Source organism: Equus przewalskii, chromosome 25 (genome assembly GCF_037783145.1).
Source record: "Equus przewalskii isolate Varuska chromosome 25, EquPr2, whole genome shotgun sequence".
Classification (NCBI taxonomy): Eukaryota; Metazoa; Chordata; class Mammalia; order Perissodactyla; family Equidae; genus Equus; species Equus przewalskii.
The window spans coordinates 19,520,899-19,652,520 of NC_091855.1; the positions used below are offsets into that span (position 1 = coordinate 19,520,899).

The 131,622-nt window shown below is 52.0% G+C and overlaps 3 protein-coding genes and 1 long non-coding RNA gene across 14 annotated transcripts; 2 read left to right on the forward strand and 2 right to left on the reverse strand.

Annotated features, from left to right (window-relative positions):
* Positions 1-335: 335 nt before the first annotated feature.
* NPC2 (NPC intracellular cholesterol transporter 2) lies at positions 336-8,428 on the reverse strand. 2 transcript variants are annotated; one of them, XM_070593923.1, is made up of 5 exons: positions 8,034-8,428; positions 4,766-4,873; positions 2,449-2,621; positions 974-1,074; positions 336-597 (listed from the first exon to the last, which is right to left on the reverse strand). In XM_070593923.1, exons 1-4 carry the CDS (start codon positions 8,113-8,115, stop codon positions 988-990), a joined length of 450 nt encoding a protein of 149 aa, XP_070450024.1. In that variant the 5' UTR covers positions 8,116-8,428; the 3' UTR covers positions 336-597; positions 974-987. The 2 variants fall into 2 exon arrangements, with proteins under 2 accessions (XP_070450024.1, XP_070450025.1); XM_070593924.1 differs by having other exon boundaries at positions 958-1,074; positions 8,034-8,328.
* A 111-nt stretch (positions 8,429-8,539) lies between these two features.
* ISCA2 (iron-sulfur cluster assembly 2) lies at positions 8,540-13,264 on the forward strand. 5 transcript variants are annotated; one of them, XM_070593919.1, is made up of 5 exons: positions 8,560-8,656; positions 8,855-8,960; positions 9,081-9,196; positions 9,624-9,769; positions 10,732-13,264. In XM_070593919.1, the coding sequence occupies exons 1-5, from the start codon at positions 8,586-8,588 to the stop codon at positions 10,740-10,742; spliced, it is 450 nt and encodes a 149-aa protein (XP_070450020.1). In that variant the 5' UTR covers positions 8,560-8,585; the 3' UTR covers positions 10,743-13,264. The 5 variants fall into 5 exon arrangements, with proteins under 5 accessions (XP_008514656.1, XP_070450020.1, XP_070450022.1 ...); XM_070593920.1 differs by having other exon boundaries at positions 8,565-8,656; positions 8,858-8,960; XM_008516434.2 differs by lacking the exon at positions 10,732-13,264 and having other exon boundaries at positions 8,540-8,656; positions 9,624-10,714.
* LTBP2 (latent transforming growth factor beta binding protein 2) lies at positions 11,683-112,519 on the reverse strand. 6 transcript variants are annotated; one of them, XR_011532946.1, is made up of 36 exons: positions 111,206-112,519; positions 104,640-104,710; positions 89,673-89,919; positions 64,580-64,770; positions 61,698-61,868; positions 60,959-61,165; positions 59,803-60,089; positions 58,637-58,739; positions 47,993-48,067; positions 44,819-44,941; positions 41,683-41,847; positions 41,215-41,430; positions 40,072-40,091; positions 38,835-38,874; positions 37,825-37,938; positions 35,458-35,586; positions 34,609-34,737; positions 30,261-30,380; positions 25,283-25,402; positions 24,073-24,195; positions 23,726-23,851; positions 23,267-23,392; positions 22,281-22,403; positions 22,056-22,181; positions 21,520-21,642; positions 20,766-20,897; positions 20,360-20,485; positions 19,644-19,787; positions 18,566-18,757; positions 18,361-18,444; positions 17,522-17,650; positions 17,025-17,162; positions 16,772-16,939; positions 16,131-16,441; positions 15,051-15,200; positions 11,683-14,592 (listed from the first exon to the last, which is right to left on the reverse strand). XR_011532946.1 is itself a non-coding variant. In XM_070593914.1 (36 exons), exons 1-36 carry the CDS (start codon positions 111,697-111,699, stop codon positions 14,447-14,449), a joined length of 5,460 nt encoding a protein of 1,819 aa, XP_070450015.1. In that variant the 5' UTR covers positions 111,700-112,519; the 3' UTR covers positions 11,683-14,446. The 6 variants fall into 6 exon arrangements, 5 of the variants coding, with proteins under 5 accessions (XP_070450015.1, XP_070450014.1, XP_070450019.1 ...); XM_070593914.1 differs by having other exon boundaries at positions 16,160-16,441; XM_070593913.1 differs by having other exon boundaries at positions 16,073-16,441.
* LOC139079363 (uncharacterized) lies at positions 28,165-29,112 on the forward strand. Its single transcript, XR_011532947.1, has 2 exons — positions 28,165-28,306; positions 28,949-29,112. It is a non-coding gene; the product is annotated as an uncharacterized lncRNA (long non-coding RNA).
* Positions 112,520-131,622: the final 19,103 nt, after the last annotated feature.

Sequence of the window (131,622 nt, forward strand, 5' to 3'; positions counted from 1 at the left end):
GCTTCTTTCAAGCACTCTTGGGGGCATAAAATTGTGCAAAATAAAGGGAAACAAGAAGGTCCTTTTATGTAAAATAGATAGGTAATGTCTAACTGGGCAGAAAGACGAGAAAAGGCAGTTTCTGAAAGAGCCACGTCTCTACTGCACTCCGGGCCCATAGGACTGGGGTCGGCCTTCCACGGGTCTGAGAGAGCACTCTGTCTGCAAGAAGCAGGTGACCACAGCCTACACGCAGAAGACAACACTGCCAAGTGTTTATTTATTCGAAGGGACATTTCTAGGTGCATAAAGAGACGACAAGTTAACGTTGTTAAAAAAAAAAAAAATCAAACATCTGCTAATCAAGTGCTGAGTTTAATGAAAACCATCTAAGACAGAAAAGGAGACATGAGATAACCACAGCGAACCAGGCAGCCAGAGTTGAGTTTCTGCCACAGAACACCGCCCCTCGACTGAAACGCTGGATACCTCCGGAGGGCGTCACCACGGCTGAAGCAGGGAGCTGGAGGTGCTGTCCAGTCAGCAGGACCGTTGGCCAGATGCACTGAACTCAAGGAGGCACGTGGAGATGACGGACTTACAGGTGCAACATCCCAGCTAGAAGGACACGGTTTGGGATCTGTTCTCTGCCGCAAGGGCCAATAACCCTCGGGCAAGTTATCCACTATCCCTAAGCAGCCTCATTTGGGTCCTGTCTGGCTGGACCCTTCTTATTCCAACAGCAAAAAACACTGAAGACAATGAAAACAAGCCCTACAGTCTCACTCTCTCCTTTCCTTCAACCCTTTTGCAAAGGTATCACAAGGGCGACAGTTCTGAGCTCTCAGGAGACAGGGTCATAGATGCTTTTGGAGTTTGAGAGGCATAAAACAGTATCTAGAAATTCCTTTCATCTTATGGCACTGACTTAGTTTGGACCTGATTCCTCCTCGCGTCCCTCCACCCGTGCTCTCTCACCCCCAGAGGGACATACTGCAGCAAACAGCTCTAGCCTTCAATCTGCACTGGGATTTCCCAGCAGAAGAGACTTTGGCCTTTGTCATCCTGAAGTTCCCACTTCACCACCAGTTTTATCTGGAGAAAGAGAAAAACAATAGGGAAAAACTCTTGACATCCTTTAAGCACAGACGCCCAACATTAAAGTCTCTTTAGAATGTTCTTTAATTACTTGGTATTTCTAGAAAATAAACGGCCAGACTGCTCCTGGGTTCTATTTGATTTCCTTTCAAGAATGCAGCTTTTTCTTCATGGAAAAAAGTAATCCCTTTACTTACCCCATTCTTATCAAGATTCATATCTTTTTGTATTTTTGGGTTTTTTGGTGAGGAAGATTGGCCCCGAGTTAACATCCGTGCCAGTCTTCCTCTGTTTTGTATGTGGGTGGTGCCATGGCATGGCTCAGGCGTGGAGTAGGTCCGCACCCAGGATCTGAACCCGCGAAACCGGGCTGCTGAAGCCGAGCACATGGAATTTTAACCACTCGGCCACAGGGCTGGCCCCCAAGATTCATATCTTTAATATAGGCCCATTCCAGCAGGCTCTATCTCACAAGTGTTTGTAGAAAAAGAAGTAGGTATAGCAGGGTCAGTGAGAGGTGAAGGAGGAGGGGTGTGGAGGGGAGAAAGAATGGAAAAAGCTACCTCCCAGCTGTGGAGCTAACAAACTACCGCTCTCTTATCAAGAGATTATTGGAGAAACCAGGATTTTCTGATGACAACGCTATGACAACTTGAAATCTTGAACTCTTGCTAAAATCTTTTAACATTGCACAAGTTTTGGAGTCACAAGACCCGGCTCTAAATCTAGGCTGTAGTAGTTCTTAGTGGCGTGGACTCTGTTCATATTGCATGACATGAAGGCTCAAATTTCTTCATCTGTAAAATAGGGATGACATCACCTCTACAAAGAGATTCGTGAGAATCCAGTAGCATACTGTATATAAAAATGGCACCATTAGAAACAGGCTAACCATTAGGCTACAGACAAGAACAAAGGGGCACAATGGAAAACATCTGCCCTACCTCATGATTCCCACACTCAAACTTATCTCCTTTCCCTTAGGCTTTTGCTGCTTCATCACAGAGATGAAGGACTCCTACTCCAATCTTTTCCTCCTGCTCCCTCTCCTCAGATTTCCCTTTTTTTCCCAAGGAAGATTGGCCCTGAGCTAACATCTGTTGCCGAGCTTCCTCTTTTCTTCTTTTTTTCTCCCCAATGCCCCAGTATGTAGTTGTATACCCTAGTTGTAAGTCCTTCTAGTTTTTCTATGTGGGATGCCGCCACAGCATGGCTTGATGAGCAGTGTGTCGGTCTGCACCCAGGATGCGAACTGGCGAACCCTGGGCCGCTGAAGTGGAGCATGCGAATGCAACCACTATGCCACCAGGCCAGCCCCCAGATTTCTAATCTAGTCACAAGGCCTCCAGTGTCCTTGATAATGTCACTTACAGAGGGGTATTCACTCTTTACTGGCAGTTTATTCACGTAGTTATAGGACTTGTCTTTTTGGATGGGGCAGCTGATTCCACTCTTACAACCATCAGGCTCAGGGATGGGAAAAGGAACGGGGACACCCAACACGATGCCATGCACCACAGCTTTGCTACTTTGAGACTGAGTATCTGCGAGAAAAAACAGAGAGTCAGAGAGTAAAGGAAACAGCCTATTTCCCAACTCTTAAACACAAAATTCAGATATATTCTTAAGCAACAGCACTGCTATGACAGCAGATCATAAAGTCTCTACCCTTTAATTCCTAGGGTCTGTGTCTGTTTGTAGTTATGCTTAGCACCTCTGTGAATGTTACAGAGCAAGCATTCACTCCAAAACTTGAAAAATTACTGAATTATGCAAATAAGAAGTAATCAGTGGGGGTTTCTTCTTCGCTCTTCACACCACCTTGCTCTTCATTGCCTTTCACAGTTTCTCAAGAGAATCAGAGACACCTGGATAAATAACCTTATCCAACAAGGCAACTCATCTTTGGCAGTAAACTTTCTGTTTACTATTTACATCAGCTCTGTCAAAGTGTATTGTACATCTTAAAGAGTTTTAGGAGACTGGCCTCTGAATTCTCAAATAACCCGCCCAAAGTATTCTATTAGCAATCAAGAATAAAATGCAAGGCTATGTGAAAAGAGGGAATAAGGCATCTCCACAGAAATGCCATGGGCTGTAACAGTAGTGAAAGAGGTAACCCTTTAGAAACTGGGTAAGATTAGACAGAGCTACAGTCCCCGCTAACCTCCACTCTCCATCTCACAAGATGGGCAGAAAGAATAAATATAATAAAATGAAGGCAACCAGAGTCACAAGCTGTTAGCTTATTCTGGAGATTCAGAGTATTGACTGTTTCTTTCTGGCTAGGTGCCGGCCAGGTGGCGCAGCGGTTAAGTTCGCACATTCCACTCCAGCAGCCCAGGGTTTGCTGGTTCGGATCCCGGGTGCGGACCTCTGTACCACTTGTCAAGCCGTGCTGTGGCAGGCGTCCCACATATAAAAAAAAAGTAGAGGAAGATAGGCACGGATGTTAGCTAAGGGCCAGGCTTCCTCAGCAAAAAGAGGAGGATTGGTGACAGATGTTAGCTCAGGGCTAATCTTCCAAAAAAAAAAAAACAAAAACAAATCCAAGTGTTTCTGTCTGGGTTGGGGGTTATTTTTGCTTAGAAGGTGCTTTTTTGTTTGGAACAATAGGGGAGTCAGGGTATCATCCAGGAGAAAAACAACTCTAGTACTTAGAGCTGTCTTTAGGCTTAAGAAAAAGAGATGACAGAAACTCTGAGATTTCTTTTTTTTTTAATTGATTAATTTTTTTTTGAGAAAGATTAGCCCTAAGCTAACATCTGCTGCCAATCTTCCTCTTTTTGTTGAGGAAGACTGGCCCTGAGCTAATATCCGTGCCTATCTTCCTCTACTTTATATGTGGGACGCCTGCCACAGTATGGCTTGCCAAGCGGTGCCATGTCTGCACCTGGGATCCGAACTGGCGAACCCCAGGCCACCGAAGCGGAACACGTGAACTTAACCACTGCACCACCGGGCCAGCCCTGAGATTTCTTATTGGATTGCCTAATCTAGTTCCATGGGATAGAAAATGAGGGAAAGATTCAAGGTAGATGCCCTTTCTAGAAATAAAGACTTTGCATTTGTCTAGATCCTGGGGAATCTGAAGGTGATGAACGTAGTATGAGAAAGCAAGAAGTTCCAATAATATTTCTTCAAGTTGAGGAAGATAGCTCAGATTTCTTGAGTGTTTCATGGGTCCCCAATGGGTTCCCTAGAGCTTACAGAAACTAAGTATTAATTGCTCCTGTATTTTCAGGCAAAACACAGACTTAATAGCTGGAAAGCAAATTAAATAACATTTTAGAGGAGTTCCAAAGTCTATAGAATTGGGGTCTGTACTAACACCCTGCAGTCCGTAGCGAAACAGAGTTGACATTCCCATAAAAGCCTGCTGTGTAAAATGGACCAAAATAGGACAGAGGGAAATCAACTTGTCTTCTCTAGCCTGTGAACACATGGAAATCTCCCTGTTTGCTTAAAGGGAGTCTGGCAGCTATGGACTCAGGGGAATAGACATATGTGCACCCAGCATGAGAAAGGTGTCTAAGGGCGTAGCGAATCCTAGCTTTGCACAAGGTGGAAGGGAGGTCACAGATTTCCTGACTGCAATTCCCTCCTCCGCATTCCCATGCTCATGCCAATACTTGGGACTGATGTTATGCTTTAAGATGAATTTGAAGGTAAAGCCACATTTACTCACTACTGGTGAAGGTGACATTGACACTGTAAGACTGTCCTTTGTGCAACTGGCAGGGCTGGGTGCTGCATGGGTTCACATTCACTTCCTTTACAACTCCGACCTGAGAACCTACAAAAGAAAAAGGAATTGGAACAGGAGGGAAAATAAACCACCTCGGCTGCCTCCTACCTAATGGGAAGGTGCTCTGCTCTCCCAATGAGGGTGAGCTCATTCTCCTCTAGCTGTGTCTCCAGGACACTGTTCATGTTTGATAGGTGAAGGGAAATTAAGGAAATTATTAAGTACACATACATAGCCAACCCTCCCTGTTCTACATCCTGGGAGGGCAATGCCCAGGAAAACCATCCCCGTCCCTCCTTCCAGGATTTTAAAGCAGCACATATACTGCTCAAGTCTCTGTGCTACTGTTGCCATTTGGAATCTTGAGACTGGCTGCTCCCAAACTGCTCTCCCCCTCCATCTTTCACTTCTGCCCTGGTGTCTCTCCAAATCAGTGGTCTCCACACTTCGCATACTCCTACTGATGAGAACAATTTTAAGCATGCATCTGCGATATACAGATGTACAGTGTGCTTTGGAAACCTGTGTTCTTCAAAATAAGTGTCTTTAAGGCAGGGTGTGTGTCTTTTTTAAAAAAAATTCAGTCTAAACAAGGATAAAAGTGCCGTTTGTTCACAAAAGAGATGCTTGACCAAAAAAAAGTTAAGTACAAATCTTTTAAAATCCCATTACCTCATCCAGGCCCCTGAAAGCGGACAGGTGAATGGGAGAGGATGCAAGCAAACCGCCTGCTGACACTGCCTTTAACAGGGGAAGCTAAGCTCTGCCATTTGGCCAACATTGCTGCAAGGGAGACGCTGGGACCTGATGCCCGGGCTTGAAATCTCACTGACTCTGTTACTTACTGTGTAACCTCAAGGCAAGATACTTCACCTCTCTGGGGCTAATGAGAGTACCTCCTTCAGAGGGTAGGTGAGCTAACACACACAGAGCTCTTAGATAAGTGTTTGGAACAGACTAATGCTATGTAAGTGTTCACTATTATCATCACGTTGGGATTCAGTCCATGAATTTAATCTAGAATAGCTGCCCTTGGGTGGGTTAGCAAGTTCCCTTTTGACACAAAAGGTGGGCCTCTCACTCCAAATATACTCTGTGGGTAGAAATTATGGATCCAGCGGATACAATGGACTCTTTCTGTCTCAAAAGTCGAATGCACGAAGACAGCAAACTGCAGGGTGAGAGCGCATTATCTGCTTCGCAGTCAGCAGGCAGCTCAGTCCGGCAGGAAATGCACTGAGAAGCTCACGTAGAGGCACGTTGCTTTCTCAGCCCGGGCCTGCTCCTGGGTGGAACAGTTTCATTATATTGACAAACGCTGCTCCAGCTAGGTCTGTAAATAATACCCTGCAGTCCCTTATCCCCCGGCTTGCTTCTCCACCATAGCAAAGTCCTCAAACTATACGCGCAAGAACCTCTTCTCTAAGCACTCTCTTCTACTCCGTCCTATCTTCTGTGGACATCTGGGACTTCAATCAACAACCTGTTGGAAATTAGTGCTTATGCTAAAGCTTTCAACGTCCAGCCTCTGCCTGCTTCTTGCAAGGCTGGGTCACATGACTGAGCAGGAACTCAGTAAACGGTAGTACTTGTAGCTCCTTCATCCAGTTTTTTGCTGACAAGAGGTTCTTGGACTTTCAACGTCGATGGAACAAACCCCTCAGTTCTAACTTGAAAAATTACAAAACTAGTTTGCTTGCCCCATTTCTCACTTGAGGAAATGCCACTCCAGGGGAAAGGAGGCATAAGTGGAACTCAAAAGCCTTTTGATGTGGGTCCCAGGCTTTTACCTTGTATTGCCCAATTCAAAAGTGAAGTGACAATCTGTAACTGAAACCTTCCCTTAAGAAGTTCTTGCCATAAAGTGTATACCGCCTTTTTTCCAAATGAGTAGAACAGTGTCTGGATTTAGTTTCCTTAGTTGTTTTTTTTTTTAAATGTTAATGTTACAGTTGAAACCCAAAGTGGCTCACCAACACCCACTAGCTTCCTACCGTTTGCTAGCTGTGAAAACTTGGGCAAGTTACTCTGTGCCTGCTTCCTCATCTGTAAAATGGACTGTGAGGATTGAATGAGTCATTAAGATTAACACAGTGTGTTCATCCAAGTGTTGGCCACTAAGTTCAATGGAGAAAAAGGTAGTAATTTGAGGTGATGATAGCTCCTTTCAAGTGCCAGTCTCCTGGTTCAGTGGAACAGCATTCGTTACATATTAACAGGCCAAGAGTCTTTATTCCTGAACCAGTCCTGTCCCATAGCCCCCAACTTTGCTTTTGCCTCAAGATGAATTTTGATGACATAGCAGAGAGAGCATTTATTCCCTCATTTACTTTTTCCAACAAATATTTATTGAGCAGTTACTATTACCTGGGCACTGGATATAAAAGAGCAAACTTATTCTGGTTCCTATTCTGCTGTATGACTTTGGGTAAGTTACCTAATATCTCTGGAATTCCATGATTGACTATATGCTCCAAGTTTCCTTCCAGCTCACAAATTTTATAAACTCAGTTTCACGCCCCTTTCATTTATCATTACACCTCTCCACCTTAGAAAAGTTCTGCTCGAACAATTAATTCTATAGACTTGACTAATGGAATTCACAGTTTCTACCCTTCCCCCCACCCCTTGTATTTCCCAACAAAGATTCTAATCACAGCGACAAGAGTGGGTTATGTGTCACAAACTGTGACTAGGAACACGAGTTTTGTAGGCAGGAAAAACTAAGAACCACAAAATTCCATAGCCCAAAGAAAGCGCTAACGGAATAAATCATGAAAAGGGGAATTTAGTTTTGACTTGTCAGCAATGGGAAATGAAAAGGAAACGCAAACGGAGTGGGGAGTGAAAAGTCACCCAAGATAGAAGGCAGAAACAAAAAGAAGTTCTGCTTCCCACCGCTCACCCCCAGCGCTGCACAAGGACCCTCGGCTGTCTGCCTTACAAACTTCAGGAAACTTCAGCAAAAGCCCCACCTCGAGGACAGTCCACGGACCCCAAACACGCATTCCAAGGAAAGACAAAGTTGTGAGGGGTCGGGTTTCACCGAGTCCCCCACCCTAGCCCACTCCAGCCCACTCCACCACGGGTCCGAAGCTGAACCCGGCCCCCCGCGGGATCCGCCCGACCCAGCCCGCGTGTCTCAGCGCGCGGTGCCGGCGGGGGCTGCCGCCGAGGGCGCGGGAACTTGGGCTGGCCCGAGACTCACCGCAGTCCTTGAAATGCACCGGGTTGGCCAGGGCGGAGGCGCCCAGCGCCAGGAGCAGGAACGCGGCGGCCAAGGAACGCATCGCAGCTGAGCAGGCTCCAAACGCGAGGAAGGAAGCCGCGGCCGCCGCGGTCACAAGATAGACTAGCTGGGGCGGGCTCGGGGAGGAGCCCGGTCAGCCGACCCGGCAGCAGCGACCAAGGCCGAGGCCCGCCCGCGCCCCGCCCCTCCCCTCCCCCGGCTCCAGGGAGCCGAGCTCGGCTCGGCCCGGCCCAGACGCCCACTATCCCCGCCCATCTTCTCCGCTCGGCTACCCGCTGGGCTGGGATCCAACTCCGCCCCGCCCCGCCCCTGTCGCCAGCGCTCCGCCTGGGCTTCGTTGGTGCGTCCCTGCTGCCGCAATGGGGGGCACTTCTAGCCAATCAAATCTCTTCTCCTCCAGCGCCACCCAATAGGCGCGCTCGAAGGCGGGGTCTCCGTGGGTCCCGCCTCCCGGGGCCCTGGTGGAGAAGGGGATTGGGGCGACGCGAGGGGCGGGGCTTGGGGAGGAAAATGGCGGCCACCTGGCGGTTATCGCTAACGGCCGCGGCGCTGAGAGCGGTCGCCCCCTGGCCAAGGGGCAGGTACCAAGCCTAGAAAGGCTTCTGGGAGGGGTGTTAGGTTCTGCGCCGCGAGGAGTAAGGGGAAACTAAGGCCGGCGGGGGAGGTGGGGCTTTGGTGTGAGGCTGTCCAGGTGGAGGTCGTCAGGTCAGGCAAGGCTGTCCGGCTGGAGGTCGCCAGGCAACCCTCTGCTCCCGGGCTCATTCTCGTCCCTTGCTCAGCAGGCTCCTCGCGGCCTCCCGCGGACCTCAGGCGCTTCGGGAAGCGTCGTCCTCCAGCCCCGAGGCGGACGAAGGGCAGATCCACCTCACCGAGAGCTGCGTCCAGGTAGGAGGTCGGACGCGGGGGGGCGGTGCCCTGGAGAGGGCCGGGAGTGCGGGGCCTCCCCCGGCCCACCCTTCTTCCTCCCCTTTCCCAGCATTCTTGATCCCCTTTCCTGCATTTCAGAGGCTTCTGGAAATCACCGAAGGGTCAGAATTCCTCAGGCTGGAGGTGGAGGGAGGTGGATGTTCCGGATTCCAATACAAATTTTCACTGGATACAGTTATCAACCCCGACGACAGGCAAGAAGGAAGGGGTGGGTCGTCAGAAAATGTGTGGGAAGTGTCTCCAGTGTAAGGTGCACTTTTATTCCAGATTTAAAAGGTCTGCTAAGGATGCTTACCACATCTTCTTCCACAGTGGGGTACTGTGAAGATTTGTTGTCGTGATTCAAAATAACTAAGTTATAGGAGGAAATTTGGCCTGTCTAAGTCCGTAGGGTAGTTGGTGGAGAGCCAGGCTGGACTAGATTCCAGACCTAAATGTCGAGATTTCCCAGTATTCATTCGGTTGACTCTTTTGCATAAAAGAAAATCAGCACCTGTTAGCGGTAATAAGAGATGCTTCCTCTGTATTTCAGAAAACAGAGAATGTGCATCTCTGGGCTCAGAGGATGTCATATTTTTGGCGTCTGTGATATTCATTAATGCCTTCCTCCTGTCGTTTCAGGGTATTTGAACAGGGTGGGGCAAGAGTGGTGGTGGACTCTGATAGCTTGGCCTTCGTGAAGGGGGCCCAGGTGGACTTCAGCCAAGAACTGATCCGAAGCTCATTTCAAGTGTTGAACAATCCTCAAGCGCAGCAAGGCTGCTCCTGTGGGTCATCCTTCTCTGTCAAACTTTGATGCGATGACTAGGGACCCAGAGCCTGCTACCGTTTGTACCAGTTTGAGGAAACTGGGATTAGTACAATTCTAGAGGTTTTCTTCCAATCATGTTCCTCTCTCAAGGTTATGTCCCTCAATCCAGGAGTGTTTTACCACTGTTGTTTTCAGAATATGAAGCTTTTACTCTTAATTTCTCCTACACAAGTCTAAGGCCAAGCCTCTAGATGCTGTTACCTAAGATTTAATAATTGGTTGAAACCCAGTATATTCTGTCAAGCCTCCAAGGTTCCAAAATTTGGAATTACTTCTCTGACCTTCAGAGCTGGTTGTACATATGTGTAAAGCTATGGATAAAAGCTTCATTTTAGAGAAAGTCATTATGTACTTCTGTTTTGCATCAGGATCACAGATTGGGTAACTTAAACACTGGCTAGTAGGCCAGAGAGGATGAGAAAGGCCAATGAAATGTTCTCTTCTTCACCTTACTCTTCCTGAATGTGCTAGTTGACTTATCCTTATTTTCTATGCAGACTAAGTCCTTTTACCCTCCTTAAAAAGAGATTTTGCTACATTTTAACTGTTAGAACCTATTCTTCATGAATATTTTTGTGGGTTATATATTGATTTGGTGATTTTAAAACTCATACTGAGCACAAGCATAATAGCTTTAGTTGCTCAATAAACCATAACATTGCAGAGTCCCTTCGAATGCGTATATGTAAGTACCTACTGTTAATAGAATTGGAATTTTGTGTTTAGAAAGGGTGGATTTGAGAAAAATCACCTTACTTCGTGGGGAAACCTGAAATGGTAAAAAGAAGTCTCTGTTGGAGGGAGCTGATGTAGAAATTTTAAGACTGCAGGACATAGGGAAATGATAGCATCCAGGGAACAGTGGGTGGTTTGCTTGGAATAAACAGAATAGTAAAACGGGTTTCTGATCTTTTGCAGACCCTTTCTGACCAGATGCCTTCTTCCTGGCAGGCCATAAAAGCCAGCAGATGTTTTCACAAATTTTGCTCACTGCAAATTCATTTAGGAAAACTACACTCTTCCAGTATCAATTGGGAGATTTTTTTGCCTCTCCATTACTTTCGAGGGGAGGTTATCAAGGCCCTGTTTGCTGCAGAATTGGTTTTATCTAACATGTGCAAGCTAGTGAGTACCTGGGGCAGCATGCCCCACCTCTGCTTTAGCAAAACATGAGCATGCAAGAACCAAAGGCAAGGGAGCCCTGAATCTGCTGTATGTTGTTGGTCAAGGCCAGATCTTGTGGAATCACACTCTTCAGCTTTGTGATTGATGGTGACTAGTGACATATAAACTATCTGTGGCCCACCCACCCTGAGTTTCTCTGTGTGGGCGTGTTGACTGATTACAAGGGATTAGGAGAAAACAGGTTCATAAGTAAGAGATTAGGAAGGACTACTAAAGTGGTTGTCCAAGAAGATAGTCTTCCTTCTCTAGCTTTCTTCTGAGAGTTGAGTTCTATTTTGGTCTTTTGTTACAAAGCACCCGAGTGCAGGTTGACATTTGGCAGGAGCATCCTATACAGAGAAGTGGGCAGCACTGGTCGTTATGGTGTAGCCCTCACTTGAACTCTGGACCTGAGCTGATGTCACGCAATAAGCAGGGCCTGACACTGTCCGCTGCAACATTATTATGGTTTTGCATGTTCGTCTCAAAGGCAGGCACCTCCTCTGCTTTCCTGGGTATCTGGCATTGATGTTTATGATTGCTCTTTTAAAATCCCTGTTTGCCATTTCTCCACAGAAGTGCCCCAGGGCTGCTTAAGGGAAGTTTGCTTTAGAAGTTTTAAAATAATTATTGTCTGGCTTTCATTGTAAAATATAGTCAAATATATAAAGAGAGGGAACATTTAAGTAGTCTATGGCCAGCAGCTGTATTTAAAAATATTTTATTTTTTTGAATAGGTAATACATATGGTACAAAACACAGAGACACAAAAGGGGATACAGTGAAAAGTCTCCCAATCCTCTACCCATCCACCCTGTCACCTTCCCCACAAACCACCATTGTTTAAGAATTTACCCCACAGGCATAATCCCGTAGATATAATGTGAAATAACATATGCACAAGAATATTCATTATAGCGTTATTTATAATAGCAAAAGATAGGAAACCACGGAAATGTCCATTAACAGGGGGACTGATTAAATAAGTTATGATTTATCCATTGGATGGAATGGTATACAGTTATAAAATAGAATGAGACAGCTCTCGATGTGCCAGTATGTATTAAGTGAAAAAAGCAAAGTGCAGAACAGCATGGATCATATGCTATTTGTGTTTTTAATACAAGGAACTATGTGTATATACATGAAATGTTTCTGGAAGGGTGGGCAGGAAGGCGAGGGTTGGGAGGAGGGGCAGTGCCAGCAGGGTATATGGAGGAATGGTAAGTTCTCTGCAATAAGGGTGTAAGGTGGAGTGGCAAGGATGAGGTTAGCGGATATCCAATTCTCCTTTCTTGAGACAAATAGCAGCATATGTTGCACTTTGTTATACAGCCTTCCTTTGTACCTCAATCTGTTTTGGCTATCTTATCAAGGCATTTAGAGCCGCTGTTTTTTTCCTTCTTTTTAGGGCTCCATAGCAATTAATTGTTTCTAATCTTTTGCTATTACAGATAACACTATAATAAATAACCTCATACATATGTCATTTCACACTTAGTGAGAATATATCTGAAGGTTAAATTCCTAGAAGTGGAATTACTGATTCAAAGAGTAAGTGCTTTTGTGATTTTGAAAGACATTGTTATATTATCCTCTTCAGAAGTTGTATCAATTTATACTCCTGTCAGCCTATGTATGAGTGCCTTTCTCCAGAAGCTTGCCAACTAGGAGCCTTAACAAACTTTTTGATCTTTGCCAATCTGACAATTTTTTAAAAGTGTCTCAGTGTGGTTTTAACTTGCATTTCTTTTTATTATGAATGAAGTCAGAATATTTTCCTGTGTTCAAGAAGTATATATTTTTGTCTGCTGAAAACACCTCAACTTGTATAGTGACCTAGAGCAAATTATTTAAGCTTTGTCAATTTCTTCATCTGTAAATTAGGAATAAACATAGTAAGTAGGATTGTTGGATGATTAAATGAAATTTGTGTACAGCACTCAACATGGTGCCTGGCACGTAGCAAGCATTCAATAAGTTATGATGTGACGGCTGACAATCAGAGCAGCAGTAGAACAGGACTGATTAAGTTAAGAAAATAGCATTCATCTGCATGTCTTCTGGCACAGAGCCGTGTTCATTTACATTGCCATTCCTCAGAGAAATGCAAAGTCAGAGCTTCCCTTCTCTCAGCAGAGTAAAGAACCTTTTCCCATTTGGACCCAATCATAGGCTATTGGCAGAGCTGGCAAGGGGGTGGGCACGGCCTCATCTCTAATATTTAGACTTAGGCAACATGGTAAGAAATTTGGTTTAAGATGAAATAAAAACAAAAACAGAAGAACCCAGATGTACATTTCTTTATTCCACCGTGGTTCTAAACTCCCAGCTAGCCCAGGTTGGAGAGGGTCTCTACTTGTAAACTCAGAGGGATGCCAGCCATCCTTTTTATGAAGGGGGAGAAGGCAGAGGCTTCTGAGTAGAGAGAAGAAACAACGTGGGCAATCTGGCTTCCCCTAAACAAGACTACACTGTATTTCACAAGCTAGAAAATAGACCTCTTTATTTTTAGCACATCAAACTGGTGTCCACAAAAGGAGAGCCCAGGAGAGATTTGTTTCCTGTAAGAAGCAGTATGTGTTTAACACAGGTCTTCGGAGATGGGCGCCTTGCCTTGTGGCAGCCCATGCTGTGGTGCACAGGAGCTATCGCTGAGTGGATTTTGAATGGTTATTTACCTGAAGCTACTGAATATTTTCTTCAGACTTGCATAAAACCCTGGCTCCCCTTTCTTATCAACTCCCCGTATTTTTCATATTGCCCTCTTGCTGCTTTCTCAGGCTCCTTGCCCCCCTTCATTTGTGTCTCTTACACTCAGCAAGCTAGTAGCAGTCTTGCTTCTCTGAGATGAGGGGATCTTCTGCCTCTCCCTGGGGCCACAGAACTGGCTACAGGATGGGCAAAATCTGGCTCAGACCAGAATGGCTGAGTGGCGGTGATGGTTCTTGGGAGGTGGCATTGGAGTCACTGCCCAAACTTCCTCCAATCCTTTTTCACTCCATAGATTCTGAAGGACCATCCAAGGGCAGATGTAGCCTCTAACCCAGTTGTGGAATCATCAGGATGACACGTGGATCATGGCTGGAAAAGGGTGTCTGCAATGTGAGGCTGGAGGACCTTGCATGTTTGCATAGCTTGAGGGGGTGGATGAGGGCCATCCTTTGGTAAGCATCCCATGGCAAGGCCAGGAGAGATGGCAGACTGGGCCTCATGGCCAGTGGCTGAAGCATTAAAGCATTTGGTGGTGTTTGAGCCAAGCAAGGGCATGGCAGCGTGGTGGCAATGACAGAAGCTCACAGCCAGAGGCTAAGCTGGAAGATGAATAGCAGGCAAGGCTGGCCAGGAGCTGGCTGCAGGGGCCTGCCTGATGTCTTCATGGTGACTTCCCAGCTAGGAAAGCTTCCTCAAGGGCCCCGCCTGTGGCTAGGGCCATTTCCAGGTAGCTGCCCACAGTGATCCCTCACTGCTACTCCTTGGCGATGCAGTGTGGGGGGCCTGCCTCAGCCACATAACCTGGGGAGCAGTGGCAGCGGTAGGAGCCCTCCGTGTTCTCACAGTGACCATGGACACAGAGCGCAGCAGGCCCGTTCAAGTCATCACACTCATTCACATCTAAGAGGAAGGGAAGGAGGAGAGAGCTGTAGGAACATAAGTGCCTCTTGCCTGCTACCTCTGCCCCTCTGTTCACGAAGCCCTGGCCCCCACCCTGCAGTGGAATCCTAGTTATAAGTGCTAGAGGCAGAGGTCACAGCCCCCAAATAAGCAACTCAAGAACACAAAGCAGGTGGTAGTGAGCCCACACTGTGCCCAGGAGAGTGAGCATGCTCTCTTGTCCCTGCTTCTAAGAACCTCCATGGAAAGGGCTATCTAAATACAGCCTTAGACCTTTGGAGCTTTCTTACCACCCAGCCTGGCACCAGACAGCCCCACTAGGGGGCAGCAGTGGATTTTCCAGTTATCCTTAGTTCAGTGGGTATCCCTAAGTGAGCAGTGGGCCAGTCTGACTTTTCCACATGGAGCCATCAGGGCCATCCTGCCCCTCTGCATTGCCACTCTGATTCTAAACTTACCCACACAGGCCATGTGGGCCGTGTCCAGTTGGAAGCCTTCAAAGCAGTCACAGGTGTAGCCCTCCCGCACGCGCACACAGCGGCCGTTCTCACAGCCATTCAGGATGCCGCACTCCTCTGCTTGAAGCCCTTCGAAGCCAGCCTGGTGCTCTGGTGGGAGGGGGTCAGAGAGAGAAGGAAGCTGAGGCTTTGTACCCAACCCTGGGAGCCTCACCCTCTGCTGCAAAGGGCAGCTCCTATTGAACTCTGGGGTGGGAGTGGGGAGAGTCAAAAAACTCTCACAGAAAGATGCTAAAACAAAAGGCAATACTCTTTTAAAAAACTGTGTGTCACTATAGGTGGGGGAGGCCTTTAAATGAAGCCTCCAGCAGGCTGGTATTCACTGCTTCCACAATGTTGGGTTGGGTGTCTCTCTAGTTTTGGTTTTGTTGTGGTTGGTGGTAGGGTGTTTCCTTAAAATCTTTACATATTTTTTTTTTTGTGGGGAGGGGATTGGCAGCAAAAGGGGATTACCCTCATGACACACAGCAAAACTTCTGTGAGATATACCTAACCCTCTTCTCTCTCTAAGTGACCCCCCGCCCCTGGAAAAGACCCCCTCCCTAATCTCAGTGCAGTCTTAATCAGTTTGACACGGTGGCTATGGCTGTGGCAGGTACCACGTCCATCCATCCAAGTCCTGAGTGCTGGGCTCACTGCCACTTACAAACCGAGTCAGCACAGTGGGGCTTTAAAGGGATTAGAAGTCCGTCCTTCTCATTTCAGCTCACTTGGAGAGCAGGTTATTCTGCATACTCTCAGTGGCGTGGAGGGAGAACAACAGACTGGAGTGTACCCGCTGTCTCTTGCTCTCTCAATCCCACAGGGAAGCTTTTGAGGTTGGGACGGTGGCCTGCACTTCTTTGTGTCCCCTGTGCTGGTTTATCAGGGGGAGTTGTGAGGATCTGACTCAGGCATTTTGAGTTGTCCCTTGAGTGACCCGTGAGAGGGCTCAGTGGGTCTTTTCCCTTCCCCGTCCTCACCCTGCTGGCAGTGATCAGCAGGTGGAGGAGACGGAAGTGAAACAGCTTCGGTGCCCACCTCGTCCCCATTTTTGCAGCAACACAGACCTGGATGGCTGGCCACATAGTGGGGCTGGAGTTCTGAGGGCTGCAGGGGAGATTCAAGGACCAGTGTGTGGTCCCCTGGGCGGCTGGCTGTGTTGGGGAAGGGTGGCTCAGGGATGGTGTCCTCGGGGCCCAGGTAGTTGTAGAAGGGGGCCCCATCTGGGCTGTAGAGGCTGTAGTGCAGGTCCTCGGGCCCGGGGCCATACTCATAACCTGGCCGGAAGTGGACCCCGGCCTCCCGCTCTGCTTCAATCCGGGCCACGTTGCACAGCTGAGCATAGACCTCTGTCAGGGAAGAGGGAGAGAGGGAGCTGGGTACAACCCCTGCCAGCTAAAGCCTGCTGTGCTATTTCCCCCAGCTCACTGCCCCTAGGAGAAAGCAGCATGCTAGGACTGGTGACCTCTGAGAGTTCCTGGCAGTGCTTCTCTCCCAATCCCACCCTCTGCCCCACTTTGTCCCCAGATAGCAGGGGTGGAAGACAGGGCCACTACTCTGATGGGCCTACTCCTTTCTAAATCCGCCCTTCCGGGGTGAGGGCATCCCTACCCTTGGGCCCAGCGCAGCTCTGCAGGTGTCTCCCCCTCCCTCCAAGCAGGCACCGGCCGCCCCCTCACCAGAGCTCCTCGGGGGGCACAGAGCACACTGCTGACTCCAGGCCTCGCCATCCTGGCAGCAGCATTCTGTGTAGGTGGTGCGGCGCCCGTGCAGGGGTTGGCTGCACACATAATTGGTGACTTTTTTCCAGCAGATGTCCATGTGGATGTCGTGGTCAGGCAGGTCCTCTGGTGGCACAGGGCACAGAGGCACATGAGCACCCCCAGCCCAGGTCCACGCCCCGCACTGCCCTGCCGCCCCAGGCCCACTGACCTATGGCACTGGTGCTGTTCACACAGCGCTGCTGGCTGAGGTCCAGGGTGAGGGGGGGGCTGCAGAAGCAGTGGAAAGAGCCTTCCGTGTTCACACACTCGCCGTTCTCACAGGCCATGTCCTGGCACTCGTCGTGATCTGCAGTGGCAGGAAGACGGGAGGAACATGTGGGGCAGTGCCAAGGCACCTGCCCACAGACCACCTTTATGGAAGGGGGTTTTCCAGTAACTGATGATGAAGAGGTAGCACCCTGCCTCCCCCTCCCCTGCCCCAGGTCAGCCTGGGAGGCTCCTCCCCAGGGATGCCTTTCCAACAGGTCCCCTTGTGCAATCCCTGACAGCCCCCGAGCTCCCCTCACCTCAGACCTGCCTGCTGCAGTAGGCATCTTCCCCAGGACGGGGAGCTCACAGCAAGAATGGGGCTGGCTGGCAAGGGCTGGGGGAGCACTCAGCCAGGGGCCAGGGAGGTGGGTGGGGAGGGGTGGCGTGTGTCCTCACCCTCGCACTTCCTGTGGGCAGCATTGTAGTGGTAGCCAGGGCTGCACAGGCAGATGTAGCCAGGCACCGTATTGAGGCACCGGCCGTTCTGGCAGAGACCAGGCCCGAACATTGCACACTCGTCGGCATCTGTGGGGGGCAGAGCTGAGGTGAGGGGAAGGTGAGAAGCAGTCTGAGCGCTCCCTAAGGCTAGGGGCTCCAGAGCCAGACTTGCTGGGTTGAGTCCTGACCCTGCCACTTGCTAGTTGGGTGACCTTGGGCAAGTTGCTTCAGTTCTTGCCTCAGTTCCTACCTAACAAATGTGGACACTGCTGCTGAACCTCTTACAGTTGTTGTGAGGATTAAAGGTTAATACACGTAAGGTACCTCAAGTAGTGCTTGGCACACAGCAAGCACTCGAGAAGCTACTTCTGTTTTGCTTATTTCCTTCTCCAGCTTCAGGAGCAGGGCAATGAAGGGCTCGTACCTGAACTACCCACTTTGATATGGGTTCCCCCAAGTTTCTGGCTGTGTAAGCGAGGCCAGGGAGGTAAGCAGCTGTCTCTGGCCTCTGTACAGCAGTACTCCCAGCTCTGTCCCTCTGCCCGGGTTAGTCAAGGCATCATAGTTTGTTCCTGGAAGGTTTAGCCTCGGGGGAGCAGAGAAACTGAGGTGGGGTTGTGGGGACACTCCAGGAGGAGCTCAGGTCAGAACTTCCAGCTAAAAGTCTGCAGGTAGTCGGCCCTGCAGGACAGGAAGGGTGCAAGCGGCTTGGGAGGCTGAGGCTGCATGCAGAGCTTCCCCAGGAGGACCAGGCTGGGCCCACTCAGGTGAGTGGAGTTTGGGGAGGAGGGAGTTACCTGTGTACGTGGTCTGTCCAAACAACCAGGCTCCTTCCACAGGGATGTAGCCTTTACCACTAGGGCAGATCTCGCTGAATTCGACTGTGCAGGGAGGCATCCAAGCTCAGAGAGAGAAGGGCTCTGCCCCCTTCCTCTCTCCCCTTCTTTCAGTGTCACCCTGAAGAGCTGACCCTGAGAGGAGTTGGGACCCTTGGGGCCTTACCTGAGTCCTCAGCCGGGCAGGGGTCACAGGCGTCTCCCCAGCTGGCGCCCTGGGTGCAGCAGCACTCGGCCTGCGTGGTGTTCCGGCCCAGAAGGCTGGAGCAGTGTGGCTGGCTGTTCTGCCCGGAGTAGCATTCCATGCGGGTGGGGCCTGGGAGGTGGTCCCCTGGCGGGGCCTCGGGGATACTCTGACCTATGTGTGATAGATGCCCCTTTTATTGTCTGTTCCTCTCTGGGGCACCCTAGCCTTTGAATGTATTTTTAAAATTTAACATTTATATAGCACTTTGCAGTGTACAAAATGCTTTTACCTATATTGCCTCACTTGATGCTCTCAGCAACCTTATGATGTGGGTATTATTATCATCAGCTCCCTTTTACAGAGGTTAGAGAAGCCAGGTGACTTGCCACAGCCACCAGCTATTAAGTGGCATCACCGGGTGTTGACCCCAGTTCCTCTCTGCAGCATTCCACCCTGTCTTCCTCCACTCTAGTGGGGTGCCCACAGTCCCTGCATACCATGTGCGCAGCCCTCTGCCCATTTCTCTGTCCACACCGTACCCCAGCGCCTCCCACCCGGCCTCATCCTTGGTCCTGCTTTCTTTTCCCCAAGTCAGAGAAGGCCAGCTGAGTCCTAGTCCAGCCTGGGGTGAGAGGCTGAACCCGGCAGCTCTGGGGTGGAGTAGGGAGGGAGAGTCGAGCTTAGCTCAGCTTCAAGGCCTCCCTCAGCCCGAGGGCTCCCTGCCGTTGGACTGAGGGTCCTTCCAAGGTCAATCTGAGATCACTGGGGCTCCCCTAAGTGGCATCAGAGCTTCCTGACCCTCCTGTAGGGTCATCACAGCCCTGTAGCCTCTTGGCTGTTCCCTGGTTTAGAGCAGAGCCCCTTCCTGTCTTGACATTTGCCACACTCAGACTCCTTGCCTCTCCAGACTCCATTCCTAAGCTGCACCCCTGCCCACACTGCCCCGGCCCCCCCCCCCCCCCCCCCCCCAGGCTCCCTCTTGGGCTGGGGCAGTGGAAGCGCTTTGTCAGCCATAGAGTGGTCGTGCATAACAGGGTGGAGTATGGGCTGTGCTCACCTCCAGCAACCCGCGGGCGGCAGTGCCCCTCCTGAGCGTCGTACTCCTCCAGGTCGCTGGCGCAGAGGCACAGAAAGGAGCCCTCCACATTCTCACAGAGCGCCGCCCCACACACGGCCAGCATGAGCTCACACTCATTCACGTCTGCCAGGCAGGAGAACAGGCTCACGGGCAGAGAAGAGGCAGCCCAGGCCCCCTGGCCCTGCCTCCAGCCCAGCGGGCAGATCCTTATTAGATCCCCCAAAAGCAACAGGCTAGGCCTTGGGGGAAGAGCAGAGGTGGCCGAGTTAGCAGGAAGGAGGAACGGATGAACAGAGGACACGGGAAGGGAGAGAAGAAGGGTGGCAGATAAGAGTCACTAAATGGACAAAGAGGAAGGGTTCCTCCCTCTGTGCACATTCTGGAAACGTGCCTCTTGAGACCCTGAGGTCTGTGGAGAAGGGTGGTGCCCTCATTAGTGTGCTTGCTCCCCCTGCTGGTAGAATGTGGCCATGCTTCCTCTGCCGGCCTGGCCAAGGTGCCAGCTGTAGGGTGGAGCTGAATTCTCCCTTCCTCGCCCACTCTATGAGGACCTCTTACAGAGCCGTGTGACCATGAACATTTCAGGAGGAGGGCCCCAGGGCCTCTATCCAGGATGGCCAAGATCTGTGGAGATGGGATAAAGGGCCCAATGGCCTTCGCTGGCCCCGAGCCTGGCTACTCCGCAGGCTTCTCACCAACGCAGTCCCAGCCGGAGGACGAGGTCTCAAAGCCCTGGTCGCAGAGACAGCGGAAGGAGCCATCGGTGTTGTCGCAGAAGCCATGGCTCCCACACACAGTGTCGTTGGCACACTCGTCTATGTCTGTGGGACAGTGGGGACCAGAGTGTAAGGTGCGCTCTCGCTCTCTATTTACTGGCAATACTTATTAATACTTATTAATTTATGAACACCAAGATCTGTGGAAAGTAACTTCTAAACACAGGACAAGAAAACTCTAACATTAACATTCATCTTCAGTTTTTGTGTATAGAAAATATCCAAACTGCAAAAATAGTGTCCTCAGGAGAAAATAGTTTCTAGCTGGTCATGTGAAAAATAGGTGTCCTCAGCCTCTCACCTCCAACAACCCCTCCCTACTCACCAATACAGTCTCCATTCGGGGCCACGTGGAAGCCAGGCTGGCAGCCCAGGACACAGCGGTAGGAGCCAGGACTGTTCTCACACCTCCAGGCCCCACACACCGAGTCTCCGGAGTCCTCACACTCGTCAATATCTGTCCCCAGAGCCATGAGAGGGGACAGAAGTGGCCAGGTCACTGCTCTGGTCCCACCTCTCTGGCATTACAAGGTCATGCCCCACAACCTTTGGGGTCCTTAATCTGTTCCAAATAACTGTGCTCATCTCAACCCCAAAACCTCAAGTTCAGGATCATTTCCCCTGACCCAGGGGGATGAGTGACATTCCCCCTTTCTCCCTACAGCAGACTTTATATTTTATATAAAACCTTCACCACCGTGTATTACTACAGAGAGTAGTCTTCATATATCTCCTTTGCAATTTCAAGATTGTCCATAACTGTCTATTTGTCCTAGCAAAAGACATTGAACCCAGCAGCTGCTTAATAAATGTCTGTTGAATCAATTTGGCTTTAAAAACTAGATTGTGTGCTCTGCTAGCACAAGGATTATGATTGTCTTCATTTTGTCATCCTCAGACAGTCCCTGAGTCAGCAGAGGCTCAGTAATTGCATTATCCGTTGCATGATTAATCTGTGGAAAGAGTTCTGCTTCCCAGAAGCTGCAGTTCCTGGTCCCGGGGAGCTGAGGACCAGGCAGGGGTGGAGATGGGCAGGGGCAGGGCAGAGCCCTGTCTGCTCCCCCTGGCAGAGCCCTTACCCACACACTCCCCGCTCTCTGGGGAGGTCTGGAAGCCAGTATCACACAGACAGTTGAAGGAGCCCTCCGTGTTGACACAGTGCCCTCCCAGACACCGGTCTGTGACTGCACACTCGTCCACATCTAGAATAGAGACGTCTGTCAGCAGACCCAGCCATGAGTCCCCAGGGCTCTGTGCAGCTTCTTCTGGGCCCCGAGGAACCCACAGGAGGGCCAGGGAGTGGCTTGGAGTAGGAAAGGGCTGAAAGATCTGAGAGAGAGTCCAGAGCTGGAAGCCAGAGGCTAGGCTCGGAACTGGGCCTCTGTCAAAGGGTGACACTCAGAGAGTTCTGAGGGTGCATGCCTGCCGTAGACATCATTCAGAGGCCCTGGGGAAAGACTCTTGAGTCCCTCCCTGACACTTGGCTTTCTTTCGTCACTCTCAGCCTCCCATCTTCCCATCCTTGGGTTGGTGAGCATTGTATTTCAGTACTCTAGACATAGCCTCTAGCGCCCCCTGCTGCTGGCAAGTGGACATGGCCAAGCTGGCTTCTTACCTTGGCAGCTGGTGCCCCCGTCTGCGCTGGCAAAGCCGGGAGCGCAGAGACAGAAGAAGGACCCGTGGCTGTTGAGGCACTCGCCGCGGGGTGCACAGTACTCCTCTCGCATGCACTCGTCCACGTCTGCAGGGAGAAGATAGGCAGCGGTACCTTCTGGGGATGTTCCCACCTCCCCACACACTCACTGCCCTAGTCTCCAGTGGGGAGACCTGAGCCACTCACCCTCACACACGGTGCCATTGGCCAGTTGGAAGCCCTGGGGACAGAGGCACTGGTAGGAGCCAGCTGTGTTCTTGCACTCGCCTCCCAGGCAGCTGCTCTGGAGGTCTTCACACTCATCCACATCTGCAGGTCACACAGGGAGGAAGGCAGCCGATGGCAGTAACTCCCAAGGGCAAGAACCAATGCGGAGGTCTCCAGAGGGCCTGTCACCTGCCTGAGGAGACTGGACCCATGGGGCATCATCCCCTTACAAAGCCGCACAGCTGAGAGGAGCTGGTGAGGGAGACTCTGGGGAGCAGAGTGACTGCAGCTCCCTGCACTTCTGCCCCAGCCCAGCAGGCTCCCCCTGCCTCTGGCTGGGCTTCTGCAGCTGCCCGCACAATGCCCACCTTAGGGACACTCAGCCTCTCCCAGCAACCCTGGTCTAGAGTGGCCAAACTTTGCTTCCCTTGTCATGGCTGAGATGGCTTAGATTTTACTGAGAAGCAATGGGAAAACAAATGAGAAATAAACCAAGGAAACAGATTCAGAGAACCTGAGAAGGTAACAGAAATTAGATTCTTCAGATTGGTCTACAGGTTACCTGGTACAGGCCAATGCTTTTCAAACTACAGTCTCAGCACGCACATGTATGAGGAACCCTCGGGGAGTTTGTTAGAAAACAGATCTGTAGGCCCCCAGCAGAGCTGATTTAACAGGTCTGAGACAAGGCCCAGGACGCTGCACGTTGAACAAACTCCCCCAGCAATGCTGACACACACTGAAGCTTGTAAGCCAGTGGCTCACTGGCCCCCTAGACCCAGGTCTGCAGTCACCTTTCTGACTCCTGTTGGAGGAGGGATGAGAATAGGTATCCCCAGTGGGCCCGCCATCCGAGATGGACAGAAGGGCCCCCGGTCTAAAACAGCCCCTGGTGGGTCCTGGTCACTCCCTTTTCTGAGGGTGATGGGTTAGCCATGCTCTCCTCCCCCGTGGGGCGCTCTCACCTTCACAGGTATGGCCCAGGGGGCTGGGCTGGTAGCCCTCCTCGCAGTCCTTGCAGGAGAAGGAGCCAGCAGTGTTGGTACAGATTCCTGAGGGGCAGACTCCCGGAAAGGCACACTCGTCTAGGTCTGGGGCAGACAGCCAGCCAGTTACCCAGGGCCTGGGAGGGCTCCCTCCACGTGATGAGGCAGGAGCCTCCCCATACCTTTGGCCTCCCTCCCTGAGCTGGTAGGATTCTCTCTGGGCCCCTGGGGAAGGGCAGGCCCTGGCTCTGGGCCTTCGATAGGGCAACCCCAGCACCCTCTCCCTAGAATGCTCCTGGGCAGCTCTACCATCCGCTTCCCTCTGGGCTCTGTGACTCCCTTTTCCTCCTGTCCTCACCTCCAAACTTGAGGGTTCTTTGGGAAGTAAGAAGGCCTATATTCTCAGTTCCCCTCTGCCAACCCCCTTCCCAGTGTCACCTTCACAGGCAGTGCCGTCTTCATTCACCCAGTACCCGCTCTCGCAGGCTGAGCAGGAGAAGGAGCCCTCAGTGTTGAGGCAGAGGCCTGCAGGGCACGAGGCCCGGCTGGCACACTCGTCGACATCTGAAACAGGCCATTGAGTTCTGTGTGGGATTCTGCAGGACAGACATGGCAGGATAGCCAGAGACTGACAGGAGGGCAGGTAGGGGAAAGGACAGGTCTTGGCTGTGTTGGGTCAGTATGGTTAGGGATGCAGGACTACAGGTGGATTAGGAGTGTGTGTGCAGAGGGAAGGAGCTGTGGGCTGATTTGCTTGTGGAGGAAGGTGCTTCAGCATCTAGTACCTTGGCAGCCCTTCTCATCTGAGGTGACCTCGTAGCCCTGCTCACAAGAGCATCTAAAGGAGCCCTCCAGGTTGATGCACTTTCCATGGGTGCAGACCCCGGGGGTCAGACACTCATTCACATCTGTGGGAGAGAAGTCCAAGAGGGCAGGCTGGCCTCCTCTCCTTCATGCAGCCCCCATTGTCAGGCTTAGAGCATCTCAATTATGAGGCCAGGGAATCAGCATTCAGAGGAGCAATAGGCCACCTTGGGAAGGCCATGGGGTCATTCCTCCTCCTTGCCCCACCCACCTAAGCAGGCCAGGGTGCCTTTGCCCCCTACGCTCACTTCAGCTCTATCTAGTAACACAGAGCACCCTGCATATGTCCTAGAAAAGGGGGCCAGGTCCTCCAGCCCTGGGCTGGCTTGGCCCATCTGAGGACACCCAGAGTGAGGTGTCCAAGACCCGTGACTCACCTTACAGTGGGTCCAAATCTCTCTGGCTTCCTACCTGCCAACTGAACTGGTATGATCCCAGGTTCCAGCCCAACAACCAGCATCAGTAGGTGAGTGGGCAATGCAGAGGGAGGCCAAGCTATGCCTGGGTGGCCGAGTGGCAGTCTCAAAGGCCTGGGAAATGTCTGCCCTCTCCAGAGCCTCAAAGCATCTATTCACAACTCAGGCCCTGCTGGCATTCTGAACCCCAGGCCCTTCTTCCTGAGGGGGCTGAGGGAAAAGAACATTCCTCCTACAGCTGACACATAGCCCCCTCTGGAGGGAGAAGAGTACCCACAGCTCAGTTAGGCACTGCTATTTAGACATTGCTGTGGAGATGCCGAAGAGCAGAAGACGCTTCTTCTCTGGGAACCACAGCAGGGACTGGCTGCTGGCTCACACCACCCAAGTCAGCCTCTTCCTAAGATGCTCGGCACCTCTCTCTACCCAGCAGGATCCAGCCACAGAAGTTTCTGGGACCTTGGGCTGTTGCTTCTGAACGGATATGGCCAAGGAGCCAAAGGGCCCCCACCCTAGCTGATTCAGAGGGCAGAGCAGCAGTAACTGAAGCACACCCATCTCATGCCCGACGTCATCTGGGAACCCAGCTGGATCATGGGGGAGAATAGCCTCTAGGCCGTTTCCTCTGCCCACTTCTTTCCCTCCCTGTGTGAGAGCTTAACCAGAGGTCCCAAGGCCAAACAGCCCTCTCTGTGCCTTGGCAAGCAGCCCTTACCTATACAGCTCCCGCTCTGGCCCCTGTAGCCCTCCTCGCAGGCCAGGCAAGTGTAGGAGCCAGGGGAGTTGACGCATCTCCCATCAGGGCAGGTGCCAGGGTGACGGCATTCGTCGATATCTGCAAAATAACAGCCCCTCCCTTGGTCATCCCTGGGAACCACAGCACATGAGTAGTTCGGTGAGGAAGCAAATCCTTGACCCTGCCCTTGGCTGGGGAGAGGGAGGGACGTCAGTTTCTGTACAGATGGAAACTAGGAAAAAGTGAGTGTTGTCTTGTGTTCCCAACTCCACCCCCCACCCACTGTCCTGGACAAAAGAGAGAGATGGAAGAACTTTAGAAAGGGAGACTCCCTGGGTGGGTACAGGAGGCTGTGGTTACCACTAGGTATGGGAGGGTAGAGAGCTCTATTTGTGGACTGTTGGGAAGGGCCTCCGTATCTCCCTTGGTGACTCCTGTTCCATTACAGTGGTGACAATTACTGAGATCGGCTGTGCTTGGCACAGCAGAGGCCCCAGCATAGATCACCAACTGGGCAATGAAGGCAAAGGGGGCTTCCCTGCACTGGGAAGAGGGACTGAGGGTGAGTCCAATCTTGGATGCAGCCAAGACCAGCCCTGAGGCTGCTGCAGAGTTAAGGTGGAGGCTGGCAAGGCTTCTCTGCTAGAGAGGAGACTTTGCTTCCAGCCAAGAACCATGCAGGGCTACCAGTACCCACTCTGGTGAGATCCAGGAAAGTCAGCCAGAAAAGATGAGCCTGAGCACCCACTGGCCTAGCAAGGGAAGAGGGGACCCATGGAGGGAGAGGAGGAGCCCGACCAGGGAGTGACAACAAGGAGGAGGAGGGAGATGTTGCTCCCAGGAACTGCAGGCAGGGTTCTTCCCCATGTGACCTGACATATCAGGAAGTCCATCATCCAAGGCATCCGGGGACCTAGGGAGTTAGGGAGGTCATATCGCAGGGACAGAACTGTGGGTTGGGACCACAGGAGGACATTACGCTCCACTGGCCCAGTGTTGAGGCTCCCAGTCACTACTCATGACAGACAGTTCGACTGAGCTCCAGAGGAAACAGGAGGATTTACTCTTCCTAAATGAGTCATTGTCATTCTCCTGGAGGAAGTCCATCAGTTTACACAGATTCAGAGGCCCTACTGCCTGGGAGGAAGACCCACTCAGCATCCAGGAAGAAATGCAGGAGGCAGGGCCAAGGGTCAGAACACAGCCTTGCTGCAAAGGGACTAAAGTGGGCAGCTGTCGTTACAGAGCAGGACATGGGCCCTCAAGTTGAGGCTGAAAATGAGTCTGCCCTGAGGTTGTTTGGTCTGCAGAAGACAGGACACATAAAGGCCCTCTATCCCAGGGAACAGGGCCCTCTCAAGGCCAAAACTTCACCCTGAGGGTCCAGAAGAGTAAGACATACACAGGGCAGATGGTTATTCAGGTGAGTATCTGCAAGGAGTTACCCAGAACTCCTAGGTAATCTTGGGAACACTGAGATAAGGCTCATCTCTGGAAGACAGCAGCCAAGAGCCCCTAGCTGGGTTGTGGCAATACCAGCCTAAACTATTCTAAGGGTTTCTATAAAGACGGAGATGGAGAGAATGAGACAGAGATGGAGGGAATGAAGGATCCAGGACCACCAACTTTGGCCACCCAGGAGAGAACAGCCAGCACCATGGCCTGCTGGCCTTGCCTGAGGTACCAGAAGGAGGGTGGGCAAAGCCACTGGGAATGATAAGCAATCCCTGCTTCAGGGATGCAAGACTTCGGAAATGAAGAGAAAGAGAATGAGGCAAGGGTCCTCCTCTAAGACCATACTGAGAAAAAAAATGAAGTTCTTGGACCTTTCCCACAGGGATCAGGCAGTGTAGGACAGATCAGATTTACCAGAAGCAAAGAGCCCTGAGGTTTGTCCTGCCCCAGATGTTCTGGGTGCATCTGTGGAGGTGGTACATGAAGCGTCTTATGTTGGGCATTAGAAGACGTGTGGTGCTAATGCTGTTCACTAAATATCCCAGCTCTCCATTGTCTGGGCCAAGGTGGGCTTGTGCCTCCTGGTCCCTTGTGGTTGGGTGGGGTCAGGGGACTAGCGCTGGCCAAAGAGCTAAGAGTGGATATGATGTGTGTAATTTATGGACCAAAGCGTTTAATTGTGTGCAACCCTCAGAGTTCTCTCCCTTTCTTCCGTGGAGGCAGGTCACATTCAGGATGCTGGCTATTCCTTTAGCCTACTTCTTGAATGAGGAAACGTGGGACAGGACCCCCAGCTGACCCACGATGGACTTGTGACATTCATCGGAGAGAAACTTTGCTGTGTTCTGAGTTGCTAAGATTGGGATTGTTTCTTAATGCAGCATAACCTGGTCTATCCTGGCACACCCCTGCTGGCTTCCTTCCTCGGACCAGAGGCCCAGCCAGGGACTGTCATATGTGAGAGGTCTGTCAGCAAGTGGGAGATGGAGGGCAGATCAAAGCAGCCCTTAGTCTCCACCTGAGCCAGGGTGGAGTGCACTTCTTCATGGGAGTGGATATAACAGAGCCTTTAGCCAAACCAGACAAAAGGTGCCAGATGAAGGTTCTGGATGTGGATTCCGCTTCTAATCAGTCCGTGTTAAGGGCAGACGCTCTAATGTCACCAGATATCCTGAGGCTGTTCCACCAACCTCTTGGTGCCTGTACTGGAGCCAGATTTTTCTGCCTGGTCCAGGGTTTGAATTTTAACCTAAGATTATGGTATGTTCTGGTAGGTTTTACCCTCGTGGTCAGGGGCAGGAGCTGTTTTATTTATTGCTATATTCCTCGCCCATGGCTGGGACCAGCTGGCATTCAACAAGTGTTTGCTGACCAAGGAATGAGACCATGTGACAAAAACTTCACCCCCTCTTCGTAGGAGGCTGCTGAAGAAACCCCAGACGACCCATGGAAACAGCCACCCTGGGGACCACTGTGCCGCCCTGCTGTCTGGACATGGGAGGATCCTGGAGTTTCTCTGACCAGCGCCTCAGTCTTTGCTTGAGGAATGTAAGGGCACCCGCCTCTGGTCCGTGTGAGCTCACAGGGTGGGGAGGGTGCCCAGTCAGGGCCAGAAGCTCAGGTGACCTTGGATGTGGGAGGGGACAGCAAAGCCCTGGCAGTCTGCAGGGGAATCTAACCCCTTTCCGTGGGAACCCAGAGTCCTGGTACAACGGAAATGCCACTGAGCCTTTGGATGGGCCGCTGTCCAGACCACTCAGGCCTTTCACCAGAGACTTTGAGTTTAAGTGGAGAGAGTGGTTTCTTAGTTGGAGAAAGAAGAAAGAGGGAGAGGAAATTGACTGGGCTCCCAGGGAGATGGGCCGGGTCTGTGGTTACTGATGGAAACCTGGAGAAGTGTGCAGGCTACATCAGTCTTTCTTTCAACAGACTCAGAGCGTCTGCCCTGGGCCGGGAACTCGGCCTGACCTCCCAGCCGAGGTGTGTGTCTGGATCCTTTCCTCCGGAAGGGAAGGGGGCAATCCAGAGGTGTGGGCCAGGGCGTGGAGGAGTCTAGACGTGAAAAAGAACGGGGCCCTCAGATAGTAACACTGTCCCTATTCACTGAGGGCTGTACGCGTGCGGTGTGGGTGTTAAGTTATGCAGTCCTCACAAGAGCCTCTGAGATGGGCATTATGGTTTCCATTTCAGATGTCGAGACGAGAGCCAAACCCAAGCCTGTCTCCACCAGAGCCTGTGCCCTTTACACAGACAGTAGTTCGCGTAAGTCTGATCTTTTTAATGTCCTGGTATTCTCTTGGTCCATTTCCTTTCATGTTGCTTTTCTTTTTAATAAAGTCTAACGTCAAACTCCTCTTGTTGTTGTGATGCTTCGACGAGGTAATCTATCAAGTTCCTAGCACAGCACGTGGCACTGGAGGTGCCATCAAATGCGAACTCCCTCCCTCTCCCTTCTCCTGGAAAATGCTAGACTGCTGTCTCCATCATGCTCATGAGAACAAGGGAAGGGGCTCTCGCTTTGATCATGCGGAGGCCTGAGTTTTAAAGGGAGAGGCGTTGAGAGGGGAAGGTGACACTCTGGGAGTGCAGACAGATAGTTGTCTGTCCTAAACCCCCGCCACCTCTCCCCTTTGTAAGGGGAGACTTTTTAGGACTCTGGACTTTGCTTCTGTGGCAGTGGTATTGGGAAGGGGGGCTCTCCCTTCACGAGGCACACCAGCTCATGCCTCACCTCCAGGGCCCTCTGAATCCAAGCAAGTCCTGGCCAGGAAAAACCTGGAGGCTGGGAGGAGTCTGGCCTAATCTTGGGTCTGGGACAGGATTTCTTTCCAAAGAGAGCTTTAATTTGCCCTCATTTATTCCTGTCTTAGCCAGTCTTGGGAGAACATGACCCAGTCCTCTTTTAAGCATTTGACACCCAAACTGGCAGGGAGGTGATAGTGACACAGCTGCTGGGAGCTGGCATGATAGTGCCAAGCCAGTCTGCAAGGAGACCAGCTGTCAATGTCACAGCCACCTTTTGACTGGGCCTAGGAAAGGGGACAAGGATCAGGGTTCATTCACTCATTTATTCAACTAACATTTGCTGGGGTGTCCAACACATGGACATTTATCAGGCGTCCACACATGGGTCATCTAAGGATATGGTCCAGCCCTGAGGCACTCACACCCTAACAAGCTTTAGCAATAGGCCAAAGCCCAGGAGCATCCCAGATAGACCGACTCTTCCTCTGCCCCGTGAGGAGAGCACGTGACTCAAGGTAGAGAGGCAGAGAAGGGATGTTCCTAGGGTCTCATGTAGATAAAGTTGCTTGTGCTCCCCTGCTGCAGGGGCAGACAGGATGCCAAAATCTCACTGAGAGGACAGAAGGGCTCTGGAATTCCCAGACGGGCTCTGTCCCTAGGCGTGGGCTTAGCATCAAGGGGCCCAGGCTGGGATAAGCTGGAAGGGGAGAGGGTGGGGAGGGAGCAGGAGATGGCGGGGGGGCATCCCATTCCTTACCTTGGCAGTGTCCCTTCCTGACCATGATGTAGCCCTCGTCACACTTGCAGTGGTACGAACCCTCCGTGTTGGTGCACCGCCCCCCAGTACACACCTCTGGCTGCTCACACTCGTCTATATCTGTGAACACACAGAAAAGTCTTAAGTTGGGGTCAGCCCTGCAGGGGGTCCTGGAGCGTCCCTTCAGAGGCCGAGGACAAGGACGCCCATGCTGAGGCCCAGGCAAGGAAGGCATCCTTGCTGCAGCCATGATTGGCAGGGTGCTCCTATGCCGGGTCCGAGACTGATCTAGCTCAGGCCCCTGCAAACCCCTGAGTCCTTTCTCCCAGGGGATGCTACTTGTGGGGCCTGAGGCCCCTCACTGCTGTCTCCTTACCCTGATATAAGGGCTGGTCTTGAGGTCAGGTGGCAGTCCATATGGCATGATCTGAGGAGGCCAACAAAGTCCCCCTTCTGACCCCAATACATCCCCCAGAGCTCTGTTTCTGGAGTTCTTAGGGCCCTTCTTAAAGGTTAGAGATTAAGCAGCCAGTGAGAGACAGCATCTTAGGCAGCTGTGGATCTATCGATGTGGTTTATTCCATTGTCCCAAAGCATGCTGGTGCCCCACAATGACTCAAAAGCCCAACCCTGGTCATGGCACTGCCCTGCTTCACACCTACCAGGGTTCCCTGCTGCTCAGCCGGACTCACAAGGCCACTGCCACCTGACTCCAGCCTTGCTGGATTCGCTGATCCCCACTGGTCTAGCCTCCAAACCTTTGTTCACATAAACACCTCTGCTTGGTTTGATGGCCAGCAGAGTGCTACTCCCATTTCAAGGACTGGTTCAACTGATCAACTCTAGGTTGCTCTGGCCACTCCCCATTCCGTGCCCCCACAGTCAAACTGATGGAGGATTCACCTTTGCCCCTCACCCCCAGCACTGGTCCAAACACTATACAGAGTCCTTGTACAGATTAAATGAGATAATCTAGGTGAAGGGCTTGGCACAGCGCCCATCCGGCACAAAGTAAGCACTGAAGAAATGTTAGGTATTATTATTATTCTGGCATTAAACCTATCTCATAAAATCCAAGCCCCTCGGCCTGGCAGGTGAGATCTTTCATGATCTGGCCCCTGCCTACTTCTCTCAGCTTGGTTCCTGCCTCTCACCCACCTCCTAGCCTCAGCCACACAGGATCTGCTTCTGAGCTTCTGCATGTACAGTTCCCTTGCCTGGAGTGGCTTCCCATCGACCAGCTTGGCTGTCTCCTACTCATCTCTCAGGTGAGGTTGACCTCTCCCCTCTGATCCATATGCCCCTTTCCAGGGCCATAGGATCCAGCCCTTATAGTAACTGTTCATTTACTTGCTTTTTTCTCCCTTACTGCTGAGAATGTGCCTTATTATCCTAGTGTCCCCAGTGCCTAGCATAGAACCCCAAAGAATGCTTATTGCATGAATAGAATAACAATTTGTTTATGCACAGGGTTTTCAGCTGAGAAGTACTTCATAAAACTTTAGTGCACAGCGGAGTCGCTGGCAGAAGGTATAAGACGCACACTCTCAGGTCCACATCCAGGGACTCTGCCCTAGCAGTACCGGGCAGGCCCAGGCACCTGCATTTTAATAACTTGCCAGGCAATTCGGAAATAAGCGGCCCTCCCTTTGAGAAACTCTAATCCCAATGGAAGAGAAAAGGAAACTCAGAGGTGGAGCCATGTGCGGGAATATGATAAGGGACCCACAAACCAGTGGGGTCAGGACGACAGCCTAGTAGATGAGGCTGGGAAAACTGAGCTGCTTTACAGAGAAAAATGGAAGTGGACAGGGAAAAAAACGGGACCTTAACATCCATAAAAAGATGCACTCTGGATAGATTAAAGCATGCCATGAAAGGCGAACTATAACTTCAATAAAAGCAAGTATAGGAGAATATCTTTGTGACAGTGATGGGGAAGGACTTCTTAAATAAGGCCCTGAAAGCGTAAAAAAATAAGGCAAAAAGGTGAATTTCCATACATCAGAATTAAGGGTTTCTGTTAAAAGAAGGACGTGTGGATAAGGTTAATGGACAGAGGACAAACTGGGAGAGTTGCAATATCTAAACCCAGCCAAGTATCTGGAATAAATAAAGAACGTCTAAAAAGCCACAAGACAAAACAGCAACCACCACTGAAAAACTGAGCAAAAGACAGGAGTAAACTATTTCCAGATAAGGAAACCCAACGGCTAACATACAAAGAGATACCGTACTTATTAGTAAAGTAAATGTTAAATATTTAATATTCAAATAATTTATTTCAACCAAGTATTTACATTTATATTAATCTGAATTCTAGGAATCGTAATCATTTATTTTAACTAATTATATAAATTAATGAAATAATTCCTAAATAAAAATAAATGATTAAAATAATGAGATATTGTTTTACAAGACTGGGAAAATTTAGAGAGTGGAGGCTGTCCTGGAGAAGGTCTCATTAGATGGCAGCCAGGCCCCACTGGGAGAAGCACTGACAGCTGACCTTGAGCTGCCTCCTTCCTCCCCCAGCTGTTGGATCTGGCAGAGACATCCCAGACACCCAGGCTGGCACTTGTCGGAACCCCTTGTCTGGGCCAGTCCTGGCAACACCATTCCTTGCAGCAGCCACTGCTTGTCCTGGCCAGCACCCCGGGCTGGGCCTGCAGCAAACGGTACCTCTGGCCCAAACTTGCCAAGGCTGCAGAGCCCAGAGAAGCCCCTTGCCCCTAGCCTCTCCTCTCGTTAACTCCAGGCTGTTCGGAGCGCTGCTGCCTGAGTCACCTCTCCGAGAGCCAGCTGACCGCATTGCCATCCACTGCTTACAGACCTCTCCTGGCTGCCACTGCCTGCAGGCCAGTGTCCAACCACTTCAGTCTGGCACTCAAGACACTTCACAAACTGGCCTCAGCTCCTGCCACTTCCTCCACATACCCCACGCTCCAGTCACACTGGATTTATCATTATTCCCAGAGCCTGCCAGGCTTGTCCATTCCTCTGCTGTTTGCAAAAATGGTTCCTTTTCCCTGGCACACCCTCTGCCCCCTCCCTTCCTTCACTATGCATGTAAAGCAGTGTGTTGTTGGAAGCCAACCATGCTTGGGGCCAGAACGACTTTGATTCTGTTTCCAGCTCTGCCGCAACGAGGCGTGAGGTCCCTGAGTGTTTCAATGCACCTCTCTGAGCCTCAGTTTGCTAAACCATAAAATGGGGATAAGGATTTCCACCGTAGGGGGTTGGGATGATGAACTTCATCAAATAAAGTGCTAGGACAGTGCGGGCCTAGAAGAAGTGCTCATTAAATTGTAGCTATTATTACTCTGTCCCAGCCTGCACAGCCCCGCACATTCCTCCATATAGAACCAGTTGCTTCCTCATCCCCCAGAGGCGCCACTCACACCGCGCTCATCGCAGGATCCCCAGACCTTACACAGCGCCTGGTGCGTGGCTGCTCAAGACTTGAGTGCAGAATGAGCGATGCACGCACTTCTCCCACTCCTCAGTTAGGTGGTTTCTTTCCTTCACTGCCCTCCCCCCATAATCAGGTGAGGAGACCTGGGTGGCTTTGCTCTCTGCAGACCAGATCTCTGGGGGATGAGAACTTGAGGAGACCCTGGCAATGGCAGGATACACAGCTTCCCCCGCCTCCAGGAGGCGCCTGTGAATGACTCCCTCAGCTGCCCTGACCCAGTCCGAACCAGTAATGTGAGCCCCAAGAACAGCAGTGTCATTCTCCAGGTGAAGTGTTCCCAGGGGGCTACGGATCTTACAGAAGGCACTGCATCATGTTCTCTGTGAGCTCATTCACAAACATGTGTGTGGAGTGTTTTGTACAATAGAATAGATGCTGCATAATAAAGGGTTTGTGTTGGGAGCATCTTTACCCAGAGGCGCCATGAAGAGCTTCCCAGGGAAGCTCAAAGCCTCGCAGGCATCTCTGAGCTGCTGAGGACCCCTGCTCCTCTGCAAAGCCATGCCTGCTCCCCGGTCTGCCAGGAGTCCCATCCTTACCTAAATCATAGCAGCTCCTTGTCACTCAGAATTTGGGTCCTCATCTCCAGCCATGTTCCTGGACCCCCTCAGACTCTTGGCTCCCCCTCACAGTTCCTTGGAGCCTTTGTGAAGGTGGCTGCCTTTCAGATTCATACCTTTCCTTCTGGTCTCAGCGTAGGGTCGGCTTCCTCCCAGGTCCAGGTCAGAGCTGAGATCTCTGTTCCTGCGGCCCCCACACTCCCCACACTGCCGCACTGTGGCTGGGTGTTGTGAATGCCTGGATCCTCTTTCACCCCAACATTATCTGCAGGGTCCTGTGCCCATCCCAGGGGCAAGGGTGGGCTCGGCTTACCTTGACATTCCTGCGTGGAGCCTGAGGAAACCAGTGTGTAGCCAGGGTAGCAGAAACAGGAATAGGAGCCCACACGGTTGACACAGCGCCCTTTTCCTGCACAGGGGTCCCTCAGACACTCGTTGTCATCTGAGCAGAGAGAGGTGGGGAGGGAGGTCAGGGAAGCCAGCAGTGCGTTTCTTTGGGCACCTTCCAGCAATCCATCCATGCTAAGGGCTAGACAGAGGATGGTGCTAGGGTGCAAGGAAGGGATGAAGGAGAAGAGGAGGCCAGGGAAATGAAAAATCTCTAAAACTGGGAGCCACGAAGTCAGCCCATTGGGCCCACCCAGGTACTAAGGGCCTGGGGCAGCTGCCCAGCACCTCCCTCCTGCCCCATGACCCCCTCCTCCAGTGGCCCCGAGATCACTTCCTTTCTCCTTTAAGACCACAGTGGATGTATCTCCCTTGTATAAAAATATTGGAAGGGATCAGGTCCACACTTGTTGTCTTAGCCCCAAACTTCTCCCCAGGGTGGCCCCGGTGGAGCTGTGTACACCTAGGGCAGACCTGGGTCTGCTCTGCAGGCAGCAAGATGGCCCGTTTGAGGGGTGGGCTGATGTCAGAGCTGAGGGCTCCAGGCACCCGTCAGGGGCCCTGGGCTGACTTTCTACTCTCCTGGAGTCCTGGAGACTCATCAGATGGTGCTCCTAGAGAGTGGTCTCCTCAAGGTTAAGGTTAGCTTTGTTGACCGAGACTGTGTTCCTCCTCGACCTCCCAGCTCACACCACTGTCTGGACCTTCTGCTGCCTGGACTCTTGCCTCTGTCCCCCAGCCCTGCTCTCATCCGCCCCAACCCCTGAGTGAGTACCCGTGCAGTAGGCCTGGCTGGGGTGCAGTCGGTAGCCAGGGTTGCAGATGCATCTGTACCCATCTGGGAGGTTCACGCAGGTTCCTGGGCCACAGATGTTGGTGCCTCCAGCAGCACATCTGTCAATGCCTGTGGGAGACAGTGAAAAGCAGAGGTTATGGTGGGTAGGGGATGGGTGAAGACAATGGAATCAGGGGGCCAGGGCCCAGGGGCCTCAGAGGACCCACAGAAGCCTCACTCCAACCTTTGCTGGGCCCTCCCACATCCATGTATAGCATGGCCTGCATGAGACCCCATAGTACCTCCTTCCAGAGCCCTGAGCCCTACCAGGATGGAGCTCACAGTAGTGCATCCCTCTGACTGAGACCCATTGGGTTCCAGTAACCTATGTCCCATGTCCCAGCAAAGGGCCTCCCCTCTGAGGCCTCCAATCTGACCTCACCCTGAATATGGACACGGATCGCACCCACAGTGCCCAGTGCTTCCCTTCCCTGGCAACTCCTGCCAAGTTTCTCCTAGACAGATAGACAGATCTGGTGAGTAGGCTTGGGGAGAACTGTCAAGGGAAGAGAGAAGACGTCAGCTGGGCCCACCTGAGCAGGACCTTGAATGCCATGTAGCGACAGGCCTGTAAGCAAGGAAGTCATGCAAGGTGGGGTGTGATCATAGCCGTCTCAGAAACACCACTCATCTTGCTCAGAAAGGCAGCAAGATGGCAGATGGACTAGGAGGGGAAGCACAGGAGGCCCTGAGAAACTTGCTGGAATAATTTAAAGGAGGACTGTCTTGGGTGGTGGTAATGGGGTAAAAAATAGGGAGACAGATGCTGAATTCAGAATGAGTTTGGAGACTCACCAGGAGTCGGGGCTGGGGATGCATAGAGGGCAGACTCTAGCTTTTTTGAACTGTGTCCTTAATACTGGAAAAGAACCTGGCACTTAGAACATGCTGAATGAACAAATGACTGTATGAATGAGTGATGCTTTCTACCTCTGGGTCTGCCCTGAGGTCATAGCCAGAAGCCCACATACCCAGGGCTCCCTCGCCCAGCCCACAGCACTGACCAAGCCCTGGAGACCCAAGGGAATGAGTAGGGATGCAGCCTGTGTTTGCAGCCAGGGGAGCTTCACAGCATGTAACCGTTGGACTGAACTGAATGTGCACACTGGCCTACTTGCAAGGCTACCCAGTCCCTCGCCTGGGCTCTAAGTTTGTGTCAGCCTGGGGGCTTGTGGGGATCCCCAGCCAGGTTCTAAATATCCTCCTAAGGGGTGAGGTTGGGGACAGTAGGGGAGAAAGGGGATCAGGCAAAAGACTGTGGGTGGTGGTTGGGGGGGACTCTGTCCCCCCACATGGCTGAGAGCTGCTGCTGAGCCTGACCTGGGCTCAGCTCCTCCTCCTGCCCCCCCATCCCTGCTTCCAGGCCCCATTTCCTTGTCAGAGACTCAGAATTCCCAGCTGAGCCCCTTAACCCAGCTCATCTTGCCTGCTGAGGAGAGGAGGGACGAGGACCCTCCCTGGAGCAGTGTACCGAGCCAAGAGAGAGGTCCTGAGAGAGGACGCCGTGGTCCTGGCCTGGGAAAGCCAAACCCCCAACCCCACTCCACACTCTCTGGACTGTTCCACCAAGCTGCAGGGTCTCTCCTTTGCCAGAGGAAATCTGGAAATACCCCTCTCCCCCAAGGGGACCTCAGTCTGTGAGGTTCAGAGATCAGCAAGCCCCTGATGAAGACAGGCGTGAGGGTGCACGTGTGAGCCCACGTGAGCCCACACACATAAGCACACGTGAGTGCACACGTGCACAGGGAGCAGCAGCAGCTTCTTTTGAACCAAGTCACCAAACAATGAGCCTTTGAGGAGGGCACATTCCAGAACAAGGTGGATTTGCCAGGGATCTCCTCCATACCACACCCCCTCACCATTGGAGCTGGCCAGGGGCAGGGAACACGGGCTCCCAAGCGGTTAAACAACCTTGAGAACTAGAACTGTTTTTCTTCCCGAAAGTCGGCCCTCCCTGTGGGCAGGAGGCTGCCCACTGCCAGGGCACTCAGCCAACTCAGGGTCAACAGCCTGGAGGAGCCAAGCTCCCGGAGGCTCCACGTGCTTTCCTCAAGAGGGCCCCCTGGATTCTCCTGGGAGGCCTCTGAGTAAGACCCTCCACCAAGACATCCCTTCTCTTTCTCCTTCCTGGCTTCGCCAGGCCTCTGGACAGGACTCCTATGCTCACTAAGGGCACCCTGTGCTCTCTGTGAGATGAAGCCAGGGGTGGTGGGCCTGGCTAGGAGTTCACTAGAGATTGTTCACTGGTTGGAGAGGCCCTGGAGTCGGCTCTCACAAGCCACACCTCCTGGGGCTGGCTGCAGGTACCTGAGGGGGCCAGGGTCACCAGCACATCGGTGGGGGTGGTCACTTGCTCTTCTTGCCAGGTCTCTGGAGTCCCCTGTCCAGGCAGTGATGGCGTTGGTCTTCCTGTGGCATCTCCTGCAGAACAGCAGGGAGGAGGGAGCAGGTGGGCCACAGCCCCTTGGCCACCCGCCTCCCACCCCTAGGCAGTGTTCCCTCCAGAGATGCTGGCAGAAGCCCTTCCCTCGTCCTGCTGTTCCAGACTCTGAGAACCAGGGGTGGAGCCTAGGCCGGGTCACGCCTTCTGCTTCCTAGTCTCCTGAACTTAACCTGGCTCTGAAGAGAGTCAGAGAATCTGAGTGCTCTAACGGGTCTTAGCGCATCCAATCTCACTCTCCATTCACAGGCAGGAGGCTGAGGCCTGCAGAGATGGCCACTTGTGCAAGGCCAGCTAGCTTGTCAGAGACAGAGCCGAAGCCCAGTCTCCTGGTTCCCACTTCTGTCTGCAAAGCGCTTTACAGTTGACAGAGCTCTGCTGCCAACATCAACATCTCATCTGCCTCAAGAGGCAGCAGGGCAGGCGTTAGCGTCCATTTTACAGTAGACGAAGCGGAAGCTCAGCTGTCTGACTTCTGAACAGTGCCCTGGCCCCAACCCCAGTGACCAGCAAGTTGGGCTCTGCAGAGCCCTAACCATTTCCTGAGGGAAGACAGGCGCCTGCGGGCAGGGCTCTGGAGAGCTGAGCAGCCCCTGCTTCGGGCCTCGACCCTCTTTGGTCTCGCTTCTATGCTGAGGGCATCACGGAATGCAGACAGAGTGCTGTGGCCGGGGAAACGTTTGCACAGCATCAAGGGGTCTTTCGCTGACCTTACAGCACCTCAGGTGTATAGAACATTCACCTGTCATGTCATCCACGCCCTCATCTGACTTGAGCCCCGGGCATCGGGTCAAGAGCACTAACTCCACTACTAGGTCAAGGTCCCTCCTCCCCTCCCTTCTCTGCTTCCCGGGAGCCGCTAGGAGGAGGGACTCACCTGGGACCCAGGCAGGTACTTGGGTAACACTGGTAGTGACCTGCACAGAAATGGGAAAAGGTCACTCTTGGCTCCTTTGTCATCCCCATGACATGCTTCCTTCCACCGCACTCACCCCTGCCTCCAGGCTTCCCATCCAACTCGCTCATTCACTTCTTCATTTATTCCAGGTATTGATGAGTTCTTACCACATGCTGCTAGGCACTTTACATCCACTGTCCTAATTAATCTGCTTAACTATCCTATGACAGCAGGTTGCCATGATTAAATGAGCCAATGTATGTAATGTGCCCAGCTCAGTGTCATGCCAGCAAGTATTGTATCGATGTTATGACCTCAGATAAAGCAACAGACGCTCCAGAGGTTAATTAGCCTACCCAGGGTCCCAGGGCCAGTGGTGAAGCCGGGCCCCCAAGCCACTGCTGGTGTCCCTCACCACAGCCCAGGGGCAGAGGTAGATAAGTCATGGGGAACTTGGAGGAGAGTGGGCAGAGGATGACAGAGGGCTAGGAGCAGGGCTGGGCACTGTGAGGACACAGAAGTAGAACTTTGGCCTAGGAGGACAACCTGTCGTTCTCCAGGGAGAGAACAATCTCACTGCAGAAACAGAGCTTGGGGACAGTCAGCTGTGCAGGTTGGAGGCACAGGGGACAGGGTAGGGATGGGCAGACTGGTGAAGGAAGAAACAATTCACTCTTCTGGAATGTTTTTCTAGGAGTACACTCAGTTGTTTACGGGGGAATCCTGGGCACAGGGAAGGGAGTGGGATCCCCCTTTCTCAGTAAAGTGGTTTGAGGCTATTCACAGCTCTGCTACCTTCCCAGGAGCCACTCACAGAGGGGACATGGAGGTTTAAGCAAATCAGGCTCAGGAAGTGCTGAATCTGGAATTAATCTGGAACCACTTCTAGATTTCATCCACAGTGCTTGAGTGACAGCCAGGACCAACAAAACACACTCCTAGGTCCTTTCTGAAGGGGCCCAAGACCATCCCAAATGAGAGAACACTTGCACTGCAGCTGCTCAAGAAACAGGGGCTGTTGTTATTCCTTCCCTTAGGGTAAAGCGGGGTCTTTGCATCAACCCTCCCACTTCAGCATCTCTCCAAGTAAAGTCCTACACATACTCCATCCTTCTCTCTCTCCTCCCTCACAGGACATTGACCTGCAGCCTCAGTGGCTATCAGGTCCCGCTCTCTGCCACGCTTGCCCAGCTCACTCGTGGGAGGACTCACTCACCTGGCCGGTCTGAGAGTCACCTGGGAAGGAAAGGTGAGAGCATGAACTCCGGGCAGGAGAGTCTGGCTGCCTTCTCCCCTCCCGCCACGGCCAGGCCTGGTCCAGTCTGTGACCTCCTGACCTTGTCCCCAGAGCAGCGGTCAGCAGCAGAGGGAGCCTGGACTCTTCCTACCTGTCTCTGCCCTCCCGCCATGATGGGACTGCCCACCACAGATCCCAGAATCCCAGGTCTGGAGGGCCCATGAGGTGGCTCCCGTGGTGAGAGGAAACCTCCTGCTTTCCTTTAAGGCCTCCGGTGACAGGAGTCCCACCTCCTCCAGGGCCAGTCCACCCTACTGGTCATAGCTGTAACCCTCCTCCTTGCACTGCCACCTCCGTGCTCCCAACCTCCGGGCCACCCCAGTCACTCCACTCCCGCCCTGGGCTATGGGCCAGGGGAACAGTTCTAGGAAGGAGAGGAGTTGCTCCTGGCTTGGCCAGTGTCTGGTTTCCATGACGACTGGGGCTCTGTCCAGACTTCCCTTCTGTCTGCTCCAGATTCCTGGAGCAACTTTGGCCACCACATAGTTGTCCCGGTCCTAATACGTCCTTGGCCTCCTGCACTCCATGCTACCTGTAACCTGAGCGTGCCTTCTGCATGGTTTCCCAAGGCACCTGCCAGGAGTGCCCCAAGCCCAGAGTCTTTCCAGCCCCATGCCTCCTGGGTCCAAGGCAGCTGAGCTGGAGTTAGTGGTCTGACTCTAAGGCCAGGGCAGGGGATCTAAAGCACTCAGACTCCCCAGGATCCACCTGTCAGCTCTTCAGGCCTTGCAGCAAGCACCCCAGAAGTTGCATGGCCAGGGGCAGGGGATGGAAAGACCTGGTCTGTGGTTTGGGGGGGCTGCCGCTGACCTCTCCCACCTCCACAACTCCCTGGGATGTGGGCACATCTTGACCCCATATGAGAGAGGAAGGGGGTGAGGGCTTGCTGTCATGCCAAGCCAAGAGAGCCGGTTCCCAGGGCTGGGTGCTGCTGCCCCACATTCCCTTTCCTAATGCCCCACAGATAGGGTCCCACGGATCCAGGATAAACACCCAGTGGCCTATTGAGATGTAACCCGAGGAGGAAGAGGAATCCCTCAGGCACCCCCACAGCCCAGATACCCTTGTCAGGGATTGTCTCAGCCTCCAGCCAGGTGTCGGTGGCCGCCCGGAGTGGCTGCCTCTCTGCTGGCCCAGGCAGGGTCCGATTGCTCTTCTGCTCTTGCTCCCTCGAGGGCCTGGCCAGTTCCTCCTCCTCAGCCTTCCTCATGGACAGGCGGATGTCTGAGCTTGAGTAGGTGTAGCCATGGCCAGCAGGGCAGATCTCCTTGAAAGCCTCTGCAAGATCACAGCCAGAGGACAAGCTGAAAGACGCTGTTCTTGTAGGAACCCAGGACGCCCCCACCCCACTTTGGGGAATAAGGCAATTATGGCAGCAAGGAGAGGGGGACACCAGGGTGGGGTAAGTGTTGAGCAGGAAGGAAGATTAAGGGTCTTCCGGCCTGAGGTTAGGTCCAGGTGGGGGAAAATGGCCACCGGCTTGGAGGAAGCCCCTTGGTGTCCAGAAGCGACACGGGGACAGAGGGTTACCTGTGCCAAGCAGGGGGCATTTCTCACACTTGCTGCCCCATGCTTTGCCCACTCGGCTGCAGCAGCATATTTGCTTGGTGATCCTCTGGGCCAAAGGCAGGGCACAGGTGCCGGGCCCCACTGACCGGTAGCACAGCCCCTGCTGCATGGAGACGGCCTTGTCCGCTGCAACAGACACGGCAGGTGGGAATGGGCAGGGGGCCAGCGGGAGGGGAAAGCACAGGTGGGAGGCAATGAGTGGAGAAGCGGCCAGCCGCATGCATTCAAATTGGCCTGGCCTGTGCCTCAGTCTGGAAGTCTGGGGCCGTGAAAACGCTCACAAGAATGGCAGGAGGAATGGCTGCAGTGGAACACTTCAGCACTTCCTCATGTTACCTGTTTGAGGGGACCAATGACTCCCATGCCCACGTGGAGAACCCAAGAGCGGGAAATGGGGATGTAGCTGCTTGTGTCCAGGTGCCGAGTTTACAAGTGTTTAGAAAAGCCCAACATAGGCCTGGGGTGGAGTGTGGAGCAGTGTGCTCTGGGGACGACAGTCTCCTTGGGGAGATGAGATGAAGTGAGAACCAAAGGCCCGATGAGGAGCTTTGAGGACAGGGACCCTGTTTTGGTCATCTTTGTAACCCAGGCACCCAGCGCAGTGTCTGGTACATGCAGATGCTCAGTAAATGCTCGCTGGATCGATGGCTAGATCCACGAATCAAAACCATGTGGACCACAGTGAGTGTGAGCTATGCTGGGTTTAGAAAACACCACCACCACCGTTGTCCCCTTTCTTGTACTTTTGGAGTAAATACTAAAGACTATTCTCTCGTAAATTACCTCAGTGGAAGATGAGGAGGCCGTGCCACATTGGAAGAGACTGAAATCCTTAGAGGGCTGGATGAGGGGAAAAGGGGTAGGGGGAAGAGGACAACACTCGGAGATGAGAAATTGATGACCCTTGGGAAGTCCTGGTCAGGGCCCAGGACTCAGCAGACCAAGTTCAAATCCTGCTCACATGGCCTCCCTGGCCTTTATCTTCATGTGTAAAATAAGGATGTCGAGGATAATTCCACAGGTAGTGGACACTTATATTTCTGCCTGTCTGGCATCTACGCCCCTATATTCTGGTAACAGCACCCTGGTTTTCCTATGGGATCCATCCCTTCCTCCAGTCTAGGTCCATGTCATTGGAATGGAGACTGACTCCACTTCCTAGCTGAAGGAATGTAGGTCATACCCCTGGTTGCAGTGATTGGGTCAGGAATGGGCGATTGACCAAGTAGGCCCAATGATAATAATCAGCTTTTCCTGGATTACTAGAAAAGAGTTGCTTTTTATTTCTCCATTATTTTTTAAATTGAGTTTGCAAGGCTGGGAGAAGTAGGCCTGGAGTGTCTGGTGGCCACCTTTGAAGGAACTAGGAAACCAATACAGAAGAAACAGAGCAAGAGACATCTAAAGACACTGTGAGTGTCTGGATCCAGCCAAGCCTGAGGCTCACCTACCCCTGGACTTCCTGGTTGTGTGGACCAATTAATTATTTTTTGCTTACAGAGGTTTGAGTTGGGTTTCTGTCACTTGCAACCCAATGACTCCTGACTAATAAACCTCTTCACAGTGATTATGTGAAAATGCCTTGTCAAAGGTCATGTGTTATGCATTGGTCAATTATCGGCCAGTCTATGAATCTGGGTCTCCAGGTGTAATCTCTGCCTTCAGCGGCCACTTCCTTTGGGAGACTGTAGGGAATGGCTCCATCCCTTTGAGCCCCAGGGTGGAAGTGACCCAATTGAGAATATCAGGAGGCTGCCCCACCACAGAAGGGCCCTTGTAGGCTGCTCCACTGGCCCTGGTCATGTCGCAGGGAGAAGGGCAAAGGTCAGAAATGAAGGGGAGAGGAACTTCGTGCCTGCCCCCTCCCACCTACAGGGAGATGAATCGTCAGAGGAGGCTGGAGGGGTTAACACCAGGAAGGGAGCAAAAATAAAGAACACCCAAGGGCCATCTCTGCCTCCCTGTATTAAGGATCTCTTTTAGGCACTAATAAATAAAAGTCACCTCCGATGTAAACATGCCCCCTGATAAAGGAACTTTAAGTGAGGTGGGGTGGGGGCAGAAGGAAGCGCTATATGCCCCTCACGGCCTTGATTACGTGTCTCTGTCACCAAGAAGTCTTCCTGAGAACAGCCTGATGTTCCCTCACTCTCTGGGTGTCCCCTCTTAAGGCTCTTACTGTGTCCTCTCCCTGGAGACACTCACTGGGTCCAGTCTCTCCTGTTAAATGGGGTGCTCCCTCTGGGTGGCGCTGGAGTCTTGCTCATCCTGTGGCCTCCTCAGACCCAGTACCTGGCAGTTTGCAGACTGAGGGCTTGGCCGGCCACAGAGAGCTCTGTGGAGGCGGGGGTGGCGGGCCTGAACTGGGCTGGCGCTTTGCAGAGGCCAGATGGGACTGGTTTTATTCAGCTCTGGTCAGGCCTCCCTGCCCAAGGAAAGCCCTGTCTGGGCCGCGGCGCCAGCTTTGCCATCTGCTGGGACTGCCAGTCTGGGCTTCTCCCAGCTGGAAACAGCTGCCTGTGTGTATATGCATGCACACACACGGACAGAATGCTAATATGACTCACAATACATGTGTGGTCATGAACTCAGAGACACATTCAGAACCACAGGGACCAGAGGACTATGAAAAGGCCCTGGGGCCAGGCAGGAGTGCCATTAATGCTACAGACAGGGCCCTTAAGAAAGGTCTGCAGCTAAGTGACCCAGCTGCTAAGCTCAGGTGCTGGAAGAGGCAGCCACAGCTCAGCCAGACACTAGAGCAGAGACAAAACTGCACGCCCTCCAAAGTAAATGAGGCAACAGATGGGGCAGAAAGGGTCAGAGCAAAACAGAAGACTTAGATAATATTAATCCTTAACTTAGCAAAGCCCCCAAAGCAACGCCTAAAGCCAAAAGTGATGGAGTAACTGTCCCCATTCCAGCAGGAGGGCACAGATCAGGTTTTGTATGTTGGGCCCCATTCCAGGTTGAGTAGCAGACACTGGACCCTGGGTTGGGGCCTGGGCAAAATTTCTGCTCTGGGCCTAGCCCGTGGACCCTGGGGTCTCATCTGGCTTCCCAGTGTCCCCCACCCCTTGTCCCCACCAGCACTCACACACACAACGGCTCCTCGACGGGTCCAGCATGAGGCCAGGTCTGCAGGTGCACAGGTAGCTGCCCCTGGTGTTCACGCACTCCGAGTCCTTGCACAGGCCCAGGGTCAAGCACTCGTTGATATCTGCAGGGTTGGAGGAGATGACCAAGCGCCCGCCCCTCCGAGGCCTGATGGAGGGGAGGGGCTGGGCCAGAGAGCTCCAAATACTAACAGGACAACAATAAGAGAGTTGCCATTTATTAAGTGTGGCCCCTCTCAGTTTCCTCATTTGTAAAAAGAAGATAATGATAATAACTACCGGAGGTAGGAGGATAAAACGAGGTAAAGCTGTAAATCACTTGGTCCAATAACTAGCAGGTGATAATGATCACAATATTAAGAGCCAAAGATTATTGAGTGCCAGGCACCATGCCAAGTGCTTTACATACGATACCTCATTTAATTCTCACAAATAATTTTATCAAGTGGGTCCACATGTCCCCTTTTTATAGGTGAGGAAACTGAGGCTCCAGGAGGAACTTGCCTAAAGTCACTCAGCTACTAAGTGGTGTGCTGGGACACAAACAGGGGAAGCAGATGGGGCACAGTTTGGCTTGGAGTGAGGAGAACGGGCTGCCCAGTCCCTCCTAGTCAGCCTTCTTTGAGAGGCCCCGAAGCACCTCTGCAGGGCCCAAGATCTGGGGAACATGTCGGCACTGAGCTGCAGGATGGAGGCACCCTGGAAGGGAAAAAGAGGCAGGAGGCTGGAGGCAGGCCCTGGGGCAGAGGGTTAGGAGGCACGTGTCCAGGCAGGCCTCATCATCCCTCTAGACCAGCGGACGCTCAGGATGTTCTTCTAACAAGGGAGCTACCATAGCTTCCTTTGTGATCTCAAAAATTTTTCACGCTGGAAACTTCTTCCTGCTGAATGGAAATCCAAAGCCTCACACTCTAAGCTCCAAGAAGTCGGGGCCCTCTTGGTGATGGCACGTTTGATGATGATCACAGCGGCAGGAAGGATGGTGAGCGTGACAGATTTGTGAGGGCACCCACCCCCAGCGGCAGGAGATGACACACAGCATCTCAGTGTCCTCAGAGCCACCTGCTCCCCCGCAGGCTTTAGGGAAACTGGTGCTGAGCACAGGAATGAAGGGGCTCAAAGAAGACCCAAATACTCCCCTTGGCAGGACACCCTATAGGGAGGGAGGCACCTGGGGAAATGCTGCTGAAATCTGGGAAGAGGAACTGATCCATTTGCCTCTAGACTATGACCAGAGCTATATGTCTAAATACCAAGCGGACTGGCCTCCCTTCTTCTTGAGAAGCCTCCGGGCTCCCCATCACCTCTTAGAGGGAGCCCCTAAACCCTCACACAGTATCCAAGGCCCACTCCCATTTTCCCAAATGGTGAGCTGGTGGCTCTGATGAGACACCGGGATACCTGACTATACTCCAGCCAGCCCAAGCTGTTCCTTTGCTTATGCTGTTCCCTCCGCCTGGGATGCCCGCATCCCCTTTAGTGGGCCAACTCTACTCATTCTCTACGTCTGGGTCAGGTATCACCTGTTCTGGGAAGTGCCTCCACCATGGCATCCCATAGCATCAAGGGCACTTCTCTCATTGCGGGTAATCGTTCAGGTGTCTGTCTTCACCTAGGGCGGTGACTGTGTCTTACCCATCCCTGTGTGTTAGCACCTAACACAATGTATGCAGCTCATAGCAACACTCTAAAAATTACCCTGTGGACGTAGGAGAGAAGGATGGAGAGAGAGAGGAGGGACGGCACACATGGGTGCAGAGGTGAGCAGGTCCCTTCCCAGATATTGAGACCATGGCCACAGATATGGGAAGAGGGAGGTTTCAGCGGCAGGGACTCCTGGGGAGGGCCCCTTGGCATCCTGTATCCCAAGGGCTCAGCGGAGGGAGGGCACAGAGCTCATTTGAGGTCCTGGGAATAATTTTAGTGCTCCAGATTGGGAAACCTGCCAGGAGGAGAGGTCCCTGGGGACAGTTTAGATATGAACAGCCCTACTGCACCCTCCAAGGGCAAAACTATAGACTTCTCTCAATGGCCACTGTCCACTAGGCCCTTGGCCCATTGCCCTTGAGGGAGGCTGACCCCGGCTGGGTCAGAGGCCTACCCTTTTACCTAGTCCAAGCACCTTATCCATGGTGCCAAGCCACCTCAGGGCTTCCTCAGACTCCTCTTTCCTGAGGAAGCCTCCAGGGGGAGGGTACCTAGGCGGCCATCTGGGTCAATCCCCTGCCTCTAACCCAGCTTCACCCAAAGCATGCCATATGGATAGTGATTTGTCCAGTTCTCAAAGCTCTCCAAAGGGGAAGCTGCCTCAGCTCCCCACGGACCTCTGCCAGCCCCAGGAGCCTCCCACTGGCTGGAAGGCCCTGCTTATATCACACCTATTGCCAGGCCCACAAGCAACAGGGACCCCCTGCTCAGAGCCTGACTCTGCTCAGTGGCAGCAGCTTCCCCCTCAATGAAGGCTTCTGGCCCCCTCGGTCATCCTGGTCCTACTCCCCACCCCCACTGGAATCACCTGTAGTGACAAAGCCATAGCTGAGCACCTCCTCCCATGCCCCCGTCCCAAGGTGCCCCTAGGCCTTGCCCCTCTGGGAGCTCTTTAATGCAGAGCACCCCAGGCCTCAGAGCTCCCCTCTTCCCGTCCGCATATACCTTCCCCTTTATCCCTCCTGACCGTGGGAGGGAGGTCTGAGCAGCTGAAGGTGCTTTGTTGGGGAAAGTCCACAGAGGTCCCCATCAACTCACGTTGACTTGATCTCTCATCCTGGAGTCAAAAGTCCTCCCATTTCAGGGAGATTGGCCCAAGAGGTGAGTGGATGTGCGGGGACTTGCGGGGGGGATACCTTCAGACAGCCCACATAGCCCTAGAGAGGCATCTGGTCCAGGTGGGGGTGGGTGGAGATGGGGAGGAGGGGACAGGCTTAGCTCCCAGGTGCTTTCTTAGCTCAGTCAATCACTATCCTCTGACTTCCTTAGGCCCCTGGAACCAGCAGCTCCCACAGCCCCCACAAACTGGGGCTTAGAAGTGCCAAGCAGAGATCACTCAAGTCACAGCTGCTCTGTCTGTCTGGGGAGGGGGGGGAGGGTGTCGCTGCACCACCAGGACTCTGTCATTTCCCCTCCCCAGGCCCAGCCCTGGCCTTGGTCATCCTTACCTTGGCAGTGAGTGAGGTTCAGTCTCTTGTACCCCTTGGGACACTCCAGTTGGCCATTTTCAATCACTGGGGAGGCTGAAGAGGGAAGATATAGACAGGTCTCACTGGAGGGCCCTTGGGCTCCTCTGTCACCCATGCTGGGAGGTGGGGTGCAGTCTGGATGTCCAGCCCACTCCGCAGCTGTGAGGCCCCATTCCCCCAAGCCGTCACCCTGGGTAGCCATGCCTCCTTGGCCAAAATCCTGCCCTGGCTCTCACCAGGCTACTCTCAGTCCACCTGGCTCTTCCTAAAAATGACACTAAGTGACCACATATCTTGTGTATAATTTTATTATATACTGTAAATATTATATAATATCAATGTTATGTTATACAATAACACATGATTGTACAAGTTTTATTTATTTAACTTTTTGTTTTTGAAGTAATTATACATTGGCAGGAAGTTGCAAAAAATAGTACACAGAGGTCCCCTGCGTCTATCCCAGTTTCTCCTAATGGTTACATCTTACCTCACTATAGCTGTTTTATTAGTTTTTAAAGATCTGGATACAAGAATTCACAGTCTGGTTCTAAATTCAGTTTATTTTGATACTTGGTTTTAATGCTGCCATAGCTGACAAGGTATCTTCCATCAAGATGGAAAAAGCTCGTCATTAATTGACTTATAAAACCATGATATTCATTTTGCACTCACATTCACCAATCATGTGATGCTGTTGTTGAAGTTTGGCTAGTAAATTTCCGTCTTCCCTGAGGTTGGTTAGTTGTTCTTACCAATTTAAAATAAATTAGAAAATTCCAGTGTTTAAGTTTTTTAAGTGTGCAAATAGAGATGGCTTCCAGCAACAAATCATGCAATGATGGAACTGTTTCCGAACATCCATTTTCTCTCCGTGGCACAAGTGTCTTGAGAAGCAGCGCGGCTGGAAGTGTGTAGCAGACAAAACTGGGCAGATGTCTGAGTCCAGACTGACAATGAGGAAATAATTCTCAGTATTTTGGTGCTGACACACATCCTACCTTGATTTCACAACACTTCCTCTTACGTTAAAGAGGAAGAAAAATGTGCTTAAAAAAACCTATTTACATTAAATAAAAAGAGGAAAAACATCTCCATCACTTTGGAGGAACAAACTGGTACGCCAACTTCCAAATTAATGCTTTGAAGGGTTTTTTTTCTGAAGGTTTTTTTTTTTTCTTGAAAAGCTCTAGCAGGTAGCATACTACTGGCAGCCACCTGTCATCACAGAAAAAGGAAGTAAATGTGGAACGCTCAGTTTTTTTTAAAAAAAAGAATAACTTATCTTTAAGTTTGACAATTCCATGGCGAAGACATAGCCAGCAATTCTCAAGGGGTTCAAGGGATTTTTCACAGATGCTATTCCAATACAAAGTTCCATTAAGATACCATGTTACTTTAAAGGTCTTATTTTATAAAGTTAAGCACATGATAATTTCTATTAGCAACTTGTCTTCTTGCTTGACCTCTTTGTGGCAGTAGCTTGCTTGTGAATGCTGCGGTGAGGGAATTTTGCATGCTTTCTCTGTCTCCGTCACCTTACCAGCCACAGCATCAGCCGCTACACTTATATGGTTGTTTGGTAAAGTTTATTTTTATTCAAAAAGTCACTTATTGTCAAGAATATATGTCTTCTGGTTCATCCTTTCTTTAGTAGCTTACAAAGAGCTAGTTCATGTATTTTGTTGCTGAAATAGATTCTTGCAAATACCAAGAGATATGTTAGAAATATCAATACTTTCATCTAATTTTACAGCAAAGTTGGAGTGTCCTGGTGTTTTCCAAAGTTTTTCTAATTGAGATAGCTTTTACTCAATCATTAGCTACTATTTCTGGGCACATTATACACATAAGGCAAGGTTTGTTATTAAGGATAGTAGATACAAACTATTTAATATAGCTTTCCTGATCATTTCGATCCTGGGGTCCATTTGGGATCACTCTGAGAGGTCATTATTATTTTTACCTTGGAATACGGCTGATTATGTGTTAGAGGAGAAGTCTCAGCATTGCATTTTTTAATACAATTATGAAATTATGTTATTAGTATTATTTTGAATCCTGTTTCCTTGCGAGAATTTTTTAGAGTCACTTCTCCCCTTGGCAAGGCTTGCTTTCGTTAAAACTAGACAACATAATTGAAAAATCTCCTAAATCAAGTATTGTTTTATGCCGTATGTTGTGACATCCCGAAGACAAACATGAGGAGGTGCCACATTTTCTTGGAACTCCCACTCTTCCCTGAGGACACTTTGTGTGCCAAACACGACATGTGACAGTTTGACATACCGATCAAGTGAGGACATAAATTAGTAAGGCTTACATTTTTTAAGATTTAAAAAATTGTAAATTGAAGTTGTAATATTTTTTCCTGCCACGGACAGTCTTGCTAAGGATTGGCATGTTGTTCCACCGTGGGAACTAGTCTCCAGCCTAAAAGGCCGCTGTGTGGAGATAAATGAGGATTCTGCAGATGCTGACACAGAGGCAGAAGGATGGGAGTGAGGCTGGCAAATGTGAGCACCCTTGGCGTGGGGCCCGGGAGTATGAACTGAGGACAGGAAAGCGGAAAGAAAGAGGAGAAGTTGTTTGGAGAAACTCAGAAAGCAAGCTGATTAGATGCAACCCGGGAACATTACGAGGAGCAGAAGGCGGGAAAGAACGAGGCGAGGCTGCTGCCAGAGGGCAGAGGAACATTAACAACGGAACATCTGTGCCGTGCTGGGAGCTGCAAGGCCTTTGGTGCATGTTATCCTGTCTGCTTCTCACAACGATAACCCCGTAAGGCAGGGATCATTATCCCCATTTTACAGATTAGGAAAATGAAGCTCAGAGGGAGCCAAGTCAGAGTTGACCTCAAGCCTCTGGCTGCAAAGGCCACATCCCTTCCATCCACCCTGCTGCTGAGGGAGGGAGGGAGAGACCGGGAGACAGGAGCCAGGGCAGCATGGTGATGTCAGGAGGGAGAAGTTAGGCAGAAGGACCTTGCTTCTTTAATGAGCAGGAGCGGAGTGGCAGAGAGCTAGGATGTGAGCCGGGAGCAGGAACCAGCTGCTGGCACCTGCTTGTGAGAACCCGAGGAATGCGTAAACGGAGAGGAGCTGCGTTCATTCGTTAGTCTGGACACATGCTTTTTCTGTACAGTGATTCCCTCCTGAGAGGACTCAGCCCTCTCACGGGCCCAAAGAAAAACTGTCAGATGGGAAACCCTTTGTGAAGGCAGCTTCTAGAGAGAAATAAATTTCAAGGCCACTGTTCCTGGTGAAATTTCCTTTTGTGCCCACAAGTCCCACTCCCACCCCAAACCAGGGCCCTCAGAGCCCTTGCTCACGCCTCACTGAGGCTGTCTCTAAGGGGCTGGTTCCCAGTTTCTGTAAGAACAAGTGCAGCATCCAATCCAGAAAAATCAGCCTAAATCTCTTCGGGGAAAGAAAGCCCAAGTATAGATGGCCACGTGGAAGGGAGACGCCCTGGCTCGGGGTGAGAACTCAGCACCCACCCACAGCTCTGTGTGAGATTTGGGCAGCCAGTGAGCCGTGTGAGTCACGGTGATGGGGGAGGGCAGCTGGCACCACCCCTGCCACCCACACCAGGCATGCCTCTCAGGTGCTCCCAACACCCACAGGACTTCTCTTGTCATAGCACTTAACATGCTGGGCTGTGATTGCCCGTTGCTTGTCCATCTCCCCCGATAAAGTGTAAGCTCTGTGAGGACAGGGACCTTGTCTTCTTCATCGTTGCTACGGAATAGTACAGGCACTCAATGTAAATGAAATGAATGATAATAGCAAGCACTAAAAGTGCACTTACTATCGGCCAGGACCTATTATAAAGGCTTCACATGTAGTAACTTATTTAATCCTTATAACAGCCCTTGGAGATACTTACTAATATTATCCCCATTTTACAGATAAGCAAACTGAGGCACAGAGAAGTTAGGAAAGGTGCCCAAGGTCACCAGCTGGTGGATGGAGCTGGGACTATGAACCCAGGCAGTCTGCCTCCAGACGATAAATTCTGAACCATTCCTCTCTACTGCCTCCAAATAAATAAATGAATGAATTCACAATGAGCCTTAGGAGTTGTCTAGGCTAAGAATCCTCAAGTCTGGAGGCCACAGGGAGATGTCTGCCCAGCAGGAGGAGCATCACCCTACCTGGGAACCCTCTCCTCCCTTTTTTTTTTACAAGGGATCAGGAGAGTGAATGGGAGGAAAATAGGCAGGGATACCCAGAAGGAGGTCAGAAGAACCAGTCAGATGCTGGGTAAATGCTTCACAATGTATACAACGTATACAACCAAAGCGCCACACAGGATGGACGAACGAGACAGTGAAGGGCCCATGCCACCCCTCAGGGCCCTCAGCCAGATCAAGGGTAAAACGAGGGACCGGAGAGCAGAGAGAAGAGGATGTGAGAGATCTGGAGAGAGGGGGTGGCTAAGCTGTGACTCCCACAGGTGCCTCAAGGAGAGACTTGGGGAGCTGCCCGCCACCTTGCAGTTGGGACTCTTAGACCTGAGAAAGCTGAGGGTCAGCTGGGGTCAACCTGAACTCCAAGGAGTCTGAACATCACAAAATCGGCTAACACGCCTGACTTTCCTGGTGAGGAGACCCGGGGCTTGTGGGCCTGGAACTCAGGTCTTCTGCCCCTGACCTCGGCCCTGTCCACACACTGCTGCACCTCAGCCTGCTCACAGATGGTGAAGCAAGCAGGGGGCGCCTGGCTGCAGGCTACCCCCGCCCTGAGAACTCTCCCCTTTGGCTGCCGAGACTCCCAAAGAGGCCTCAACAAGGGCAAACTAATTGCTGGAGACAGTTTTGGCCCTGACTTCACGACAGAGCTCAGGGAGGAGATGGTGGAGACATATAGTTGGCCACTGGGCTGTTTACAAGCCATGCTGATCTCAGCCTGTGATGACAGATGGCCGCACCAGGGAGATGTGGAAGGTCCCCTGCCATACACCCCTCCGCCCAGAGAACAGACACACACAGACACCGGGATAAGGCTAAGCTCGACGCACAGGGGCACGTGAGCAGGCTGGAGCTGAACCCCCGATTTGCAAACCTCAGGCGGGTAAGCTGGAGAGAAACTTCCCCTCCCCCAGAGCAGTGGGAAGAGTGTGGGTGCTAGGGCAGCTAGCCCTGCATCTAATTCCTGGCTCCACTCTGACGAGCGGTGTGACCTGGGGCACATTTCTTATCCTCTTTCAGTGTTCCTTTTTTCATCTGTAGAAGTGGAGACAGAAACTCAGTTCATGGGTTGTTATGCGGATTAGCTTTCCTGAAATAATCAGTGTCAGACTGAAGCTAGCAGGCGGCCTGGCACAGACCCTGTAGATAGATGCTCCCCAGGGCTTAGTCCTCTGCTTCCTGCCTTCCTCCTTTTCTTCCTTATCTCCTTCCTCCCTCCCTCCCTCCTTCCTTCTCTCCTTCCTTCCTTCCCTCCTTTCTTCTTTCCTCCCTCCCTCCCTCGTTCCTTCTCTTCTTCCTTCCTCACTTCCTTCCCTTCCTCGCTCCTCTTTTTCTCCCTCCCTCCCTTCCTTCTCTCCTTCCTTCCCTCTTCCTTCCTGCCTCCCTCCCTCCCTTCCTTCCTTCCTTATCTTCTTCCTTCCTTCCTTCTAGCAACATAGTCTTGAGGACAGCAAGCTGGCCTGCTGCCCCTCACTGGCTGGAGAGACTTGGGCAAGTCACTCAGCCTCTCTGAGCCTCAACTTTCTATCAGTAAAATGGGGATGACAATTCTTTCCTCAGGGGACTATTTTGAACACTAAACAAGCATGCAAAACTCTGAGCACAATCCTTGTCACATATTGGTAATTAGCATAATGTCCATTTTTCCAGATTTTCCTCTTTGGTGAAGTCCTAAAGGACTCCTGCCATGAATTGGAAATTCCACCAAAGACGGGCTCTGACTGCTTCCTCAGGGCAGCATGAGAGCTGAACTGGGACTCTTGGTCACCACAAACAGCGAGGTGGAGAGGGGTCCACTCAGACCCCTGGCTCAGACAGGTGCCGCTCCATCCAACCCTACCCCACCCTCCCTGGAGCTCTCCAGGCCAGGGATGCCACATGTCAGCGACACTCCTGCTGGGGTAGGGAGGGCGCTGAGCTGAGGCACAATTCCCAGGAGGCTTTGAGTCCCTTGGAGAAAGCTCTCAAAACATCCCCAAGCCAAAGCAGCACTTTTTTCAGCCCAGCAACTAGAATTCTGAAAATCCCATTTCTTGAGGGCAGGAGACTGGGAGTCTCACCAGGAGTCCTGAGAACAGGAGCCCCACCCCAGCACAGCTGTTCCCCACCAGAGGTCCTCCAGTTGAGCAAATGCCTGATCCAAGGAGGCAGATGACAGAGGGGTTAGAAGTAGGGGTCTGGGTACCATAGACCTGGGGCTTCAGGCCTAATTTCCTCATCTGTAAAATGAAGATAGTAGCACCCAATTCCTGGAGATATTGTTAGGATACAACGAGACGAGAAAGCATGGTGCCTGGCCCCTATGAAGTGCTCTGCATAAACGGTTGCTAAGGACGACGGTGATGATAGTGATGTTGCTGTTGTGACTTGCCCTAGGGTTCTCTGCTCCAAACCTCGCCCAGTGCCCACATCACCCTCACACAGCCACCCTCCCCGGGGCTGGCATCACAGATCTGCGCCTGTCACACTCCTCGTGGAGTGCCACAGCAAAACCAAGCCAAGCCAAAGCTGTCTTTCTATTGAGGGTTTCAAATAAATTTTCAGACATATATATAAACCTGCAATCCCTCAACAATCAATTTCCTTCCCCAGTTCCTTCTACAAACCTGTCCTTAGTAGGCACACTTCTCACGGTGGGGAGCTCAGTATTTCCAGGCATACCCCATTATGGGCAGGGCAGCTGCAGTTTTTAATAAGCTGCTCCTGGTGCTCAGTTTCGAGTTGAGCTCTGCTTCCCAGAAGCACTCACTCATCGACTTTCGCCCTCCGGAATCACGGAACAGCCTACCTGCTTCTCCCTGGGACAATTCTTTCAGCTCATCTCTGTTAACTCAGGCCTGGGCTGCTGGGTGCTGCCCTGCCTGTCTGTTCAACCGAATCTTCTCGAGGGACGTTGTCCTCCACGCACACATAACTTAGGAAATACAATCCTGGGGTGCATCCTTCTGGCTGTGAAATGTCCTGATTTTTGTTGTCTTCAGGCAGGTACGGGCCTCCCCAGAATGATTACGGGGATCGTGGTCGGCTGAGAATCAGACACACTGTGGTTTGAATCCTAGCTTCACTTGTCCTAGCCCTGTGACCTTGACAAGGTCCTCAGCCTTCTCTGAACTTCATTCTCCTCATCTGTCAAATGGGTGTAAGGATCCTTACGTGGCAGGTGGTTGTGACGATGACATGAGATAATGCGGGTGACGAGCCCAGTAGAGTGTACGAGTTCAGTAACTGGGGCTATTATTGTTTCTAAGAGGGAAAGATGAGAATTCCTTGAAGGGGCTGAGCAAGAGAATCGGCTGTCCCTGGAGATACAGGGAGGGGCCTGGGTTCTGAGGTGAACTCGTCCCACACCAGGCAGACAGAAAGATGATCTGGTGGCAGACAGCTGGAGCCCACCACTGCAGGCGGTGAGCCGTGTGCTAGCCCTGCCTGTCCCAGCAAAGGGGCCTTGGGGTTAACACAGCCGGTGCCAAGCCAGATGGGGCAGCGGCCAACTTTCCAGTCAACCCAGATGTCTGTCTTTCTCAGACAAAAACTCAAAAATGTGACTTCAATCAAAGTGGCTTTTGAGAACCGGGTGCTCCCCAGACCCTGGCAGGGGGACTGCAGAAGGCCTGAGCTTAGACCTTTGACAACTCCCAAGAGGTCAGGAAGACGTGGCTCAGGCTGAGTCCTGGAGGGTCTGCTGCACCTGTCACTCAGAGTGAAGGGAGAAGGGGGAACCATAGGCTGGCCTAGATTGACTCCCTGAGCCATCTCCCTGAGAAAGAGGGCATTGAGGATTTTTCTGGAAGAAAGGGATTTGTCTGTGCCATGTAACTGAGGCTTCAGAACAGTCCCTTTCCATGTCAGAAATAGCAGCGCTCTGCAGGGACCTTCTCTGACAGTCCGGCACAGAGCCTCAGAAGCCAGAAGGTGATTTAGAGGAATCCAAGAAGTCACGTGGATCTCCAGCTGCTGGTTTTATCACTCCCCTCACTCCCTGATCCTGCTAGACCACCTCTTTTGGGATAACAAAGCCCTTCCCTGAAGGGCACAGCCTTATTTTATCAGAGGAGAAATAGAGGCTCAGGGGGGCAAAGCCATGAGGCCTGAGAATGTTCTAGAACCCAGAAGTCCTGCCTGTTTAGCCCACTATTCCCAAACCCACCCCACAGCTGCCTTGTCTTCCTCTGACTCTGGTAAAGTAGCTAGCTTGTCATGCCTACTTAAAGAAACATCCCCCACCCTGGCCCCAGGCTCGGGCATGGAGCTAGGTGTCTGGCACTCTGTCAACAAAAACAAGTTTCCCCAGTGTCTTGCCCCTTCTGTATACAATGCCCAGCCGCACTATAATGTGTTTTAAATGTTTACGTTGCCCTGGTCTTTTTTATTTCTTGCTCAGGGTGCTGGAATGCTTGACATTCCAGGGTCTGCATCCTGGTGCCCAGCTTCCCGAGATGTGCTGAACACCAGTTGGGGAGGGGTGGTGGGAGGTGCCACCTGGGACAGGGAGGCTGAGTGTGCCGTGCTCCAGGAAATGCTGCTCCCTCTCTTGGCTCACCTGGATGTGCAATTTCCTGGTTTGTTAAGCTCTTCCCCATCTCTTTGATTGGCCTACTCTAATAATTCTTCAGATCTCGTCTTGGGTGTCACCTCCTATAAGAAGTGTTCCCTGATCCACCGGTCTGAGCTAGGATCCCCTACTCTAGAGTGTACATATGTGCAGGTTGTGTACTGCACAAAAGCACCACATTTAAGGGAATCACTGGCATGCTAGATTTGTATACTGGTAAAGACTATTTTGAGCAAATGGAAGGGACACCTTTCTCTAATTTGCACAAAGGACGACAGGACCTATCAGTGGCCCCGGTTTTGCTGTCTGTGTTCTCACAGCACTTGGTACGTGTCTCGTCGCTGCACTAGCTCTCTTTTTTGGATGCCCACTACCTGTCTATGTCCCTTCTCCCCGACTAGACTGTAAGCTTGGAGAAGGAGGCACTGTTTTCACCTCATTCTCCACCGTGTGTCCAGGGCCTGCACACTAGGGCACTTTAAACTGCCCCATCAGTGTAAATATTTGTCGACTGGATAGAATGTGAGATATGAAGTCTCAAGGGTGGGCCTGACCCAGAAGGAGGAAGGAAAAACCACAGAAGAAAAGTGGCAAAACCATCTCTGGCCTGCTGGGGGAGATGCTGAGCAGCTGGCCCCCTCCTCCCAGTAGGGCAGTAGATCCATTCCCTTTTCCCTTTCTGGGGGGATAGTTTCTAATAATAACGATAACAGCTATGTTTATAGACCTAACGCTAAGCACAGGCATCCCCTCATTTACGCTCACAGCAGCCCTGCGAGGCGAGGCCGGCGCTATTTCTGTCTGCACTTTGCAGGTCAGACACAGAGCAGAGAGAGGTCGGCGTGCAGAGCTGGAAGTGGTACCTGCTCTGTGTTGGAGGCTCCAGCCCGGGAGCTTCATACCACCCTGTGCAGCTTCACCAAAAATTCCGTCCCGCTGTGAAACCGCCCACACTTATTTTCAGTTTGGAAAATATGGTCACTGCTCCACAGCCGAGTCTGAAGTGAGGAACAGCCCTGCTCCTCCCACCTTTGGGCTCCGGTCCAGGCCCCCCACAAAGCCGACTCACCGCATCGGCTGCTGACAGGCTGAAGAAATACAGGCCAGGCCCGGGCCAGGAGTGAGGCCTGGAGGGGGATGGCAGCCTGAGCCGGCAGAAACCAAACTCAGGCCCGGGCACCGCGTCACCACCTCCCAGCTGTAAGAGCAATGCCTACACGAGCAATACTGTGCTCACTCCTGACTTCTCAGTGCTTAGCACATACGAGGCACCAGATGAGTATTTGCTGAGTGAATGAGTGAGTGAATGAATGAATACATGTTGGGCTTTCCCACCATCCAAAAGAGGGAGGGAACTGGGTTTCTCAGTATGGCTGAGGACATTCTGGGACAGACACCTAACTCTGATTCAAAGACTGGAAGGCAGGAAACAGGTGAGGAGGACACATGGGGACCCCTCCAGGGAGAGAATGAAGGAAACACCAGTCACCCAGTTGAGACCTCTGGACTCCTGGTACCTGGGCTGGGGGTATATGGAAGGAGGCTGAGGGGTAGGAGAGGGCCCAGCATAGGATGGGATCCCTAAAATCTGAGCAAGAACAACTGGCAAGAGAGAGGAACCCCTCCCAGGCAGTCAGCTGGAGCGGGTAGGCCAGGCTGCCCCCGGCAGAAGGGCTGAGTTGTCTGAGCCATCAGGAGCCTCAGCCGCCAGCCAGAAGCACCCTCAGGGCAGATCTGGAAAGCCTGCCTGGTTTATGGCCTGTTCTACCCTCCTGGCCTCTGAGACCCTGGTGGGAGATGGAGGAGGGTGCCCGGCAGCAGAGGCCAGGCCCTGGGAGAGCTTCCCCCACAACCCGGGACCTCGGCACTCAGTACTCACCTGGTCTCCGTGGGCATGGGGCACATGAGGTCACCCCCCAGAAGGCTCCCACACTGCCACAGCAGTCCTCCTGGGCAGTCAGCTCCAGCAGGGGGTTGGCACACTGGAAAAGAGGCCATGGACACCCATCACCGCCTCTGCCCTTCCCTGCTGTGCCCAGGGCTGTTCCAGGAAAGCCTGAGACAAGAGCTCACCCCCCGCTTCTTACCAGAGGATGCCCCAACTATGGAGGGTAGGAGAGGGTCAGCTGATGCCCCAGAAGGAAGCAGAGAAACCTGTGGTCCACTCTACCAGACTTGAAACTTGGGGAGTGGGGACATATCCCAGGCAAGACAACATCTGCTCTGTGCAGTCTGCAAACTGCCAGCTTCCATGTCCCCCACCCACAGAGGGTCCCAAAGGACGGGCTTTCCTCTGTCAGACTCCAGGGTCACCTACGGTGCAGGCCTTCCCCGGGGCAGTGTCCAGGCTCAGGGACACCACAAGCTGAGAGGCCAGGGAGGGTCTGGGGACTCAGAGCCTCTATCCCTTCGCTCCCACCTGCCACCTCCTCCAGCTTCCTAACCTCAGGAGGGATTTCTGGAAACACCAAACTGCAACCCTGAGAAAAACCGTCCTGGGTCTGGCTCAGTCCCTGGTCTTAGGTGCTTGGACTCGGAAGAGCTCACCTGATTTCCCATCACCGAGTGTGGAGAACTCCAGGGCGGGAGGGGCTGTCTCTCATCTTCACACCCCCAAGGCTTTGGAGTTTAACCCACATTTGCTAATTCCACATCTCTGTGACCCCAATCTCAACTGAATACCAAACTACTTCTTGCCAGATCTAACAGTCCCACTGTCTGTGCACCAGGGGTCCTGGACTCAGCTCCAGGAAAGTCCAGGATTTACTGGGACTGGAGGACACTGGTGACCCCTCTAGAGGGGCACTCTCTTGGGTCCTCTTCGGTGTGCCTGGCACTGACAGGTACCCAGTGGAGCCCAGGCAGAGGCCCAGCCTCTCCACACTCAGGCACTTTTATGCCCAGAGTTTTTCCATCTGGAGAATGGGAGACTCTGCAGACACATTCCGTAAGAATGAGAAGGAGAGAGAGAAGGAGAAGGGGCAGAGTGGGGGACAATTGCTATTCTGGAAGCCCCCAGGGCTCAGGCAGGAGCTACAGTCTCACCTGGCCATTCACAGCGCTCAGGTAACACCGGCCCAGCAGCCCCCGAGGCCTGGGTGCTGCTGGAGGCAGCGGCCGAGGGGCCTCTCCAGACCGGGCAGGGATGCTGTTGCTGTCCCAGTGGCTGTGGCTGGGGCTGGCAGGAAGCCGAGGCGCGGGTCTGCTCTCCACGCTGTTCTCCTCCTGGGCCTCCTCGGCCTCGCCCCGCACCCGTGCCACCTGGTGGACCTGCACTGAGGCCTCTGGCGGGTGGCGAATGTGCACCTTCACCAAGGAGGGGTTCACAGAGGCTGCGCACAGGGGCTGGGGTCAGAGTCGGTGAAACAGGGCCCCACCCTCTGAAGAGTGCCCCCCCGCCCTGCGCCAGGAGGCCACTGGCTGTGTGTTTCCCCAAAACTCTCCTTCCGTTTCTTCACTCTCTGCTCAAACCCCGAACAATACCCCAGCAGGGACAGGACTAAGCGCAAACTCCTTGGCTCCCCACCTTTCAACAACGGACCTGCAATATCAGCTTCACACTCCCTTCCTGATTCCACCTCCCCTGCGATCCTTACCACCCCTGAGCTCCAGCCCGCGGACCTTGCATGGTCCCACCTGCACCCCTTTGCTCAGCCTGTCCTTCTGCAGAGGAGCCCTTCCCACCGCCCTCTGTTTGACCAAAGGCTGCCCATTGCTTAAGGCCTGACTGAAGCCCTCCTCCTCCACGCAGGCTTCCCCCAGCACCCTGGGCACAGAGCTCTCCACCCCCAGAGCTCCTGGAGAATTCTGGCTTTTTCTGTACCCTTTGTTTGGCACCTAATAATGGAAGGCAAGGGAAATGAAATGTTCCATGATGATGTCCTCCTTCCTGTCCATCGTCCCTCTATGTCCAGGACTGTGCATTCCTTGAGGGCAGGATCCTGCCCTCATACTCTGCTGTCTCACCCATAGCACCCCATGAGGGGTAAGGGCAAAAAAACATTGATGAATTCGGATGGAAGGGCAAAGAGAAGTTTAGAGAGTGAAACTGAGCTCTGAGGGCGGAAGAGAAGGAGGGACGTCTGACTATGAAGAAAGGACTAGAGCCAGTTTCCCGTCCCCTCCACCACGGTGCCAGCGCCTGCCATACAGGGGACCCGGGGCACCTCCCAGTCCCGTGCCGCCCCCACCCCGCACTCACCCAGCTGGTTGGAGAGAGGCAGTGTGAAGGTGGACTGCCTCAAGGGGCCCCCCAGTGGGGCCCTGTGGCGGGAGCCCCTCTCTGAGGGCTCCCTGTCCAGCTTTGGGGCGGGCAGATGGCAGAACTTCCCGGTGGAGTTGGTGGGGCACCAGCACTCGTCTCTGCCGATGCAGCGGCCGCCGTTCAGGCAGGGGATCTGGCAGAAATCTACGACAGTGACCTCAAGGTGACCGGAGGTGGAAGAACATAGCAGTACCCACCATGTGGCCGGTGGGTGACAACAGAGGAGCAGGGGGAGCAGGACCCCAAATCTGGAGGCTTGGGGAACCCAGCACCCCCTGGAAGGCAGAGACTCTCCAGGAGGCCCGGAAGGAAGAAGGGTAGACAATAACCAGCCTTTGCCTTTCTACAAAGACCTTCCACGCCTTTCCTCAACCCCACAATAACCTGGGGGGCAGGGGAGCAGTGGCGCTATTAACTCCCTCACTTCTCTGTGGAGAAAACTTGGACTCAGAGAGGTTATGTGACTTGCCGAGAGTCACACAGCTAGGCCATGGCAGAGCTGGGTGAGGACTCAGCTTTCTGTGTGACTGGGGACAAATCACAGAAGCCACGGTGTGAGAGCAGTGGGCTTCCTTCCTGCAGAAGAGCTGGGCTCCTGCCCAAGGCAGGCCCGCCCTCTGTACCCCCTGCCCTCCCAGGGTCAGCCGGAAACCATCTGGGGGGGGAAGGGACTCACAGATGCGGAATCCAGACTTAGGGTCATGCCCATGGCCGCCTTGGCTATACAGGGTGGTGGTGTCGCCACGCTCACAGCTGTTGGCACAGTGCCCCCGGGCACAGGTCTGCTTGCAGATGGTGGGAGTGAAGACAATCTTGATCTTCTTGATTTTCTCCGTGAGGTTCAGCCCTGCAGAGAGAGGGCTTGGGTCCAGGGGGCAGGGCTGAGAGGCACAGCTAGGACCTCCAGAGGCTGGTCAGAAAGGCCCATGGGACCAGGGGTGAATCCATCCCAAGGGCATTTGCTAAGCACCTACGGGCTCCATATCCCATGGTGGGGGCGGGGTCATATCTTTGAGAAGCTCACAGTCCAGCATTTATTGAGCGACGCCAACATACTGGCCACTAAGCTCAGGCTTTATGCACATTAACTCTCAACCCTCTTGAGTGAGGATTATTTTAGGTTGAACCATTAGAAATTGTCATTTCTGTAGGTTGAAATGGTTGAATATAGGTGATGTTCCTATATCCATCATAATATTCCCATTTCACAGTTAAGGAAACGAGGTCCAGAGAAGGTTGGGTTGCCCCACGTCACACAGCTAGCAAGTCTGCAGCGGGGCTTCGAACACAAGGGCAGAGAACTGAGTGGAGCTCAGACTTGCAGGAGTGAAGTTTTCTAAGAGAAGTAGAGGAAGATAAAGCCTGAAAGAATGATTAGAGTCAGGTTGGGGGCCCTAACCGCCAGAACAAGGATCGGGCGCTTCATTCGGTTGGTAGAGGGAAGTCATCGAAAAATTCAGTAAGAGATCAAAGAGGAAGTGGGGGGCCTAATGCCCTCCCAGCTGGGGGGTGCAGGTGGATGGGGGGCAGGGAGACCAGTTGGCAGGTCATTGCAACAGTGCAAGTTGAGGTCACTTCACTTAATATGGGTGGCGACGGTGGAAATATAAAGGAGGGGTACATTCAGTGTAGGGAGCCCAGGAGGGGAGCTGGAAGGCAGACGGGTTGAGGAGGGAAGTATAAAAAGTCTATGTAGGGGGCTGGCCCCGTGGCCGAGTGGTTAAGTTTGCGCGCTCCGCTGCAGGCAGCCGTGTTTCATTGGTTCGTATCCTGGGCGCAGACATGGCACTGTTCATCAAACTACGCTGAGGCGGCGTCCCACATGCCACAACTAGAAGGACCCACAACGAAGAATATACAACTATGTACTGGGGGGCTTTGGGGAGAAAAAGGAAAAAATAAAATCTTTAAAAAAAAAAAGTCTATGTAGACCACGCGTTCAAGAAACTAGACTGTGTTGGCAGGAGTGATGGAGAGAAAGCCAGAGGGAAGTGGAGAAATAACTCTGTGTGTGTGTGTGTGTGTGAGAGGGAGAGAGAGAAAGGGAATCAGAGGGCTGCAAGCAGGTGCATATGCTGATGAGAAGGGGCTGAGAGAGGCGACAGGTTGAAGGGGGAGGAGAGACGGGGCGAGAGGAGGACAAGTCATGGCCTAGCATTCCAGAGGAACAAGAAGTGAGGTGTGCCTTAGACAAGAAGAGGGACACCTCCTTTTCAAGATGACAAGAAAGGCCACCCACTATAAAAAGGACTGAAGTACTGATGCGTGCTACAACACGGATAAACCTCAAAAATATTATACTGAATTGTATCAGACACAAAAGGCCACACGTTGTATGATTCTGCTCACATGACATGTCCAGGATGTGCAAATCTATAGAGACAGAAAGATTAGTGGGGCCAGGGACTGGGGGCAGAGGCGAATAGGGAGTGACTGCTTCATGGGTATGGGGTTTCTTTTTGGAATGATGGAAATGTTCTAGAATTAGATAGTGGTGACGGTCACACAAAATTATGAATATACTAAAAATCACTGAGTATACACTTTAAAATGGTGAATTTTATGTTATGTAAATTTCACTTCAATTTTATTTTATTTACTTTTTGAAAGATTGGCACCCGTACTAACATCTGTTGCCAATCTTTCTTTCTTTCCCTTTTTTTTTCTTCTTCTTCTTCTCCCCTAAGCCTCCCAGTATAGTTGTATATTCTAATTGTAGGTCCTTCTGGTTGTGCTACATGGGACGCCACCTCAGCGTGGCCTGATGAGCAGTGCCATGTCTGTACCCAGGATCTGAACCGGTGAAACCCTGGGCTGCCGAAGCGGAGTGCGTGAACTTAATCGCTCGGCCACAGGGCCAGCCCTCACCTCAATTTTAAAAGGAAAACAGAGACAGGAGGTCAGCTCGGGCACAGATTAGGTGAGGGAGTGGCGTGTGTGGTGGGACAGACAGGCAGACAGGTGAGGGGCTCCCTGGGAGGCGGCAGGCATGTCCACGTGCTGATGGGAAAGCAGGGGCAGCTGGAGTAGCCGTTCTGAGGAATGAGAGAGAGAGAGTGTCCAGGCGCACAGGGAAGGACTGAGGCGCAGCGAGCAGAACCAGAAGAACATGTGGAGGCGCGAATCCAAGGGATGCTTGGTTCCCTTCTCCAGGAAGCAGAGGCCCAGCTGTAGGTGCTAATGAAGCAAGTGGTGGGGTTGGTCCAGGGGATCGGGATGTGCAGGAAGGAGGAGGTGGTAGGACCAGGCCTGGGAAGGTGAGGGTCATGGCTGCATGCGAAGGAAGCAAAGGCTGGACAGGTGACAGATGGGGTGGAAATGGAGCACTCCACGTCCAAGGGTCTTAAGGGGGCTAAGTGCTGACGGCGAGTTTGGGACCTCTGGAGCCCGGGACAAAGCAGGCGCTCGACAACCGTTTGTTGATTGACTGAAAGCATGAGGGACAAGGTGACGACTCGGCCCCTCTGTGAGAGTGGAGGGGGAAGCAAAGGTGGGGAGAAGAAGGTCAGAGATTTAGATGTCCTGTTCTTCCAAGATCCCGAGACCAGGTGTCCTTACCCCAGGGGGATGACAGGGGGTCCAGATATGCTGCCTGCTGGGCGCCATCCCTCCTCTCAAGGCCTGGCCCCGCGGGCAGGGCGTTGGAAGTCAGCTGGCCACTAGCCGCAGGGGCCGGGTACAGTCGGACTGTCCGGGACAGCCCCACGTGTTGCTGGGAGGGCTGGGTCTGGCTGAGCCCACTCAGGGTCCTGTGGAGACAACCGTGACATGGGGTTTGCATCCTGGGAGCGGTGTCTCTGTGCCCTCTCTGTTCAGGGTGCTCCCCACCCCTGCCTCTGCACGGAAGAGTGCTCTCTGTTTGGCTCCCTTCTTGCCAACTCCTGGAAAATGGAGGTGCCCTGACGCAGGGGGAATGAGCTAGCTAGTTCAGTGGGAATGTCTACTTCTCTGTGGAATCACTGAGCTTTGGCTGGTTATTCTGGACAAGTCACTTAGCCTCTCTGGACCTCAGGGCCCTCGACTGCAAAATGTTAGACTGGTCCCATGTAGCTCTGACATTGTAAGAGTCTTCAAGACTCTTATGGACCAGTGTCTGCCCCCAAACTGAGTCCTGTGCCTACTCCCTGCCAATTCTTAATACAACTCTTCATACAAATACCTGTGGAATAGGTGCCCAATAAATACACATTCACAGATTGATTCAGGGGTGGAGCCTAGAATATCCTTCTCGCTTATTTTATTGTAAAAATAGTATAACAACAATATTCAAGGAGGAAAAATGAACCCATCATCCTCCCTAACACAGCAAATACTTTTTCCATTTAACATTTGCTCAAGTTTGTTCTTACACTATTGTCATCACCCATAGATACAATTTAAATTCTGATTTTTTACTAAACATTAGATCATACTTTATACAATTCCATAATTTTCATATTTATCATCTTAATTGCTACATGACAGTCTATCTGAAGACCAATCACAATTTATTCAGACATTGTTCTGTTACATATTTAGATTGTTTTTAACTGTGCACATCCTTACTCATTCAGCTTTTTTCTTCTGTTAAAATATTCCTTTAGTATAGGGGGATTCATTATGCTATTCTATTTTATTCTGTATGTTTGAAAAATTCTTATAATAGAAATTCTGAAAAGGATTATTATTTTAGGATTAATTCCAAGGACTAGAATGACATATCAAAGGTTATAAACATTTATGGCTCTAAGTACACACGAGTCTATTGCTTTCTGAAAGGGTCACATAAAAACATATAAATGTACCACTTACAGCACAATCTCGCCAGCATAGCATATTATTTATATATATCTATATCTATATATATTTTTTTTTTGGTGAGGAAGATTGGCCCTGAGCTAACATCTGTTGCTAATGTTCCTCTTTTTGCTTGAGGAAGATTGTCACTGAGCTAACATCTGTGCCAATCTTCCTCTATTTTGTAGTGGGATGCTGCCACAGCATGGACTGATGGGCAGTGTGTAGGTCCACTCCTAGGATCCGAACCTGTGAACCCCGGACTGCCAAAGCAGAGCACATGAACTTAACCACTATGCCACTGGGCTTGCCCTGCATATTATTAATTTTTTATACTTTGCTAATTAAATAAGCATAAAATGATACTTCAATGCTGCTTTTATCTCCCTTTTTTATTACTCCTGACGTTTACATTTTTTTCATACATCTATTTGCCACTTGTCAAAAGTTTCTGCTCATATCCTTTGATATCTTAAATATCTGAGTTTTCTCATAAATTTGAACACGTCTTTATGTGTTTATTGTTAGGCAGTGCATTCTACAAAGCAGCCTCCACTGTTGATACTCTGTCGCTGTCACAATGTGTATGAACCACTGCTTACACGACAGTGTCTGGACTGTGGTGGGCGTGAACACATTAAAGCTGAGAGGGTGATTACTCGCCCAAGGTTAGACAACAGATAAATCAGGGCCCGGGATTCCAACCCAGGGCATTCCAGCCCAGAGCAGGATGGCAGCTCAGCCTAGAGCCTCTGCTCAGGCCAGAGGGGTGCTCCTCCCCCCAGTAGGTCCCACCCCTATCCTCTCCACTGGATTCCTTGCCCACATGGGCTAAGGTCCGGGGACCCTCTCCCTCTGCCATCCTGACTCCAGTTCTGTTGGCTCAGGACTTGGCTCCCGTGAGCATCAAATATTGCTCTTCCTTCTGGTGCTACCAGCAGCAAATCCTCACCCTGACAGGCCCCAACCATGCCTCACCCTGCTTCCCAAGTTTAGGGGCTAGAGTGAGAGAGAGGCCCTGTTAGCCACCCTGAAGCTCTTGGAGCTGTAATGGACCAGCATTGGGAGCCCAAACCCCGAGCATCTGCTCCTCATTCCCAGGAGAAGGTCAGCACAACCAGCTGCAGCAGAAAACACAATCCTTTCAACGCTTCCAAGAGGGTGCCCGAGAGAGGGGGGTGAGCCGGTGGGTCAGTGGAGCCTCCTCCTGGTGGTAGCAGGCTGGTACCACAGCTCACCTTAGTGCCAGCGCCACAAAGCACCAGAGAGAGGTGGAGGGAGTAGCGCGTGCTCTGCCCAGACCACCTGGTACTTTTTTGAACTTGACCCTGACAAAGAGCCCTCCAATCTGGTCCAGATGGAAAATCAAAGGGTTCTTTGTTGGCCCTTTGTTGTCATTGTTGTTATTGTTGCTGTCGGTTGTTTTTCTAATTGGAACTCGATGCTAATGGCCCCAAGATTCCTGAGTTCAAATCCCTTAAGGGCCAGTGGTTAACTTTGCAGAGAAGAAAAATAACAAAAACAAAAACCCAAGTATCCCCTTGTCGTGGTAGATAGGAGCTGGCTGTACAGAGGAGAGAGGGCAGGATTTGGGCCAGGCAGATGTCAGTTCCACCTCTTGCTGGCAGAATGGTCTTGAGCAAGTCACTTAGCTCGCCTGAGCCTCAGATTCCTCATAAGTAAAATGGGAACAGCGACATCCACCTCACTGGGCCGCTGTGAGGACTAAGAAGGACAGAGAAACCCTGTGATTACTTTGCAAATATTAGTAAATGATCACAGGTTGAAAACTACGCCAGAATTTTAAAATCACATGAACAAAGAAAAAAACATACTAGATACAGTTCAGACAAAATACGTCTCCTGAAGCCCTAAAAATTCTTCTTCATCTAAGGGAAATAAAAGATTCCCCCCCAAAATCTTGTTATACTGTTTAAGCATCCTTACCTATAAAGGGCCAGAGCCTAATCTGGTGTCAACACCTTTTTAACAACCAGAGCTTTCTGAGCCCCATCCATTGTCATCTATTGCTATGACGGAGATTTGGGGTTAAATGACAGAAATCAAAAAGTCCTGCCTTCTGAGGGGCTCGCAGCAGAGCAGAGGAGGGAGCCCTGGTTCTTGGATAGGTCCTACCTCTTATGCTGAAAGCACCCTTTAAGGACACAGCTGTCTCCCTTCATAAACCCCAGCCCAGTCCTTGGGGTGGCCAGGGAGGGAGGCCCTCTGTGTGTGGAGGGCTGTGGGCTCTCAGCTCAACTCTGGCTCCCAGAGAGTGGTGGCAATAGAGGCAAGCAAAAGCTTCACTGAGAAGGGGACTTTCTTGGGCCACAGTCCCCCCGGGAGAGGCTCCATCCACTCCCAGCCTTGGAAGAGCTGCTACAATTTCATTGAAGGACAGGGGTTCTCAGACATGCGTAGCACAAGAACAGAACTTGCTATCTCTCGAGATGGTTCCAGGGAAGTCCTGGCAAAGCTTCCATGATGGATCAGAACAGCCATCCCTAGACTTCAGGATTTCATGAGTCAGTAAAATTTTGAAACAAATTTAAGGGAACAGCATAAAGTTGCCAACTTTTTATTTAAGACATTAAAACGCACACAACTACCAATTACTGCCACCATAATTTCATGAAAGAAAAGACATTTCAGTGCCCAAAAGAAACATTTGAATAAGCTTAACTTTATGGAAGTCTCACCACATGGACTTTATTTTCTTCATAGACCAATGAAAACTCCATCACAGACCAGCATGGAGCCAAGGAGGAGCCACTGGGTCACGTGATCCACCAAGGTCTGTTCCAGCCTGAGGACTCCTGGGCTCTTTCAACCAATTTGGGAAGAAAAACTTCCCATCCCAGCTGGCTGGGATCTGCAGGCCCAAGGGAAAACTGCCTGGACAGTGCATACCTACAATGATGCCACTTGGTTAAATGTGGTGAGCCCACATCCTGCCCAGCATGCCGAGGTTTTCAAACAGCAATGGAGAGACAGGTGGGTGACAGGCCCCATGCCCTCCACGCCATGTAATTTGCACCCTAGCCCGGCGGCTTCACTCTCGTTTATAAATTGGGCTTCCAACTACGATTTGATTTGAAAAGGGTTCTGCTGCTAAAAGAAAGTTTAGAAACATCACTACAAGGTGCATATATAGTTATAGCTACTGTTTATTGAGCACTGAGCCAGGAGCTTGAAATGCATCATCTTAGCGACATTATTTTATTAAATGGCAAAGTAAGTTGCAGAATAATATGGATAGTATGCTTCCCGCTTTGTGTTTTAAGAAAAACTCTCCCTTTTCCCCTATAGATACAGCATAGGAAAAGTCTGGAACAATCTGTAAACAGTGGCTCCCTTTGGGAATGAGAGTGTATGTGTAACTAGCGTTTTAAACTTTGTATGTTTCTACATTTTTGGAATATTTTCAGGAAAAATTTTTACAGTAAATATGCATCATTTTGTAACAGAAATAAATCTCTATTTTCCCCAGCAACACCGCTTTATAGATAAGAAAACTGAGGCTCAGGAAAAGCATGGTAAATGTGTGCAAATAAATAGACTCCAAGGTGGACTGTGATGGCTAACAGAGTTCAGATGAAAGAAAGACCGTGACATTTGAGCTGGAGCTTAAGAGATGGCTAGAATTTTCACAGTCCAAAATGAGGAGGAAGACATTCCACATAAGAAAAATGACGTAAGAAAATGCATGGAGGTGGGAAGCATGGGCCACATTTAAGGAAGAATAATGAGTACCATTAATTATAGCAGAGGATGGGAGAAGGCTGGAGGGAAATAACATCCATTCAGTGCGGGCATCATGCTAGGTGTTTTACATAATATATCATTTACTTGTCCAAACAACCCTATGATCAAAAACCTCTGCTTGGCCAAAACTACCTTAAACAAAGTAAAAAGGCAGATGACAAAACTTGAGAAATATGTGCAACTCATATCACAGACAAAGGACCAATCTTCATAATACATCAAGAGCTCTTAAAAACAGACAAGACAGACCAACAGCCCTCAAAGAAAAGTTAGCAAAGTGATATGAACGGTTTACAGGAAAAAAAAATACATGTTTTTTTAAACACATGAAAATATGCCCAACCTTTCTCATCCTAAGAGATGTGCAAATGAAAACTACTCTGAGGTAGCATTTTTTTTATCCATCAGAAATCCAAAAGTTTAATAGTAGACTAATTTGTTGAAATAGACTGAAACAGTCACTCTCAGATATTGCTGGTAGGAATGTAAACTGATACAGCCCTTATGGAGAGAGCAATGTGGCAATGTCTATGCACACCACAATGCATCTTCGCTTTGCCCCTGCAGGTTCACCTCCGAGACTATGTTGCCCATAAACCTTTTGTGGTGGGCACTGCCTGCCCAGGTCCCCTTTGCAGCTGGTGCACCCCGGCTGGCTTCTTCTGAGTCGTCCTATTGGATGATGGCAACTACCTGACAAACTCCTCCCACCACCATGACCTTGAAGCCAGTGACTGCCTTCACGGAAGTTCAAAGGCCCAGCCCCCTTGCTTTAAGGTGGGACAACTCTGCAAGCTCCACCTTCAGTCAGGCCTTGGCTTGATTTCCTGGGAACCAATCCTCGCTTGGCTCTTTCCACCTTGCCCTTCTGCTTCCCTCCCTCCCTTAGCACTCCCCAATAAATCACATACACACCCAGATCCATGTCCCAACTCCACCTCTAGGGAAATCTGACCTAAGACACTCGTAAATGTCCAACATGATGGATGAACAAGATTATTCATAGCAGCACTATTTTGTAATAGCAAAACATTTCGTAAAGAGTAGAAACAACTTAAGTGTCCTTCAGTAGGGGGTTGGTTAAACAAACCAGGATACATCCACAGGATGGAGTCATATGCCCTCCAAACAGAAAGAAACAGCTCCTTACATTTCCCTTACATGCGCAGGGAAAGCTCTCCAAGATAGATTGAAAAGTGAAAAAAAGCCCAAATCTGGCCCACTGACTGCTTTTGTACGAACTGTGACCTAACAATGGTTTTTTATAGTTTTAAATGGTTGAAAAAAATCAAAAGAAGGATAAGATTTCATGACATGAGAAAGTGATACAAAATTCAAATTTAAGTTTCCATAAATAAAGTGTAGTTGGAACACAGCCACACTCATTGCCTACGACTGCTTCTCCTCTACAACGGCAGAGCAGAGCGGTTGCAGAAACCATATGTCGTACATAGCCTAAACTATTTACTATCTGGCCTTTTATGGAAAAAGTGCTGACTCCTGGTGTGGGGCATATAAACTTTTGTGTAATAAAAGAGAAGATAAGGATATGTGTTACATATATTTGCATATTCATAAAGCAACCTTGGAAGGATACCCTGGGAATTAATAACGGTGGTTACCTACGGGTATGTGGGGGTAGCGGGTAGGGGATCGGGGGAGGGAGTGGGAAGTGGGTGGATGGGGAATCAACTGGTGTTACAGTTTAATGAATGTGGGCTCTGTGCCAGGCTCTGGCCCAACAATGCGCATCACGTGCATTATCTCATGTAGGCCTCTCCATAACCCTAAGAGTTACTCATTATCCTCATTTTACAGTCAAGAAAACAGAGGGTAGGGAGGTTCTATGCCTTGCTGAAGGTTGCAGAACTCCCAAGTACAGAAGCCAGGTTACCAAACCAGCTAATTTCATCCTAAAGCCAGCCCACCATTTGGTGTTTCTTTTTTTCCCATTTCACAGATGAGGACACTGAGGCTTTGAGGGATTAAAGAGGAATAGGTTCGGGTCCATGTGGTGGAGAGCCTGAAACATCGGGGAGGTGTCTGGCCTGTACTGAACGGGTGAAGGAGAGTCCCTGGAGATGTTGGAGCAGCCCACTCTCTTTCACTCATTCAAGGAGCACTTACTGAGAGTCTGCCACATGCCAGGCACTAAGGCCCAAGAATGGCAAAGACCCCCTTACCCTCTCTGATCCAATGGAGGCTGGGCAAAGGGACCAGCGCTCCAGCAAAGATGTGGGGGTACAAGGGGAGCCACCTATTAGCTTTGAGATGCTTGTGATCTTCAAGCGGGTCTAGGACATGATGGAATGGGCCTTTTCGAATAATTATTACTCTGGTGAAAGATTACCTGATGGTGGATGGACCAGAGAGGGGAGGGCTGGAGGCCAGCTGGAAAGCTTTGGCTGTGGTCTAGGCTAGCAGGGACCAAGGATGGGACCAAGAAGAAGTCATGGATTCAAGAGATATTTAAGACATAGAGAATTCCCAGCTGTGGCTTAGACAAATGGGTGGAGGGAGTTCCAGGAGCCAAGATCTCAACTGAGAGATCCAAGAAGTGGCTCAGTTTTGGACATGTTGGGTGTTGAGCGCCTCACGATGGCTCTGCAGATGGAAACACCCAGAAGGCAGCACTCAGGCGAGAGAAGGGGCTGCCTGGGGAGTCATCCATGTGGAGGAGGGGGTTACAGAGTGTAGGGGAGGGATGGTATCCCTCAGGGAGAGCCTGCAGAGTAAGCCACTTCAGAGCTCCCCCTGCCCCTGGCCTGAGGTGCTGACTCTGCTAACGCTTCCCAGTTTCAAGGAGGATAGCGTGTTAATGAACAGACTGGTCTCAGTTTGAGATTTTGCTCCCGTAAATTCGTCTCCAGCCTTTGGCGCCTGCTCCCACTTGTCTGCTAGCACACGATAAAACAAATGAAAAAGCAGTAAACGAATATTAACAGAAAAACGTGGCAACAGATCGTCACACTGCGCTTGACAGCTTCTTCTTTTCACAGACACGTGTGTGTGCCTATAGCAGGGTTCTCATTTTGCACACACACGATCATCATACTTTCTGCTAATAAAACTGTTCCCAGCTCTAATCACAGAATTAATTACATTGATAGCTCATGGTATTCCTTAAGACTTCCAGGCGCTCTGACACCTAAACTTTGAGAAATACAGGAGTGAAGAAAGAATAAGAGTGGAGGAGCAGGCCTGGGAGGCACCAATGCTTGAGGGCAGACAGAGGAAGAGGCTGTGAAGGTGCCAGGGAGGGAGCGGCCAGAGAGGCAGGAGGGGAGCGGGAAGAGAGCCCCAAGACAGGAGGGCATTCCCAGAACTCCGTCTCTGCTTCTGGCCGGAGGCAGAGGCTGTTCCTTCCTGTGACTGCAGGCCCAGCTCATTACAGGTGAACACGCCCTGGCACCTCCCAAGTGGCTCGGTCTCCCCTGAGAATCTGGGTGCTGGTAGGGCAGGGGGAAGCCCTCGCAGGCTCTGCTCTTCCTCTCCTCGCAGCTGGCCAGGCAGGCCTCACGCTCAGGCCGTGGTCAGATGGCCCTTGTGCTGAACTTCCAGGGACACACGATAGTGTTTCCAGACATCCTGCTGCAGCCCCTGCCACAAATCTGCCCTGCCCTTGGGGGGAAAGGACGCACCCAGTCCTGGTGGGTGAAGGGGAGGGGATGCTGTGGCCTTGGTGATGCATAGCCTGGGGGCTGGGCAGGTGAGACCCAAGCTGCGCTAAGACAGCGGCCATCACTCTCCAGCCTCTGGGTATCAGAGGTGCCAGGTTGGTGAGTGCCCAGGTGTCATTGTGAGGAGGGGACGACTGGAACCCTGCCTCATTTGTCCTAGACAATAATAATGAGAATTCTCTGAGCACTAATTCTGTGCTGTGTATTGATTGTTACACTGGCATGATGTTCTCTACTCTTTACAACCACCTTAAGAGCTAAGCACTGTTATTAACCCCATTTTTCAGAAAAGGAAACTGAGGCACAGGAAAGTTAAAGAACTTGTCCAAGGCCATTCATCTAGAATCGTGCTGTCCAATAGAACTTCCTCCGATGGTGGAAATGCTCTATAGTCTGTGCTATCCCATACACTAACCACCAGCGATCTGTGGCTTTTGAGCACTTGGAAATGCAGCTGGTGTGACTAAGCAACTGAGTTTTACATTAAATTAAATTTAAATAGCCCCATGAGGCTGGTGGCTACTGCATTGGACAGTGCAGTATAGAAAATGGGAGAGGTGAGATTTGAACCCGGAAAGTCTGTCTTAGCCTGTAGCTATGTGGTTAGAAGGGGCCCCTGGGTCCCCTCACTGTGTTCTTTGTCCCTTGAAGGCTTTGTTCATAACCCAGGCACTTGGGTTCCCTGAGTGCTCTGGCCTGGGGGAATCTGCACCCTCCTAAACCTTGCTGTCTTGCCCCCAAACTGCATTATCTGTCATCAGATGTCAGGAGGGCTGTGGAGGGAAAGAGGCTGGTTTCCATAGGACACACCCAGGACCATGTCACAGGGAAGCAGTTTGAGCACAGCGTGAGGAAGGACTTCTAAAGAGCCAGAGCTGACCAGCAACATGGTGGCCCCTGGAGAGGCAGGAGCTCCCTGTCCCTGGAATCGATGACCTGTGTCCCCATGTGCCAGAAGGGAAGCAACAGGCATTCCTGCTCTGGATGGGGCTCTGGGCACAACTTCTGAGAGACAAGGGGTGGCCTGCTCAGTGGGGCCACACCCCAGGGGACCCAGCATCCACCCGCTGCCTAGTACCGATGCAGCATCGTCAACATGGGCACCCTCACTCCCTGGTGCCCTCTTGAAAGGGCCAACAGCCGGCCTCCTTCAAGTGTCTCAAGACCTCTCCTGCTGCTGATCTTGCTGTGCCCACTTGCCCAACCCCTTCAGCCTCACTGATCAGCCCGAGGCCCCCACCCAGCCCCACGCAGCCTCCTGTGAGTCACATCCCCTGCTCTGAGGTCTGCGCCTCTAGCTCTTTGTATGGCCACACCCAGGTCTGAGAGTTCTGGAGCTCTGGCACAGACTCCAGAGGATGCCCTGCCAGGCTGAGGGGGTGGGGAGGGGACAGAACCCTGGGGGTGTCTCTTCTGCTCAGAACCACACCGCGCTCTGCTCTCCCAGTCAGCTTGGGAGGGAACATAGCACCCCTGTGTCCTTGCAAGTAAATAAGAGGCAGAGGTTTATGGGAGCTGCGCATGCCCAGGGAATGTCTGTGGGGCGCCGAGCTCCGGCCTGAGGCCTGATGCCCGCTTCTAGAGCAGCCCTGAAGTAGGTGCTGCCTGTCTGCCAAGAGGCCAGACCCCTCTGAAGCCCATCACTCTCCTCCACCTTCCGGACCCCTCATGCCTGGTCAGCTACAAATACTTTTCCCCTGAGCTGCCTGCTTCATGGGCTGCCAGGCCGCCAGGCCCTTGTCCCTCTACTTTCATCTTTCCTGGGTAGGCAAGGGAGCAGGGCAGAAAGCCAGAGTGGGCTGCCAGGTCCTGGGATCGCGCCTGGGGCACCTCAGCGGGCAGAAGTGGGAGGGAAGGTGCCCTGAGGGGCTGCCCAGGGCCTCAGGAAATGCCCCTCATTTTCTACCCATGTGTCATTTTGCCCAAACATCAGACTGCTGGCCTCACCTTCTCCCTCTCACCAGGAGGAAGGGCTCCTCTGGAGCTGCTCTGCCTCCTTCTGGGTCCGGCAGGACCACCCAAAGGGCTGCAGCTTGGCCAGAAACACAGAGCCCGAGAGGGGAAAGGAAGAGATTGGGGCTTACCCTCTTTATATTCTCCATGGAGTTACCACAGTGCTGGGCACGCAGCTGCTGCCCCCAAAATATTCATCACATTGAACTTTGAACTTCTCTGTGGCCTCTCCCAGCTCTCCTGCCTCCCTGGAGCCATCTCCCAGCCCTGGCTGGGGTCACCTCCCACCCCCGCTCCCCCTCACTCCATACCACCAGCCGGGGGCAGCAGGCAGCCTGAAGCTTTGACTCCAAGTACCCCCAAGAAGACTTGTCAGCTCTTGGGGAACCTGGATGCCATGAATTCATCATTCGACCCCTTCCAAGGTGCACTTATGAGCACTCATAAGGTGCACGCGTGGTCCCATGTGGGCTCTGCGGAAAAGGCATCTTGTTTGCCGAGAGCGTACAATGCAGGCAGGGAGGCAGAGGGTGGGGGAGCAGAATGCAGGCTAGATTTTAGCCTCATTCATCCCCTGACCAGCAGCTTGGTGCAGGGTGCAACATACCCATACTCAGTGGTCCTGGGACAAGACCCTGCACAGGAGCATTTCATAACAATCCAAGAGCGGAAAGACAGCAGGTGCCGGGAGTCTCTCGGCCGGGTGAGCTGCCCAGCCAAGACGCTCCAGGCCTCCCTCGGCAGGGGCAGCCCTGGGGCTGGATGCCTGGAGAAGGCTCTCTAGAAGTCCTATGATGTAAATGGGAGGCAGAAGTGGGGAGGGCCGAGTCTACCCAAGGCAGGGAGAACCATGAGTGCGAAGGGATGAATTCAGGAATGTGCTGATGGTGGCATTCAAGTTTAAGGAGATCTGTTTGGTTAAAGGGAAAATGGGAGGGACCTAGGATGACAATAAATAATAGCAAATAGCTACATAGGGCTTATTATGTGCCAGACGCTATTCTAAGCACTTTATGTATATTAACTAATTTAATCATCATTAAAATGAGGAAGTAGGTATTCTTATTATTCCATTTTACAGATGAGGCACAGAGAAGCTAGGTAACCTGACTAAGGTCACACAGCCAATGACTCACAGAGCTGGGAAGCAAGCACAGACAGCCTGCAGATATTCTGGTTCCAGAGCCTGTACTCCAAACCTCTAGACTATATCATGGCTTGAGAACTAGGCCTTGAAGGAAGGCGTTTTTACCAGGAAGGAACAGGGCTAAAAATGGTCTCTTAAGAAGGTGATTGTGGAAAACTCCTTCCTGGGGGCCCCCTGCCTGCCCCTGTGGCCCAGGCTGCCTGGCCGACAGTGCTCCCCTCCCCGCCCACCTCCCAGAGTCCATCCCAGGGTACCTACAGTCGCGAGTGGGTGGCAGGGGTGAGGCGGTGGAGGCTGGAGCCCCCACACAGCCCACCTTGTCAGATCCCTGCTCTGCTTACTGGGCACCAAGGACCGAGCAAACATCACCTCAGAGAGGACCCCGCAGCACCCATGGGATGGCCACAGTGTGGAGGCGGGTCGCAGGCCCTAGTTCACAGGTGTCATGAATGGCCAGGCCCAGGATTCGAAGCCAGGTCTCCTGACTCTAAAGCCCATCATGCTCCTCCCACCCCCGCGCCTAACGCCCCCCACAAGCTGTATGTGGCGCTGTACGAGCTCCAAAGAAGCGCCTGGGAAAAGGAAGCGGTTGGAGAAGTGGAGCCATCGTAAAGAAATGACAGCACAAGTCAGGGCCTGTGGGCACCTGGCAGCTGCTCCAGGAGATGAGGAGGAGGAGGAGAGAAGAGACCTTTCGGCAGAGGGGACTGAGCTAGGATCATTCCCCAAAGCCATGGAGAACGTGGTACACAGGCATCTTGCCACCACCAAATTGTCACGAGATGCCCACCTCCTGAACCCCTGAGTCCCCAGCTTGTGGCCTTTGGCCCCCTCTACCCTCCATAAAGCACCCCCACCCCTCACCCCTGCACACACACAGAGCTTAGCAGGCCTGCCCTGAGGGATGGCAAACACAGACCTATGACTTCAGGTGAGAGCACCCCACTTCTGGACCTGCCCAGACAGGCCCGTGTGGACAAAGGCAGCTGCGGGCCTGGGTCAAGGACACACTCCTCAGGGGCTGGCCAAAGTCCTGGGGGCCTGCAGCCAGGCTGCTCTTCCAGTGGCTGAAACTCTACCCCAGGACCATCCCCAAAATGAGATTTTGGTGGGACCTGTGACCCCCACCTGAGAAGTCTTCACTCAGCAGTGTAGCAGCCCAAAGCTGCCAGCCAATGATGCGCCAGACATCTGCTACAGGCATTCCGCTTTTTACTTTAGCTGGGCTCTTGACATTTGATACCGCATTTGCTTAGTGCAACGATCCTATGCTATAGGAACTATCACCCCCAATTTACAGAAGAGGAACTGAAGCACAGAGAGGCTCAGATAACCCCACAGTCTAGGGACAAACAAGAGTGGGTGCCGTTCATAGAACACCTAAAAGGTGTCAGCTGCATTTACATACATTAGTAATCCTCCCGACAAGTCATAAGGTAGTGATGGGCGGTCCCATCTTACAGATGAGAAAATCGAGGCTCCTGAGGTTAAATCACGTGCTCTAGGCAGCATAGCTGCAAGTGCTGAGCAGAGATTCAAACCCAAACTTACCTAACTATAAGACACAAAGGATTTCACATTCCTGCCTCACACACTACTGCCTGCGGTCGGGGCTCTGACCTTCATCCAAGAGCCTCAAAAAAAGAAAGAAATGTGGAATCAATTTGTTCCCCAAGGGCGTGGCCTGGCTGGAGACTCAAGAGGATACCCTGCCCCCACCAAGTACCAGATTCCCCCAAGAGGCCCCTGACACAACCCCCAACCCCCCACCCCCCACTGGGTGCACAGGTGGGTGGACATGTCGTGGTCAGGGGCTGAGGTTCTAGAAGAAAATGCAGTATAGGCAACCGGCTGGAAGCAGAAATGTGGTCGCTCCAGAGGTTTTGATTTGCAATCTTCATTTTGTAAGGAATGGGGGTTTTTCTTTTAAAAAAGCACTGGACTTCCTTGAATTTTAGACTTTTCACAAATATTTTTCTAGGAGAAAAGAGAAGAAAAAAAACCCCCCACAAAATGCCTGTTGCAGCTACTCACTTCCACAATGAATCACGAACACAAAACCACAGCTATGTGGCTAACAAAGGAACTATGTGTTTTCACATTTTGTTATTGGAAATCATTTAGCAATCTTCACTATGTCATCCACAGACAGACAGACAGACAGACGCGCACACACACCCCTCTGTGTCCAGTGCAGCCAATCTTACAACCAAGGTCATTAGATGACTTTGCATGTAACCCATTTTCTCTTTCTAATCCTTTTCTGGGAAATTATCCTGCAAGGCTTAAATCTTCCTGCTTAGCCCCTCACCAGAAGTGGGGGATGTGTGTGCATGTGTGTATGTGTGCACGGGGGTGGGGGGAGTGTGTGCGCGTGTTCTGGCTATGGGGGAGGATGAGAACACTGAGACACTGATTCAGTGAGCTCCACAAGTGGAAACAAGGATACCTTGCAGAGTCCTTTTTTATTACTGTTATCATAATACGGCTTTGCTTTGGTAAAGCGATTTTCACCTGGGAAGCTTACACGGCTGTTCCTGACAGTGGCAAATTAATTAACTGATGGCAGATTTAAAGATCACGCAACTGGAAAAACTACTGGACCCATAAATCAGAAACTTCCTCTCCAGCCCAGACAAGGGGTGAAACCTGATATATATTTGAAAACCTTGAGCTCAAAAGGAGAATTCACAGGGCCTGAAAAGTCTTCATTATGATTTTTGAGGCTTATTCTCTCAGCCCAGCTTTCCACCCACACCCCATGTCTCTCTCTCTGTCTCTCCTTCTTTCCCTCTCTCTCTCTGTCTCTGTCTCTTTCTCTCTGTCTCTCTCTCACACACAGACACACACACACACCCCACCCCAGAGGGTGACATTCACTTAGCAGCCACAGTTCTGTACTAAGCAACCGGATGGGATGGACCTTCCCTGGGGCATCTGAAAAAGAGCGTTGACTGTCTTTCCATTCCCTTCTTGCTTCATCTCTCCCTAACCTTTTCCTTTCAAACAAAAATCCTAGAGGACTTAGGTCAGTTAAATGCTATGAGTACAGCCACAAGCTTGAAATGTTTGTTGTTACTATTTTTTTAAGTCAGACGCTGGAAGTGGCATACATTAACGTTTTAATGACCCCAACCGGTGCCCTTCTCTGCCTGCACAGGGCTGTGGGGAAATGCTGCTCAGCTCGCCAGGTTTCTGCAGTTTTCTGAAAAGACACTGGGGGCCTTGCCTGGCTGGTTCCTCTGCGGCGTCCGCACCAGGCCTGCTGATCTGCGCTTGCCTGTGCTCACCCGCTCCAGGGGCCGCCCGGCAGAATGGCTGCAAGCGCAGACTCTGGGGTCTTGAGCAGAGCTGGGCTGGAATCACCCTTCCTCTGTCTCCTCATTGTGGAGTGGGGGTAACAGGAGTCCCCTCCTCATAGGGTCATTGTGAAGGCTCCTTAATGTGCTGGACATCTTCCACTTGCCCCTCCCCACTCTTCTCCAGCCCTTTGGCCTCTACCTTCCAGTCCTGTTCTGCCCACATGGGACCCCAGCAGGAGGGCAGAAGGCAGCAGAGGGAGTGGAGGTATTGATCCTCCCGGTTGCCTCATGATGGCAGCTGCCAGTGGGCAGTGGCTGTGTTCCTTTACCAGAGGCCGCAGCCCTGCTGAGGCCCTGTCCTATGGCTGGAGCTACTCTGGGTTCCAGTAACCCCTGGCACCTTGCCCCTTTAGACCTGGAAGGTTGAGGGCTTCCCTTCACGGCTACCTGCGGGGTACCCCACCATCCCTTGTGGTTTCCTCTAATTCTATCCATGCCTTTGCAAATAGACTCCTTATTAAACCATCCCCATTGAGTGTGCCATGTGTTTCCTGCTGGAATTGACTGATGCAGATAAAAAAAAAAAAGAGTATCAGCTCTTGGGTACTGAGCTCTGAGCTATGTGACTCAGCACTTTATCCACTTTCTTTTATTTCATTCTGACCACAACCCTGTGCTGCCAGTATTAGCATCATCATTTTTACACTGAGACTCAGGGAGGGGAAGAAACTCACACAGCATCAAACAGCTGGTGAGCGATAGAATCAGATGAAACTGAGGGCCGACTCACGACCCTCGCTCCTAACCACTCAGCTGTGTCCTCCCGGGTATGTCGTCACGTGCTGTCTGTGAAGTGCTTCGCACAGTAGGGCTGGCTGACTCAATAGGGCTCCATAAAACCCACAGTCCTAAATTCTGCTCTAGCATAACCCTCACCAAACCCTAACCACAGCCCTAAGGTTAAAACCTCACCCTCAGGCCAGACTGGAGTTGTTCTCTAATCCTACCCTAACCACCACCCTGTTGTGAAATGGAATGTCACCTCAACCACAAGCCTAGTCCCACCCCATCCTAACCCAAATATTCACCACTGTAACCACAATTCCAGACCCCTCTTCAGGGTCAGGCCAGGGTCAAGGCTGTAGGGAGTCCCTGCCCTCTACTCCTGGGTGCTGGCCCCATCCCGGCACAGTGCAGCCCTGCGCCCCCCTCAACACGACCGGCCGAAAGACACTGCGCAACATCCACTTCCCACAGGTCACTTAGCTGGTGACTTTGGTGTGGGGACGACAAGGAGAGGAGGGTGAAGCCCCTAACACAGAGCCTGAGACATAGCAGGGGTACAGTGCACCCTGCTGATGGCGGTGGGGAAGGAGGATTAAAGAGGAAGCAGGACCACAGCTTTCTCCAGCACTTCACTGCAGGCCGTGGGCACAGGAGGCAACCAGCTCCTCTCTGAGAGACTTGCAGAGGGCTGGGGCCGGGGCCGGGCTGCGAGGGAGTCCCTTCCTGGAACCAAACCTAGGGAGGGGTCCTAAATGCTCCTAAATTCTCCTCAGCTCTGGGAGAATCCTGGAAAAGGGAGTCAGGCAGTCTTCATCAGAGATTTTGGGGCCGCCTCGGGCCACCACAGGCCACATGTCCACCTTCAAGCTTAAATAGGAGAAGGAGGAAGGCGAGAGGAAGATGCAGGAAGCAGACACCATTTCCCTTGAAAGCACCGACTTGCCTGTGTGGGGAGCAGCAGAGGGGTTAGAAAGCCCGGGGCCTCTTCTCCCCTGAGCACTGAGAGTCCTGAGCCCGGCTTCTTCTGCCCAGAGGTGTCTGCACGGGCCAAGCATGGCGGAAGGACAAGGCCTGCGGACTCTGCTGCCGGGAGAGAAGGCACACTGGCCCCACCTTCCTCATGACCTCTAGGCCCAGACTCAAAGCATAGCCAGATGCGTGCCCCAAGCTGCATCTGCCCGCAACCAGTGTCTTTTTGTTATTCACATACCAGTACCCTAAGACCAGCCGTGGCCCTGCCCAGGCCCTGAGCTCCGCGGGTCTCAGGCATTTGTGTGGGCTGGGGAGGTACACATGAGCCCTCTGCAAACCCCAGAGGTGCACTCCCCTTTCAGAGAAACCTTAGAAGGGGTCTCAGGAGCCAAACCCAGCTGGAAAGGACTGCATTAAAGCAACATGTTCTGTAGGGGAAATGGGAGACATTTCCCTCCTGGGAAGAAGCCAGGTCCAGGGTCCCCACACTCAGCTGCACAAGTGGTGCACTGCACAATTCTTGGGCACCTGTCCTAGAGATTATGATGTGAGGGACATCTCCTGGTCTTGTGTCCAGGGACTGAAAGGGCCAGCACAGAACAGCCTGTCTCCCTCCTCTCCCTGATGGGAACGGCGTCTTCAGACCCACCCAGTCACTCCAAGCAGTCCCTGCTGGGCAGGGAGGGGCGGGACTGGCAGGGGTTGAGCTCCAAGGGACCCTGCACAAACCTCAGTGTGGCCTGTCTGCACTTCCAGCAACCCCTGCAAACGGCAGGGAGAGGGAGCATGGGCAGTGAAGGATGTTCTTAGCGGAAACCCAGATCTCTCCTGCTCTCCTCGGAAAGTAGCAGCAGGGCTTCTGGGACTTCAGACTTAGGAAATAAAACCCTTTCTGTTTGTTCTGGCTGGAGGCCCACGACTGAGCATCTCCTCTGACTACTCCTCTCTGAGCCCTCCCTCTCCCAAACCCACAGGCCCGCGGGAGGGGGTTCAGGGGTCCTTTGAAGGCCCAAGAAATGGAGAAACTGGGAGGAGACCCCTGCACAGCTGCTGCAGCCCCGGACCCCATTCCTGGCATTCCTGTTCTGTCCCTCTTAGCAGAGAAGTGCTGCCCGAGGCTCGCCCTGGCTCCAGACCCCCGAGGAGGATTGGGAGAGCCCCTTCCTGACGGATGACCTGCTAGGGGATGGGCTGAGTGTCAGCTCAGAAGGGAATGCACCCCAGACCATCTTTGCTCCAGGCAGCAGCGGGGGATACATTGTGGCAGGGATGCTCATTCAGTGGATACTGATTTATTGAGTGCTTGCTAGACTAGGCACAGTTCTAGGAGCTTGGGATATGTCAGTGAACAGAACAAAGATACCTGCCCTTGAGAAGCTCACAATGTAGCTGGGGACAAACAGACAAAAGACAACAAACATAATAAATAAGTAAATTATGTTTGTTAGAAAGTGAAAAATAAAAAGTACCATGGGAACACAAAGTGAACCAGATGAAGAGACTCTAAAGTTGAGGGTTTACAATATTAAATAACTAAATATAAGAAAATGGGAGACATCTCCCTCCTGGGAAGGAACCAGGTCCAGGGTCACCACATATAGTTGCATAGGCTGTGCAATGCACAACTGTTGGGGTACTCGCCACAGAGACTATGATGTGAAGGACATCCCTTGGTGGGGTGTCCAGCTGCTAAGGTTAACTTTAAGGTTAAAATCTTAAAAAGGTGGTCAGGGAGGGCCTCAGGGAGGAGCTTCTCCTGAGAGTAACCCATGTACATATACATACAGGGGACATAAGCAAATACCCCAGCCCAGTCAGGATTGCTGAGTAACAATAACCAGCATCTTGCAAGGCACATTCTAGCCCACAAAGCAATCTTTCACTCACAATGTTTTTGTTAATCCTCCTGACAGCCCAGTGAGAAAAGGATTATCCTTCCCATTTTACAGATAGAGACATCAGGCTTCTTGAAGTTAAGTGGCCAGCCCAAGGTCATACGGCTAGTTAGTGGCCCAGCTTGGAAGCAAAACTGGGTCCCCGATTCTAAGTTTTTTCAAAATAGTGTAGTCAAGATCCTAAGGGTTGGGGAATTCCAGAGAAACCTCAGGGGAGCAAGCTTGTGGCTCGGAGTTATAAAAACAAATCAGAAAAAAACAAGGCTAAAAAAAGAAAAGGAAGGAAGGCGCTCAACCCCTAGAGGTCCCCGAGGCTTGACTCAGTCAGGATCGTGGAGTTGAGTCAACCCAGCAGGAGGACCACCCCACGGCCCCAAGGAAGGGTGACACTGGACGAAAGATGCAGGCTGTTTAACCCCAGTGCAGCCTTGCCAAGGGGGACTCGAGGCCAGAGTGTCAGGGACAGCTTAGGTCTGCCATGATGAAAAGCATCACGTGTCCTTGTCACGACCTTGGAAATGGGTAAAGGAGGAGTAAGCGCATTTCACCATCAGGGTCAGAAAATGGCCAAGCTGGAGGCCAGAATCTGAGACCATTAACTCTTGACCTCAGAGAAGACCCACTCTAGCCCTCTGCTTTACGAACGTGGACACCGGGGCTTGCGGAGGGCAAGGGACTTTTCCAAGTTCTCCTAGCGTAAGCTGGCCTCTCATCATGTCCCAGGCGTATCAGAGAACAGTCTTGGGTCCAAGGGAGTGGAACGAGGAGGAGAGAGGACAAACAGGAGCAGGCAAGGGCCCGCGGCTGCACGCTGAAGGCCAGCGCAGAGGAAGCGAGCCGGCGGGAGGCGGCTGGAGCAACAGCCAGGCTCAGAGGGCCCAGCAAGCCCTCAGACTGGCCCAGAGTCAGGATCTCCTGGGCTCCCTGGAGACGGATCCGCAAAGAAAACAGATAAAATCCCCTGTCCTCCTGGGCCTGACAGTTGACTGGAGTAAGAAAAGCCCTAAATCCAATAAATAAGGAAAATATGTCAGACGTTGGTGCTGTGGGGAAGCGTAGCCAGGTGGGGGGTGGGGGCAGTGTCTGGGGGTGAACACGGAGGCCCCACCGAGAAAGGAAGACTGAAGGGGGAGGAAGAGAGCCATGAGAGTGTCTGGGAGGAGCGTTTGACCTAGCTGAATTGTGTCCCCAAAAAGAAGTCCTAAGCCCTGGACCTGTGAGTGTGGCCTTAGTTGGATATAGGGTCTTTGCAGATGTAATTAGTTAGATTTAGATGAGATCATACTAGATGGGGGTGGACCCTAAATCCAATGACTGGTGTCCTCATAAGAACTCCACACACACACACATGCACACAAACACGTGCACATGCACACGCACACACACACACACATGCACACACAGAAGAAGGTCATGTGACAACAGAGGCAGAGATTAGGGTGATGCAGTTACAAGCCAAGGGACACCAAGGATTGCTGGGTGCCGTCAGATGCTAGGAGAGAGGCAAGGCATAGATTCTCTCACAGCGCTTCCAGAAGAAACCAACCCTACCCACAGCTTGATTTTGGATTTCTAGCCTCCAGAACTGGAAGAGAACAAATTTTTGGTGTTTGAAGCCACTCAGTTTGTGGTAATTTGTTATGGCCACTCTAGGAAACTAAGACAGTATTCCATGGAGGGGGGTGTAGCAAGTGCAAAGGCCCTGAGGTGGGAGCATCTCTGGCCGGTTGGAGGAAAATCCTGCCAGCCAGGGTGGCAGAAGCACAGTGGATGAGGGGAGCAAGTAGCAAGAACCAACATCCGAGATGTCAGAAATGTTTGGGGGCCAGATCATGAGGGCCGCCCTTGTGGCAAGCCCTTGATAAGAGGGAGCCGTTACACTTCAGTTGGAGGATCAAGCTGGAAGGGGCTACAGTGGGTGGGTGTTTTTGGCCCTCCTGATCTTTGTCCCCTGGAGTGATACCTTTGAATATGTTACATCAAATGGTAGAATAAAATTAAGGGTGCAGATGGAATAAGGGTTGCTAATTGACTGACCTTAAAATAGGGAGATTGTCCTGGATGCTCCAAGGGGGTCCAGTGCAGTCCTTCAAAGTGGAAGAAGAAGGCAGAAGAGCCAGTGAGAGAGATTCAGCTGAAGAGGCAGGCAGACGAAGAGACTCAAAATAGAAAGAGTTGCTGGCTTTGAGGATAGGAAGGTGGCCACAAGCCAAGGAATGTGGGCAGCTTCTAGATGCTAGGAATGGCCCTCAAGTGACAGCCAGCAAGGGAGCGGGGACTTCAGTCCTCCAACTGCAAGGAACTGAATTCTGCCAACAACCAGAGCGAGCAAGGAATCGACTTCTCCCCTCGAGCCTCTAGGACCTCTGCCCTGCTGACGCCTGGACTTTAGCCTGGCGAGGTCCGCGTCTTACGTTTGCCCCATACAACTGTAGGGTAATAGGTTTGCATTGTTTTAAGCTGCTACGTTTGTGGCAATTTGTCACGGCAGCCATAAAAAACTAGTACAGTGGATAAAGAGGTGGGGTGTGCAGCGAGGAGATCCAGGAGAGGGAGAGGCTGGGTCTATGAGAAGAGGGCTGAGCCCAGCTGCCTTGTGGGGGAGCCGCGGCTGAGAGGCACCCGCACAGGGTCCACAGCTTCCCAGACACCTCCCGCCACCCCCGCCTGCCCGGTTCAGCACTGTCCTCCAGGCTCTTGTTGCCCAAGTACTGACCGTCCTGCTGTCCCGAGGGCCCAGCCGCTAGGCCAGGTCTAGCTAAGGAGCAAACCCAGTGGAGGTCCCTGCCATTCTGAGAAACGTTGTGAGGCTTCCCTTTAACCGCCTCTCATGTACAGCTGGTGCGTGCAAATGGTCCTGGTGGAACCACCAAGCGAGCCAAAGCCACCACTGACGCTACTGCTGGATCCGTTAGTCACGCTTCCCAACGCTGGGTCTGGACTCTGACTTCTCCCCAGAGCAGTGTCACACGCACGCACACACACATGCGCGCACATACACACGCATGCACCCTAGTTTTCTGTCTGCTCTTTGCCACAGCTGCTTGTCCTCATGGCAAAAAGAACCAGCTCGCTGATGGCTAACATGTGTCAAGCACCCACTCACATCAGGCCCCCTACTAAGTGCTCTGCTCACATGGTCTCATTTCATCCTCTCTTCAGTCCTATCAGGAGGAGACTACTGACTCAGAGAAGTTAGGACGCTTGCCTGATGTCACACAGCCGGTGAGTGGTAAATCCAGAATTGGGACCCAGGATTGTCTGAATCTAAAGCCCAGGCTCGGATCCTCACTATTCAAAGTGTGGTCCATGGACCAGCAGCATCAGCTTCGCCTGACACCATGTTAGAGACGCTCACCACAGACCTGCCGAATCAGAAGCTGCGTGTTAACTAGTTCGCGGCTGATTCACGTGCCTGCTGCACTTTGAGAAGCACTGGTGTAAAGCGCTGTTTTCCAACACCTGCTGGTCCCAGGTCATTGTGACCCCCCTTCCCATCTCTAAAGGCCCTTCCCCGGCTGCCTGCCTCTTGCTTCCCAGGTGGGGTGGGCCCTCTGCCCAGCCTCAGAGAAGAAGCCTGGACCTGGGGCTCAGAGGGAGTCTCCAGGCCCCCACTGCTAGCCTAGGCCGCAGCTGGACAACATCAACCCACGTCTGGCTCTGCAGGGCACGCTGCGTGCTGCCCGAGACTCCTGGCCCTCCCTCTGTCTTCCTTCTGAGACACAAGTCTCTTGGCCTCTGTCTAGTGCTTTCTTAAAGGGGGCCTCTGGTCACCACAAGCCCTACAGCATCTCCCCTCCCTGGACATTTTGTGTCCCCCTCTCGCTCTTAGAATGTCCCCTGTGTCATGTCCCTCCCTCTATCTGGACACCAAGGGCCTGTCCAAGTCGCTATCAGGATAAAGGCCAGCGGCTGCCTGGGAAACCTGGCCAACCTCACAGGAAATGTCTGACACCACCAGGCTAGCGGGATTTGGCCTCCTAAAGCAAAACACAGCTGGGCCGACAGCGGGCCACTCGGACTTTCCCAGATTTCATGGCATTGAGGCCCCAGGGCAGAGAGAGACTGGGTTGGCCTGGAGGCTGCAGCTCATTAAAAACATCACAGTAGCCCCTGGCCAGGGAGCCCATGAAGCTCGCAGAGGACGGCCCTGCTGTGGGCCGGAGACCTCACCCCAGGCCTTGGCCCTCCACTGCCTCTTGTACATACAAAACCTTTGCTGGGGGATGGAAGGCTCACATAGCTCATCCTCCTTCCCTCCCAGCCTCCTCCTCTCTCCAGCAGTGGGCCTCGTTCATTTGTTCATCCAACTTACATTGCTCAAGCTCCCACAGGGTGCCAGGCATGGCGTTACGGACCAAGGACACAGTCGTGAATGAGCAGGACACAGCCCCTGCTCTCAGAGAACTCCTGGCCCGGTGAGCATTGAATAGAGCATCCCAAGGCAAAGTGAAAATGATACACCAGGGTAGCCTGGAGCCTCCCCTCCTCCTGCACTCTGAGCAGCACAGGGGGCGTGCCCTTGGTTCCAGGTACAGGGTGAGGGTTCAGTGCCAAGCAGGCTCTTTGTTAGGCTAACTTTTCAGTTTGGACCAAGTGATAGAGAGCAAGTTCAGATTGAGGACTTTCTCTAAGCTAGGACGGTGGGAGGAGCTGTGAGGAGGTCCAGGGCACAGTCCACGCAATCTAATTGCAGACCCACGGGGATGCGTGCCCAGTGTGCGGGGCAGGGGGTCGGATAGCCTGGTGGAAGTGATCAGGTGAGGGTTTTTAGAGCAAGTGGGACTGGGCTTTGAAGAATAGAGGAGCAGGATGGGCTGGAAAGATGGGGCAGGGGATGTCAAACAGCTCCGACTCAAGGGTGCAAGGGACAGAATGACCTGCCAAACACCCACCCCCAACACTCACACGCATGCGCACACACACGGATCTGCGAGTTGGAAAATGAATGACTCCCACGAGCCAAAACAGCTTGCAGGGGAATGCCCAGCTGGAAGGACTCTGCTCCCGCCTGGCCCTGGATGGCCCTGGAGCTGGCATCTCTGGTGCTCCTCCAGGTGCCTTCCCATGAGGCCCACCTGCAGCCAGGACCAATCAGAACAAGGCTCAGCCCTGCCCACCTGCCCACGGCCAATCCCGGGCTGCCAGGCCCCCTGCATGGTCCACCTGGCCGCTTGGCTCTGCCGCGCTCTCTGCCCCAGCATCCCAGGGCCTTGGCCAAAGGGTTTGGCTTTTCTGGTTTTGACCTTGGAGCTCCCTAGACCTCAATCTGAGTTCATCCATCGGCTCTTCTGGTTCCTGGCTGCCCTTGGAAACCACCTGCTTGGGTGGTTGGGGCCCTGGAACCCACCTTACCAAGACCCTGGTCTGCTTGCCTGCCCTACCCCCCCTTCAGAGTTGCTGGACAATCTCCAGCTCCTTTCCTTTCTCTCCTGAGCTTTCCCCCTGGGGACCTGAGCTTGAGGGCAACCTCCTCTCCTGTTCTCCTGGCCTCCGAGAGGGCAGATCCCTTTTCCCCTAGTTCAGCAAGACAACGTGGCGACATTTCAGAAAGAAGTAGGGAGCGAATGGAAAAACCAACCCGAAAAAACAAAAGGAAAACACAGCTCCTAGAAATGGACCAGTTTACAAAGTTCAGATTTCCTGTCCTGAGCTAGAAAAAGTCTAGACAGGTTGGCGGGTAAGCAGGCCAGGGAAGCCTGCCCGTGAACATTCCCCCTGCCCACTTCTTATTCTACCTCCTTCCCCCTTAAGCTCCGTCACTTCCCCTCCAAGGAGAGAGATTACTGCTGGGTGGTGATGAACTGAAGGGGTTTTTCTTACAGAGGAGTCCTTCCTGCATCCCAGAGACCACAGGCAGAGGAGGAGGTGGAAGAGGAAAAACATTTATAAAGAGTTTACTATGTGCCAGCCACTGTTCTGAGTGCTTTCGTTATGTTAACTAACCTCATCCTCCCAACACTTCCGTGACTCTGATTGTCATCCTTGTCCCCACCTTACCGATAAGGAATCAGAGAGGTAAGTACTTGCCCGAGGTCACCCACCTAGGAAGTGGCAAGGCCTGGATTCCAAACAAGAGAGCTTGTCTCAGCGATATGCTCTCCTCAGCCTTCTCCCAGGACTTGGAGGGTAAAGACTTCACCTGACACCTCCCTTGTCCACCCCAGCCTGGCAAAGCCAGCACCAACCCCACCACCGGCTCTCCTGCTCCCCTGCCTCTGGTCGGGGCAGGGAAAGGGGAGGAGAGTGGGGAGGAGGGAAGGAAGGACAAATGCAGCCTTCTCCGCCAAGGTCTTCACCAAGTGGTCCTAAGGAACAAGGCCCTTCGGAGAGAGACTGCGCCAGGACCCAAGGTCCAACTGAGGAGGGACTTACCTGGCCAGCGGCAGCTGGGGTGCCGGTGGCCGTGTCCTGGCCACGGTGCCTTCCCGGGTGGTGCTGCTCCGGCGCAGGCTGGGGGAGGCCTCGGCTGCACGGCGCGGGGCCGGCCTGGCGTTCTGGGGGTCGAATTCCTCCTCGGGGATGACCTCCTCACAGCGAGCTCCGCGGAAGCCCGAGCGGCACACGCAGAGCTGGGGCCGGCTGCAGGAGCCCCTGTTCTGGCAGGGCGGCTGGCACACGGCTGGGGAGACAGAGAAGGGTGAGGGCAGGGGCCGGGGCCCCCACCCTCCTGGCAGAAGGGCCTCCTCCACTCAGCGGGAAGTCAGCTCCTGGCCTCAGAAGGCTTCCGGCCATTTCTCTCTCCCCTCCACCCACAGGCCTCAGGTGAGGTTCGCCTGTCATCTCTGAACAACCAAGGACCTAAGGACCAGAGGCTGGAGCGGCTGGCACCATCACTTCCAGCAGAACACCCCAACGTGTTATAAACTTAAGGGTTTGCTTTTGGTTGTCAGTCTCAACGGCCAGACTGGAAGGCCCCTGAGGGCAGATGTCAGACGTCAGATGTTTTGTTTTGTTCCCTCCTGTAGCCCCAGAATTTAGGACAGAGACTCACAGAGTAGATTCTCAGTAAATACTGAATGAATAAATGAATGAAGAATGAATGAATCTCTGGAAACAACCTAAACGTCCTTAGATGAATGAATGGATAAAGAAAATATAGTATATATATACAGTGGAATATTACTCAGACATAAAAAATAAGGAAATCCTGCCATTTTTGACAACACAGATGGATCTTCAGGGCATTATGCTGAGTGAATTGAGTCAAACAGAAAGACATGCTATATGATCTCACTTACATGTGGAATCTTAAAAAAAAACCTCATAGATAACAGAGAACAGATTGGTGGTTGCCAAAGGTCGGGGGGCAGGTGGGAGGTGGGCAAAATGAGTCAAAAGGTACAAACTTCTAGTTATAAAATAAGTAAGTCCTGGGGATGTACTGTAGCGCGTGATGACTATAGGTAATAATACTGTATTGTATATTTGAAAATTGCTAAGAGAGTGGATCTTAAAAGTTCTCATCAAAAGAAGAAGAAAAAATTTGTAACTAGGGGTGGTGACAGATGTTAACTACATTTGTTGTGGTGAACATTTTGCAATTTATACAAATATCAAATCATTATGTTGTATACCTGAAACTAATATAATGGTATATGTCAATTGTATCTCAATTAAAAAAAAAGAATGAGTCTCTTTTATGGGAAAGGGCTCAACATGGCCTGAAAGTCAGGGGGTTTGAGTTGTTGGGGGTTTTCTGTCTTCCATGAGCCATGTGATCTTGACCTTACTGAGCCTCAGTTTCCTCAGGAATCCTGTGAGGCGTGGGCTGAGGAGGCTGGAGGGATCCTAAGGGCCCGTCAAAGGCATCTTCAGCATGACAGTCTCTCCTCTTCTTCTGAGATCATCTGCTCTCAATTGCCTCCCCTCCTCAGCAAATGGTAGAACTGCTGACCAGGATGGAAGAATTCTGCCTCCTGGGCCCTGGGTCCCGCCTGGGGGCAAAGTGACACTGGATCTGGGCTTCTTCCTCCAAGCCAGCACTGGGCAGCAACCACCAGCCACTGGGGCCATGACTTTTCTCTTCACTATCCTTCATCACCTTGCAAAATCCAGAGCCACCTCCAGTGACCAGTGGCTAAGGGAGAGGCCCACGCAGAGGCACACATTGGAGTGCAGGGCCCTGTCTCCCTCCTCCCAGGACCTGCCCTGGGGAACAGGTAGGAGCCCAGGAGAGCACATTCGGGCTCACGCTGGACACTCTAAACCCAATGTCTCCTACATCTGCCACTCATTCATTCAACAAATATTTGCTGAGCTCCTACTGTGTGTTAGGCACTGGGGACAAAGTCTTTGCCCACATGGAGCTTGCAGTTGGGCCAGGGAGACCAATAAGAAACAAGAAAACAATAACGTAACGTCATTTCAGGGAGTAGCACAGGCTGCCCCATGTGCCACCATCACTGTGATGGGTTTTTAACATATGTGTCTCAATTTCCCAACTAATATGGTCAGCCCCTCCAAGTGTAGTGACTGTCCCTTACACTTCTTTGTATCCTTAGCTCCTAGCATATGCCTAACAATAACACAATTATTATTATTTTATTACGGCAGCTACTATCTATTGTTGCTTATAATACACGAGGCATGGTGCTTTGCCTGCACTATCTCATTTAATCCTAACAGCCAGTGTGATTGAGTCTCATTTTACAGATAATGCTTCTGAAGCTCAGAGAGGTTAAAAGACTTGCCTGAGGTGACCCAGCTAGTCAATGGTAGATCTAAGATTCAAATCCAGGTCTGTTTGACTGAAAAGCCCAGGGTCCTTCCACCCCATTGCCTCCCAGGGGGGCCGGTACAGTTCTTCCTCCCTACCATCTCTGATCCTCGGCCTGGAGCTGACCATGAGACAAAAGGGATCTATAGCTTCAAGGCAGCCACAAAATACACCCGTGGGAGCTCTGTCCTGGGAAGCGGCCCGTGGTAGAGGCCTCAGGACGCCATCCCTCTCCAAAGCCCACACAGTAAATTTTAGGTGATGAGAGAGGATGTTTACCAGCTCATGCATTCATTCAATGAACATTCGTAGAGTATTCATCCACAAGGTGTAAGCCTTATGGTAGAGAAGATCCCTTTCTCGAGGAGCGTTCTGTCTCACAGAGAAGCGGGGACATAGGTCATGTGATATGTTGGCCAGAGCCCTAATCTAGGCTGAGGCAAGGAGTAGGGAAAGTCAGGGAAGGCTTCCTGGAGAAGGTGATGCTGACCAGAGACACACAGGAAGAGTAGATTGGGCACCGTGTTCACCCAGGACCCTCAAGGGCAGCCTTTCTACTCAAGGGAGAATGGGAAAATAACAGGTCTCACCACAGGATTCCAACCACGGGCTGGATCCTGAGGCCAGAGCATTTGCCCCAGTGCCTCAGCAGCCCTTCCTGGCAGGCCCCAGGCCTCCAGGTAAGGAGACCATGCCAGAGACTTCTAACCCTGAGCACTTCCCCAAACACAAACTCCCTCCGCAGCAGGGCTTTGGGCTATCGCCTGGCCACCACTCCATCTGCCCAAGCAGACTTAACACCTACCTAACCACCTCCAGGCCCCTCCCACCACCGCCAGAGACATGGTCTGCTGGGGCCAGCCCCACAGCCAAGCCAGGGCCAGCGAACGCTGGGCAAGGAGGTGTGCCTGGGCCAGGCCTTGGCCCTCGCCTATTTTAAGAGGGAGTAGAAAGGGAAGGCCTGAGTGGTTTCCCACGTGGACCACCAATGCTCCATGGCTCCTAGTCCCTCAGACCCACACCTCTCTGCCGGCAGAGACCCCAAGGCTGGTGTGGGCGAGAGGAAGGTCACGCAGCCTCGGTCTCACTTCCACCTCTGAGTGAATGGGCCTTGCCCTTAAGACAGCCTTTCGAAACCAACCTGGCTTCCACCCCTCCCCTCCTGGGCCCTGAGGATGGCCCTCCTTGACTTTCACAGTAAGATCTTTCACTCTCTAGAAACCCAAGACTCTGAATCCGTCTGCCTCACTCAACCCGCTTACTTCTGGTTCTCCCTTATTTACTAATATATTCTGCAAACATTTTGTGAGCACCCTCTCTTGGTCAGATGAGTGCCAGAGGTACAAAGACAACAAGACTGGTTTCTGCATGGAGGAAGCTCTGCCCAGTCCTGGGTTCTCATAACCACGGGGGCCCCTTGCCACACAGGGAGCTAGGTCCTCAGTCAGGACCAGGGTTGGCAAACTTTGGCTGGTACAGTGAGCAGCTCGTGGAAAATGGGTGGTTGGGGGGAAACTATAAAAGTTCTAAAAGGCTTCCAAACCAGCTAGGCTTGGCAGAAAAAATCAGCTCGAGAAGATAACCTTTCTGGATCAACCACTTATGAAACAGCGTAGAGGCTAGATCTACTAAGAAAGATCCTTCGAGGTTTCAGATTTTCAGAGGTTTTGAGCCAACCTTCACCGACTTCATTTGCATCCTCTCTTGTGTTGTTTTCACGAGTATCAGCAAGAAGTGACATCTCACTAAAGTGTTGAAGCGTTTTGTTCTGAGCCGAGCATCCACATTACGGGATTGGAGCATAACCTCCTCTCCTCTCTCCACAAACCCATACTCACTGCCCCCAAAATGGCCCACAATGGTGGCTCCAAGTGCTTGCCTATGAAAGGAACATTCTTATGACAGTTTTTACTGCTCTGTCATAAAATAAGGGAAATAAAACAGTTGCCCAAGTGTTTTCGAATACTATTTTTTTCCATTTAAAAAGTGTCTTTTGAGATTGTATTTCTTACTTTTTTGGTGTTAAAACGTTCTTTTTTAATTAAATGTGCTGGCAAATGGTAGTTTGTTTCTCTAACATCTTCACTTGGCAAAATGAAAAGCTGGCTACTGTACTTTGATGTCTAAGATATTTTTGGTTATTTTATTGGTGCAAGAAATCCAAAAGTTTAGGCCCCTTTGGGAAAGAGGGGGCAATAGTGGTCACGTGTCCAATTGTTTAGAAGAGACTGAAGCAAAACATTCCTATGTCAAATGAGCACAGATTTCAAAACTGAAGTATCAGAAAAGAAATGAGCCATCTCAGAATCGCCGACGGCAGGGGCTGCCGCATAGAGCAAAGAAGGAAATGCCGAGGGCGGCCTCACCCTGCACTGCGGGAATTTTAAGAGAGAAAATTCCTAGCCCGTGAAAGGCTGGAAGTCGTCATGTTTGGAGGTTTTCGGAGCCTCGTGTCTTTCATTTTTCCTCAAGTGCAGCGCTCATGGCTTATGCTTAAGAAATCAACCCAGGATGGGTGTATGGTTCTAATGAGTCTTCATTGATTGATTATTGTGAAGAGTTATCAAGCATGATGCCACGATGTCCACATTTGATTGATTAATGGTGAAGTGTTATCAAGCATGATGTCACAGTGTCTGTGTTTAGTCATGGACACACCCTGGCCCCTCCCTGCAGGAGGCCAGCATCCTGACACTGGAGGCGATCCTGTTACCAACCTCCCGGGGCCCTCTCACCAATGCCAGTCTTTATACATTCCTAATCTGGGCTCCACCTGAACCCTTGCTTTTCCACACTCCTTTGGCACTCTTCTCCTCACTGAGGACTGGACATGTGGAAAGTTTCAGCCTTGGGAGTTCTGCTCTGCCGAGTTAGCAGGATGCCAAAAGAGAGGGGAATAAAAAGAAAACTCCCGAAATTGCTTTGAAAGTAAGAAATAAAAGGCATCGTTCTCCCCAACCCCCCACCTTCTGGCCGTGCCCCTTCTACCTTCACTCTGCTCCAAAACAGGCAAGCAGATGTTTGCTCAGATTTTCCACACAAAACCCCTACCTGTGGGAGGAGACCCAACTAGGAGTGGGCAGGCCTGGGGGAGTTTCTGGAAACAGCTCCCACCTTGTGGGCTGCTCCTACCATCTACTCAGCATCTGTGATCAGCTACGTGGCAGCCAAAAGAACATGGGGTTGGGAGTCAGAAGGATTTGGTTTGACCCTGGCTCAGCCACATCCCAGCCGCGTGACCTCGGCGGGGTCTCACCTCATTAAGATGCCTCAGCCCGGGCCTCAGTGGTCTCACCCATCAAATGGGTCTCATAATTCCTGCCTCATAAGGTTGTTGTGAGTCTCAACAGAGAGCACCGATGTGGAAGTACTTTGTACCCCCTAAAGCTGTGCTGTCCAGGACAGTCTAAGGCCGTGGCCACACACTGGATGTGGCTACTTCAAATAAAATTGGTTAAAATTAAATAAAACTTAAAATTCGGTTCCTCAGTCACACTAGCCACATCTCAAGCACTCAGTAGCCACGTGGGGCTCATGGCTACCATGTTGGACAGCAAGACATAGAACATTTCCATCATCACAGAAAATTCTATTGAACAGCACTGTAAAGCTTTCAAAAAAAAAAACACCATTCCCCCAGTGGCCAAGGCCAGAGGGCTTGTGAGCTTCTCCGCTGTGACCGTCTTGCCAGAGGAAGGCAATGTCAACACAGCCCCAGACAGAGAGAAGGACAGGCCCTGAGGTGCAAGGCAGGGCCGCTTTCTCAGTGTTAAACACAGCCAGGCCCCTCCCCACACCCGCCACCCCAGGCAGGGCATTTGTCATCCGCTCTCTCTCCTGGGCCCCAGGGACACCTCCTCCTTCCATCAGATGAGGCACTGGCTTCGGGGTGGGCCCCTTAAGCCTGTGCCGTCCTCCTGGGCCTCCAGCACCGTCCCCTCTGACCCTGGAGATGAACCTCAGCTCCAGATCAGACTCTGGGCCCAGCACCCCCACTCCTGAAGCTCAGCGGTTCCGCCATTAAACCTCTATCTTTCCTAATATTTGTGTCAGTGGGATGCTAAGAACCTACCTACTGAGCTACGCGATCCCTCCCTCAGGATGGGGCCCTGTCCCCTTCCACACTCAAAGGTGTTTGCAGACAGGACAGTCTGACCCACCCTCAATACTGACCTCAGCGTATCCCTGGGCACCCCACCTTAGACCCCCACTTGGAGGCCTCGGTTTGCCCCTGGAAGTCGCTTACTCGAGAGTCCACCTGTGTCCCTGAGCTGTTTCTCCACAGCCTCACCTTTGGTTTTCCCCAAGATGCGTCCCTGATGTCAGAGATCCCAAGGCCAAGGAAATCTCTGTCTGGCCCCCAGACACCCTCAGAATCCACCCAGAGACCCGTCGTCTCCACACCCAAGCTCTGCTCAGGGCCTGTGCCCCCAGGCCCCGACCTCAGCCCTGAGCCCCCAGGCTGTGGGAGAAGTTAGGTCCTCAAGGGCTCGCCCTGTGTCCATCGCAGCTGTGCTGGGGCCGCAGCTCAGGCTGGCTGGAAACAGCACTGGGGCTCAGGGGCCAGCCAAGCGCCCGGCTCCAAAATAGCAGTTGTGTTCACATAAAAGCCTCTAACGAGAGAAAGATGCCGTTCTTGGCCCCTCGCACACTCTCTGCAGACGTCGTCTGGCAGGCCGAGCCGGCCTCTACTGTTTGGCGGCCGGAGGGGAGGAAGGGGAGGTGTGAGTCAGACCTTGGCTCCCAGCCCCTCGCATAGACCGCCCTGCTAATTGCATTAACAAATGCCACGATACTGGGCCAGTTGGGGGCTGGGAGCCAGGGGCTGGGGGCCAGGGGCTGGGGCACAGAGCAGCCCCAATTCCCACCAGCTCCCGCAGGCTTGAAGAGGGAGACCACTGGGCAGGGCTCGCGGCCCAGGGCTGAGGCCCGGGTTTGCCTCCAGCTGCTGCCCCAAAGCAGAAGAGTCTTTTGTACATCTCCACAGCCTCGAGGGCCATGTCTGGGAGGAGGCAGGGCTTCAGAGGCCTCAGAGACAAAGGAGTCCCTGGAGACAAGAGAAGGATGGGATGGGGTCCTGGGTCAGCCCCCACTGGGGACAAGCCTGGGGGCCAGTCTTTTCTAGGGGAGCAGCTCCCGGGCATGGAAGGCAGTTCTGTGGCTGACATGGAGCCATCCAAACCCTTCTGCAGCAGCACTGGCTCCATGCCCAGGACCCAGGATGGTCAAGAGGGAAGGAGGAACCATTCCTGCTTACACTTAGGCAAGGCCAGGGCAGAAGCAAGGCAGAGAGAGTGGGCCTGCGGTCAAAGAGACCTGCATTTGAATTCAAACCGTGTGAGGTCGGACAAGTTTCTTCACCCCTGTGAGCCTCAATATCCTCATCTAGAAAATGGTTGTGCATCCAATATTGACTATTTGCCTAGGATGGTAAGCAAGACAGACACTGTCCTTTTCTTCACAGAGCTTCCAACTTAGAGAGATTGTCACAAAACAAGTAAACAAACAAGTAGAAGAAGAGAGATCGGGACGCGAGCTATGGAGGAAACAATCGAGAAGCTGGAATCCCAAATAACAAGGCTGGTGGGGGCAGCTCTAGAGAGAGTGGTTGGTGGGGGCACCTCTGAGGGGGAGAGCTTGAAACAGAGACTGGAAAGATGACAAGGAGCCAGCCGCATAAAGAGGAGGGAAAGCAAAGAGAGAGAGAGCGGCATGTGCAACAGCCCAGAGGCACACATTCCAGGAACCTAGGCTGGGTTCAGCAGGCAAGGGGGTCAGGCTGAGAGACGAGGCTGGAGAGCGAGGCGGGTTTGGATACACCACAGCAGGAAGGTTTGAACAGGAATGTCTTGTAATCTAACTTATGGAGAAAGCACGGAGGGTAAGGGGGCAAGGGTAGCAGTCAGCGGGCTGCAGCAGTCACCCAGGAGAGCATGCAGTGCCCTGGACTAGAGAGGCAGCAGGGGAGGCAGGGAGAAGCAGACAGGTTCCCAGAGATCTAGGAAGGAAAACAAACAGGACTCAGTGATGGATTGCATAGAAAGCCTGAGCGAGAGGAAGGGTCCAGGAGGGCCCCCAGGTGTCTGGCTCGACCATTCAGGTAGATGAGACGCATTTTAACAGGATGGATAAGACCCTGGCGGGGGAGTTGGCTCAGAGGGAGGGAAACCAAGAGCTCAATTTGGACAAGTTGGGGTTGGGATGTCTGGGAGGCATCAAGAGCAGATGTGGAGTAGGCAGTGGGATGAAGGAATCTGGAGGTCGGAGGAGAGATCTGGCTGAAGATATATTTAAATCTGGGCGTCATCAGCCCAGAGACGATGTTTACATCCATGGGAATGCATTAGATCATTCCAGGAGCGGTGCAGCGAGAAAGAAAAGAAGAGGACCCAGGACTCAGTCCTGGGAAACCCAACATTTAGTTGTTGGATAGAAGAGAAGCAGCAGCCAGGGACAGAGGAGGAGGCCAAGACAGAGAGTGACATGATGGCCACTCACAGGGTGAAGGGGGTTGAAGTACTTAGCGTGGTCACTGGCACAAAGAGAGCATTGCCACTATTATTGTTGCATGTTAATTGTCTGGCACAGTGCCTACTAGTGCTCAATAAGAGGGGGCAACTAATACTTGGCTTGGCTCCCATGGCCCCCCTCTTTGTGTGGGGGATTTGGAACATCTGGGGAAATTCCTGGGGCAGCCTAACATTAAGATGTTAGGTAGAAAAGGAGAAGCCAGCCAAGGAGGTGAGAAGAGGCAGCTGGGGATGGCGCCAAGGAAACTACCAGGCCACCCATGTGATCCTTCACCTACTCAGTCCTTTAACAAACGTGTACCAAGTAGGCAGTCCACTGGTATCAACAGGACACGGCACCAGGTTTCAGGATCCCCTGGGTCAGAACATCTCCTAAATACTACTCATTTGAACAAAGAGCCCTGGAGTCACGCACCTGCTCACCAGGAAAATCTAAGGTGCCCGGATGTGGTGGGGGGAGAAATGGATGGTCTCTTGTTAGGACTGTACCCTCCGTGTTAGTTAGGTCTCCACTGAGGGCATGTGATCACTCCCCTTAGTTGCCTCCCACCTTCCTCTCCACCACTCCCTGCCAACTACTGAGGCTCATAGGATGGTTCGTCCAGAGATGAGCCCCACAGAGGCTCAGGCCTCTGGCTCCTGGCAGTTCATAATCAGTCAGTGAAGAACCTGCACATCGCCCTGCCCTGGCCCGTTTGTTCAGCACTTACCATACGAGGCCCTGGGCTAACTCTTCACAGGTATCACCTCTCTTCATTCTTATAACTATTACAGGTACTATTCTCATCCCCGTTTGACATATGGAGAAACCAAGGCCGAGAGTAGTCAAGCAGCTTGCCTGTGATTGCCACACTAGGAAGTGATGGAGGAAGGGTTTGAACCCAGGGAGTCTGGCTCCAAGGTTGGGGCTCTTACCCACCTGGCCACAGTCTTGCCCTATGAGATGGGGTCATTACAGGGCTAGGATGGGCGGGGCTAGGTAAGCTCCCTCAGGGACGCCAAGGAGGGGCCCAGATGAGGAGGGACGGGGTCCTCATAGCACTTACATGTGGATCAGAAAGAATGCTATTTCAATGGCCCTGTGTGCACAGAAGCTCGCGACTAAGAGGGCAGGAGCAAATGCCAGCCTGCTCCAGGATCTCCTGAGGACCGTGGGGAGTTTTCTGGAAGGGGTGACAGAACCGGGGCAGCAGAAAGGGACCTCTCAGCACAGTGCTGGGACAGGCCCTGTATTACTCAGTACATACTCATTGAGCCTTTAGCTTGTCTCCAGTGAACATTTGTGCTGCCTGCTAGGAGCTGAGAGACAAGGCCTTGCCCTCAACATGAAGGCCAAACATGGATAGAGCACATAGAACATGCCAGACCTTGAACTGAACATTTAACCCGAGTTATCTCATTTGTTCCTTACAATTCTGTGAGGCATGGAGTAATAATAGTCACATTTTACAGATGAGGAAACTGAGGCACAGAGAGTTTAAGCATCTTGCCCACAGTCACACAGCCACTAAGTGGCAGGCCTGGTATTTAAACCCAGGCAGACAGCCCAGTCTCCTGGCTCTAGCATTACATAACAGCTACACTTACCATGCGCCAGGCTGTGTACACACACTTGCTCGTTTGCCAGCAACACAGTCTTAAGCCCTGTACTCTGAAGCCAGGCTACCTGGATTCACATCCAGGCTCTGCTGATTCCCAGCTGCAAAGCTTGGACAAATAATTAACCTCATCTTTAAATGGGGATAAAGATCATATCTAGCTTATAGGGTTGTTGTGAGGATTAAAAATTAATAATATAGGGGCTGGCCCCATGGCCGAGTGGTTAAGTTCATACACTCTGCTGCGGCGGTCCAGGGTTTCGCCGGTTTGGATCCTGGGCACGGACATGGCACCGCTCATCAGGCCATGCTGAGGCAGCGTCCCACATGCCACAACTAGAAGGACCCACAAGTAAAAATATACAACTATGTACTGGGGGGATTTGGGGAGAAAAAGGAAAAATAAAATCTTTTAAAAAACAAATAAATAAATAAAATAAAAATTAATAATATAAGATCCTTCGAGTTATACCTGACCTGCAGTAAGAGCTACAGAGTGTCATTATTATTAATCCTCAGAAACAACTCTATCTGGATTGTGATACTCATGGGTGAGGTCCTATGGATGGAATAGGGCCAGTCACCTGCCTGAGGACACAGAGCTAGGATTCAAGCCCACGACTCCTTGGATCTGGCACCAGGATCCAAAGGCCATGCTCTTAACTGCAGGGACTCCCTCTGCCCTCCCCAGAACAGCCCCAGCCTCTGTGCATCTAGGCTGAAATAAAATGAGAATTCAAAGAATTCTTCAAATCCTCTTCCCCAGTGTGAGCCTTCAGAAGCCCCTAAAGCCTGTGTGTGTGCTGGGGTGGCGATGGGGGCAAGCCAGTCTGGGAAGACTGGACAGACTTCCAAAAGCCTTAACTATAAACAGGATCCAGTCACCCCACACCCTACAGTCCTTCCCCTCAGCTGTGCGGGCCGGGCAGGCCCCAGTCAGCTGCCTCCACAAACACATAAACACTTAAATCGTGTGGCAGAGCTGGCAAAGCCACAGAAGGAAAGGCAGTTACCAAGACCAGAGGAGGTGGCGAGGACCCAGCTCCCGATCCTGCCAAGGTGGAGGGAAGGGTTGGGATTCCAGCAACAGCCACCTGTAGATGCAGTGGCTTCCTGAGGTCCAGTGACTGGACAGGGATGAAGGAAGGGACCTGCCAGGAAGAAGGGCTGATAGGTTACAGCAACTGACGATTCTGTGAGAGGAGGCGAGAGGGGCCAGGGCCATCACTCCCTGTGCATGGACAATGCATTGGGCCCATAGATATCTAGGAGAGACCAGGGGACAGATTGAGTTTCCACACGGTTCTGGGACTAGACTTCATTCTTGGCTGGGAGACGGAGATGTCACACACCCATCCTTGTCAGCTCCCCTCTCCTGCTGGCCACGGAGGCACCCCACATGTGTAAAACTGCTAGGACAGAGTCATAAGCATTCCCCGGCATTGGCAGTCTTGGCTCCAGCCAGGAGAGCAGCTGTGGGGAGGGGAGAGGGAGACGCAAACCACTAAGGGAAGCAGGAGAGCCAGCTGACAGGGTGCGGAGCCAAGAGCCCCACATTCTACAGAGCTCCGGACCCAGCCGTCCAGGGCCAACACCCCACCACCCACGTGGTTCTTGTTAGGCTCATTAGCAGCAAAACAACAACAAGCGAACAGCACAGAGCCCAGCTAATGAGCACACAGACCTTCAGTGGGCAAGCTGACTTCAAGTGGGAAAGGCTAACGCCCACTGGCAATTCCTCCAGGATGGCTGCAAGCCTGCGTTCAAGGGTCAGGGAGGACAACCAGAGGAACAGCAGGGGAAGAGGGCCGGGGAGAGGAATGAGAGGGGCTGAGGACCCCCAGGGTGGAGTGGGTATCGGCAGCATGCTGCAGCAGCCCCCCGCTGGGGCAGGGGTGTGCATACACACACTGGTTCTGACAATCTGCAGTCTCACCCAACCTCCAGTTTCCAGTGTTGAAACTAGTTTGGCAGAGACTAATGTTGGAAAATCATGAAAAAGTTAGGAAACTGACAACCTTTGGGGCCGGAGGGCCAGCGAGGCCCATGCCCAGACCCCTCTGGTGGCTGGTATGAGGACCACTCCCTCTGAAACCTCCCTGCTCCAGCTTCAACTCAAACCTCAGCAACACTCTCTGGTAAGCTCGCTACAACTTACCAACCCTCCTCCCCATCTCCAACCCCAAGTCCCTTCCTGGGCCTCCAGAGGCCCCCAAGGCCCTGGTACTCAAAGTGTGGTCCCTGAAAGAGCAGCATCAGCTTCTCCTGGGAGCTTGTTAGAAGCACGGATGCTCCGGTCCCACCCCAGACCTGCTGAATCAGAACCTGCACTTTAATAAGATCCCAGAGGATTCCAGGAACATTGAAATTTGAGTTAGGGCCCCCAAGGCAGATCTTCCTATAATTGACCCCAAACTCTGCTCAGTGATCTTCAGTCCTGGCTAGAAATACCTAGGATGCTTAAAAAATATATCAGTGCCCAGGTCCCGGCCCCAGAGAGTCTGCTTAGCATAAAACCACTCAGCTACCCACACCCTGGCTTCTCTGCTCAGGGCAATTGCTGATTTTGAGCCCCAGATCCTCCTCTAATGAGCTGTGTGATCTTGAGCAAGTCACCCCAGTCTCATTGTCTTCATCTTTAAAATTATGAAGGGCAAGTGTCTCTCCTCCAGCTCTGTCCTCAGCCACAGAGGGCCTGTCCTCTGAGAGTCCCCACTAATCCAGGTTCCCTGAAAAGGAAAGAATTTTCAGGCAGAAGATCGGCTTTGCTGCTTGTTTTTGAGTTTGGGATTTTGGTTTTTTTATCTGGAGATCCTCAGAGAGACGCAAGATTCTGCCTGAGTTTCAGCGTCAGATGGGGGAGGGGTCAGGGCCATGAGGTCTGAGCCAGAACCAAAAGCTTGGTGAGCCCGCATCCCCATCCCTGCAGGGATGGAAGCATCCCATCTCATCTCCAGCTCATCCCCAGCTTGTCCCCAGCTCCAGAGGCATCAGAACCAGAGGAGAGCCTCCATCAGGGCTGGGAACACCGTAGATTTTGTCATGCACCTGAACCATTAGCTGCGAAACTCTCACACTGAGAAGGGCCTGGAGGCTCATCCTTGGGCAGGAAGTGGTGCTGGGGAGGCTGAGGCTTTGCTGCCAGGCTCAGGGCCCGGCAGACAGTAGTGGCAGCTCCAGGAGGGACAGCGGAGTGGAGCTCCTGGGGCTGCCACACAGAGCTGGGGAGCTGACGGGGCTCAGGACGGGCTTTGGGGAGTGAGGGAAAAAGATCCAAGGGGCTCCCTCAAACCCCCACATCTTTTATCACCTGTGGGGATCCCAGACTCCAGAAGGCCCAGCCTCAGTTGGTCTTAAGAGGGAACAAAGGTCCATAGATAGAGGTACGGGGTTCTGGAGTCAGACTGCCTGGATCCAGCCCCAGCCCCAGCGTTGGAGTAGTATGTCCTTGAGCCTCAGTTTCCTCATCTGTGGGTGGGGCAATCCGTAAATACTCATGTTATAGGATTATCGAGAGGCTTAACCAAGATAATGTGTGTGAAGAGCTTAGCACAGTGTTGGGTACATAGTCAACGCTCAGCTGTTAGCTAGTAGTAGTAGTAGTAATGGTAGCAGTAGTACACTGTCATCCCCAGTTCACGGATGTAGAGAACGAGGCCCAGAGAGACAAGGTAAGCCATCTGGCAGCAGGGTGTAATGATTAAGAGGAGGGACCCTGGAGTCAGGTTATTTGCGTCCAAATCCTGCCATTTCCAGGCCATGATCTTGAGCAAATTTCCAGTCCGTGCCTCAGTTTCCTCATCTGCCAAATGGATAGTGGTACTACCTGCCCCACAGGATATGTAAAGTGCACTTGCACAAAGTGAGTGCTGCATAGCTATTGGCTTTTGTCATTGTTGTTCCCACTTCAGGCACCACCAGTGGGGGCTTGGGCGCAGTCGCTCCTTGGTTTCCACATAACTGAGATACTATTCTCTCTTTCCACTCATCTGGGCCAGCCAGCGGGCTTCAGAGCAGTAGGAAAGAAGGCTGCTCCAGACACGGGATCAGAGCCTCACCTGAGCATCCTGGGAGGATGCCCCACACAGGCCAGAGCGGAGGTGGATTCCCAGAGCGTGGGCTGTGCATGGCACCCCTGGAAATGTGCCATGCCGAGGCTCTGAGGCCAGGCATGTTCTGCAGACCACAGGGCTGTGTGGGCACCTAAGGGACCCTGTGGTCACGGCGAGGGGGGCGTCAATACAGTGGACACCAGGAGGGGAAAGCAGGAATCTTCAAAAACATGAGCAGGGATTTTGTTTGAGAAGTTGTTTTCAGTTGGAGACATTTTAAAATCTCCTCCCTTCCACCGCACACTGCCTCCACTCCAGAGAGGGGCTGCATCCTCACGGGGCAGCCTGGGGAAGACACTTCTGCCCTAGTTTCTGGAGTCCCCATGCCCTTCCCATCTCGAGGGAAAGAGAGGGAGAGGGGTGGAGGGGGTGGAGGCACTCACGTTTGATACAGAAGTTGGTGCTGTTTGCCGTCGTCCATCCCGGGCAGCACTGTCCCCCGCAGACATTCCTCCTGTGGGGTCAGCAAAACAGGGTCAGCAGCAGGGTGCTCAGAGGGGGACTGTTTCCAGAGCCACTACAGGCAGGGCCTGGGGGAATGCTGCAGGCTGGGCAGACTGTCCCCCTTATCTAAGGAGGCTTCACGGCCCAGGGGCAGGCACTTTGGGATCCCGCAGATCTAACATTGAATCCTGACTCTGCCATTCTCCGTGTGACCTTGGGAAACCTCACTTTCTCCATTTGTACAATGGAAATAATAATACCTGCCTAATTGACGATTAGACGAGACGGGGATATATAGCATCTGACACAAAGAAGGCACTCCACTGGGACAATAATGGCAGTGATCATGAAGATGATCTGAAAGCAAGTTCAGAGAGGTTCAGCAACTTGCCAAGGCTGAACAATAAGTGAGTCCGGAGCCCGGTTCAAACCTGAGTTGGCACAACTCTAAGTCACGCTCCAAAAATACACACCATAGTCCTTGCCCAACAAATGCTGACAACCCAAGGGAAGCTGGAAGACACAAATAGAACAGTCTTGAGGACATACATATGCATCACTTGCCAACAAATGCACACCCGGAGGAGCCTGAGCTTTCGAGACGGCTGGAGCATGGTGAGACTGAGCACTGGGTGGGAGACGGGAGGAACGGGGGCTCTAGAATTCCTATTTAAGAGGGGCTCAGGAGGTGGCAAGCAGGGAGGAAGGAGGGGCTGAGGATTTGGGTTAAGCTGCCTCTGCACAGCGAACACACTGTTTTAATTTGGGCAGGCCAGTGGAACTAACTTTATGGGGGATGGTTCTTCCCCTGCTACTCCTTGGTGCTGGCACCGAGGGCACCCACGGGAGACAGTGATCCGCAGTAACCACTGAGGCACTCAGCCAACCCACCTGACTTTGCTTTCAGGAGTCTGGTGAGGCCCCCTGCAACACCAGCAGGTTCCACCACCCGTGGCTCCCCACCTAAAGAGCCAATGCCTGGACCTGGCGACTTCCCTAGAAGGGCTCTTCTTGAAGAAGACCTCTGGGCGCCTGACTCCATGGCTCAGGCCAGGCCTGGCTCTGGCTTGCTGGACCCCAAGATTATCATCAGAAATTGTCTACCAGGCACTCATGGAAACTTAAGGGGAGTGGGGCGGCAGAGGTGCAGAGCCAGAGAGACAGGGCGAAGGATGGAGCAGGGGGCCATTCCTGTGACCTCTGTGGCCAGCATGGTGAGCATCTGGTCCTGCTTAGGAGTTTATTTGACATTTGAGGGGACCCCAAAGCTTGTGTGGCTTTTGGAGCCTTCACAAACATTCAAAATAAATTCCTCAGCTTGAGAAAGCTGAGGCCGGCTCCCGGCCCCTTGGCCCAAAGTTATAGGGAGCTGCCTCCCAGGGAGCTCCCAGAATGTCCTCCCAGCCAAGAGTTGCGCCGTCCCAGCCACCTTGAAGTCTCTCGGGACCACAGCCTTCAGCAGCTTCCTGGCTCCATGAAGTCCTCCTCCACATCAGGGCCAAAGTCATCGGGTTCTGGGGAAGGGGCTGATCCTCATACCTGGTGTGTCTGAGTGTGTACCCTGGCAGAAGGGGGAAACTACCCACCATTTGTAAATCCCTCCCCCTTGTGGGTGGTGACAGAGCCTCTTAGAGGCCTTAGGAGGTCTTCAAGAGCAAACGGACTGCATGCTCTGGGAGTTTCCTAAGAACTAGGGTCTGTGGGAGCCCGGATAGCACAGGCTGAGGGGCATGCCTGGCTGGGAGGTCACGGTGTGGAGCTCAGCTCAAGGAGGCCCTCTGAGCCAGCTGTCACCCCAGATACACTCAGGATGGCTTTGCAGCTGACTGTAGGTGGGCAGCAGCCAGGCCTGCCCTGCCTGTCCATGGTGGAGCCCTCAGAGCTGTCAGGGCCACAGTGAGGACTGGCCAGGATCAAAGGCTGCCGGGCAGGGGGACCAGGGGCTGGGCAGGCACTCAGAGGGATTCACGGACCCACTGGGGGCCTCTGAGGATCCTTTCTAGGCCAACATTAGAGTCTTGGGTCGAGGGTGAGGGAGGCAGCTGGGAGATGACCATTCAGTGGTCTCTGGCTAGCTGGAAAGAGCAAATGGGGCAGACAACTCAGTGGTTCTGACTCCCTGGAAGGTATCACTCGGAGATGATATGAGCCCAACCTTCCAAGCGACACCACTCAGCAAACATTAGTGCAATATCCAGCATCACTGCCCAACCCTTGGGGATGCATCTGGCTAACAGCCTGGGACAGCTGCTGCTCCACCTGGGTCAAATCTGATCATACTGGTCCCTTGTAAAAAGCCTCCCATCACTCTCCACTGGCCTCTGCAAAGCCAACCAGGCCTCCACCTGTCTGTGCAGTCTAATTGCTCCTATCACTCCTCTCTCGTCTCCATGACCTTGCACAACCAAGGCTGTGAGCCTCCAAGGACACAAAGTCTGTCACCCCCATTGCACCCTATATGGTCACACTTCGATGCTTTTGCTGAAGCAGCTCTCTCTGCCTCGCATGCCTTCCCTCTCTTCACTGCAGATTGAAATCTTTTGCATACTCCAAGACTCCCAGATCAAACATTACCTCCTTTGTGTAAAACCTCCCCTGTAAAATCTACCCAGCCTTCCCCATTCTCCACCTACTGTGATCATTTAGTACTGACTGTCTCAGGTTGTTGATGCGTGGGTCTCGTCTTGACTATCTTGAGGGTTCTTTCTTATTCCGCTTTGAGCCACTAGGGTCTAACACAGTGCCTGACACGCGGTATACACGTAATACTTCTTTGTTTCATGGAATCCAGCATCTCCCAAAAAGTGGATGAGCAGCTCTGAGGGTAGGGAGGGGGTTTCGGTTTCCACAGTCACAGCATCAACACTGCTGAGTCAAGTGGTGAGAAGGGGATGGCCATGTCAGTGCTCCTTCTACCTGATTAGATCAGTGAAAATAGCCTCTGTCTGAGGGTGGTCTTCATGCCACGTCATCCCCACAACACCAGCCAGGCCCCCCCCCTTCCATTGGGGAGAACACGCCACAGGGTGAGCTCCCTAAGGGAATGGTGTCTGGCTAGAATTTGAGAGCATTTTGTTTTCATTTCAATTTTCCTACAGGTACCTTGTCTTCACTACAAGTGGTATTATTTTCAACTTATAAGAGGGATACAAAGTGTCCTTGAAAATGGATTTACTTATGTAGAAAAATGAGTCAGGCACTGTTTGTAATAGCAAAAAAATGTAACTCATCTAAATGCCCTCAAACAGGAGGATGGATAAATAAACTGTGGTATATTCAGACAATGGCATAATATACAACAGTTAAAGTGAATAAACTCAGGCTGATTATATTCACATGGTTAACTCTCAAAAATCGAATGGGGAGGGGGAAAAGCAAATTGTAGAAGGATAAAACAGTATGGTATCACTTATCTAAATCTAAAATATGCAGAAAATTATTGTGTATTTTATGGATGCATGCATCTGTAATAATAGTATAAAAACATACATTGGAATTGTGAGTAAATTCAGGGTAATGGTTAACCCTGGGGAGAGAGGGAGACAAATTTATAGAGGAAATTTCAACTAAAAACGTCAGAAGCAAAATATGCCAAAATATTAAGGTTTGAAAAAGCTGAATTGTTAGTTATATTATTTCAAGTACCTTTTTGTACGCTTGTGCAAAACTTCATAATATAAAATATTTTAAAGTAGATAAAACACAAATACCTATTTTAACAATGTACACATTTAAAGAAAAATAATAGAACAAGAGAGAAAAGAGAGAGGAAAATATTATGAAGGTGTTATGCTGTGAGGCTAGCTCAAGAAACATTGGATATCGGGAAACAATGGCTTAAAAAGTCCCCTGTAGGCTGTAAATTTCATTAGCGCAGGAACTGTATCTGCTCTGGTTACACTGTATCCCAGACATCTAGCACTGTGCCTGGCACATGCTTAATAAATCTCCGTGGTGTGCAATAAACCTCCACTATATTGCAAGTTCCATGAGGACAGAGGCTGTGTTGGCCACTGCTATATTCCTACAGTCCAACACAGTGCCTGGCATATGGGAGGCCTTCCAAATATTTGTTGAATGAATGAATAAAGAATCCCCTCTAACGGAGATGCAATCCCAAGCTTCACCAGCAGGTGGCACTTGGTCCTTGGCCCTGAGCAACCTACAAGGCAACTGCGAGAGAGGTCAGTCAGCCTGGCCAGAAGCCATAAGCCAGAATGGACCTGGGTAGAGAGGGCCGATGGACAAGATTGCCAGCCAGCCCTGTCCAGCTGACTTGGAGTGGCTGGCTGGAGTGCCAGAGGAACTCACCCTTTATCAAAGCTGCAGAAGATAATCTGGGGAAGAAGCCAAACCCAGCATATGATATGATGTGTGCACCTGTGTACTGCAGGTGCCTGTGGGTGGCACCCTGCCCATGTCCTTATACACCTGTGCACATCTACTAGCCTTATTGTGGTGACAATTTGCTTTGCTCATCACCACCTCATTTCACAACTTCTACTAGTGTACCCTCCTACCTCTACCCTCCACAATCCCACCTTACCCCCACCCTTACCTAAATGCCTGCAGTATAAACTCCTCTATGATCTGGCCCAACCAATGCCCCAGCCTCATCCCCATGGCTTCCCCACACCAGGGTGCAGTCCTGCCCCTAGGCCAGTGCCAACAATGAAAAGCCCTTGGGCAGTGCCACACTTCTGAACCCCATTCCTGCCACCTCCCCTCTGCTTCCCCACATGCTGCCCATTGAGCCCGAGGGGCTCCATCTCTTAGAACGTCCTTCTCCTCTGAGTTCCTCAGCCACAACTGTCCCATCCCTTTGTGTTTAGCATGAAGTGGCTGATACTAGAAAGCACATTCCCCAGTACATATCTGCATTTCTCCAGCTGGATTTTAAGGAACTGAGTTGCTCTCCCTGCAGGAACAATGCCTTGGTCTCTGGGCCCCATCCTTTACCCTAAACTCTGCACACTTGCTCCTAAGAAGTACGTATTCACTTGCACAGGGAAGGAAAACACTAATGCATGGCAGGTGCCCCAGTGACACTTGTTAACTGATTCTACGTGTGAGCCACTTGGCCATGCAGGGGTCTGCTCTCCGCCGGCTTTATGCTGGCCCTCACTCATTCAACAGATGTTTAATGAGCATCAACTACATGCAGACCCTGTTCTAGGCACTGGTAAGACAGCAGTGAACAAAACAAAGCCTCTGTTTTCACAGAACTTGCATTAGTGTGGGCTGGGAGACCAGACCAATGACATAGAAACAGAAATAGAAATATAGGAAGTCAGCTGGGAATAAGTTCTCTGAAGACCTATAAAGCCAGGTGAAGGGAGAGCTGGAGGGGCAGAAGTAGTCGGAGAAGCCTCTCAGAGCAGAGGTCTAAATGAGGAGGTGATCCTGCTGAAACAGGGGAGAAGAATGCTGCAGTCAAGGAGAACTGGAGTGGAAAGGCCCGAGGAGACAGTCCTGGGGAGTAGAGCTAGGGGTGTGTGCCCTTCATGCCGAGCAGCCAGATTAAACCCAACTGGTAAATGGGGCCCAGGCCAAGAGGGGCTGCCAGAGCCCTTCCGAGCCTCTGCGACAGAGCCCCCACCCAGCCCAGCACTGCTGGGTGCTCCCGTCCCTCCATTCTAGAAACACCTGTCATACCCAGTCAAGGCAGCACCCTCAGCCATGATGATCCCCGACGGGGGATGGGGGTTGCTGGGGAGCCTCCTCATGCTGCGAGGGCATCACCGGCGGGCAGTGGGCTGTGCCCGGGGAGAGGGCAGAAAAAATAAATTGCAGGGTTGGGGGGAGTCGCACTGGTGAGTGAGTCGGGCTGACCCCTAACTACACAGACACACACAGACCCACTCTCCAAGACACACTGTACCGCAGCCACATCGGGGCCAGGCTTCCTGCCCAGGGTGCCCAGAGCCCACTCCCACGTTCAGCCTTCCGGGGGCCAAGGCCGTCCTGCGCCCCAACCGATACACTTGTCCCCACGCTCAGGCTTTGCTGGCAGCCCCCTTCCCGCAGATGCAGCTGCTTTTGCATTCTAGAGCCTCAGACATCCTCCACCTACCCGCGCCCTGCGCCCGCTCAAACTCGCTTGGGCCTCCAGAGCCTGGAACGCTCACCCCGCTGCCCCCTCCCGGCTCCCTCTCGGATCCTGGCAGCGCCGCGGGCGTCCTCGGCACCGGTTAGCTGAGGGCGGGAGGAGGGCGGGCGAAGGCAGAGGTGCCTTGGGAAAGGATTTAACGTCGGGTCTCGGCGAGCGGGTTCGAAAGGGTGAGCATGGTGTTTCTCTTTCCCCTCACCTCTTCAAAAGCGCATCAGATCTCTGAGCCCCGGCTTCGGGACCTCGGTGCTGTTTCCCTGCAGTACTGAGACCAGAGAGACGAAGGGCACGAGCCTGCCGCCCACTCCTCTCCCCTGCACATCCCACCACGAATGAGCACACCGGAGACCCGGCCCTCGCTTCCCCAGCCCCCACGCTTCCCTCTCCAGTGCTCACCCTGTCAGCCGCCCTCGCGGCGGGGTTGGGGGCGCAGCCCGGGGCCGCTGCAGGGTCCCGAGGCGCGGGAGAACCGGCGCGGCGCGGGCTCGAGGTGTGGGCTGCTGCTGGCCGGAGGGACTGCTTCTCCGGGTCTGCGCAGGTGGCTGGACTCGCCGCGGCTGCTGCGCGCGGGGCGGCCTCCTGGCCTCCGCCTCGGTGGGCCTCCTGGGGCTCCCCCAGCCGAGTTGGGCCCGCTCTGTGGGCGGCAAGCCCGGGAGGGGCGCGTCCTGCTCCCGGAACAGACTGTACACCTTGGCTGCAGCCGCTGCGGGGTGGCTGCCCCCGGGGCGCCGCAGCCGATTCGCGTCCCTGCCCGCTGGCTCTTGTCTTCCCACCGGCTCCCTCTGAGCATGACCCAAGCCCACGAAGAGAGCCAGGGTGAGCGGCAGGAAGCTCCTCCAGGGGTTCCGCCGGGCGCGCCCAGGACAGCGGACGGTGGTCGGTGGCCTCATGGCGCCGGGGGCGGCTGGAGAGCGGTGCACGCGGGTAGCAGCACCGGGGCTTGCAGTCGGTGCGCCTGGCCGCCGGCGGGCTGCGCTCCGGACACCTCCTGGCGGTCCGCTTCGCCTGGTCTAGGGGCCCTCGGAGTCAGGCTGCGGGCCGGGGCTCTCCCGGGAGCGAGGGCCAGGCGGCGGGAGCGGCTCTGGTCTGCGCGCCCTGCGCCTCCCGTCCGTGCTGGGTCTCCAGCTGGGCGCGCACCGCCGTTGCACCTTCGCGCCTTCTCCCCTGCCCCGTAGCCTTCTGAAGGGGAACCGCAGTTTTATTTTTGGAAATCTCTCCCTGTTCTTTCGTCTCTTTTATCCCCACCGTGCCCCCTCCTCGGAGGGACAGCTCAGCCCCCTCATTACGGGAGAGGGAGAGAGGAATTCCAGCAACACCCACTTTGGCACCGGGAAGCGAGCGGGCGGCGAGGGGGGTTAACCCGTGAGGAGCTAGGGGCTGCGCAGGGCTGACCCGAGGGCTAGTAGGGGAGGTGACGCCTGCTGGGACAGGGACACCTGAGCCACCTTCCTCTCGTCCTGGGCAAGCTCGAACTGCTGACTTGTCCCAAATTTATCTCCTGCCCCTGACCTCGGGGACAAACTCCCGGTTGGATGACCAAGGCTGCAGCCTCGAAGGTCTGAAGGAGGCCTGTAGAGGTACCAAGAACGACGTGACAGAGACAGGACCCGAGGGACCAGCGCCGAGCCCCTTCGCTTCCCACCCCGGCCGCTGGGGGCGGCCGCCTGGGGTGTCTGCTGCCTCTGGGGCCCCGCGGGGTGCTCGCCTCCCTCGGCCGCGGCCCGACGCGGGAGCGCAGGCAGGTCACCTGGGGGCGCGCGCCCTCTAGTGGAGCCGACCCCGTCCTTAGCTGTCCTACAGCTGGTAGAGAGACCTGCCGCCGCCAGCGGCCTTTGGCTCCTTGATCTTGATCCCCTTCTGGGTGCGTCAGGTCGAGCCCAGGCTGAGGCGGTGACGGCGGATCTTGGAAGAGGTGCCCTCTTTCTCACAGAGGCATTGACATGGAGGATCTGGACTAAGGTCACTCAAGGAGACCGCACGTGTCCAAGAGGGGAATGAAATCCTGGCCTCCTGCCTCGGGCTCAGAGCTCCATTCCCTGGACTCCCAGCCCAGCCCCTCACTCTCTCGGTAGTTTCCCGAGGAGGATTCGATGAGCCTTTGATTGATCTGGAGTGTGTGTGCCCACATCTCTTGCGTTGGCAGTGAGAGGGCAGGGCCGCAAGAATGCCAGTTGCCACCCATGGGAATGCCGCCAACAATCAGCTCATCATTCACACCCAGGTCCCCCTGTCCGCAGGCCTGGAGGCCTGGCGACCATGGCTGCCCGCGGTGCATTTCTGCAGCCTACTGTTTCCTGGAGAGGCGGGGGAAGGAGCAGACAGCAGGGCGCCGGTTTACAACTTCCCACCCTACGCGAAGGACCCGCACAGTCAATACCCAATGTTGGAATGCAGCCTCAACTCCTGGCCTTGGCCTACAAAGGCCTGGGGGACTGGCCCCGCTCAGGTCTGTCTGACCTCTCGCTGGTCACTCACCACACGGCAGCTACAGTGGCTCCTCCCTGCTCCTTGAGCAAGCCGAGAGAATGCCCGCTTCCCTCTCCCTGGCACACTCATCTCCAAGACGTTTATGGGACTAGTTCCTCATCACTTCTCCTCTCAGCTCAAATGTCACCTCCCGGAGTGGCCATCTCCCACCCCCTAATCTCCCAAGCCATCACTTTCTAACACAACACCCTATTTTACATTTGTTGCTCTGATTAGTTGAAATTCTCTTATTTGTTTACCTGTGTAACTTATTTATTGAATGGGCTGAACCTGAGGAGGAGCTATCAGGAAACAGCTATAATTTTCTCACCTGGCTGCCTTCAACCATCTTATGGTGAATTTCCCTTCCCCACCCTTAATGACACCTCAAGCAGAGTCCTTGGCTTGTCAGTCCCTACCAATCACATGAACAGTCTCATTTCTGTAATTAAGACCAATTTTCAGGCACTAAAAAGTCTGGTCCTGTCCAAACCAGAACCTCATCCAATTTAATCAATCTTGTATCCAACTTAATACTCCACTCCTCCCCCCGCCAGGCCTGGCCCTGGCTCCAGATCCTATAGTGGGGACAGTGGGGTGTGGCCTGTTTGTCTGACTTTCCTTTTCTGCTGTGGCTCCTCGGTATCAGGGTTAGGGGAGAGGTGTTAGAGGAAAAGTGACAAAGTGCTATGAGGCAGGTGCCCTTGGCTGGCAGGTGCCATCGCTAGCTCTTTCATGGGCACATTTGTGGGTTCGTTGGAGGTGCTCTGCAGGCCCCCCACCCTGCACCGCTCTATCGAAGCACCCTCTGGACAACCTCTCACTGACCCCTGTATACTCTATCCCCCGTGGGGCTTTCCCACCGCAAACCAATGGTGAGTGGGCTCCTCATCCTGCCATATAGAGGTCACTCCAGCCAGGCCCCACAGTCAGAATTCTTTAGACAGAAAGTGCACATAAGTCTCTTCATTTCTGAACACCCCCAATTCCTAAAGACCTATGCTGCATTCTCCCAAGAACTTTCTTGCTGTGCTTTGGTGCACTAGGGTACTTGGAGCTTCCAGCAACTCAGCCAGCATCTGTGGAGAGGGTGTTATGGGGAGTCACGCTAGCTTCCTCTTCTTGGAGGCCCTCAATCTCTAGGACTAGTTTTCTTAGGGCCCCATTCACTTGGTTTGCACTGGGGAGTACTCTCAGGGGAAATCTCAGCCCTGCCTACTGATGCAACATTCTCCAACTCAAGACTTTCTTCAGCCCCTTCCATTTGTAGACTGGAACTGAGGGATGTGGCTCAGTAGTGGTTGAACTTGTTTTGCCTTCAGTAAGGCATCTAGTACTTCTCTTTGGAATCTGAGAATATTTTGTCCTTACTGTTCTAGCTTTTTTGGCCTCATCAGAAATTCAAAGACCAAAGGAAAAATCCTCTTCAACAATCTATAAAGTCATTATTGTCTGATTTCCCAAGACACAATGATAGCTCAAAAGGAGTGGATGCTTTGTCTGCCTGGATCACCACTGTTTCCCCAGAACCTAGAACAGTGCTTGCCTCGCATAGACAGCCAAGAAATATGCATTCACTGGATGGCTAACTGAATGAATGACAGAATAGTCTCTTCAAGTAGGGAGGACTGGTATCATTAGATCCATTTTAAGAGAGATAAACTGAGTTCCTGATAGCAGTTACTGATCCAAGTTCACGTGCTTGCTGCCTTTAGGGCTGGCCCTAAGGTTCTCTCGAATTTTGTGCCTTGCGTTTGGGGATGAACGTGATCTCAATTTCCAGAATGCTCAGTTCTCTCCCTCAGACACTGCTCCTTCCCAGCTATGGGAAGCCTCGGCTCTACTCTGCCCTCTCCTTGCCACATTATCCACCCAGCTCTTTAGTTCCGGGCTCCCTTCCTCTCCGCACTACCTGCCCAGTTCCTTCAGAACTGAATCCCTCCATGCTCACCTCAGATCCCCAAGAGACTCCCAAGGCCAGAAACCTTGGCATCATCTTCGTCCCTGAGCTATTTTTTCCTCCCATGTGTCCAAGTCATTATTACTGCTCCGTCTCCTCCGTCTGCACTTCTGGAAGTCTGCTGCTCATTCAGCCTCTCACCGCTCCGCCTCAGCCAAAACCCTCACGCAGACACACTTTCCTCACCACTAGGCACCTCTCCCACTCCTTGGTGAGGATAAGCGGTCCTTGGAAATTCCCACCTCGTTCTCTTGGGGACCCACAGACTGGCTAATCTACTTTAAGACTGGCATCTCCTAATCCTCCATCCTAGTGCCATCCTCCTGTCCTGCCTCTCACTTAATGCCTATCGCTCCCTTTCCCTGCAACTGTTGGGACCTGAGGATGCAGCTCTTCAGAATCTCCAATCCCATAAACACTTGAATTTTTTATTCGTTTTTCTCTTTTAAGTTGCCAAAACTAATGGAGCCTACTGTGGTCCAAGCACTGTGCTAGGTACGCTACATAAATTGGCTCATTTAACCAAATAAAGGAGGAGCTATGATTTCCACATTTACAAAGGAGGAAAGTGAGGCTGGGAATGGCTACTGGCTTGCTCAATATCACATAGCTGCTAAGTAGTAGATGCAGGATTCAAACTTTGGTCATTTCCCACCCGAGCCCAAACTTTCCACCATCTTCCCTTCCCCCTGGGCTTGTGCCTCGATAGCCCTCCTCACAGTTGAAGTGGTACCTTTCCTGACCACCTCTGCTGCTGTCACCACCCAAGTACCCCCACTGCACATTCCCCAGTCCTCTTCCCTGCCTGCTAGCCCACAACTCAATTTCCTGGGGACATGGAGTTATCAGAACTTTCTGTCCCCCTCTACCCTCCTTGCTCAGTAAAAGAAGGGGGGCTAAATGTTTCCAGCATGGCCCCTGACTCACCATGTGTCACTTCCTTACTCTTGGTCCTAGCTTCTTCTCTAATGAGGCACAGAATGCTGCTAAGCCTACTCACCCATCTCTCGGGTCTGGGGAAGGAACTCATCTCTGGAAACCTCGAAGAGAGAACCCCAAAGGGTTGATAAAAAGATTACAGCAGGGAAGGCCTTGCCAGGACGCGTGCACCACGAGAGGTGATGGCAGTCTGCTGGATACCCAGGGCAACCTAATTGCTTTCCCATGTCTTGTTGGAATAACGCTGGCATCCAGAGAGCTACCAGAACCTGAACTAATTTGGTAAATAAGGACCAAAAACAAGGACTGCATTTCTGCTCCCTTTGCTGAGACCCAGACTCCCGACAGAATTCCAGGGATTTTTCTTCCTTGGAAGTGACTGGACCTCCAGCCCTGAATTCCTCTCCCCAGGAGAGCTTGTTCCCCTGCTCAGAACAAATAACACATTTCCTGGTTAATCAGTGGGCAGAAAAGCTGAAGGAAGGTTGATTGGGCCCCCAGCCTTCCAGATGGGAGCAGCTCACAGGCTCGGATGTTCCTGTCCTGATGCTGGGCAGCTGGGACCCCGGCCCTGTGCAGCTTCAGCCTCCAGTTTGGAAGGTAGACGCTGTATGAGGAGGCCCCAGCTCCCTCCTGTGTGAGGCCTTCAAGGCCCACAGGGGCTGCCAAGACCACTCCACCTCAGACACCATGGCCTGGCATTCTCCCAGAGCTTACAACCACTCTGCCCTGGTCTGCCAGTGCTGTCTCCTCCGGGTGAGCATGAATGTTTCTGTCTCCCATGATCTGAGTTCAGTTCTCAGCTACACTTAGCTTCTATTTTCTCTTCTGAAAACAGAGATAACGGTGCTCTCCTTGCCACCCTGACCTTCAGGGTGAATTAGATAACCAGCCCCATCGACCCTGTGATGGGAGGGGATCAATTACTGTGACTCCACTTGCCAACTGATATTTCTTGAGCATTTAAAATGTACCAGGCACTGTGCTAAGAGTTTTACAGGCATTTTCTCATTTAATCCTCATGATAATCTAGAAAGAAGTACTATTATTTCATAATATGAAGACGTGAAGGCTCAGAGAGGTAAAATGACTTACTCACAATCGCAAAGGTAGTATGGATTCACATTGAGATTCACGCCCAGTTTGTCTGGTTCCGGACACTAACCCAATGCCAGCTTTCAGAGGAGCATTTCTCTGAAAATGCACCTCCGGCTGCTTTTCTCTGGGAGCCGGATGCATTCACAGCTGTTTGCGGTGTGGTGGGGGGAGCTGATGGCCATGTGGGACAGCTGTCACAAGTTAGCCCCCACCAAGCACATCCCACCCTCCTCAGGCCCATTTACAGCTAGAGGTCCACCTCAGGTCAAGGGCAGACAAAAGTCATCATGGTGAGTTTCAGTGACTCTGATCCCCACTGACCAAGGAGAAGGAAAGAGACCAAGCTTACTCCACATCAAGTCATCTTCAATTGCTAAGTAAGGCTTGTCTCTGCCCTCAGCTTTTCTCTCTGGAAAAGAGAAGTGAGAGAGAGACCGTCTATGGCCCTGTGTAGTAGGCATTGTAATTCCTATTTCACAAACCCAGAGGGGTAAAGTCTCTTGCTCAAGGTCATACAGCTAGGAGTCCAGCCAGGATTCAACTAAAAAGGCTGAACCGCTCCAAAGTCCGTGCTGTTTCCACTACAGCGCGCTGCACTCGCTCCAGGACGTCCTGCAATGATGTGAAATGGGCAGCTCTTCAAAACAACTGATTTCACTCCATTTCCCTTCATTTCCAGTCTCTGATACAAGAGTGGGCTGATCTTAAAGCTCTGTGCATTTAGCTAAAGCTCAGACGACGTTTCCTATTGACCTGCATAAATTCCTTCAGCCTCTGGCTGGAGTGGAATCTTCTAGAACTCCTGGAGGCTGAAGCATAACTTCTCCCTGAGCAGAATCTCTGAAGATCTGAGCAGGAAAACAATGTGAGCAGCCTGGAAGTCCTCCTCCTTTTAATTCCCCCCAGTAAGAACATGGGGGCTTCAAGTGCCCCGTGGCAGGGAGCCGGTATTTGGATGGGGAGGGATCACACACTGTATTAGCCTTTCAAAATCCCCACAGAGAAAGCCCTGCGGGCTGAAGGACTGTGCAGAGCTATCCTGGGTTCTGGGAGTCTGTGCAGGAATTTGAGGCCAAGGTGTGCAGAAGCAACTTCCCTTGGCTGTCACTGGGGTCTCCCAGCCTGTCCCCACCTTGGCTTCCTGCTGGGACACAGTGGCATCCCTCACACCCCAAAGGATAGGGGCATGCGGACAGAGAACAGGGGCTGCTGTAGGATTTTTCCTAGAATAAGTTCTTCCCAGAGAGGCTTATAAGTGGCTCCCTGTCACTCTCCATCATCAATGCAAAGAAAGGGGGATGGCACCTTCTGCTATCATCTTCTGACCTTATTTCCCTGGGTCAAATGTTGAGAATGAGGACACTCAATGAGGTTTGCCCTGGTGCCCCCCAATACTCTCTCTAGGACCCAAAGCCCTTAGGGACAGGCCCAGACCCTAAAACTCCCCAGGACAGGGCACAGACACCAGGCCGACGGGGGAGGAGGTACAGCCAGATCCCAGTGGGCCCCAGCCCGTCTGCATGACTCATTCCTAGTTTCCGTCCACTCTGGTCTGAGTGCCTTGGCCCAGGGGCCTCAGGGAGGTTGTAACATAGGCTGGCCCCTCGCCCATCAGGGCTCAGCAGACAAAAATTAAAGATCTCACTCCTCAGGAACTCACACAGACAGCAGAGGCATGCTCTGTGCTCTGCCTCACCAGACCAGACCTCAGGCCGGAGGAGGCTGTTGGCCAAGGGAGGAAGGAAAGGCGTCTCCGTCTCCTCCCCCTCCCCGCCACATCCAGTCGTGAAGCCCTGGCCACTGCCCACTCTCTTCTCACTCCCTCTCAGATCCTTGCCTGAAGATGGTGCTGCCATGGGCACCTCCTCAGCTGCACTCCACTCCTCCCGGCCTCTGCCCAAAGACAACAGTGAAGGAGAAACAGACTTGTAAACAACTAATCACTTGCATTTTCCAGCAGTACAGGTCAAGGCAGTCATTTAGGACAAGGTCAGATCATGGCAGAGAGCACAGACCTGCTCCCAGGCTATATGTGCCCCCAGGGTCTCTCTGATCATGCCCCTTGCCCCACTGGGACCTCAGTTTCCTTATCTATAAAAAAGAGAAGCTTTTACTGGAGGAACTCAAATTCCCTGTCAACACTAAGATTTTGATTTGAGGAGCAGACAGACAAGGGGTGGGCGTGGATCCAAGAACTGCAGGATCCACAGAATGTGAACACTGGATGGGACCTCCCTGAGAGACCAGCCAGCCCAGTCCTTCAACTTATGGCTGAGGAAACTGAGGCCCAAAGGGGGAGGTCACATGACTGGTTATTAGACACACCAGCTCTTGAACCAGGGTCTCCTGACTCCCAGACTTCTCAACTCTGTCTCTTTCAACGTCTCCAAGAAGCTGGGAGCCATTTGGCTGTGTCAGCTATGGAAGCCAAGAGTGGTTGTGCATGTCAGCAGCGGGGCCTCAGAGCCAGGGAACATCTCCGACAGGGTAGGTGTAAGCGCCAAAGCTGCTGCTGGGGAGGGTTGGGGTCAGGGCCAGGGAGGGCGTGCTGGAGATAAGCTGTCAGCATCTCCCCTTCCAGCTGGCAAGAAGAAAGAGAGAAGGGTCCATGATGATTGAGGGGAAACAGTCCCCATTTCTGATTGAGCCACTGCTCCATGGAGGGCTGGCCTCTCTCTCTCTCTCTCTCCCTCTCTCTCTCTCACACACACATGCACACACATATTCTGCCCCTGCCTAGCTGCTGAGACCTGTCACCTGCAGCCTCAGTCTGAAGATGTGTATGGACATTCTCAGGTACATTTGGTGGGGCCTGGAATTCCTCTCAATGCCTGAGATGCCTCTAAGCACCTGCCTACTTTCCAATGCTCTGCCTGTTTGGCTGAGATCCTGATGCCCTCTCAATCCACAAGCAATTTTTGAGCACCTACTACCTGCCAGGCACTGCCCTAGGCAGTGGGGAGGGGTAGGACGTCTTCACTGCCCGTGTGATGGGAATGCTTCAGTAGGGGAGTTAACGCGGTCTTTCGGCTCACCCAGGAACTGCTAACCATGCAGGGTGGCGGTTGGCTAGGGAACACTTCTCAGCGTCCTGACTTTGACTTGAATCTTGAAGGCTAAGAGAGACTTCACTGCATAGGGGAGGGGGACGTGCCAAGGACAGGCACTGTATATGCAAAAAAATGCATTTTTGCATATACAAAAAATGGATGTAGACAAAGCCTGGGCTATTGGGGGGAATTACAAGTAGCTTATGTGGCTGGAGTTTAGATAGGAATGGGGGTTGTGGAAGGGGATGAGGCTAGAGGGGCATGGTGAGGTCAATTTATGGGAGGCTTAGCTCTGGTCAGCTCCTTTTCTTAGAAAGATGGACCTGTTTCCCACATCCAAGCCACCAGCTGGCCCTGGAGGAGACAGACTATTTATCTGGAATTCTGAAACTGATGTCTTCTGGTCAATAGCAAGGAGTCATTTCTGTGGGAAGGAAGCTCCATGCTCTTAATCTCCATCAACCCACCCAAAGCCACCCAAATAAATACCAATATACATATAGCCAGTGAGCTTGCCTTGCTTAAAAACAGCCCTGCTTCCAGCCAGCCTGTCCCCAGACACGGCTCTTCTTTTGTAGAAAATGTGGAGCTGCTGATGCAGCAGGTCTGGCCTGGTCCCCGGGCTCCTGCTGCCATGACCCACCAACCCGACTGTCTCTTCTTTTCCAACCCTTTCTCCAGGTACCTCCACTGTCTGAAGTTCCCACTCTCTCTGGGCCCGGGTTCTCCTGGAGACTCAGCTCCCTAGTCAGGCTCCTGTTCCCCAGTCTCGCTCTTCTTTGGCCTTGGGTTCCTCTCCAATCCCACAAGCTCATGTTGTCGAGTTATGTCATGCCTAGGTGTCATAATACATACCTCTCCAAGCCCACCCACCCTGCAACCTCCCGCATAGCTTTGCCCCATAGATAGATAAGCCATATGTGCTTGACGTCAAACACATAGCTGGGATGTGCCTGGTGCATTTCAGCCATCAGTTTGAGCACCCCTTTGTCAGGCACCAGTTTGCCAAGAAGAATAAGGCTTAGTCTCTATGCTCAAACAGCTGCCAGTGTAGTAGGAAAGGCAACAACATCTGTCATGATAAGTGCTGTGAATGAGATAAGCTTAGGGTGCAATGTGAATATAAGGACAGAGCACTCCAGGCTAGGAATATGGGACAAGTGGTCAGGGAACATGCTAGAGAAGATGCTATCTGAGTGGGGTCTGGAAGGCAGGGCAAGTCTCAGCCCAGAGAAGGTGGAAAGGATGGTGAGCAGGAGGCACACCAATGATTACCAGAGCCAAGTTCCCAAAAATTAAACCATACCTGAGTCTACTTCCTTTCCTTTTTCAATGGGGTTCCTGATCAGAGAAATTTTGCTAGATTTTTGAATGACAGTCAAAAGAAATTCAAATGATATTCAACATGGATAGGGTGGGAAAATATGGAGCCTAGAGTAATGCAGTTAGATACATGATAGATGTTTAAACAACCATTCCCCACATGGAAGAATGGATGGAGGTCACTGAGATCTACGGTAGCACATGAGACAGCAATGTGGCCTGTACAAGACTTCTCACAATTTGGACGAAGTCAGAAAAGGCATTTTTATCAAATTTTCACATGACATAGAACCGGAGGAATAAATGATAAAACTGGATGATAGAAGCAAGATATAAACTGATCTAGATAAGTTGAGATTTAATAGAGATAAGTGAAAAAGTCTTGCATCGTGGTCCAAAAAAAGCAATAATTAAAAGATGAGGGAATACTCGCTTTGATATTAGTTCATGTGAAATGACCTTATTTGAGCTGGGGGTGGTGGGAGGTACAGAGACTGTTCAAAAGGGAGATCTTAGTTAACCACTGGTTTGAAATAAATTAACAATGCAAACTTCTAAAAGGTCTAGTGCCATCTTGGATAGAATCCAAGGTTCAGAACAGGGTGGGTAACAGTGTATTCTAAGCTGTTAAGACACAACAGCAGTTTTGTGCCTAATTCTGCTGCCATATTTTAAATGGCTTGTTACATTGTTACATGCTGAAGCATGTCTAGGAGAAGGTGACCTGAATGATGATAAATACAACCCAGGAGGAGTAGTTGAGATACTGGAGAAGAGAAATCTTTGTGGAGGAGAGTCTGGCAATCTTTGATTGTTTGCATGATTATTGGATAAGAGAGGGATTCAGTTGTTCTGTGTTTGCGTGAGTCCTAACAGGTTAACTGCAGTAACAAACAACCCCAAAACAGTAAGGTTGTTTTTGCTCACATCAAGCAGGGCTCTGATCCACATAGTCATACAGGCCCTAGGATCCTTCCATCAAGGAGCTCCAAAATAGAGATTCTTCCTCCTTTTCATTCAACCAATAGATGGAGAGAGAAAAAAACGTGGAATATTGCACAGGTGTTTTAAGGACAATGCCTGGAAGAGGCAACATCACTCTAACCACATTCCATTGACCAGTCCTGTGGCCATTCCTTACAACCAGGGAGGCAGGAAAATGTAATCTAACTGTGTGCCCAGGAGAAAAAGGCTGTGGGTGTGGGCTTTAGAGTTGTGGACATGGAAGAGACTGCCTTAGGAGTGAGAAGAGTTAAGGGTTTAATAGATTCGCACAAAGATTTGCACACAAATAATGCAGACTTAGCAGTATTATCATAAAAACCAAAGGTTAGCTATTGGCCAAATGCCCATTGACTGGTGAGTGGACAGACAAAATCTGATATATGCATACAATGAAATACTATTCAGCAATAAAAAGGAGTGAACTACCAATATATGCTACCACATGGATGAACCTCAACAACACTGTGCTCAGTGAAAGAAGCTAGTCACGACAACTATATAGTATGATTCCATTTATATGAAATACACAAAAAGGGCAAAGCTATAGAGACAGAAAGTAGACTCAAGGGACAGGGGTGGGAGTAGGGGGAGGGGAGTTAACAGTAAATAGGCACAAGAGAGCTTATTGAGGTGATAAAAATGTTCTAAAACTGATTTATGGCGATGGTTGCACAACTTGGTAAATTTACTAAAAAATAATTGAATTGTACACTTGAAAATTGTAAACTATATGATAAACAAAATATGCCTCAATAACACTATTTTTTTTAAGAGTTAAGGGTTTGGTACTTTGAGGTTTGGGGCAGGAGAATGATCCTGCAAAGGAAATAATAGAGGAATATCCAAAGTAGAAGGAGGAAGTGGCACAGAATCCAAGGAAAGAGAATATTTGAAGAAGAAAAGCATAGCCAACTCTAGTCACAGTTACTGAGATATCACCTAAAAATTGTCTCTGCCACAGTAGGGTTCATGATGTTGTTCTTCATCCAGGGTCAGGAAGAAGAAAAAACATGGGAATACAGATTTCCATTTATAGTAAATGCAACTTTTGGAGTTGTCCAGCAATAGGACAGATCCCAATCCTGAGTAACGAGCTCTCTGACAGTGGAAGCGTTCAGAGAGAGGCTGGATGGGCATTGTAGAAAGGATCTCTACATGGGAGGAAGACTTCTAAGGGACGTCTGAGTTTATAAAAGGCCTAGGGTTTTCCTAAGATTTCATTACCTCTCTTTGCCCAAGATTTCCTCTTCCCTCTTGGCCTTGGGCTCCTCATCTCAGACATTGAGAGTTGACCTTTGGGAAGGCAGAGTGGCTATGCCTCTGGAAACCCCAGGGACCTTGCTGCTGTTGTCCAGGAGTCCTTCCACCACTGAAGGCTCCCTTGAGCCATGAGCTGGCCCAAGGGGTCAGTGGTCACACAATAGCAAGTTTCACCAAGTCAATGCAGAGAAGCGAGTAAACCTGGGAGACCAGAGGAAAATAGGCTGAGGGGCCAGAGAGACGGCATGAGACAACCAGTGCTCATTTTTAAATATGTGCCCAAAGGCCAATCCTGCAGCTCCCTTTGTGTCTCTGCCTCACACTCATTCAACATTCCCCTAGAGAAAAGACATGGGAAGGAGAGGATGCAAGATGAAGTTCATGGAGGCTTCCTGAGATAGGAAGAAGAGGAGGAGATGAAGCACAATGTATCTGCACATCCCCTGAGGGCAAAATGGAGCTGGGGACTCATCATGTGAGTGGGTTCGAGAAGAATTTAATGCAGCTTTCTTACTTGGGGCTTTGTTTGCTTGTTTGTTTGATGCCCTATTTTAGTCACCCACCAGGAATAAAAACCAACATCTAGGAGCTGAAAGAGTCTTATTTTCAAGGACTTGGAAAACTGTGTGGAGCTTCTGCACGGCCCGAGTTGCCCGTGGTCATGATAGTAGCTGCTGACATTGCTCCAGCATGAACTCTGATTCCATGGCAAAGCGGAAGGAATCCTTCTTAACAGCCCCTAGAGTGGACCTCCCAAGCTATGGCGATGCCTGGTCATCAAAACAGACATCCAAGAGGCAATTGATTTGTCCAGAAAACATTTGTTGGGAATCTTCCTTGTGCCAGGCCCCCTCACAGAGTCTGTTCATTCCGAGGTACAAGGAGAACCGCCCCAGAGTTCCAAGAATATGCCAACCTACGTGGGTGACAGAGCTGAGGAAGAAGAGCTAAGCGCACGCTTCTGAGTCTGCCTCATGAAGTCAAACCAAACGGTCTTTTTTCTTGTCTCTGGACAAGAACCACAGCTGGAGGGGTGAGGAGGAAGGAGGAGACTGTAGCAGTTTGTGCTTCTCATTGTACGGATGACAATACTGATATCCAGATTGCTGCATGCCCAGCCACAGCCGCATCCCCTGTGACAAGTCACCAGAACCCCTGTTCCTAACACCATAGCTCATGGCACGAGGAATCAGAACCAAGGGGCCTGGCTCACTCCCCCAGCACGCCGGAGGAGTGAAGGAAGGGTGTGAAGGTGTACAGTGTAAAGGTGGGGCCTCAGCAGAATCTCAGAGTCAAAAGGGACCTCAGGGGTCATCTAACCTTTAGCCCATCCACTCCCCAACAACCATCTGATCTTGCTCCCACAGATTCCATTAGACAGAGAGTTCCAGGTTCGCCTTCTCTGGTCTCTCCTTCCACATGCCCTGACCCCAACGGAGTCCTAGGGCCTGGCAGTCTCACAGATGACCGTGCCCACTACTTCGACACCAAATGGCACCAGCAGCACAGGTCAGCTGGGAGCACTGGCTTTCAAACTTTGTAACCACAGCTCACAGTATGAAGTACACCTTACAACATGACTTGCTGGCCATGGGCGTACATCTCTAAGTGGAACGACCTACCTTGCTACATGCAATGCCTTCTCATGTTTCCTATTTCATCTCTTCTATTTTTTTTTTTAATGCTGATTGTGATTCACTACATCAATTTCACAACCCACGAATGTATTTCAGTGCTCATCTAGGCTAGAGGTACAGGCTTTGCCACTGGGGTTCTGAAAAGGTTGGATAACTCAGGGTAAATCAGGAGGGCAAGTCAAGAAGAAGTAACTGGGATGGTCAGGGTATATGCCACAGCAGAAAGGTCTTGAAAGCCCTCAGCTCAGAGTAAAAGAAAGCAAAAGAAGATTCCTTCGGCTCTCCATATATATTAAGATGTTTTTTTGTTTAATGTAGCAAATGGTGAGCATGTATTCTTCATGCCTGCTGAGGACGGTGTGAAGAGGAGTTGACTAAACTTCAGTAGAGAAGATTCCAGTTCAACACAGGATTTGAAGGTGAGGATGTGTGAAGAGAAAGGACAGTGAGAGATTTTACATATTAAAAAAAGGCTCATGTGACACTTGCTCCAGTAAACACAAGGGGAAGGCAGCTGTCCCTAAAAGCTGGTGAAATTCTTGTCAATCTGGGATGGTTTTGTTTTTTCCAGAAGACAGGGGAAGGGCTGGATGGCTTGAGTTTATCCTGTCCAGCCCTAGGAGTTATGACCTCTTCAGTTCACCCCAACAAAACCTGCCCTTGGACTTTCACGCTGGCTCAGTGTTGGCTGAGGAAGGTTGGCTAGATCCATAGGGTCCCCAGGCAGAAAGGCATCCCCATTTCTAGACCCTGGAAAGAGAGCCAGGCCAGGGAAAGCCAGAGAGACGGGAACTTTGGGGGCAGGCAAGGGGAGGAGGGCTGCACGCTGTGTGCCAAATGCTCTAGACTGGGTGGGAACACAGGGCGCTGGGCAGGGGAGCGGGAAGGGGCCCGCCCAAGCTGGGGCCGTGAGCTCAGTGTTGGGCAGAAGTCAGGTCTGGCTCCTGTCGTACCTGCACTAATGAGCTGGAAGCGGGCGGAAGTGGCCCAGCATGCAAAAGCCAGCAAAGGGAAGGCCCTCCCCATGCCAGCTGGACAGCAGAGGACTGAGTAGGGTGGGAACAGGGCCCATCCCCTCTCCACACCCTGAATTCTCAAGCTGGAGGCTGGAACTTCCAGAAGAAGGAACTTAGGAGGTGAGGGGAGATCAGCTGAGGCTGAAATGAGACCTCCTGGAGGAAAGAGGATTAGAAAGAGGCCAAGGGACAGTGCCATAGGGGGAGAGAGAGCCAAGGGGCTGCGAAGGCACTCTGCCAACCTTGGGGAGGGAAAAGGCCCCAGGGGGGTCGTCAGCTGTACCCACAGGCCCTGCATAAACTGAACAGAGGCAAAGTCTGGACGGTCGGCTGACTTAATAAGGGCAGGCAGAATGGATGAGTCCTCCCAGCCCTGCCAGGGCGGCAGAAATGGCCACAAGTATTCACAGACTGTAAACACCAAGAGGGATGGGGCTTGTCTGGGTCTGCAGGGATCTGGCTAGGCCTGGCAGGGGAGGGGCAGGGCTGAGATGGGAGCCTGAGCCTGGCATTCTCTGCAATGGACTGTCCTGAGGCCCTGGAGGAAGGGTCACTTTAGGAGCACCAGGGCCAGCTCAGAAAGCCCCACCAGAGCCAGGAGCTGGACACAGCTCCAGACAGGTCACTCCCACCAGGGCCCAGGATCCAGGGACTCGATCACAACATCCAGGTTTGGATCCTGGGTGTGGCACCAGAAGTATGAGGGAGCCAACTCTGCCTCCCAGCACCAGGGTGGGGCCAGGGAAGCTGGACAAATATTTATGGAGCATCTGTGTTAACCTTCCACGTGCAGGATGCTAGGACCCCTCTCAGTGGTTTCCACAGGGACTCTCTCCCCTACTCCATTTTTGGTATGGAAATTTTCTACCAGAAGCAGAAGCCTGTGGGTGCAGTCTGACCTCCTGTGTGCTCCTCCTTTAGCACTGGCTGTAGGTTAGAACTGATGCTGTGACCAGGGATAAGTCACGTCCTGTCTTGGGGCTTCAGTTTATCTACCTGCAACATGAGGAGACTGAGCCTGCTCTGTACACAGTGATTTTCATTGGTTATAGCCTTTTGCTCAGCCTGTGATTGCCATGGGAACAGCCCAAATCAAAAGCAGACCCGGCAGGCAGGGGTGTCACCCTCTAGCCTCTGACTAAGGTGGGCTTTGTCATTTTGTCTGCTCAGCATCCCTCTTCTTTCTTTTTTATTTAGGAAGATCAGCCCTGAGCTAACATCTGTTGTCAATCCTCCTCTTTTTGCTGAGGAAGACCGGCCCTGAGCTAACATCCATGCCCATCTTCCTCTACTTTATATGTTGTACACCTCCACAGGATGGCTTGATGAGTGGTACGATGTCTGCACCCAGGATCTGAACCAGTGCACCCCAGGCCGCCGAAGCGCAACATGCCAACTTAACCGCTGCGCCACTGGGCCTCCTCTTTCTTATTCTAGTAATAGCATCCCTTTTCCTTTAGGGAACTGTCCTTCCATTTTCTAGATCATTCTGATGGGGCAGCCAATTGCAATACCTGTCATGGGGCACATGATTGAAATTGGCCAATCACATTCTCTTCCATGATTTGACCCTAAAGCAGAGACACACAGTTATAACTGGACCATCCAAAGGCAGCTCCCCATAGATACCTACTCCAAGGAGTTCCTGGGGCTGAGAGCCCCATCTCTGCCTAGATTCCTGACCTTCTTGATAGCTACCTGTTAAGTTCTTATTTCTATTCTGTTTGCTCCTAAAATCTCTCTGGTAACCCCATTCTTTTATTATGTACAAATTAGTCAGAGTCCTTGTTACTTGCAACCAAAGAACCCTAATTTATATACAAACCAAGAGAGAGAGGCCAGGTGGATGAAATGCTGGGCCCCTCCTCTCTGCGGCCCTCTCTCCTTTCGGGACCCAGGGCAATTGGCTCAGCTCTCCAACAGCACTTGGCTCATGTCAGAGACATGGTGGGGTAGAGTCTGTTTGCTCCACAAGACTGCATGTCAACAAATGAGCAGAATTGTAGCCCAGATACAGATGTTTCAGGGTCTTGTACACCATAGGTGCTCAGTTACATCGAATCAAGATCTCACAGCTTGAAGCAGGCAACTCCAGTGGGGACAAAACTTAACAAGCATCAGGGGATAATACATGGAGGGCAGATATAAACAGCTACTGAACGCACCAGTGCTGGGCCAAGGCAATTCCCAATACACGCAAGTGATAAGTGTTAGGGAGAAGTGGTCACCATTCATTTCAGGGTGTTTTGGGGAAGGCCCACTCTGTCCCTAAAATAGCTCTTCCAGGGGTCGGCCTGTGGCCGAGTGGTTAAGTTTGTGTGCTCTGCTTGGGCGGACCAGGGTTTTGCTGGTTCGGATCCTGGGCGCGGACATGGCACTGTTCATCAGGCCATGCTGAGGCGGCGTCCCACATGCCACAACTAGAGAAAGACTCACAACTAAAATACACAACTATGTACTGGGGGGATTTGGGGAGAAGAAGGAAAAAAAATAGCTCTTCCATCTCTTCACGAATACTTCTAATCCCTGAAAAAAGAGGCAAAAGCACTCAGTTAACAGTTAGACGTAGGCCTGGAAATGCATCCAGGAGAGCAAGACAAAGTTTTCATTCACTCTGAAGTGTAAATGATGGGTGTAGACCCTTTCCTGAGGGTAGACCTGGATAGGAGGAAAGGGGCTGGGAGCATAATGGTTTTCAGGGTATGGAAAATGAACATAGGTTTGCAGGTGGAATGAGAGGAAGGGCTGGAGAAGAAAGCAGTACAAGCGTATGGGATACACATTAGCTTTGGCTGCAGGTTCTAGAAGCTGGCTCCGGCAAACTTAAGTGGGGAAAAAGAATTTATTGGAAAGATACAGGGTACTAAAGGAGGTGTTCAACAACCAGGCCTGGGAAGCCAGGGCCCCAGGCTGATCTGGGATTCTGGGCGGATGGAACTCATGGGCTGGCTGGTTCTGGATGATTCCAAGCCAACCGCCTTCTGTGGTCAGTAGTCACTCCACCCCAGATTAAAATTCCCCAAGAGAGAGTTTGATAGACTTACCTGGGGTCCTGTGCCTACTCTTTGGGGATAGAGGGGCGGGAGGGTCCCCATGGCTGACAGCCCCACCAGAAATGCCTGGAATTGGTGAGGTGGAGTTCCCCAAAGGAAAATTGAGTTTCTGTTGTAGGGAAGGAGTGCTGGGCATATGCACACAACAGATGTTCACTACACATGGCATGTCAATTTAGAGAGAAGGAGGATGAGTGGGGTGGGGTATGGGAATTTCCAGGACACTCCAGAATCTGCCCTGGGGGCCAGGCTCTTGCTCCAGCCCTGGATTCTCTGTCCCTCTTCCTCTCTCCCTATAAAAGCAAGCTCAGGGAAAGAACGCTGTTTTTCTGTTCTTGACAGCTCGATAGAATTCTCTCCTTAGCTTCCAGTCACGCTCGGCTCCTGCTAGAGTAATTACCACCCACCTGTTCCCCATGCAAGAATTCACAGCCAGTGGACACACATCTGGCCTGCAAAAGACATGCTTGGAAGTCTCCCAGGCTGCTTCGAACCGGCTGGGGACAGCATGGGGTCAGCCACCAATTCAAAGGCAAGGAAACAGCTGGCCTGAGAGCTGTGGTCACTGTGGCCTGAGCGGTTGCCCACCCCTCCTGTGCCAGGCAGCTTGATGGACGTGGGACAGGCGTGCCCTGGGACCTGAAAAACCCCTGGGACTCAATATTGGGCGCTATCCAATTCCTCCAGCACATGGCTGTCCCCCCTACTCCCACCCGCTTCTCCTATTGTAGGGAGGGGCTATTGCCCTGCCTTTCTTGTGATTCCTTTCTCTTCCCACTACTATCCACATTACTCCCTTCTGAGCACCCTGGAAGTTAAGAAAAGGCCAGGCAAGATTTTAATGAGGAAGACCAGAAACATTTTGGTGGTGAAAGTAACTGCATCCAAGTTTTAAAGATGTGAGTGCAGAACTGGACGGGCCTGAGACAGCCTCTAGGCCAGTGGTTTCCAAACCTTTCAAAAAATGTAGCAGAAATCTTTGTGCAGTATTTCAGCATTCAACAAATATTTATTGAATATCTACTGTGTGCCAGGTGCTGTGCTAGAGGACACAGCAGCAGCAATACAGACCTGATTCCTGCCTTCATGAGCTTACAGTCTCGTGGGGTAGGCAGACATTGAACAAATAATTAGGTAAGTAGATCAATAATGAGTTAAATCGAAGTAGAGCTATGAAAAAGATGTATGCAGCTAGGTAGCGTAATATAGACTTGGGGGTAGAGGGGAAGGCATTCCCATAGAAATGACATTTGAGCTGAGATCCAAAGGGTGAGTAGGAAATAAGAAAAGAGATGGGGGAAGGATGGTCTAGGCAGGAGATATCATGGGAAAAATCTCCAAGGCAGGAAAGCCCTTGAGTTGGAGGAAATTGCAGAAGCTGGCTGTGGTGAAGCCAGGCAAGCAGGGTGGTGGAGGCTGATGGTGACAAGACGCAGGGACCAGACCGCCAAGGACTCATGGACCAGCTCAAGGATGAAAACAGGAAACGGGAGATGCTGTGGCTGAAAAGGGGTCCATCCCTGACTCCCCCTGACACACACACACACATCTCCTTGCCTTGTACCATCTGAGACATCTCAAGACATCCACAGGGTTCATCAGAACACAGCTTGGAAACCACTAAACTGGCCCTGGTTTTCATTTTCAGATGCCAAGAGTGAGACGTGATGGCTATCCACTCCTAGCGCTCTATTAACTCTGAGCACCTAACCCAGCCTCCCTGGAGAGAAGGCTGGCCCGGTGTGATCTGGGGACAAACTCCAAGGACACTGTACATCTTAATGTTTCAAGGAGAGGGGCAGTCTCAAGAGCCAGTGTTCAGCATGAGGGATGGGACCGAAGGATGGGATTTTGCCCCTTGACTGCTCTGGGCCCTCAGTCTTTCCCCCTGTGCTGGGAGAGTCCCTGACCCCCTTGGCCTCCCCTCATCACTCATCCTAAGACACAGGAAGGCTGCCTGCCAGGACGGCAGATCCCACTCAAGCTCTGGCCTCAACATTCCTCTC

What these genes read in the sequence shown, in the direction of transcription:
- NPC2 (XM_070593923.1), bottom strand. Translation starts at nt 8,115, where the DNA reads ATGCGTTCCTTGGCCGCCGCGTTCCTGCTCCTGGCGCTGGGCGCCTCC. An exon ending in GGTGCATTTCAAGGACTGCG is followed by an intron (nt 4,874 to 8,033) that starts GTGAGTCTCGGG and finishes TTTCTTTTGTAG; the next exon opens with GTTCTCAGGTCGGAGTTGTA. An exon ending in TAAAGAGTGAATACCCCTCT is followed by an intron (nt 1,075 to 2,448) that starts GTAAGTGACATT and finishes CTCTTTCTCCAG; the next exon opens with ATAAAACTGGTGGTGAAGTG.
- ISCA2 (XM_008516434.2), top strand. Translation starts at nt 8,586, where the DNA reads ATGGCGGCCACCTGGCGGTTATCGCTAACGGCCGCGGCGCTGAGAGCG. An exon ending in TCACCGAGAGCTGCGTCCAG is followed by an intron (nt 8,961 to 9,080) that starts GTAGGAGGTCGG and finishes CCTGCATTTCAG; the next exon opens with AGGCTTCTGGAAATCACCGA. An exon ending in GTTATCAACCCCGACGACAG is followed by an intron (nt 9,197 to 9,623) that starts GCAAGAAGGAAG and finishes CTGTCGTTTCAG; the next exon opens with GGTATTTGAACAGGGTGGGG.
- LTBP2 (XM_070593913.1), bottom strand. Translation starts at nt 111,699, where the DNA reads ATGAGGCCACCGACCACCGTCCGCTGTCCTGGGCGCGCCCGGCGGAAC. An exon ending in CTCCGGCTGGGACTGCGTTG is followed by an intron (nt 19,788 to 20,359) that starts GTGAGAAGCCTG and finishes CCTGCCTGGCAG; the next exon opens with ACGTGAATGAGTGTGAGCTC. An exon ending in GGCCCACATGGCCTGTGTGG is followed by an intron (nt 14,593 to 15,050) that starts GTAAGTTTAGAA and finishes CCTTCCTCTTAG; the next exon opens with ATGTGAATGAGTGTGATGAC.